The sequence below is a fragment of the Monodelphis domestica genome, chromosome 2 (genome assembly GCF_027887165.1).
Source record: "Monodelphis domestica isolate mMonDom1 chromosome 2, mMonDom1.pri, whole genome shotgun sequence".
Lineage (NCBI taxonomy): Eukaryota > Metazoa > Chordata > Mammalia > Didelphimorphia > Didelphidae > Monodelphis > Monodelphis domestica.
In genome coordinates this window covers 269,012,612-269,117,627 of record NC_077228.1, presented here as the reverse complement: position 1 = coordinate 269,117,627, position 105,016 = coordinate 269,012,612, and the positions used below count along the sequence as shown (strand labels likewise).

Sequence of the window (105,016 nt, the reverse complement as noted above, 5' to 3'; positions counted from 1 at the left end):
ACAGAGACTGTGACATCAAGTCTGGATCCTTTTGGATCTAAGATCTTTCCTGGCCTTAGCAAAGCCTTACACAGACGCTTTCCTTTATTCTATCAAAGGGGTGGTGGTGGTAGGGTGGTGGGTATAGTTGAGAGTTTTAATTAAGATTAGGGACTGTAGATTTAGGTTAGGGAGAAGTAGAATAGGAAGTTCTCTAAGAAGATATTCCTGAGAAGGGATTATTAGATTTGGTGGGAGGTTTATTTATATTCTTTAGTTTAGATATTCCAAACCCCTTTCCACCTTTCCCTTATTTATTAAACCCAAACTGTCCTATGATTATATATTGTCTGTGTTTATTAGCTCAAGGTCTGGCTCTGCCTGCCCTGGCCTGGCCTACCCTTCCCAAACCAGATTTCTGGCCCTATAATACCATTTTCTGAACCTACAATTATCCCAAATAGTTATATAAGTGTCAAAATAGTTATATCAGTGTCTAGGAAGGTGGCTAGGAGAGCACAAGCTCAGAAAAATCCCAGCTAGGGAAGGAGATTTGTGAAGGGAATAGCCTGCCATATGTGGGTGATGTCTTTTCTTTCTCTGAACTGCTCTTTAAATTTATTTAATAAATATATGTAAATTAAGACACAATATCCAGAGAATTTTAATCATAGCATACTAGAAACATAGGTATAAATGGAGTTTTTCTTAAAATGATACAAAGGATCTACCTAAAACCATAAGCAAGTATTATTTGTAAAAGGGACAAGCTAGAAGCCTTCCCACTAAGATCAGGAATAAAACAGGGATTCCTATTATCACCAATATTATTTAACATAATACTTAGAAATGCTAGCAATAGCAAAATGAGAAGAAAAAGAAAATGAAGAAATCAGAAAAGACAAGTACTAAAATGATTTCTTTTGACAGATGATATGATGGTACACATGGAAAATCCTAGAAATTTAACTAAAAAATTAGTGGAAATTATCAATAAATTTAGTAAAATGGCAGGATATAAAATAAACGACATATATCATCAGCATTTTAATATATCATTAATAAAGTCCTACAAGAAGAGATGGAAAGAGATACTCCATTTAAAATAATTATAGATAGAATATTTTATCTGGGAGTATACCTACCTAAACAAACCCAGAAACTACATGAAATATAATTATAAAACACTTTTTACACAAAGAAAGTTAGATCTGAACAATTGGACAAATATAAATTGTTCATGGAGAGACAGAGCCAATATAATTAAAATGCAATTCTACCTAAACTCATGTATTTATTCAATATCATCCCAATCAAATAACCAAAAAATTATCTTACTGAGCTAGAAAGAAATAGCACAATTCATTTGGAAGAATAAAAGATCAAGAATGACAAAAGATTTAATGAAAAAAATATAAAGTGAGGCAGTCTAGTAGCACCAGATTTTAAACTGTATTATGAGGCAGTAATGATCAAAAGTATCTGCTACTGGCTAAGAAATAGCAAGGTAGATCAGTGGAACAGAAAAACATACAACAAATGGTAGTAAAACATTATAGTAACCTAATATTTGACAAAAAAGTATGGATCCAGGCTCTAGGGAATTGATATTTGGTACAAATTGCTGGGACAACTGGAAAGTAATTTGGCAGAAACTAGGTATAGACCAATATATTTCACCATTCATGAAGATAAGATCAAAATAGATACATGATCTAGATATAAAAGGAGATATTATAAGCAAATTAGAAGAACAGGGAGCATATTACCTATCAGATTTATAGGTCAAAGAGGAATTTGTGAGTCAACAAGAGATGGAATACATTGGAGACATAAAATGAATAATTTTGATTACATTAAATTGAAAAAAGTTTTGTACAAATAAAGCAAATGTTGCCAAGATGAGAAGGAAAGTAGAAAATTGGGAAAAGTGGAGGGGATGTAGAAAAGTGGGGACACTAATACACTGTTGGTGGAACTATAATCTGATATAATAATTTTAGAGAGCAATTTGGAGTTATGTTCAGAGAATATAAAACTGTGTATACCCTCATGTATTTCTGGATCTATTTCCTGAGAAGATAAGGGAAAGATAAAAAAGAACCTATTTGTTCCAAAATATTTATAGCAGTTCTCTTTGTGATGGCAAAGAACTGGAAATCAAAGGGATGTCCATCAAATGGGGAACTGCTAAACAAATTGTGCTATATGATTATGAGGGAACTGGGAAAAACAATAAGCAGATTAATTTGTTTTAAAAACTTGGAAATACAGGTGGAGTCAAGATGGTGGCATAGAAGCAGCAAACATTCATATCTCTGAATACCCTTCCTTACCAATTACAAACTAAAAGCTCCTAGAGGACTGAAAATCAAACCTAACAACAAGACAGAGCCAAGGAACCGTCCTGCTGAACTCAATTCAAAAGGTATGCCCTCCCCCTCAAGCCGGAATTCGAGAACACTTGGGTTTAAGGGGAAGGCAGAAGGAAGGTCCCAGGACCCCTTGCCCCCACCTAGAGTGCTAAACCTCCAGCAGCAGCGGGAACCTTGAAGCAGGCAAAGGCGTTGGTCTGGAGGGTATACCTTGCAGGCAGGGCTGTGCCAGGCTCAGATCGTGGAACACAGGCGGTAGGGAAGGAGCTGGAGAGGGGGCACAGAGCAGTCAGCCTGGTCACAGCTGCGGAGACCCTCCATATTGCTCCAGCCTTCCAGGAGGTTTTGACCTCAGAGCACTTCCAGCCCAACCAAGCTGAATTTAATCCCATCAAAAGTCTTCAGAGGTCAGGGAAGTCAGAGCTCCAACACCCCTCCCTCACAGACTGCTGGATTTTAATCCAATCAAAATCCTCCAGAGGACAGGAAAGCCCAAACTCCAACACCCCTACCCCACAGATTGCACTCTCCTGACAAAGTTCCAAGAGGGGAGACTGAGAGAAAACCCCCAAACCAAAAAAATGAGAGGAGCAAGAGCACAGACAAATATGGGGAGTAAAAAAGGGGTAAATATGAGCAAGCAACAGAAAAGAAAAAAGAAATTACAATTGACAGCTTCTACACAGGCAACAAACAAAGAACAAATGGAACAGAGGAGGAGGCAAGCAATAAAACAGAAATCCCAGTGAACTGGATACAGGCTTTGGAAGAACTCAAAATGCAAATCAAAACACAATTAAGAGAGGCTGAAGACAATTGGGACAACAATTTAAAAACTAAGATAAGTCATCTGGAAACAGAAAATAGTGTCTTGAAAGCCAAAATCAACCAGCTTGATGAAAGATGAGGCAAAGAAGATGAGAGATGAGGTAAAGAGAATGAAAGATGACCTCGAAAGAAAATCAGACCAGAAAAGACAGGGATGAAATCCAGTCTTTAAGAACCAGAATACAACAACTAGAATTAAGTGACCTCACAAGGAAGCAGGACACTATAAAACAAAACCAAACAAATGAAAAAATTGAGGAAAATATGAAGCATCTCATTCACAAAAGAGAGGATTTAGAAAATCATTTGAGGAGAAAGAATTTAAGAATCATGGGTCTACCAGAAGACCATGACAAAAGAAAAGGCCTGGACATAATACTACAGGAAATCATTCAAGAAAACTACCCTGATATTCTAGAATAAGAGGGAAAAGTGGAGATTGAAAGAATTCACAGATCACCTCCTGTATTTAATCCCCAGCTGACAACACCCAGGAATGTTATAGCCAAATTCAAGAACTATCAGACCAAAGAAAAGCTATTACAAGCTGCCAAGAAGAAGTCATTCAGATACCATGGAACCACAGTGAGGATAACACAGGATCTGGCTGCATCTACACTAAAGGACCGAAAGGCATGGAATATGATATTCTGGAAAGCAAGGGAACTAGTTCTACAACCAAGAATCAACTACCCAGCAAAATTGACTATATTCTTACAGGGGAAAGTATGGTAATTCAACAAAATAGAAGAATTCCAATAATTTGTAAAGAAAAGACCAAACCTAAACAGAAAATTTGAAGTCCAAGCACAGAACTCAAGAGAATCATCAAAATGTAATTAAAAATGAGGGCAAAAAGAAAAATAATGCAAAAGAAAAAACTTTTTTTAAGAGACTCAATAAGTTAAAATGATATGTATCCCTATAAGAAAAGAGGTCATTGGTAACTCTTAAAAATTGTTATTATCACCTGGGAAGCTAGAAGAATTATACTTAGAGGGAACAGTGACAAACTGTATAGGATGAAATGACAAGATATAAATAGGTATATAGATATATGTATGCATAAATATATATACGTGTATATATATATACATATATATATATATATACAACTAGAGCTAAAAAAAGAGGTTAATACTAAAAGAAATGGGAAAAGAAACAAAAGGGGTAGTTTTATATGTCACAAAGAAGCTCATGGTGAGAGGGGAGAGAATATCAATACACTGGAAGGGTAAAGAGGTTGGAGATAGGAATTACTCAACTCTTACGTGCATTGACATTGACCCAAAGAGGGAAGAACAATTCAATCCATTGGGGCAGAGAATAGATTTGCGCCCTATAGGGGAGTAGAAGGGTAACAAATGGACTGGTGGGGAGGGAAGCAGTACAAAGGAGAGAGAGGTTGGGGGGTAGTTTTTTTTTAAAGACTGTAGGGAAAATAAGGGGGGGACAAGAAGGGAGGGGGGAGAAAGGAAAGTAAAATAAGGGTGGGAACTAGGGGGACTGATTAAAAACAAACATTGGGGTAGAAGGAAATAGTGAAAGAAGAAAAGGCAGGACCAGGAGTAGAAATCAAAATGCTGGAAAATACACAGCTAGTAATCATAACTCTGAATGTGAATGGAACGAACTCACCCATAAAATGCAAGCAAATAGCAGAGTGGATTAGAATCCAAAACCCTACCATATGCTGTCTACAAGAAACACACATGAGGAAGGTAGATACGCATAGGGTGAAAGTAAGAGGATGGGGCCAAATCTCTTGGGTATCAACTGATAAAAAGAAAGCAGGAGTCACAATCATGATATCTGACAAAGGCAAAGTAAAAATAAATCTAGTTAAAAGAGATAGGGAAGGTAATTACATCCTGATAAAAGGCAGTATAGACAAGGTGGAAATATCAGTACTCAACATGTATGCACCAAATGGCATAGCATCCAAATTTCTAAAGGAGAAACTAGTGGAGCTCAAGGATGAAATAGAAAAAACTATACTAGTGGGAGACCTGAACCTTCCTCTATTCGAACTAGATAAATCAAACGAAAGAATAAATAAGAAAGAGGTAAAAGAAGTGAATGAAATCTTAGAAAAATTAGTTAGTAGATATGTGGAGAAAAATAAATAGGGACAAATAGGAATACACCTTCTTTTCAGCAACACATGGCACATTCACAAAAATTGACCATGTATTAGGGTATAAAAACATTGCAAACAACTGCAAAAGAGCAGAAATAATAAATGCAACCTGCTCAGATCACAATGCAATGAAAATAATAATTATCAAGGGTACATGGAGAGGTAAATCAGAAATTAATTGGAAATTAAACAATATGATTCTCTAAAACCCGTTAGTTAAATAACAAATCATAGAAACAATTAATAATTTCATTGCAGAAAATAACAATGATGAGACATCCTTTCAAAACCTATGGGAAGCAGCCAAAGCAGTACTCGGGGGAAATTTATATCCTTGAGTTCATATATTAACAAATTAAGGAGGGCAGAGGTCAATGAATTGGTTATATAAATTAAAAAACTAGAACGTGAACAAATGAAAAATCCTCAGATGAAGACTAAATTAGAGATCCTAAAAATCAAAGGAGAAATTAATAAAATTGAAAGTCAAAGAACTATTGATTTAATAAATAAGACTAGAAACTGGTACTTTGAAAAAACAAATAAAATAGACAAAGTACTGGTCAGTCTAATTAAAAAAAGGAAATAAGAAAACAAAATTGACCATATTCAAGATGAAAAGGGAGACCTCACCTCTAATGAAGAGGAAATTAAGGTAATCATTAAAAACTATTATGCCCAATTATATGGCAACAAATATGTCAATCTAGGTGATATGGATGAATACTTACAAAAAATATAAATTGGCTAGACTAACAGAGGAAGAAATAGATTACCTAAACATCCCCATATCAGAAAAAGAAATTGAACAAGCCATCAAAAAACTCCCTTAGAAAAAACCCCCAGGTCCAGATGGATTCACAAATGAATTCTATCAAACATTCAAAGAATGACTAATACCAATATATTTGACAGAATAAGCAGAGAAGGAGTTCTACCAAATTCATTTTATGACACAAATATGGTACTGATCCCAAAGTCAGGCAGGTCAAAAACAGAGAAAGAAAACTATAGACCAATTTCCTTAATGAATATAGATGCAAAAATCATAAATAGGATACTAGCAAAAAGACTTCAGCAAGTCATCACAAGGATTATTCACTATGACCAGGTACGATCCATGCCAGGAATGCAAGGATGGTTCAATATTAGGAAAACCATCCATATAAATCAACTATATTAACAAGCAAACTGACAAAAATCGTATGATTATCTCAATAGATGCAGGAAAAGCCTTTGATAAAATACAACACCCATTCCTATTAAAAACACTAGAAAGTATAGGAATAAAAGTGCCTTTCCTAAAAATAATAAACAGTATATATATCTAAAACCATCAACAAACATCATCTGCAATGGGGATAAACTAGAAGTCTTCCCAATAAGATCAGGAGTGAAACGAGGATGCCCATTATCACCTCTATTATTTTAACATTGTACTAGAAACACTAGCAGTAGCAATTAGAGAAGAAAAAGAAATTGAAGGTATTAAAATTGGCAATGAGGAGACCAAGCTATCACTCTTTGTGGATTATATGATGGTCTACTTAAAGAATCCTAGAGAATCAACCAAAAAGCTAGTTGAAATAATCAACAACTTTAGCAAAGTTGCAGGATACAAAATAAACCCCCATAAGTCATCAGCATTTCTATACATCTCCAAACCATTTCAGCAGCAAGAATTAGAAAGGGAAATTCCATTTAAAACCACCCTAGACAATATAAAATACTTAGGAATCGATCTGCCCAGACAAACACAGGAACTATATGAACACAACTACAAAACACTCTCCACACAATTAAAACTAGATCTAAACAATTTTAAAAACATTGATTGCTCATAGGTAGGACAAACTAACATATTAAAAATGACAATCTTGCCCAAATTAATTTACTTATTTAATGCTATACCCATTGAACTACCAAAAAACTTTTTTATTGAATTAGAAAAAACCTTAACAAAGTTCATTTGGAAGAACAAAGGATCATGGATATCTAGGGAAATCATGAAAAAAATGCAAAGGAAGGAGGACTTGCAGTCCCAGATCTCAAAACTATACTATAAAGCAGTGGTCATCAAAACAATTTGGTACTGGCTAAGAGGCAGAAAGGAAGATCAATGGAATAGACTTGGGGTAAGTGACCTCAGCAAGATAATCTATGATAAGCCCAAAGATCCCAGTTTTGGGGACCAAAACCCACTATTTGATAAAAACTTTTGGGGAAATTGGAAGACAGTATGGGAGAGATTAGGTTTGGATCAACATCACACACTCTACACCAAGATAAACTCATAATGGGTGAATGACCTGAATATAAAGAAGGAAACTATAAACAAATTAGGTAAACACAGAATAGTATACTTGTCAGATATGAAAAGAAAAGACTTTAAAACCAAGCAAGAGCTAGAAAAAAATCACAAAATGTAAAATCAATAATTTTGATTACATCAAATAAAAAGTTTTTGTACAAACAAAACTAATGCATCCAAAATTGGAAGGGAAGCAACAAATTGGGAAACAATTTTCATTACAAAAACCTCTGAAGGTCTAATTACTCAAATTTATAAAGAGCTAAACCAATTGTACAAAAAATCAAGTCATTCTCCAATTGATAAATGGGCAAGGGTCATGAATAGGCAATTTTTAGTTAAAGAAATCAAAACTCTTAATAAGCACATGAAAAAGTGTTCTAAATCTCTTATAATCAGAGAGATGCAAATCAAAACAACTCTGAGGTATCACCTCACACCCAGCAGATTGGCTAACATGACAGCAAAGGAAAGTAATGAATGCTGGAGGGGATGTGGCAAAGTTGGGACATTAATGAATTGCTAGTGGAGTTGTGAATTGATCCAACCATTCTGGAGGGCAATTTGGCATTATGCCCAAAGGGCTATAATAGACTGTCTGCCCTTTGATCCAGCTATAGCACTGCTGGGTTTGTACTCCAAAGAGATAATAAGGAAAAAGACATGTACAAAAATATTCATAGCTGCTCTCTTTGTGGTGGCAAAAAATTGGAAAATGAGGAGATGCCCTTCAGTTGGTGAATGGCTGAACAAATTGTGGTATATGTTGGTGATGGGATACTATTGTGTTCAAAGGAATAATAAAGTGGAGGAATTCCATGGGGACTGGAACAACCTCCAGGAATTGATGCAGAGTGAGAGGAACAGAACCAGAAAAACATTGTACACAGAGACTTATATACTGTGGTACAATCAAATGTCATGGGCTTCTCCATTAATGGCAATGCAGTGATCCTGAACAACTTGGAGGAATCTACAAGAAAAACCACTATCCACATTCAGAGGAAACACTGGGGGACTAAAAACACCGATGAAAACAACTGCTGGGATATGGTTGGGGATTTGTAAATCTTGAAATTTCTCAGACTTGTGAATTTTAAAAATTTCCCCATTGGGAATCCTCCATTGGAACAATTCCCTACTGGGAACATTCCCCATTTGGATAGTGAGAACTCTACTTGGATCAGAAATGGGAGGACCTCTACTCCACCTGTACTTAAAACTGCTTTAGGGGAGAAAACTCCCTGCTAAACAATGAAAGTACTTAAGCCATGCCTATTTTTAGAATTAGTACAATAGGGTGCTAGGTACCTATTAAATGTCAGGCAACTTGTAAACTTGCCAGGAGCAAAGAGATAAAAACTTATTCAACTGAGTTTCTTCTGGTTCAAACTTACTAAAGGGATTAGTGGACTCAGCTGTGAATTGAGAATGGGCTGTCCTTTGTAAAACGTCTACTGTGATTGGTAGATGGAAGAACTTAGGGGAGGTGACATAGGAAAAAAAAAAACCCTATATAAGAAAAAGACAGCCTGCTAAAAAGGACAGTTCTTTTGGAAAATCTTTGGAGGATCACTTGAGAAGGAGCTCTTGAGAGACAGGCTCTAAGGAGGTCTCTCAAGGGAGGCTAACTCTGGCTGGAACTCCCTCTGGGGAGACTCTGTCCCTCTGAATCCCCTGCTTAGACAAATCTTATGGTGAGTGAGAAAAGGCTGACTGATTCTCTCTCTCTTAAGACTCAGGTCTAGGCCATATTGGCTTAAGGCCCTTCATACTTATACCTTTCTATCTCTCTCTTTCTTTAATTCCTCATTGTATTATTAATTAAAAATCTCTATAAACCCAGTTAACTTGGGTATATTCATAATTGGGAATAATTCCCTGGCAACTACCTTGTATTTGATTTAAAACAAGACACTGCGGTGAAAACATATTTCCTGCGGTCACAATTTACTCACCCACTCTTTTATCTTCACAATTTATATCTTCAACTATTTTAATCACTACAGTTTACAACCACAACATTTTAACTCCCACAGTTTATGGCATCAACTCTTTTAAATGCCACAGTTTATGACAGAGAACTCTTTTAAATATTACAATTTGGACTCTAAATGAACATCCTAGTGTAAACAACAACATGGAAATAGGTTCTGATCAATGACACAAGTAATACCCAATGAAATTGTGTGTCTGCTGTTGGAAGGGTAAGTGGAGGGGAGAGAGGGAAATAATGTGATTATTGTAACCAAGGAATAATGTTCTAAATTGACTACATAAACAAATTCAAATGGGAAAAAACCTTGGAAATAACTTCATAAAATTATGAAAAGTGAACTGAATAGAACCAAGAGAACCTTATATATAGCCTATGAATATTTACTTCCAGAAAATGAACTGAGAAATGTAAAAATGAAAAACATGATCTATATATTTTTCCCTATGATGTCTTCCATCATGTCAGGAGGAGAGAAAGGGACTGATCAATAATTATTTTTTTAAAAACCCTAAATATTGCCTGGGAATAGAGTGCTCAACCTGGAAGCAGGAGGATCTGAGATAACAGCCTTATACATTTACTATTTGTGTGACCTTGGACAAATCTCTTAACCTCAGTTTCTTCAGATGTAAAATGGGGTTAATAATAGTACCTACTTCTCAGGGTTGTTGTAAGGATCAAATGAGGTATTAACTTTAAGGAGCTCAGTATAGTACTTGGCACGTGGTAGGAGCTATATTTTCTTACTGAAAAAATGCATACTAAATTATTTTTCTTAATCTTCAACTTTCCTTTAATGTAGAAGCCACTAAGTTCTGTGTGATCTTGATTGTAGCTCTATTGTATTTGAATCGTGTCTTTCTGGCTGTTTGCAGTATTTTCTCCTTGGCTTGGGTGTTCTTGAAGTTACCTATTATATTCCTGGAGGTTGTCATTTGAGGATTTCTTTCTGGAGTTGATCTGTGAGTTCTTCCAATTTCTATTTTATTTTCTTGTTTAACAATAGCTGGGAAGTTTTCTTTGATAATTTCTTGTATTATGATGTCCAATCTTTTTTTTTTTTAATCATGACTTTCAGGTAATCCAATAATTTTTAAATTGTTTCTCCTGGATCTGTTTTCCATGTCAGTTGTTTTTTCAATGAGATATTTCATGTTCTTTTTATTTTGTTTTATTGCTTCTTGATGTCTAATGAGATCATTAGCTTCTTGTTGCCCAATTCTAATTTTTTAATAAATGATTTTTTTACAACAGCTTCTGAGCCTCCTTTTTCATTTGGCCCATTTCTTCTTGCATTGCTTTAATTTCTCTTCCCCATTTTTCCTTTGTCTCTCTTAATTGCTTTTTGAAAACTTCTTTGAGTCCTTCCAATATCTGTGTCTAATTCACATTTTTCTTTTGGACTTTGCCTATGGTGGCTTTGCTTTCAATGTCTGCTTCTGTGTCTGTGCCTTCTCTCTGCATAAAAATTCTCTTAGGTCCTTTTTTTTGTTGTCTGATCATTTTTCCAATCTTTTTATAGGTTAGGCTCTGTGCTCTGGAAGGTTAGGGTTCCCTCTTCAGACACAGTTCTTCATTGATGTTACATTTGTGTCTATTTCTGGCTTTCTGCCAGTTTCGTTCTGAGACCTAATCTTTTGGAAGATTTCCTTACATAGAGGTGAAATCAGCATATCACTCAGATCCTAGTTGTATCCTCTAGGCCTCATTTAATGCTGTTTCCAAACAATCTTTCAAATATTTGAAGACAACCATCTTATATTCTCCATATCTTTGCTCCTAGCTAAACATCCCCAGTTCCTTAAACCAATCCTCTATCGTGTCTCCTCTAACAATTCCCTCATCATTCTTATCCCTGTCTTCTGAACATATTCTAGCTTGTTCACTCACCAAAATGTAGTGCTCCAGATTGAACATAATATTCTAGATGTGGTCTGATCAAACAGGGTATTGCTGAGCCACCTAATTTCTCCTTTTATTTTGAGACAAAGTCCTTCAGTTACTGGAATCTGATTTACTCTTTACTATTGGGTCCCTTGCTTGGTTATCTATAATGCTTGGGCAGGTAATATGACTTGAATGAGTTACAGCTAGGATAGATGTCATTAAAATGAAGGTGGCAACATACTCCTTCCCAAATTGCTCTTGGAGATTTTAATCATCAGATGCCCTCTGGTCTATACGGAGTAAATTTGTTTCTGATCTTCTAAGCAGAGGAGAGGGATGAAATGAAGAATGCTGGCAGTAGGAAGGCCAATAGAGGAGAAAGGAAGTTTGGAAAAGGGTTAAAGGGTGGAATATTATTTCTTGGTAATTATCAGATTTGGTCCTGGAATATGAGTTTTATGTTTTTGGCTGATGGCAAGGAGGGAGATTCAGATGCTACACAGAATTAGAGGCCATTCTTACATAAAAGATAAAAGGTTTATTATAATGCTGGGTATTTAAAGGTGTTCGTTTCAGTTTTGATCTCTTGCTTATGTGTTTGTTCTGCCCATCCACCAATGATGTTTTTTTTTGTTTGTTTTTTTTTTTGTTTTTGTATTCCATTTGCTATTGGGTAGTTTGGGCTGTTTGAAACCAACCAGAAGTTCAGGATCCATTCCTATATAAACCCAATTTAAATCGTTTCTGTGATATTGTTTCATCTGTCTTTGGACCATGGAGTCTTAATATGCTCTTTCTTTATTTGTTGGGGATCCTGACCCTGACAGAATCCTGGGCAGCTAAGGTAAGAATAGTATTAAAGGTCAGCCTGAAGACTGGACCACACTTACAGGCATAGATGTAGGGAGGGGGAGGGAGGGAGGGCTGGTTTCAGTACCGGAGAGCTCTCCCTACACTACTACGGAGTGGATTTCCCAGGGAACAAACTGCTTAATCTCAAGTGAAGTGGAGGTTAAAGAAGGAAGCAATGAATATGCACGTGTGCTCTGGGGACCAGCAGTCTGGTGTCCCTTAGCTGTACTTTGGCAAGGGGCGGGAGTCTTGGTGTCAGTCCCTGAGTTTTTTTGGGGGGTGGGAGGTGGGGAGCAGAGTGTGAGGGTAGGTAAATGGATGTGAGGACATGGACCACTGAGGGTAGAGGTGGAGGGACGGAGAAAAGGGGTGATAGACTCTGGGGAATTAGGAAGGGAGCAGTGCTGCCTGGGCGCCCCTGTATCTAAGGGCGAGGCCTGAAGAACCAGGAGCAGTTTCTTAGTAATCCAACTCGGAGTATGGGGAGCGGATGGGAGGAAGCCAGGGCCAAACAAGGAGAAAAAGTAGGGGTCATGGGATGAGGACTGTGAGAGATCGAAGACCCAAATCAGAGGGGGAAGGTATTTGAGAGGGGTACAGAATCTAGGTACTGGAACACTAGGACTTGCCCAGGTTGCTGTTAGTGAAACCGTTTTTCTGATCTCAAAGCGCCTTATTCATGAGAATACTACTACCCAGCGTGGTGAACTGAGTGCCAGGGGCTGAGGGGCTGGGATACGAGAGGCGGGAGGCATTTGGGGCACAGTGGGATGTGTGTTGGGGGGTTTACACTCCGGGAGAGAGTTACGCCCTAAGCTTGACTGCTTACACTCAAGCCTAGGCTGCCTGGGAAGGGGTGGGGGCTGCGCAGTCACTACCCTGATTGAGTCCGGTCCTTCTCCCTCCGTCTCAGCCTCTCACTCTTTGAGGTATTTCTCCACCGCCGTGTCCCGTCCGGAGCTCGGAGATACGCGGTACATCTCCGTGGGCTACGTGGACGATCAGCAGTTCGTGCGCTTCGACAGTGATAGCGAGGGTCAGAGGCAGGAGTCGCGGGCGCCGTGGATGGACAATATGGACCAAGAGGACCCGGACTATTGGGAGAAGAGCACACGGATCTCCAGGGAGAACACACAGATTTACGGAGTGAATCTGGAAACCCTGCGCGGTTACTACAACGAGAGCCAGGGCGGTGCGTGACGTGAGGTCCCGGGGTGTCTGGTCACGCCCCTGGCCAGAGTGGGGCGCAGGGGAGGCTGGGGTGCGAATTCCTCCAAATGTCACCGGCGGTTCGCACTGAGGACACGAGAACAGGGCTTCCCCACAGCAGAAGGAGTTACTTCCAGTCCAGCCCAGGTCTATAGGTTGAATGACAGGGTCAGTGCTAGTTTGGGACACCACTTACTGACCCTGGGGCTGGGGGCGGGGCACGGGTGCACACCGTTCAGCGCATGTCTGGCTGCGAGGTTTCCACGGACTGCCGCTTCATGAGAGGCTTCTATCAGTACGGCTAAGACGGGCGTGACCACCTTGCCCTGGACTCCGGGACCCTCACGTGGACGACAATGGACACTGGAGCTGAGAACACCAAGCGCAAGTGGGAGGCGGATAAGTTCATCTTGGAGAGATATAAGGCCTATTTGGAGGATACGTACGTGGCATATTTGCACACGTACCTGGAGATGGGAAAGGATATTCTGTTGAGGACAGGTACTGCCGCCCCGCCCCCCGCCTCCCCGTCCACCACTCCCCTCCCCCCGTGTGCGAGGCACAAAGTCCAGTCTCAGCCTCCCTCAGCCCTTCGCCCCCTCCCTTGCAACTGCAACCTGATTTTATCCCTTTGCCTTTTGTGTCCCTGTGCTCTGAAGGGAAGAGGGAGAAAGGAGTGAGGCTGGAAATGTCTCTGACCTTTGCCCCCAGACCCACCTTCTGTCAGAGTGACCCAGCATAGGCGGGGAGGTGACCCTGCGGTGTGGGGCCCAGGGCTTCTACCCTGCGGACATCTCCTTGATTTGGCTGAGGGATGGTGAAGAACAGCTCCACAACACAGAGTTCATTGAGACCAGGCCAGGGGGAGATGGCACCTTCCAGAAGTGGGCTGCTGTGGCCATGGCCCTGGTCCAGGAAGACAGATACAGCTGCCCAGTCCAGCGCGAGGGATTGCCTGAGCTCTTCACTCTGAAATGGGGTAAGGACAGTGAGGAGGGGCTAGGGAAAAGGCCACCCCCACCAAGGGCAGGGGAATATGGAGTTGTTGTTTTTTTTTGGGGGGGGGAAGTTAGTTAGTGGGGGAAGGTTTGGGAAGAAGTTAGTGAATGCCAGGCCAGAGAGGGATCAGGACCTTTTTTTTCACTTCTCTTTTCCATTTTAGAGCCACATCCTCATCCATCTGGATCACCGTGGAGGTCATTGCTCTTGTCCTTCCTGCAGTTATGGGGGGAGTTAGTAAACATAGATTGCCAACTTCCTATAGAGAATTAGTGAAAGTTATGTGCCCTTCAGAAGAGATACCAATCTCGCCTTACGAAGAGCAGAGAAATAAATATACTTAGTTCACTCTTTTCTAATGAGGCCACCCCCCCCCCCCACCTCCCTGCAGTATCAGTGTCTCACATGGGAAAAGTTTTAAACCTTACCTTAAACATGTCTACATTCTGACTCAATTTAGAGATTGCAAACTTAAGGAATGCTCCCATGGGTTTGGAAGTGTTGGAAAAAATTTAAGGAGGGTAGAATAAGATAAAGGAATGTAACATATAAAAACATTGCGTTACACACAGGTTATGATCGACAAGAAGAAAAGTCTTGTGTTAAATTCCTATACATTCTGAATTCGTGTGAATATCTGTGGACACTTGCTTTGGATAGACTACTCAGGCAGTGCTCCCCAACTTCTCTCCTTTTCTAATAAAGGTCACATTTTCTCTGCAAGCATCTATTTAAAGCCTCCTGTCTGCTCATTAGAGTGATTTCTGAGGGTACAAATTCCTCCAAAATTCCACTCCACACATCCTGACCTGGCAGCTTGTCTTTTTGCCCTCAATTTCTCTATTTCCCAAATTAGAAGCTGTTAAACTCTAAGACTCTAGAGCATTGATGACAAACCTATGGCACAGTTGCCAAAGATGGCACACAGAGTGCTATCTGTGGGCATGTAACTGCCCTCTCCTCACCTAGAGTTTGTTACTAGAAAGGTAGAGGGACTTGGGTAGAGCTGCTTCCCTCCCCTACTCCACCAGTCCTGACGACATTTTTCACATCTCCTACCCCTCTGCTAAGCAGCCAATGGGAACACACAGAGGATAAGGTGGGCGGCTCACAGGCAACAGAGCTGGAGGGGAGCAGAGCACTTAGGCCATTACCCTCCCTCTCTCTCTACTCACTGAGGACATCCCTCTCACTTCACCCATCCTTCCACCTAGCAGCCCAGTTTCTCCTTCCCCTGTGTAGGGTGAGGGGGGATTACACCTAATACTTGGTGTGGGGGAGGGGCACATCACTCTGTCTCTGGGGGTGGGGGCAGAGCCTGACAGTCTGTCTCCCAAAAAGTTCACCATCACTGCTCTAGATGAACAAACTTGTTGATAAAAAACATTTTTATGTAGGAATTCCTTGCAGTGGTATAATAAGCTGCCTGAGTGGGGAAACTGCTTCTGACTCAGATCAAAAATTAATACAGAGATTTCAGTCAAAGGAACTGGGTGTCTCCCTAGCTGGGTGCTGTAAATCAGAGTTGGGAACTCCTTAATGCAGAACTTGAAGTTGGATATTTCTTTTCTTTCTTCCTGTTAGATCTAGATACTGTACTGAAGTGGGACTGGGGGCAAAAGTCACAGCTTTTAATTTGTTGTGTCTTCAAGACAAATCAGTGACCTTCTGAGGCCTTAGAATTGTAGTAGGATCCAGAAAGAGAGGGGGAAATGGATTGGGATGCAGGAAACCCAGAAGTTCAGGGGATACCTCAAGGGCTTCTCTATACTCAGGAATTGGTCTGACCAGAGAAGACCATCCCTGATAACCACTGATAAATGGATAAAGATGACATTTGTGTTCTATATTTTTAAGATATGCATATCTCACTGATAGACAACAATGTCAACCTCAGACCCCTTCCTTCACCTGTCACCTGCCCTTGCCAGTCACATGTCAACCTTAGACACCCTCATCCTTCAGTCACCCAATATTTTACCTGTGAAAAAAATATATCATAAGCCAAATTCTTTCTTTTAGTGTGCTGAGCTCTAACTTCAATTTAGCTCTCTATGCATCTTTTTTCAATGGCAGATGACATCAATTGGAAGAACTATGAGATGAATCACACCAAAAATATTCTTAGAATATGACAAGCAAAACATGAAAGATTCCTTGTTTCTCAACCACAGTATGGATCCTTGGTTCTCTCCTGGTCTTCTTTACTGGTATTTTTTTTAACTTTTCCAAGTGGAGAAGGAGGGGATTATGTTCAAACTGCAGATAAGTGAAGGGTTGACATGGAGGATAGAATAAAGGGACCAGCCCTTATCTTTGGGGCATGAGAAATCAGAACTCACAGGAGAAGCTTATATCAGTAGCCTTTCCTTGGTGTTCCCCTCTCATATCCTAGCTCTGGAAAATAAGACCCAGACAGGATTGTTTCCTTCCTTTGTTTCCAGACAATGACAGATTACAAGAATCAGATGTCTCTCTCACAATAAAAGATGAGGCTCTGGGGGCCTTGAAACTAGAGAAGAGCTGATGTAAAATGGGTAAAACAAAGAGGGATGGGTATATGAGTGGTAATTTTCTGAATGGCCATTAAAACAATCTTCAATCTCCAAATCCAGTCCTTTGGTCTCTAGGACTTTTTCATGAAAGTAAAAATCTGCATGATAATTTCTAAAAACATCATTATTGGAGGGAAAAGGGGAGGGAGAGAACATGAATCATATAACCATGGAAAAGCATTAAAAATTATATTAAAATAAAACCATGATTGTTAAGTAGTATAATGATCAATGAGTTATTGAAGGGGAAGATTCTGGAACTAGAGGACTCTTAAACTGCTTCCAGGGTACCTGGGAAATAAGTTTAACACATATGGAACAATAGTACAGAAAACACGATTATGATTAGATTCCAAATTGTGAAGTCCAGGCTAGGTCAGGGATAGAGAGATTCAGAGAAGATTGCCTGGCATACCCAGGGAAGGCTTCCCAGTCCAAATGGAACTTTATAACCTGCCAGTCAGCTGTAGTTATAGAAAGAATTTTCCTTTGTGGGTTGGGGCTTGAGAAGGAGCAAGGAGTCTGAGAAAATTGGTGAATAATGAGAGACACAGACAAGTCAGTATTTTTGAATAGGGAAGGCGTGAACCCCTATGACATTCTCCTTGGTAAGAAAATTAGAAGGAAAATGTAAGAACTAATGGAACACATGGAAATGAAAGAAAATAGGAAAATAAGCGTACCAAGAGTGAGAATGCAAAGCCCAAGAGAGAAATCATGGGGCTGCCTTCCAAATTTATTTCAGTGTGGCTTGGGAGGTGCTCAATGAATACGTAACAAAGCATAGATAATTCATATTGGACAGGATAGTAATGATGACACCATTTGGGCGTGTTGACTTCAACCCACAATTTTACAAAGGAATTTGACTCTGCACAAAATGTTAATGAGTTTGCCTTGAACAAAGGCAGCATGGCTAGGTCAAGAGTCCGCCCACAAATATCAGAGTTCAAACCTTGTGTCTGAAGAAACACTATAACCATACATCATTTATATTTCTTAGATGTGAATATGCTTGGAATGCTACAAACTTAGACTTCAAAATCAAAGCTATACTTGTCTATGTCAGGCAGGCTTCCCCTGGGATAGACTGATCCATGAGGGGTTAGAGAATAGTTTCAGGGAATCTATGAACTTAGATGGGAAAAAGATTCATCTTTATTTTCACTAATCTCTAGTTAGTGCAATAGCTCCTTCACAACTTAAAGTTAAAAAAAAAATCCACTTTAACATTCTGGGAAGGCATTCATAAACTTTTTCAGATTATCAGCTTTACCAGATAACACTCAAAAAAAATTTAAGATCCTCTGGTTTAGGTGGAGGGTAGATGAGACAGCAATATGAGGCAGTTTATCTAGCATAACCCAGCATTTGTCTCCTTGATTACATTTTGTGTCTAGGTTGAAGTGTGGGGGTGCCCCATTTCACTTCAGCTCTTATCCTCTATTTCTCATATTCTTCCCTTCCTTTGAGAATTTTAAACTCAAGAATTCTGCACCTAAGGTATGCCTCCTTCTAGGTCTCAACCTATATATGAGCCAAGGAGGAATGGGGCTAAGCTCCCTCTCTGTGAAACAGGGGTGTCTACACTTCTCGGTTTCCCTCACAGCCTCAAAAACGTTGTCTGAATTCATAGATAACCTCAGGGGTAAGGGCTACCCAGGGCAAGGCTAAATGTTCTTCCTCAAATGTTCAGTCTTATTTTTGTCTATGAAGGGGAGCATAGTCTCAATGCATGGCCTTTATTTCTGCTTAATTTAAAATTTTCCATGTAGAAACAATTTTTGACAATTGTTTTCTGACCTTTTACAATTCAGTTTCTTTCCCTCCTCTTCTCCCAAGGTGGTAAATAGTCTGATATAGCTTATACCAGTGGCTTCATGCAATCCATATTTCTATATTCTTCACATTGTGATAGAAGACAAAGATCACACATACAGTAAAAAATCCATGAAGGAAATAAAGAAGAAGATAGTCATGCAAGAAGAATTAAAGAAGGGAGACCTTTGTAAATTCTTCTGACATTTTCTCCAAAGACCCTCCTTCTGTCCAAGTAACCTACCACAATGGGCAGTTCACTCTATGGTACCAGATCCAGGACTTTTGCCTTTCAGAGATCTCCCTGATTCCACTGAGCAATGGGGAAGAACAGCTCCAGGACACAGAGTTCACTGACACCAGGCCTGCATGAGACAAGACCTTTCAGAAATGGGTAGCTGAGGTGATGACCTTAGGCCAGGAAGGGAAATATAATTGCTGAGTTCAGCAGGAAGAACTGCCTGAGCTATGCACCCTGAAATGGGGGAAAGGTCATCCCCCAACCCTAAAAGAGCAGAGGGAGGTGGGGTTATTTGGGGGTCTTGGGGAAATGTTTAGTGAATGTCAGGCTAGAGAGGGATCAAAATCTTTCACTTCTCTTTTTTACTTTAGACCCTCTGGATCATTGTGGGGGGCACTGGTGTTGTCCTCATTGCAGTTATTGCTGGAGTTGTCAAGTAGAGGAAAGAGAATTCAGGTAGGCAAGACTGGAAAGGGGTCATTAGGTAGAAGGTGGGGTGGGGTTTCTGACTTTTCCTAACCTTGCAGTTTGTCTTTCTGTCCTCAAGTTCTTCATTTCTCATAACAGAAATTGTTAGACTGTATATAAGCCAAGGAGGAATGGGGCTAAGCTTCCCCCTCTGTGAAATGGGGGTGTCTACACTTCTCTGTTTCCCTCACAGCCTCAGGAAGTTTGTCTGGATGCATAGGTGACCTCAAGGGTAAGAGCTACTGAGGACAAGGCTTAGTGTTCTTCCTCAAATATTTAGTCTATTTTTGTGTCTATGAAGGGGAGCATAGTATTCTAAGACACTAGATGAACAAACCTGTCAATAGAAAACATTTTTGTGGGGGAATTCCTTGTAGTAGTATAACAAGCTGGTTGATTCAGATTAGAAATGAATATAAGGGTTTTGACCAAAGGTGTCTTTCTAGCTGAGTGTTGTAGAACAGAATTGAATACTTATGGATGCAGGACTTGAGGTTGGGAAATGCCCATTTGTGGTATTTTTCTCTCTTCCTGTTGGATTTAGCTACTATGCTAGAGTGAAGGGGGAAGTGGAGTCACAAATGTAATTTATTGTGTCTCTAAGGCAAATCAGTGGACTTCTGGAGCCTTAGAATGATCTCTTCTCCTGGATTCTGTACTGGATTTATTTTTCTTTTTTCAGGTAGGAAAGACGAACTATTTTCAGGCTGCTGGTAAATGGAAGATTGACATGAAGGATAGAAAGAAGGGGCCAGTCCATGTTATCTTTGAGACATGAGAAATGAAAATTCAGGAGGGTTTCCTCAGTAGCCTTTCCTTGGTGTCCTTTCCCCTTCTCATTGCCCAGTTTTGGAAAATATGTCCCTTACTGGGTTGTTTTCCTCCTTTGTCTCCAGGCAATGACAGTGCATAGGAATCAGATGTCTCTTTCAGCCAAAGGTAAGACTCTATGGGTCCTAGAGCTAAAGATTGGCTGATGTAAAGTGGACAAAGCAAGGAGAATGGGTATGTGAGTGATTGGGGTGAGGACTGGACTGCTGGTGAGGCAGGTTCTTCAGAATGATGAGAAGTTTAGGTGATTTCGAGGATCAACCTTAATCTGTATTTCTTTCTTCTGCTTGAGAGAATAACTTTGTGTGGACCTAAGCAAAAAACCCAAGGACATTCAAATCTACAATTCTTGTTTTGTTCCTGTTGACCTCTGACTTCTTACTTTAGCTTTGGATGTAGCTGGTAGGAGTTCTGAGCTGCACGGATGAGGAAGAGGAAATTAAAAATGCTGAGGCATGGAGGAAAAAAATGAACCAGAAAAACAATAGCAGTAACAACAATAAAAAAACCCTAGACATTTCTCAATGCACAGGAAATTTACTGAAGGAATGTATGGGGAAATTTTGTTGTTGTTGTTCAGTTATATCTGACTCTTGTAACCCTATTTGGAATTTCTTTGGGCAAAGATTCTGGAGTGGTTTGCCATTTCCTTCTCCAGCTCATTTTACAGATAAGGAAACTGAGGCAAACAGGATTAAGTGACTTGCCCAGGGTTGCACAGCTAGTATCTGAGGCCAGAGTCTTCCTGACACATATAAACATGCATATACACAAACATATACACATATATACAGATACACATGCATATACATATATACATAACTATTCACCTATATATATATATATACACATACTATACAAATAGGCAACATTCTATCACTCTATCTCTATGCCTTTGCATAGACTGGATTTCCTCATGCCTTGAATTCTTTTCCTTTTCACCTGTACTTCTTAGAATCACTATATTCTTTTAATGGCTATCTCAAATGCCATCTCCTGCATAAGGCCTTTCCTTGTTCTTTGCCCTGAGTTCAGGGCCAGCCTTGCTCACGGCTTCAAGGGGCCTCAGTTAGGTGCGATGGCAAAGGCGTAAATGAATGATGGTAGACAGCTATGTGTGTCAGGCTGGGGCCAAGCTTTGCATGGAACTGCTTCGACTAGGCCCAGAGTTGGTTTATTTTTTTTTATTTTTTTAAAAATATATTTTATTTGATCATTTCCAAGCATTATTCGTTAAAGACATAGATCATTTTCTTTTTCTCCCCCCCCCCCCCCCGCCCCCCATAGCCGATGCGTAAGTCCACTGGGCATTAGATGTTTTCTTGATTTGAACCCATTGCTTTGTTGATAGTATTTGCATTAGAGTGTTCATTTAGAGTCTATCCTCTGTCATGTCCCCTCAACCTCTGTATTCAGGCAGTTGCTTTTTCTCGGTGTTTCCACTCCCATAGTTTATCCTTTGCTTATGAATGGTGTTTTTTTCTCCTGGATCCCTGCAAGTTGTTCAGGGACATTACACCGCCACTAATGGAGAAGTCCATTACGTTCGATTATACCACAGTGTATTAGTCTCTGTGTACAATGTTCTCCTGGTTCTGCTCCTCTCGCTCTGCATCACTTCCTGGAGGTTGTTCCAGTCTCCATGGAACTTCTCCACTTTATTATTCCTTTTAGCACAATAGTACTCCATCACCAACATATACCACAGTTTGTTCAGCCATTCCCCAATTGATGGGCATCCCCTCGTTTTCCAGTTTTGGGCTACCACAAAGAGCGCAGCTATGAATATTTTTGTACAAGTCTTTGTGTCCATTATCTCTTTGGGGTACAGACCCAGCAGTGCTATGGCTGGGTCAAAGGGTAGATATTCTTTTGTCGCCCTTTGGGCATAGTTCCAAATTGCCCTCCAGAATGGTTGGATCAGTTCACAACTCCACCAGCAATGAATTAATGTCCCTACTTTGCCACATCCCCTCCAACATTCATTACTTTCCTTTGCTGTAATGTTAGCCAATCTGCTAGGTGTGAGGTGATACCTCAGAGTTGTTTTGATTTGCATCTCTCTGATTATAAGAGATGTAGAGCACTTCTTCATGTGCTTGTTAATAGTTTTGATTTCTTTATCTGAGAACTGCCTATCCATTTCCCTTGCCCATTTATCAATTGGAGAATGGCTTGATTTTTTGTACAATTGATTTAGCTCATTATAAATATGAGTAATTAAACCTTTGTCAGAGGTTTCTATGAAGATTTTTTCCCAATTTGTTGTTTCCCTTCTGATTTTAGTTATATTGGTTTTGTTTGTACAAAAGCTTTTTAGTTTGATGTAGTAAAAATTATTTATTTTACATTTTGTGATTCTTTCTATATCTTGCTTGGTTTTAAAGCCTTTCCCCTCCCAAAGGTCTGACATGTATATTATTCTGTGTTTACCCAATTTACTTATGGTTTCCTTCTTTATGTTTAATTCACTCACCCATTTTGAATTTATCTTGGTGTAGGATGTGAGGTGTTGATCTATTCCTAGTCTCTCCCACACTGTCTTCCAATTTTCCCAGCAGTTTTTATCGAATAGTGGATTTTTGTCCCAAAAGCTGGGATCTTTGGGTTTATCGTATACTGTCTTGCTGAGGTCGCTTTCCCCCAGTCTATTCCACTGATCTTCCTTTCTGTTTCTTAGCCAGTACCAAATTGTTTTGATGACTGCTGCTTTGTAATATAGTTTTAGGTCGGGGACTGCAAGGCCCCCATCGTATGTGTTTTTTTTCATTATTTCCCTGGATATCCTTGATCTTTTGTTCTTCCAAATGAACTTTGTTATGTTTTTTTCTAAATCAGTGAAGAAGTATTTTGGTAGTTCAATGGGTATGGCACTAAATAGATAAATAAGTTTGGGTAGGATGGTCATTTTTATTATATTGGCTCGTCCTATCCATGAGCAGTTAATGTTTTTCCATTTGTTCAGGTCTAGTTTTAGTTGTGTGGCGAGTGTTTTGTAGTTGTGTTCATATAGTTCCTGTGTTTGTCTTGGGAGATAGATTCCTAGGTATTTTATTTTGTCTAAGGTGATTTTGAATGGGATTTCTCTTTCTAGTTCTTGCTGCTGAGCTGTGTTGGAGATATATAGAAAAGCTGATGATTTATGTGGGTTTATTTTGTATCCTGCAACTTTGCTAAAGTTGTTGATTATTTCGATTAGCTTTTTGGTTGAATCTTTAGGATTCTTTAAGTAGACCATCATGTCATCTGCAAAGAGTGATAACTTGGTCTCCTCCTTGCCTATTTTGATGCCTTCAATTCCTTTATCTTCTCTAATTGCTACTGCTAGTGTTTCTAGTACAATGTCAAATAGTAGAGGTGATAATGGGCATCCTTGTTTCACTCCTGATCTTATTGGGAATGCATCTAGTTTATCCCCATTGCAGATGATATTAGCTGTTGGTTTTAGATATATACTGTTTATTATTTTTAGGAATGACTCTTCTATTCCTATGCTTTCTAGTGTTTTTAATAGGAATGGGTGTTGTCTTTTATCAAAGGCTTTTTCTGCATCTATTGAGATAATCATGTGGTTCTTGCTAGTTTGCTTGTTGATGTGGTCAATTATGTGGATGGTTTTCCTAATGTTGAACCAGCCCTGCATCCCTGGTATGAATCCTACTTGATCATGGTGAATGATCCTTCTGATCACTTGCTGGAGTCCTTTTGCTAGTATCCTATTTAAGATTTTTGCATCTATATTCATTAGGGAGATTGGCCTATAGTTTTCTTTCTCTGTTTTTGACCTGCCTGGTTTTGGAATCAGTACCATGTTTGTGTCGTAAAAGGAGTTTGGTAGAACTCCCTCTTTGCTTATTATGTCAAATAGTTTGTATAGTATTGGGATTAACTGTTCTCTGAATGTTTGATAGAATTCACAGGTGAATCCATCAGGCCCTGGGGATTTTTTCTTAGGAAGTTCTTTGATGGCTTGATGGATTTCAATTTCTGATATGGGATTATTTAAGAATTCTATTTCCTCTTCTGTTAGTCTAGGCAGTTTGTATTTTTGTATATATTCATCCATTTCTCCTAAATTGGTGTATTTATTGCATATAATTGGGCAAAGTAATTTCTAATGATTGCCTTAATTTCCTCCTCATTGGAGGTGCTGTCCCCCTTTTCATCTTTAATGCTGTGAATTTGCTTTTCTTCCTTCCTTTTTTTAATTAGATTGACCAGTACTTTGTCTATTTTGTTTGTTTTTTCAAAGTACCAGCTTCTTGTCTTATTTATTAAATCAATAGTTCTATCACTTTCGATTTTATTAATTTCTCCCTTAATTTTTAGGATTTCTAATTTGGTTTTCTGCTGGGGGGTTTTAATTTGATCACTTTCGAGTTTTTTCATTTGCATTTCCAATTGCTTGATCTCTGCTCTCCCTTGTTTGTTAATATAAGCATTCAGGGATATGAATTTACCTCTGATTACCGCTTTGGCTGCATCCCAAAAGGTTTGAAAGGATGTTTCGCCATTGTCATATTCCTCGATGAAATTATTAATTGTTTCTATGATTTCTTCTTTAACTAAACGGTTTTGGAGTATCATATTGTTTAATTTCCAATTGGTTTTAGATTTGGTTTTCCATGTACCATTACTAATCATTATTTTTATTGCCTTGTGGTCTGAGAAGGCTGCATTCATTATTTCTGCTTTTTTGCATTTGTGTGCTATGTTTCTGTGACCTAATGTATGGTCAATTTTTGTGAATGCGCCATGTGGTGCTGAGAAGAACGTGTATTCCTTTTTATCCCTATTTATTTTTCTCCATATGTCTATTAATTCTAATTTTTCTAAGATTTCATTCACTTCTTTTACCTCTTTCTTATTTATTTTTTGATTTGATTTATCTAAATTTGATGATGGTTGGTTTAAGTCTCCCACTAGTATGGTTTTATTGTCTATTTCTTCCTTCAATTCGCCTAGTTTCTCCATTAGAAATTTGGGTGCTATATTATTTGGTGCATACATGTTGATTAATGATATTTCCTCGTTGTCTAGAGTCCCTTTTAACAAAATATAATTACCTTCCCTATCCCTTTTGATCAGGTCTATTTTTGCATTGGCTTTATCAGATATCATGATTACCACTCCTGCCTTCTTTCTATCAGTTGAGGCCCAGAAGGTCTTACTCCATCCTTTAATTCTGACCTTGTGGGTGTCAACCCGCCTCATGTGTGTTTCTTGAAGACAACATATGGTAGGGTTTTGGATTCTAATCCATTCTGCTATTCGTCTACGTTTTATGGGTGAGTTCATCCCATTCACGTTCAAAGTTATGATTGTCATTTGTGGACTCCCTGGCATTTTGATTGCCTTCCCTAATTCTAACCTTTTCTTCTTTGGCTCTACCTTTTAGTCCAGTGATTTACTTTGAATCAGTGCCCCTTGTCCCCTCCCTTGATGTTTCCCTTTTTAGTCCCTCCCTTTTTGTTCCCTCCCCCTCCCCCCTCTCTTTCCCTCCCTTTTTGTTCTCCCTCTCCCCCTCCCCCCCTTGGTTTTCCCTTCTCCTTACCCTTGTTGGGTAAGATAGAATTCAAGATCCCAATGGATCTGGATGTTTTTCCCTCTCAGAGTTGATTTCCCTGAGATTGAGGTTTAAGTAACCCCCCCCCCCCCTCTCTTCCTCTCCTTCTTATAGGAGTTTTCTTCCCCTCCCCTTCCCATGTGAATCTTTGTGTGAGAACCATTATTCTATTTGGTCTTTCTTTACCCCCTATTTATACATTACATTTTCCCCACATGTTAGTATACATAGATTGATATAAATGTAGTCCTTATAGAAGAGAGTTTGAGTAAAAGAAGAGATAACATTTTTCCCCTTTCCTTAATATTTACCTTTTCAGGTATTCCTTGCTCTTTGATTTTCGGTATCAAACTTTCCACAGAGCTCTGGTCTTTTCTTTGCAAAAAGTTGGAAGTCTTCTATTTTGTTGAATGCCCATACTTTCCCTTGGAAGTATATAGTCAGTTTTGCTGGGTAGCTGATTCTTGGTTGGAGACCCAGCTCTCTTGCCTTTCTGAAGATCATGTTCCATGCCTTACGATCATTCAGAGTAGAACTTGCAAGGTCTTGGGTGACCCTGATTGGCATTCCTTTATATCTAAATTGTCTTTTTCTGGCTTCCTGTAGGATTTTTTCTTTTGTTTGATAGCTTTGGAATTTGGCAATTACATTCCTGGGAGTTGTCTTTTGGGGGTTTAGTGTAGAAGGTGTTCTGTGAGCTCTGTCAGTGGCTGTATTGCCCCCTTGTTCTAGAATCTCTGGGCAATTTTCTTTGATTATATCTTGTATCACCATGTCCAGTTTGGTGTTTATTTCTGGCTTTTCTGGGAGTCCAATTATTCTTAAATTTTCTCTTCTCCCTCTATTTTCCAGATCTATCACCTTGTCGGTGAGATATTTTATGTTCTCTTCTAATTTCTTGGTGTTTTGGCTTTGCTTTATTAGTTCTTGCTTTAAAGCCTGGTTTTCTTTTACAGTTTGGTCAAACTGGTTTTGTAGATGCATGAATTTCTTTTGCATTATTTCCCACTTTTCCTCCCAGAGGGCTTCCATCTTTTTGGTCATTTCTGATTCAAATTCTTCATGGGTTTGTGGAGAGTTTCTATTTCCTTTGGAAGATTTTGGAGAATTTTCTTGTATATCTTCTTCTATCTGCTCTGTATTTTGTATTTTGGCTCCATAGAATGTGTCCAAAGTCGCCCCTTTCTTCTTATTTTTCTTGGTATTTTGGGGCTTCTGTGCTTCTGTGGAGTTTGTCATCTCTGAATGTGGAGGATTAGCTTTTCTTATCTCTGTCTGGTGATCAGAGGCTTTAGTCCTGGGCAGATGTTGGTTCTATGAGCTTTCCCTGGGTTAAACTGAATATGCCTCACTGGAACTGGAATGGAAGGGTCGGACCACGAGGCCACACTCTCCCCCTGGCTCGCTTTCCGGAAGTTGCCTTCAGAATCGCTGGCCGTGAGGCTGTTTCGTCGGCCTGCGGGGGGGGGGGGGGGGGGATGGGCTGCAGCTTCCCCAGCTCAGAGGGCAAGGACTTTCACTGAGACTTGGATAGCAGGATCCAGCCCCTGAGGCTGTCTTGCCTGCCCTGAGGGTTGCTGTTGTTTCGACCAGCTCTCTGCAGCGGAAGCCCCAGGCAGTAACTTTCACAGGGACTCACTGAGCCCGGCGGGGCTGCGGCTTCCGGGAGCCTTGGACTCTGCGCTCCTACCCCTGAGGTTCGAGTGATCTCGGGTTCTGGCTTTTGAGGGGAGCCGTACCTTTTGAACCGGGTCCGGGTCCAGGAGGAGGGTTCCCAGGGTCTGTGCTGTTGATTGTTTTGCGAGTTCGTTTATTTTTATACCTCAAGGAATACATATTTTCTTGGCACACAGCTACATTATTCAATATACATTAACTTTTAACAAATCGTTTGATTAACATTCTGTGATCATTCTATATACTTATATTGTTCCTATTGATTCTGACAGCACACACAAAGCTTTTGCAAACGATAAATGATTTTGTCACAGGCGGAGTAGCTAGAGGTCAGTTTTTTTTCATTAACCTTCAAGGTGCTTTGCTTGTGGACAAGCAAAGAAAATCATTCATGACTTTTAATAAAGATAGATAATCAATCAATCAGAAGTTCTAGAGATAATCGACAAACACTGCAGCCAAGCTGAGGAATCAAAGGGGTAATAGAAACACAATTCAGTCTTACTATTAAGCTAATCTTATTTCAGTGTTTCATGGGGGGTTTCCAAGATGGATTTTGGTTGGTAAATCAAGTCACTGAGGCATGGTGTACAAACCTCTCCTTAGGACGATTGATGTACTGGTTTAGGGGAGTTTGTTCTGTGCAAGGGAGTGGGAATTTCTGAGCACAGCTTTGTTAGACATTTTATGCATAAGCAGAAGTTAACCCTTGATAGTCTTTTAGTTTTGGTTTTGTAAATATGATCTTTTGGTGGTATTCTGGGGGGATAACGTGCAAGGAATTTTCCTAAAACTAGGGAGAGAACAATAATCATAGCAATTCCAATAGTAAGGGAAGTTAGTGGGAGAAGTCACATTAGAGGGGGGACTGAGTGGGTATCTCATCTTTTCTGAAGGCCACTTTGCAGTCCTCAGTTTCCACCTGTGACCATATCAGACAGCATGGGCTTGATGGCTCCCAGCAGTTATTTAGATTTTTGTGTGTATATACATACATGTGTTGCATGTGTATATGTATATATGATGGGCATCCTTTCAATTTCTAACTCTTTGCCACTCCAAAAAGAGCTACTGTAAATATTTTTGCACATATGATTCCTTTTCTTTTGATTTCTTTGGGAATTTAGAGTGTTATTTAGGAACTAGTAGTGGCATTTTTGGGTCAAAAGATAAGCATAGTTTTGTAGCTTTTTTGGACATAGTTCCAGATTGTTCTCCAGATTGGTTAGTCCAGTTCCCATAGCTCTAAACTGCATCTTTCCTTACATTCCCTCCAGTATTTGTCATTTTTCTTTTTTTTTATTGTAGCCAATTTAATGAGTGTGAGGTAGTCCTCAAAGTCATTTTAGTGAGCATTTCTCTAATTATTAGTGATTTAGATCATTATTTCACATGATTATTGGTAATTTTGGTTTTATCTTCTAAAAACTGCTTCTTCATATCCCTTGGCTATTTATTAGTGGGGAATGGCCCTTATTCCTATAAGATTGATTCAGGCCCCATATTTGAGAAATGAGACCTTTGTTAGAGAAATTTGCTGCAATTCCCACCTTCCAGTTTCCCACTTTTTTTCTAATTTTGGCTGCATTGATTTTGTTTCTGTACAAACTTTTCAATTTTATATAATCAAAATTATCTACTTTTCCTCCCATGGATTTCTTTCTTATTTGATCATGAACTATTCTTTCTTTAGATATGACAAGTTATTTATTCCATGCTCCCTTAATTTGCTTATGATGTCACCCTTCATGTCTAAATCATGTACTCATTTTTAACTTATTTTAGAAAAAAGTGTGAGACAGATGAAAAGGTTTTCAACAAACCTCAGAGTATAATAGCCATTTTGATTACAAAATCACTCATTTAGAAGGAATTTACTGCTAAGTGCAGGAAAGACTATGGTCAGGGGAATCTGATGAATTCCATCTTTCAAGTATTCATACAGATTCCTAAACAATACAAATTCATTTGCTAAAAAAAAGTAAGAAAATAAAATAAGTTGGAAGGAGCTAGTCAAAAGAAGGAGTTTGAAAACGAAAGAGAAAATGGGGACAATTTCTAGAAAAAGATTTTAGGAAAATGGGAAGAGATGGAATGAGTGGAACAGAGATAACCTTAACCTTGGCAAGGAAGAGAGTCAAGGTCTCCTTTATGGAATAGGAAAGGAGAGGATTAGTGCAAATATGGTTTTTGAGTCATGGAGAAGGGAAGATAAGTGAGTTTTTACCAGATGTCCTCAATCTTCTCAGTAAGGTAAGAATTAAAGCTATCTAATGACAGAGGGTGTGACAAGGAGATCACTTTAAAAGACTGATATATATTAATTTAAGGTCGCCAAGGAATTCAGCTATGTAATTCCTAAATGAAAACTCAAGTTAGCTGCCAACCTTTTATAGAGTTTAATTACAGACAGGAGGAAGAAAGGAATTAGAGATAGAGAGAGAGAGGGAGAGAGAAAGGGGAGAGAAGGGAATAGGGCTTAAATACCCCTTCTGTTTAGGCTGGGCCAAAAGGCCCAAGCCCTTAGATAGCTGGGGCAAAGAAAAGAGATCAGTCCCTATTACTCACGTGACCAAAATGGAGAAACAGTCTCAGAGGCCCCCACCTTCAGCTTCCTTCAGAGCAAGCTTCTCAGAGCACCTCTCCAACCACTCAGAGCCAAAACTCTCCCACCACCCCCCTCAGTCCTCAGCCCCTCTATCTTTAAGGAAACCATCCAAGTTTCCTCCCCTCAGTTCTCACATCTACCAATCACTGTCCATGTCTTCCCTGTGCCAATGGTGGCTCTAGCTTAACCCAGGACCGCCCAGAGGTCTGTGGCTTTGCACATGCCTGTTGAAGGTCATATTCTCAAATAATTATATTTTGATCTATGCTGCAGCCCTTCCTAAATCCTGTTAGGACTGAGTGGGGTGGAAATTGTATTTTCCAAGACCTGATTCTGTCATTCCAAGTATCTCTATTATATCAATTCTAAAATCAATCATGACTCAAAGAAATTCCTGTTCTGTGCTTAAGCATAGGTCAAAGCCCTTTCCATTGTTCAGCAAAAGGTTTCTGTCCTAAAGTAATCTTAAGAAGGGAGGAGAAGGAACCTCCCATGCCAATGGGGTTCACATTCCAATACACTATCAGTAAGAAATTTTCCAAGTATGAAATTTCCCAATGGTGAAATGTCCAACATTTATAAGTCTAAGGAATTTTAAGGTTTACAAGGGGAAGGTAAGAGTAGAATTGAGGTCTGAAGAAAAGAAGGTATGACATGTTGTGGTAAATGTGATAAAGAATCAATAAGATATGAAGCGTTTGTCATGTATCAGTGAGGGCCTACCTGAGGTTAGAAAACATCAAGTATTGGTGGACCCAGTCATTAGTTTCTGTGGGTTCTTTTAGAATTTTTCAGGGATCTGGGAGTAAAATTCAGAGGAGGTGGGGTTCACCTAGGGTTGGAGATCAATGGAGGAAGGGCAGTGAGTTTAATCACTGAGTGAGGGTAAAGAACAATTTTGAAATAGCTGTTTGTTCAGATATTGAGAAAGACATAACAAGGAAGGGTATATATAGGAGATGAAACATGGTCCAATTTGACTAGAGTTTTGAGAACATGGAGGGAAGTAGCATGAGATAAGGCTGGAAATCAAGATGAGCACCAGATTTTGAAGAGCCTGGAATACAACAAAGATTTTGAATTTCATTTCATGGATGTATAAGGAGTAATATAATCATAACAACAAATATTCAACTGAATTATTTTGAATTTGATTAAACAAACATTTATCAAATACCAAATGTTGCATGCAAAATACTGTGCTTAGCACCAGAAATACAAAAAGACAAAAACAGAAGACAAAACTCATGCTCTCAAGGAGTGTACAATTCTATTGAGAGGGGTAAAAATAGGGGGGAGAATAAATGCAATATTTACATAAATAAATAGAAACAAGGTACTTTGAGGAGAGACAAATACATGAGTATAAGGTAATTTGAGGTAGTTCCTACCTGGAGCCTATGGTAAAAATAAGGATATAAGCTGTACTGGTGGTACCTTTTTCTAATACCTGATATTAAGATGGGCCTGCAACGAGTGAATCAGTCACTTGAGTTCAATTTGTATTTTATCTGAGTGGCTTCTGTGCTTCTCTCAAAACAAAAACAAAAAAACGACCAACAGGATTTTTAAAAGTAGAGATGTGGAAATATTGCATGACAGATGTAGGAGATGACTTAAGCAAATGAATGGAGGAAAAAGGAAATGATGTAGCATGTAGGGAATAATTGATTGTGTTTGGCTGGGAGAATACATCAAAAGGAGTGTGTGGAATAAGGCTGGCAAAGATGGTTGGAGCCAGTTTATGGAAGTCCTCAAATGCTAGGAAGAGATATTTGTGCTTTCACCTTGAAATACTTATTATTATGACTGATAATTGACAATTGATAATTGATAATTAATAATTGACATTTATATGAGCTTTGAAGTTTGCAAAGCACTTATCAGTACCTCATTCTGTCACCACAGCCACCCTGTGAGTATTTCTCACATTTCCAGATGAAAGAACTGAAGTTGACAAGATTGAATAGTGTTCTGAGGATTGTACTTCTCTAAATGGTAGGAGGGGGCACCTAGGTGGTGCAGTGGATAGAGTCCTGGGCTGGAATCAGGAAGACCTGAGATACTTACTAGTTGTGTAACCCTGTTTGCCTTAGTTTCTCATCTTCAAAATGAGCTGGAGAAGGAAATGGCAAACCACTTTAATATCTTGGCCAAGAAAATTCCAAATGGAGTCATAAAGAGCTGGACATATAGTTGGAGGCAGGTTTCTAACTCAGGTCTTCCTAATTCTCCAAGTCTAGCACTCTATCCAATGTCACCTTGTTGCTTCTCTAATAGGGAAGATTTGAAGATCTTTGAGCAGGGCAACTGAAATGAACAAATGTAAGCCTTAGGAATAATATCTCATCATTTATGTGGAGGATGGATAGCAGGGGTGAATAGGCTAGAAGCAAAGAGACCTATCAGGAGGCCATTAACATAAGACAAGCAAGAGATGATAAATGACTAAACTAGGTGAAGCTATGTGAATGCAGAGAAGGTGACAGTGCTAGAAATCTAGAAGTAAAATAGACACGAGTTGGCAATTGATTGGGTTGGAAGCTTGAGGAAGAGAAAAGAGACTCCTAGGTTTCAAATCTTGGAAACTGGAAGGATGGTAATACCCCTCAACAGAAACAGAGGCTTGGTTTGGAATTAGGATCAAGGAAAGGGAAAAAAACAAGTTCCATTTGGAAATATTAAGTTTGTTGAGGAAAACAACTTTGAAAGCCCTTAAGACTCTGGCCAGTACAATGATAAGCCACATTTCTAGAGGACAGAACATGAAATATGCAACTGACATCTTGTAGAGATATGATCAACTTAAAATACAAAAACATATAATTTTAGTCATTGCCAAATGTAGGAATTGTTTTGTTGGAAAAGCATGCTTCTAATGAGAATTTTGTTTTTCCTTTTATTTCAAAGTGTGCTTATGTGTGTGCAAAGAGGGATAATAGATGAGACAGATTATAAATATATGTAAAAATAAACATTTAAAAATTAATTATTTTTCCATTAATCAAAATCTTCCTTATTTCCCTCCCTCTTATTCGCCCTCACACCATTGAAAAAGGAAGAAAAACAAAGCCCTTGAAATACATATGTAGAGTCAAACAACAAATTTCTCCATTGTCCATGTTTATATCCACATAGCTATACTCTAAACTCTTGAGTCAATCATCTCTTTGTTAGTAGATTAATAGAATATTTCATCATGAGTCCTCTGGAATTTTGGTTGATCATTGTATAAATGTACATTCTTAAGTCTTTCAAAGTTGTTTGTAAATAAATTTATTAAAAATTTTGTTGATGTTTTCTATTTCTTACATCACCACAGTATCCCAATAATCACTCCTCCTTGTCCCTTCTCAAGAGCTATCCCATATGATAATTAATATTGTTAATAAAACGGGGGGGGGGGGAAATCAGCATAATTAATCAATACATTGAGAAAGTTCAAAAACATGTACAATATAAAGCAAGTGTGTGAATTAAATATCGAGGAGACCATTAGATCCTGGAAGTCTTAAGCCATAGGAGTCACAGAGTCATGTGTCTTAATTTGTCCATATAGCAGGTGAGATGCCTGAGGGGAAAAGTCACAGAAGTCAGGGAAATGACCTGTGGGGACTGAGGTTAAATTTTGGCCAATTGGAGCTCGTTGAGGGGGGAGTTAGATTGAACTTGAAAAGCCATTGAGTGAAGCTCTCTGCTATTCTTTGGGCTTGTGAACGGACTTCTCTTTCACCTGTCCAGGTGTTTTATCTATGTAAGCAATCTTTGGCAAGCATCCTGGGGACCACACAGGGCTGGGAATCTGGGAACTCAGCCTCTTGGGCTCTGGTTCCTTTCTGAACTCAAACCTACTCCTTGGCTGGCCTTAATTTATCTGCTCTGACCATGTGGGTAGCTGGGCCTCTTGGTCCCCACTTGTGAAATAGATTAGGGCTCATGGAGAATCTAGGACCTGATGGAGCAGAAGTAACTCCACTGGTGACTTTTTAAAGTTAGATAGGCTAGAAATTTTTCTTTCTCTTTGCTAATAAATATTTATAAATTTAAAGTCCCAAGATTAATTTTTATTCATAACACAACCATGGACCTCCCATTTCCTCCAAGAGGTTGGTTGAAGGTGTCTTTTTCAGTCCTACTTGCACTTTATAATTTTGTTACATTAGATGAATTTATTTTTAAAAAAGAAAAGGGAAAAATTAACCATTTACTTATTTATCAAAAGGAAAAAAGAAAGAGATAATAATAGATATATGGATTTAAGAGCCATTCCCCCTAGTCCAAGATTGTAAACCCTTGAAATCAACCTAGTGGACTTCAGTGCAGAGTGAAATGATCCCAGACAATGACAAAACTAGGGAGAACAGCTATGCTTAGGGGCTGGAGATGTTTGATGAGCCAATCAATGTCATGGAAGTTAGGTTTGTGGGAAATGCAAAAGAAACTAGGATTGTCCTAACTAGGAAAGGTTTCCACAGCTAATTTCATTTTTTAAAATTGCTTATTTGTTTTTTATATTAAAATTCCCAGGTATCTTCCTTCCTTCTTCACCTCCTTGAACTAGAGAAGATATCATTCAACAACAACAACAAAAAAATATATATATATATATACACATAAAATTATGTCTTGCTTGTTTCTATTTATCAGTTCTTTCTTTGGAGGTAGATATACACAAATTCATTTTGTAATAACATTTTACACCCTCCCTCCAATTATATGTAGAAACAATTTTTGACAATTTTTTTCTGACGTTTTACAGTTCAGACTTTCTCCTTTACACCCTTGTATAGGTTATATGAGTACTTTCATATAATATATATTTCCATATTACTCATGTCAAGGTACAAGACACATATTATGCTACAATAAAAAACTCTTATTAAGGAAATAGAGTGGAAGGTGGCATGCTTTGATCTATAATCAGACTCCAACAGTTCCTTTGGGATTATCTTGTAAACTTGTTTTGCTAATACTAATTTAGTTCTTCACAGAATAACATTATTAATGTTATTATTTATAACATTGCCCTTATGCAATTTTTCCTGAAACATTATTTCACTACCTAACATATTCTTATGGAATCAATCAAAAGCATTAAATGGAGTGTCCTTTCAGATGATATAGTCTAGTTTAGGAAGATGAAGCTAATGCAAAAAATCATATAAGACAATATATAACTAAATGACAATCTGCTGCAGTCCTAGTCTGGAAGAATTAAGCAAAGCAGAAAATCAGTCAGGGCTAAAATACTCAGTCAGGATGGATTTCTTTCCTCTCCACTATTTCAATCCTATCTATCCTTTAGAGCAGCTAAGTGGTGCAGTGGACAGAGTATTAAGTGGCTAATTTGCTTTCTCAACTAAAATGTCCTCCCCTCTTTTCTAGCTCACAGAAATGTCTCAAATTGGTTAAAGCATCAGGATTAGTCACTTCTTGTAATGACTATGACTAGTAACTTCTGTGACATCAACTGAGTTGGGTGGTGGTGGTGTTCATTTGCCCATACTCCATCCCACCTCCCTTATACGGGTTTTCTGATTCACTTTCTCATAGCTTGTATCTCAGCATGCTCCTCCCTCCCATGTCCATTTTTCCTGTTGCCTCTTCTTTCCACTTTTCTCCCTGTATAAGAACTTAAGCTGTCCCTCCTGCAAGTTTCACTCTGTCTCCAAAGGCAGACTCCACTCATGAACACATTGACTTCTCTGAGGGAGGGAGTGCCAATCTGAGGCAGTTTGGAGGCAGGAAGGTGAAAGAGTTGGAAACTAGGGTAGTCCTTGATAATACATTGTTACAAGGCAAAGTAAAAAGAACCAGGAGAACACTGTGCACAGTAAGAGCAATAAAGTACTGGTGATCAACTGGGAATGACATAACCATTATCTGCTGTGCAAGGATCCAGGACAGCTCCAAGGGACCCATGATGAAAAAGGTTATCCATTGCTGTAGAAGGAACTGATGGAGTCTAAATGCAGGTTGAACTAGTTATTCTTCAATTTATTTCCTTAGTAAATTTTTTTTTCTAGTGTAAGCAACATGTGTCTTCTTTTACAACATAATGAACATGGAGATATGTATTGTATAAATAACACATGTGCAACTTGTATCATATTACCTGCCCATCTTGAGAAAGGAGGGGGTGGGAGTGAGAGAGAGAACACAGATTGCAAAATGTCAGAAAATGATTACAAAAAATTGTGCAGTGTGTGGACTGAGAGCCAGGCCTAGAAATGTGAGGTCCTAGGTTCAAATGTGATGTCAGATACTTCTTAGCTGTATGATCCTGGGCAAGTCACTTAACCCCCACTGCCTAGCCCTTACTATTCTGCCTTGGAACCAATACACAGTACTGATTCTAAGAAGATAAGGGTTTTAAAGAAAAAAAAAAAGAAAATTGTACTGATGTAATCTGGGGGGAAAATTTAAAACTTAAAAAAAGATAGTAACTCTTTAGTTCAAATAGGGCTCACTTTTCTTAGCAAGAAATAGAAAGCTCCACAACTATATTGAAGTTGATAAATTTTTTTTAACTTGGCATGATATTTTATTTTGAGTTGACATAATAATCTTTATTTCAAAATAGCACTCATATTATAAAAATGTAAAAATTCAGCAAAACCAGAAATATAGAGGACTTTTTTTCTGATCTTTCACATTCATTTTTGTTTTTCAATTCATATTTTAAAATGTGTGGGTGTGGTTCTCTAGAGCGTCACTTGCAGTTTTGACTTTATCTGGTTCTGCTCTGCCTGTCTTCCTTGATACACTCTTCCTGCAGTTTTTTGGAAAAAAAGTTGTTACTGCTTATTTGCTACTGGCAAACTACTGACAATTCTTTACCATGGAGTCTGTTGTGCTTTCCCTTTTGTTGGAGGCTGTGATGCTGCCAGAGATCAAAGCGTGTGAGTAAAGAAAATTGTTGTTTGGTCATTTTTTCAGTCTTGTCAGACTTCCTGACTGCATTTGGGGTTTTCTTGGCAAATATAATGGAATTTGCTATTTCTTTCTCCAGTTCACTTGACAGTTGAGTAGTTTACAAAATTAAAAAAAGATGCCTAGAGACTGGAAAGATTGGCCATCAACTGATTATTGTGTGAAAAGGGTCTTTCTCCATCCCCATCCCCAACTGGGATTCCAGGAGAAAGACATCCTAATCCTCAGGTTTGAGTTGTTCTAACAAGAGAGATGTGGTGGTTATAGTGGATGGAAAATTATAGAAAGTCTACTTACTTAGGAGCTGGTAGTATCTGGATGGTAGAAATATGGTTGTTCTTCCTCTTATTTTGAGAATGTTGAGAACAAGAAGTTAAGACAGAAGTGGCAAGTTAAAGTCCTAGGGAAGTTGAGGGCAGAGCTAGCTAGTAGAGTCCAACAGGGAACTTTAGAATCTAAGATGGGGGGTGGGGTGGGGGATAGTATTCTTAGAAAGGAAAGTCCCAGGAGACAATGGAGTGGGGGGAGGTCAGCTGGAAGTGGGGGAAGAGGCTGGGGACAGGAAGACAGGAGGGAAGAGTACAGTTAGGAGACCTGGAAAGTAGAGCTCAGGAGAGGGATGCAGAAGATAAGGTCATATGGTGGGAGGGGGGTGTAGATAGAGTTTACAGGAAAGAGGAGCCTTGAATCTCAGGGTGATGGAGACGGATTGGGCAGTAAGATGAACAGGGAATAAGTAACAGAAACATACTCTGAAATCTTGTATTTCTCTTCAGTTAGCACTAGTTAAACATCAACTGTAAAACCTGTAGTTTCAGCATTAGTCAAGCATGAGTTGGAGATTGATCAGTCAGCCATTCTGTACTGGATCTGTAATTTTCTACACTGAGCATCAGCTTTGTGCCTAATCTGTTTTATTAATTACTCATATTGTTCTATGTTTACTTTAATTCAGAACTTTGGGATATAATTAATTGCCTATGGTGGTTGTAAAGATTAAAGTTAATATCTGCTACTCCAAGTATTATTTTAATACTATTTATTAAAATCAACTTAGAGGGGAAAAAAGGGGGAAAAAAGCTACTCTGAGAGCTAGCTGGGGGGGGGGGGGAGGAGAAAGCCAGCGAGGGGGAAATTGAAACTGAATACCAAATTAACTAATTTGGTTAAGTAGGTACAGGAAAAGGAAAAGGGGGTTGTGGGAAATGTAGTTCGTGGTACACATTCTAAATAATACATGGTCCTCCAATGTATTGCACCTTTCCTTCATATTCTCATTCCAGAAGGGTAGCACGACCTCTCCCACATTGATAAATGATGACAAGGTGGACAATGGGGACATGGGACCTGCATATTAGGACCTCTGGCATTCTAGAAAGATCCCCCAAACCTGCATGCTCCTTATTCCCTATGATGTACATGTCAAATCCTAAAACAGATCTCCACCTGAATTTGGGCATGCCCATTTTCTGAGGGTTTCAGGCTGTAAGGAGAAAAGATGGAGATTTCTCTAGAAGCTCCCAGACCCTCAATAAATACAAATTCTGATACACACCTGGGGTTGCTATTCCATTACCTATTGGGCTATTCCATCAGCCCCAAGAGGTACTCCATCACCCTGAGAGCTGCTACTCCATAAGCCCAAGGCTGTGGAGCTGCTATTCCATCACCAAAGGGCTGTTATTTTGCATTTGGAGAGCTGCTATTCTCTCTGCTCCAGAAAGGCTACTCTACTAGCCTCAGGCCTTACACATCCATCTTCTCTAGGGCTATTTGATTGGGCTATTGGGCTGTTAAACCAAGGTAAACCTCTTCTTCAAATAAAATTCTTTTTTTCTGGATTGAACACTATTTGAGTCTCCCATTCTTGGGGTGAGGCCCTGCAACAAACTTGGGTGTGTTTCTCCCAAACAAGGGTAGTTGTGAGGAATTTTTAAAATTTAGATATGTTATATAATTGTGAGTAATTATTACTGGACAGAAAAGGAAAAGGGCATTTCCAAAAAGGGTTGAGTCTGGTATTGGGAGAAATTAGAGGGAAATCAAAAGAGGTCAAAGACATAAGAATTAGGGGCTGAGTGGGGAGAGAGGAGAGACAAAGGGTAGGGGGAGCTGTGGTGGCAGCATCGGCTTCTTCTGGAGTGTCTCCAGGTTGTAATGACTTTCCTCTGAACAACGGAGCCTTTGCAGCACATGCTACTGAGGCAGGGCCTGGGAAGGCAGCGCAAGGTCATTGTTAACCTTGATCCCATGATGGATGTCTTCTGTCCTCAGCATTTCACTCTCTGAGGTATTTCCAAACTTCCATGTCTCTGCCTGGGAGAAAGCCGCAGTTCATCTCTGTGGGCTACGTGGACGATCTGCAGTTCATGCTCTTTGACGGGAACAGCCCGAATCAGAGGGAGGAGCCCAGAGCACCGTGGTTGGACCAGATGGACCAGGATTACTGGGAGAAGAACTCAAGAATTTCCAGGGAGACCGCTCAGACTTTCGAAGTGGGCCTGCAGAATCTGCTGGTCTATTACAATCAAAGCGAGGGCGGTGAGTACGGTAGGATGCCCGGGTCTTTTATGCACCCACAGGCCTCTGAGAGAATGGGAGGAGGGAGAAGGGAAAGATAGAAGGGGAAGAAGGGACACGAACACTCCTGGAGGTCAACCTGTTAGGCCAATCTCTTAGTGGGTGGGGGGGGGGGAGGATTTGGGCGGCGCAGTTGAGTGTGTGAGCTGGGTCACGTGTATAGCGGGATGATGGAGCTCTATTCTGCCTCTGGTCAGGACTTCACACTTACCAGCGCCTGGTCGGATGCGAGGTGTCTCACAACAGGATGTTCAGGCGTGGGTTCGAGCAATACGCTTACGACGGGCAAGACTACATCTCCCTGGACTTCGAGACGCTGAGCTGGACGGCTGCGGACATCCCAGCTCTGAACTCCAAGCACAAGTGGGAGATGGAGCCGAGCATCGCCCAGAGACAGAAAACTTATCTGGAGAAGAATTGCGTTCAGTGGCTTTACAAGTACCTGGAGATCGGGAATGAGACGCTGCTCCGCGCAGGTACTGCTTGTTCAGGTCCTCTTTGCTGGGACCCCCCAGGGAGTGGAGGAGGGGTAAATTTGGAGCCTGGGACTCTACTTGTCTGCCTCACGTTGGAAGGATTTGGACCCCTAGCCGTGTGGGACCAAGGTGGGAATGGGGGGGGGGCAGTGTGTGAGACTTGAGGGTATGTTTGCTTGCCCCATGAGGCTCAGGAGACCTTTTACCTGGAATCGGTAAAACTGAAGCCACCAGAGTGGCCAGGAAGGGTAGGAAGAGGACACAGGGAGTCCAAAGAGACAAGAGCTTTTTCTAGAAATAAATCAGTCTAGAGCCAATTCAGTTTGTTCCTGGCCTGACTTGGGGTACAGGGAAGAACAAGACAAGAACAGCATTTCTGGCACAACTAAGCATTTGTCTCCGCTACAACTTGAGTCTAGGTTGAAGGGGGGGGGGTGGGGCGGCAGTGGTCAGGGTGGGGTGCCTCATCTTTCTTCAACTCTTACCCTCTATATTTCATATTTCTTTTCCCTATCCAGAAAATTTCTGATTCAGGATTTCTACACCTGAGGTGTATTTCCTTCTGGGCCCCAATTTGTATATGAACCAAGGAGAGATGGGGCTAAGCTTCCCTCTCTCCAAAATGGGGCTTTATATTTCTCTGTTTCCTTCACAGCTTCAAGATTTTTTTTTTCTAGATTCAGAGGTGACCTCAGGGGATAGAGCTATCCAGACTAAGGTTTTATGTTCTTCCTCAAATGCCCAGTTGATTTTTGTGCCTCTAAAGTAGAATTTAGCCCCATGCATGGTCTTTTGAAGTAGGGAGGCTCCTGTAAATTTTTCTGACCTTTCTTTCATAGACCCTCCCTCTGCTCGAGTCACTCATCACATCAGCCATGAAGGAAAGGTGATGCTGAGGTGCTGGGCTCGAGATTTTTACCCTTCGGACATCTCCTTGATTTGGCTGAGGGATGGTGAAGAACAGCTCCACAACACAGAGTTCATTGAGACCAGGCCGGGGGGAGATGGCACCTTCCAGAAGTGGGCCACTGTGGCCATGGCCCCGGGCCAGGAAGACAGATACAGCTGCCAAGTCCAGCATGAGGGACTGCCTGAGCCCCTCACTCTGAAATGGGGTAAGGACAGTGAGAAGGGACTGGGGGAAAGTTCATCTCCCAACTCCAAAAGAGCAGAGAGATGTGGAGTTATTTGGGGGAATTGGGGAAGGGGTTAGTGAAAGTAAAACCAAAGAAGACCTTTCACTTTTCTTTTCCATTTTAGAGCCCCAGGCCTCATCCATCTTAATCTTTGTGGTGGTCATTATTGCTGGTTTCCTTTTTGCAATTATTGCTGGAACTGTGATCTGGGAGAAAACTGATTTCAGGTAGGGAAGCCTGGAAAGGTAATTATTGGGCAGCAGGCACAGAAGGGATTCTGGCTTCTCTTGTTGACCTGGCAACTTGTCTTTCTATCCTCAAGTTCTCTATTTCCCATATACGGAACTAATAGGTCCCAAGACTCTTGATGAAGAAACTTGCAAAAAGAAAACATTTTTAAGGAGGATGCTTTGTAGTGGTAGAACAGGCTGGCTGAATGGGGAAACTGCTTCAGACTTAGATCAAAAATGAGTACAGAGATTTTGGCCAGAGGAACTGGGTGTCTCTCTAGTTGGGTGTTATAGACCAGAGCTAGAAACCTGTGGGTGCAGGACTTGAGGTTGAGAAGTGACCATTCAGGTACCTCTTTTCTCACTTCTGTTGGATCTAGATACTTTACTAGAGATGGGGGTAGAGTCACAGTTGTAATTTTTGTCTTCAGGACAAATCAGTGAACTTCTGGGCCTTAGCATGATCTCCTTTGACTCCTACTGAAATTTATCTTCCTGTTCTAGTTGGAAGATTCAAGGATTACATTCAGGCATCACGTAAGTAAAGGATTGATATGGAGGACAGAAAGAGATAGCTGGCCTATATTATCTTTGGGACATAAGAAATGAGAACTCAGAAGAGAGACTTACCCCAGTAAGTTTCCTCTTCTCTATCCATACACCTGTTCTAGAAATATGTCCCTGACTGAGTTGTTTCTCTCTGTCACCAGGCAGTGATAGTGCACAGGAGTCAGATGTGTCCTACAGTAAAAGGTGAGGCTCATGGAACTAGAGAGGTGCTGGAGTAAAGGGGGTAAAGCAAAGAAGATGGATATGTAGGTGGTTGGGATGTGGATTGGATTGGTGGTGAGGCAGGCTCTTCAGAATGATGAGAAGCTTGAGGTAATTTTAAGGGTTCTCCCTTAATCTGTCTTTCTTTCTTTAGCTCAGAAAATCATCTTGTGTGGAATTGTGCAAAAAACCCAGGGATACTCAAGTCTCCGATTCCTGTCTGTTCCTGTTGACCTCTGGTTTCTTTCTGTAGCTTTGATTGAGGCTGGCAGGAGTTCTGAGGTTCAGGGATGTGTCAAAGAAGTTCATCCCCTCCCCTTCCTGAGTAGCTTTTCCATCAAACATTCCTGACATAGCACAGTTGTGCCAATTTTGCATCGGTGAACCTGCTGTGCGTCAATAAAGGTTAAGGCTTTGGGCTTGGGAGAGGGAGAGAAGCAAGAAGAGAACAAAAAAGGAAGACGTTGGGAACAGAGCAGGCAGGGAAAGGGGGAAGGAGGAGGAGACTTGCAGCCTAGGTACCATACCCACCCCCAACTATAAAATGTATATATCTGGGTAGAAATATTATTTCAATTCTTACAGGGATGAGGAAGAGAAAGAAAAAATAGTGAGGCATAGAGAAAAAAACGAATTGGAAAAACAATAACAGTAACAAAAAAACCCCAAACCCCCAAAACCAACCCAGGCATTTCTCAAGACATAGGAAAATGCAGTGAACCATTCATAACCTCATGGAATAAAGTTCTTCTTCCCAGGTGTTTGTGACATACCATTCCTGCGGAGTACGCCAAAACATAGAAATCTCGGTTCAAGGCTGCATAAACAGTTCCAAGAAGTCCTGGGAATGGGTTAACTCCTCTGTTCACACTCTGGGGAGGATTGGGGAGGATAGATTGTTTCTCTTGAAAAGAGCTTTAAATCTAGTGTGCAGCTTGCAATAAACGTTCATTATCCTTGCTTTGATAATGTTCTAGTCTTTCTTTCTTGCGACTCGGTAGTTGTCCCCAACAGGAAAATTACTGAACGGAATTATTATGGGGGAAAATTTGTTGTTGTTGTTGTTGAGTCATATTTGACTATTATAACCCCATTTGGAGCTTTCTTGTGAAAATATTCTGAAAGTAGTTTGCCAGTTTCTTATCATCTCTTTTTATAGATGAGGAAACTGAGATAAACAGCGTTAAATGACTTGCTCAGGGTCACACAGCTAGTAAGTATCTAAGACTTCCAGAAATAATATAGGCCTGTCATGGCAGCCATGTCCAATTACTCTTTGTGACCTCATTTAAAGTTTTCAGAATTTCTCCCTTTCCCCTGTAAGGATAATATTAGAAAATAAGTATTGTTTTATTAGTTTAGAGATAAAAAGCAAAGTGGCTGGCTTGAGAAAGAACTAGAGTTTGAAGCAGAACTGAGAGAGTATGCTAATTTCAATTGCTGACAGTTATAACTGTTTTTCTGTGTCAATTACTTTCTGGCAGTTGGGAGTTGGTCTCTGGCAGTTGGCTGAGATACATTCTCTGAGACTCTCAGGGCTGGAGGAGGTAACATCTTTGCCTCTCTGAGGGAAAGATCTGAAGGAACTTAGTGTTTTTCTTTCCCAACTTGAGAAACACTATTGATTATTTATTGCAGTTTTTATAGATTGATTTAACTCTGAGAAGACTAAAGAAAAACCTGGTCTTTAGTTTGGACTCTGATTCTGTTAAGGCTCAGAGTCTTAACTTGATTCTTGTTGAGACTCAACCAGTTAGCCTTTGTGTAAACCTCAAAATTCCTTAGACTTATAAATGTTGGAAATTTCATCATTGGGATATTTCATACTTGGAAAATTTCTTACTGATAGTCTATTGGAATGGGAACCCCATTGGCATGGGAGGTTCCTTCTCTTCCCTTCTTAAGATTACTTTAGGACAGAAACCTTTTGCTGAACAATGGAAAGGACTTTGACCTATGCTTAAGCATAGAACAGGAATTTCTTTGAATCATGATTGATTTTAGAATTGATACAATGGAGATACTTGGAATCAATCTCCACCCTATTCAGTCCTAACAGGATTGAGTAAGGGCTGCAGCCTAGATCAAAATTTAATTATTCCAATCTCTACCCTACTCAGGTTAACAGGATTTAGAAAGGGCTGTAGCAAAGGATCAAAGATTTAATTATTTGAAAATATGACCTTCAACAGACATGTGCAAAAGCCAGAGACCTCTGGGCGGTCCTGGGTTTAAGCTAGAGCCTCCATTGGCACAGGGAAATTGATGGACAGGTGATTGGTAGATGTGAAGACTGAGGGGAGGCAACTTGGATGGTTTCCTTAAAGATAGGGGAGTCTGAAGACTGGGGGTGGTGGTTGAGAAGTTGGTCGGTGTGGTTGGTGTCCTCTGAGAAGCTTGCTCTGAAGGAAGCTGAAGGTGGGGGCCTCTGAGACTGTTTCTCCATTTTGATCACGTGAGTAATAGGGACTGATCTCTTTTCTTTGCCCCAGCTATCTAAGGGCTTGGGCCTTTTGGCCCAGCCTAAACAGAAGGGGTATTTAAGCCCTATTCCCTTCTCTCCCTTTTTCTCTCTCTCTATCTCTAATTCCTTTCTTCCTCCTATTGTAATTAAACTCCATAAAAGATTAACTGCTGACTTGAGTTTTCATTTAGGAATTACATAGCTGAATTCCTTGGCGACCTTAAATTAATATATATCAGTCTTTAAAGTGATTTCCTTGTAACATTGTGGCGACCACGAAGGGACTCTAAAGAATCCTCTCAATAAAACTTTTGAAATTCCTTGCCTTTTTACTATACCGTCTCACCACTTAGTCCCTTTTTTTTTTAACAAAAAACTTGGCTTAAAGACACAGCTGCTAGAACACGTGAGTATAAAAAACTTTTTCTCTTTTCTCTTTTCTCCTTAAGTTAAATTGGAATCAGCAGTTTTTATTTTTCTTCCCTTTAATCTTAAGGGACAGCTGGGTAGCTCAGCAGATTGAGAGCCAGCCCTAGAGACAGAAGGTCCAGGTTCAAATTGGACCTCAGATACTTCCCAGCTGTGTGACTCTGATAGACAGAAAACAGCTGTTTTAAATCTCAGCAACAGGACTCTAAACTCCTGGTTGGAAGAGCTGTTTCTAAATATCCTTTCCCTTAAGGAACAACTTCCTGGATTAAAAAAAAAAACAACCTTGTGGAAAGTTTGTGGCTTTGCCCTGCTCCCCACGTGTTTTGTGGAATTACAAAATATATATTAAAAAAATGAGTACTACATCCTTTGACAATTATATGGCAGCTGAAGAAGTAGGGGCATTGAGGAATGAAGGATACCTCCAAATTTTTATATTAATAGGTACTGTCATTTTTGTACTCCTCAATACTATATTTAGAGATGAAAAAATAAAACAAAATTGAGGATAAAATAGAAAAAATTGAGGATAAAATAGAAAAAATTGAGGATAAAATAGGAAATATTGAGAATAAAATAGAAAAACTTGAGGATAAAATAGGAAATATTGAGGATAAAATAAGGAATATTGAGGATAAAATGGGAAATATGGAGGATAAAATAGGAAAAATTGAGGATAAAATTCAAGCCCAATTAGAAGATCTAAAAAGTTTCTTACAGGATCAATTGCCAAACTCTACCAGAAACAGACCTGTTTCTGAACCTTTGAATGAGGAAATTTCCTTCCCTGAAATAGAGATGGAAAACACCTTCCCTATAGCCCAGTTAACAGACTGCTTCTCTTGTGTAGTGCAAATCTTGTCTGAATTTAATCCCCAAAACCCTTCCCCTGCAATCCCAGTTTCTCATGTTCCCTCTCCTACAGAAAACCAAATTCCAATGCAAGGGAGATCTTGTCCTCCTAGAGAAACCTGTCCTTGTCAAACTGACCCACAGGTGCAAAATTCAACTAGAGGCCTGTTTCCTCTAAGAGAAGTACCTGAAATAGGACGGAATGGGGATGTGGTGACTTTAAGACATAGGATACCGTTTACTCCCCAAGAAATAAATGAATTTACACGAAATATCCCCACATATGAACAAGATCCTTTTCTAGTAACAAAAAAGATGGGAGACGTATTTTTTCAGTATAATCCGTCTTACAAGGACGTTGAGAACTTACTACAGGCTTTTTTAAGTGAACGTGAAAAAAATAAAATAATTGCTCATGTCAACAAAACCCGGGGGCGTAATGCAGCACATTGGCCATCTCAGGATCCCGAATGGGACTATAACAATCCTGAGGATTATCTACAACTATACCGTTGTAGAGAGGCCATCCTCACGGCTATGAAGGAATGTGCAGACAGTACAGATAAGTGGATGGAACTGGAAAAAATTAAGCAAAAGGAAGAAGAAACACCCTCCAGATTTATGGACAGAATTATCGAGTTTGGGGACAGATACTTAGATTGGGACTTAACTAAAGAGAGTAGTTTAAGACAAGTTAGAAGAATCTTTGTAAACAATTCTTGCAAGGCAATTAAGAATTATTTTAGAACACAATGCCCAAGATGGTCAGATATGGACCTTGAAGAATTGCGAAAAACAGCTATATATGTTTTAAAGGGAAACAAGGAAAAGGAGGAAGAAAATAATGATGACATGGAGGAAGTGAAGAAAAAAATAAGATATTTAATGGATAGGATGACTAAATTAGAAAGTGGGCATGATAATGAACCAACGACAATTGCCCCTCTCCAGAAATCCAATTATCAATCCATTACTTGCCACTTCTGTGAGAAGAAGGGCCACAAAATGATGGAATGTAGAACCTTTCTTAAGATGTTTGGAAGGAATACACAGTTTAATAATAGTTTTAGAAATAATAACTATAGAAATTATGATAATGGTTATAGAAACCAGAATTCTAGAAATTATAATAATGACTATGGAAATAACTATAATGAATATAGAAATAAGAACTTTAGAAACCAGAATTATAGAAATAGGAATTGGGAAATTAATGACAATGCTCAAATTGAAGAAAATTATAATGATAATACTCAACAATATATGAGAAATGGCGCTTGTCCAAAAATTACTCAAGGTACTAATGACCCTCATAGAGGTGCCCTTCAGGGGGGTGCCCAAGGAATATCCCAAACACAATGATGGTGCCCGGGGGGGGGCTGGGGCACAGGAATCAGAGGATACAACCTTTGATTTCCCAGACCCTGATGTCCTACTACTCGTTGTCCCTATCCACTGCCCTCCCCATACTAATGAACCCCATGTTACCCTAAAGGTGGGTAACACCTATTATGATTGTCTATTAGACACCGGAGCTTCCTGGTCTGTATTAAAGAGAACACCTGATTTACAATGTTATTCTATTGGCTCAGAGAATGTAATGGGAGTATCAGGAATAACCCAAAGAGTTAAAAGACTTCCTCCTAGAATGGTGTCTGTAGGACCCCTAGAGGTACAACACTCCTTCCTTTTGATGCCTGACTCCCCTTTAAATTTGCTGGGGAGGGACCTTCTATGCAAACTCAGAGCCACAATAACCTGCTCCCCTGATGGCTCATTATCATTAGAAGTACCAGAGGAATCTTTAAATTTACTCCCTGTACTTCTCTCAGAAAACCAGGAGGCAAAAGAACCTTCCATTTTTGAAATACCTAAAGATATACCAGAATCTCTTTGGGCCACATCTTCTTCTGATGTAGGCTTACTTAAATCTGCTGTTCCTGTGCAGATAAAAACTAAATCTAGTCCACCTCCTTCTATCCCTCAGTATCCCCTCTCAAAGGAGGCAATTGAGGGTATTACATCAGTTATTAACTCATTAATAGAACAGGGAATAATAATCCCTTGCAAAGCTGAATACAACACGCCCATCCTGCCAATTAAAAAACCAAAAAAAGGGCCCGATGGCAAGCACATCTATAGATTTGTACAGGATCTAAGGGCAGTGAATAATCACGTTATAAAGAGACACTCCATAGTTTCTAACATACATACTATTATTTCATCTATTCCTAGCACAGCTACAAACTTTACAGTAGTAGACTTGTGTTCAGCTTTCTTTTCCATACCAATACATGAAAACTCCAGGCATATTTTTGCTTTCACCTGGAAGGGCTCACAATATACCTGGTGTCGGCTGCCACAGGGTTATGTCGAAAGTCTGAGCTTATTTGAGCAAATTTTGAGCCAAGACACAGACAATATAACATTTAAAAATAGCAAATTAATCAAATATGTAGATGATCTACTCTTGGCTTCAACAGATGCAAAAACATGTCAAGAAGATAGCAAACACCTCCTTTTGGAATTGCACAAAAGAGGACATAAAATCTCTAAGGATAAAGTTCAATGGTGTCTCCAAAAAGTAGAATATTTGGGATTCATCTTGACTGCGGGTGCTCGTTATATTTCTCCAAAACGAATTGAGAACATTCAAAAATTGAGTGCTCCTACCACTAAGAAACAGCTGAGAGCAATTTTAGGAGCAACAGGGTTTTGTAGACAATGGATTCTTTGCTATGGGGAAATCACTAAACCCCTTATAGCATTAACAAAGGATTCGGTTCCTGAACCCCTCAAATTAGAGCCTGAACACTTGTCAGCTCTATCAGATTTAAAAAAGGCTATCATGTCTGCCCCTGCTCTAGGCATCCCAGATTACAACAAGCCATTTACTTTATATGTGCATGAGCGAAGAGGAGTAGCCTCTGGTGTGTTAACTCAGACTTTGGGACCTTCTCAGCGCCCAATTGCTTATTATTCTGCCCAACTAGACCCAGTAGCAGCAGGAGCACCACCATGCCTTAGAGGAGTAGCTGCTACAGCCTTACTAGTAACAAAAAAAAATTGATTTAGTATTGGGATGTCCATTAACAATAATGTGCCCACATGAGATTGAAGCATTATTGGTAAAACATAGAACACAGGCATTCTCGGATCAGAGAATTACAAGGTATGAAATAACCTTATTAAATAGTGAAAATATTACCTTGAAACGCTGTTCAACTCTTAACCCTGCCACCTTGCTTCCAGATTTACCTACTTCAGGAGAACCATTACATAACTGTGAAACATTAGTGTCCATGGCAGAAAAGCCTCGAGATAATCTCTTGGACACTCCCTTAGACAATGCAGATCTGATTTTATTTACCGATGGTTCCTCTTTTATGAGGGATGGCATACGTTACACTGGAGCTGCCGTAGTCTCAGAATTTGCCACTGAATGGTCAGCTTCACTACCTTCTAACATTAGCGCTCAAGGAGCAGAACTCATAGCTCTAAAACAAGCTTGTATAATTGCCAAGGATAAAAAGGCAACAATTTATATGGATTCTAGATATGTTTTCGGCATTTGTCACTCAGTCGGGACGCTATGGCTCCAAAGAGGATTTTTAACCTCAGCTGGAAAATCCATAGCTAATGCAGAAATTATTAATGAAGTTCTTTCTGCTCTCAAACTGCCTAAAACCCTAGCTGTAGTTCATTGCTCTGCCCATACAGGTGGCTCTGACCCTGTCTCTAGAGGAAATGACTGAGCAGATGCCGCTGCAAAACTAGCAGCCATAGAAGGACCTGGATTAATTTTACCATTAACAACCACTGATAATTTAAATTTATCACTTTCCTATAATGAAAAGGAAGTGGAAAAATGGAAACAAAAATTTAAAGCAAAACAAATTAATGGAGTATGGGTGTCATCTGAAGGAAAACCCCTGCTCCCTAGAAGTTTCTATAACCAAATTTGCCAATCTATTCATAAAAATGGTCATTTTGGCACCCAGGGCATCGTGGACTCTGTCAAGAGAGTATGGATAGCCCCTGGTATAACTACTGTAGCCTCTAAAGTATGTTCAGCCTGCCCTATCTGCCAGGCATATAACCAACATGCATATCGTGGGAAAGCCTTTGGGGGACGTCCTCTGGCTTACACACCTTTTGAACATCTACAGATAGATTTCATTACAATGCCAAAGGCTGGACGTTATAAATTTTGTCTAGTAATTGTAGATCAACTAACCAGATGGCCGGAAGCATTTCCTACGACCCGAGCCACAGCAGATTTTGTTGCAAAGATACTTTTAAAAGAAATTATTCCTCGTTTTGGCCTACCAGCACGTATTGACTCCGATAGAGGGAGTCATTTTACCGATTCTGTCTTAAATCAAATATATTCTTGCTTGGGGATAACTCCAAAATTCCATGTTCCATATCACCCCCAGAGCTCAGGCCAAGTGGAGAGGATGAATAAAGAACTTAAGACTATGATTGGCAAATTATGCACTGAGACCCATTTAAAATGGCCTGAAATTCTTCCTCTGGCCCTATTTTATCTTAGAAGCAGGCCTAGAGGAGACTTACATATTTCACCATTTGAGATGCTTTTTGGACATCCGCCTATACAGGCTAAGCCTTTCTCCCCGGCTTATACATCGCTATTAGGGGGGAGATATTACTATTGCTTCCTATATACAGGAGTTACAGCACAAACTACGTGAACTTCATGAATCTGGAGCTGCAGTACAAGCTGGACCATTAGACTTTTCTCTGCATGACCTGAACCCAGGAGATAAAGTTTATATCAAGAATTTCAAGCGAACTGGAGCAACTCAACCTTCATGGGAAGGACCATTCCAAATATTATTAACTACTCCAACATCTATAAAGATTGGAGAAAGAGACTCTTGGATTCACTGCTCACATGTGAAGAAAGCATCTTCTGCTGAGACTGATTGACTCTATCCTATCATATGAATTGTGACTCTATCTTATTATATGAATTGGAGATAATAATCCATAGACAAATGGATGCTTTTTTTTTTCAAGAATATATTGAATTACTGATTTTTTCTTATTTTTTCTTATTTCTTTTTATTTTTTGATCAGAATATTTAATTTTTTTCTCATTTTTGTACTGAAGGTACACATAATTAATATTAATATTATTTTTCCCTGCAGTAATACAAGTTAATATATATACTCTTGCTATAATATCAATATATGCCTAAAAGCTTTAAACTATGGGAACCTGCCATTTATTGATAAAATATTATAGGACTGTGATTAATGTTTGTGTCTGATTCCAGGAAAAGGGATAAAAACAAGGAGCACAGACTAAAACCTGAATAGTGCCAATAGAGCACACATGAAATATTAAAGTGAGACTCGAGGTTGCGACGCTTAACTTATGTTTAAGTCGTAGGACTTCCTTGTATCTACACTCTTTTCGAAGTACTCAAACAAGTACAAAGCTTGACTATCATGCTGGCTCCCTATATCCCTGAGGAAAAAATCAGACAAGGGAATGACATTTCCCCATCAAAATAGAATTCTAATTCTTTTCTTCTTATATTATGGCAACTTCCTGTAGTCTTGGCTACAAATGGCTAAGTGAAATATTACTGCATTCTGTCCTACATACTTGTGGGATAGAAATTACTTTAAACTGGACCTATACAAGGTCTATTTTGAATTTTTCTTATGTTTTTGATTATTTTTCTATTCTTTTGATAATTGACACATACACCCCCATAACTGAACATTGCATTCTGAGCTAAACTTGATATTTTTTTTTAATACTTACTTCAGGGGGGATTGTATTTTAATTTAAAATCTAAGAATTTTTGAATTTTTTTTTTGTTTGAGATTGTATTTTTATAAAAATCCAAGAATTTTGTTTAAGATTTTACTTTTATAAAAAAAAAATTCAAAGATTTTGATTCTGTTTGAGAAAAGATCTTCAAGAAAGAAGCTTGAAACTTTTATATCCAGAGAATGAACTGTTGCAGAAAGATGCCAAAAACCTACACTTCATCAAGAAGATCAAGAATGAACTTTGGATGTGATTGATTGGACTGAACTTTTGATTGAACATTTATTGTAACTCTACACATTTATGCCAAAAGGGACTGCCCCTAATTTGGCTTTCTGTCAATGTGCCTAGCAAACATTGGTTTTGCTTTCTTTTCTTTTCTATTTCCTCTCTCACTATTCTAATTTCTCTTAGAAAATTGAATATTGTGTATATCTTTAGTTAGAAGTAAATTTAGAACTACAAATTGATTATGTTAAATGATCAATGGGGAGACTAGTCTCCCAATGATCATCAGGGGGGATTGTAAACCTCAAAATTCCTTAGACTTATAAATGTTGGAAATTTCACCATTGGGATATTTCATACTTGGAAAATTTCTTACTGATAGTCTATTGGAATGGGAACCCCATTGGCATGGGAGGTTCCTTCTCTTCCCTTCTTAAGATTACTTTAGGACAGAAACCTTTTGCTGAACAATGGAAAGGACTTTGACCTATGCTTAAGCATAGAACAGGAATTTCTTTGAATCATGATTGATTTTAGAATTGATACAATGGAGATACTTGGAATCAATCTCCACCCTATTCAGTCCTAACAGGATTGAGTAAGGGCTGCAGCCTAGATCAAAATTTAATTATTCCAATCTCTACCCTACTCAGGTTAACAGGATTTAGAAAGGGCTGTAGCAAAGGATCAAAGATTTAATTATTTGAAAATATGACCTTCAACAGACATGTGCAAAAGCCAGAGACCTCTGGGCGGTCCTGGGTTTAAGCTAGAGCCTCCATTGGCACAGGGAAATTGATGGACAGGTGATTGGTAGATGTGAGGACTGAGGGGAGGCAACTTGGATGGTTTCCTTAAAGATAGGGGAGTCTGAAGACTGGGGGTGGTGGTTGAGAAGTTGGTCGGTGTGGTTGGTGTCCTCTGAGAAGCTTGCTCTGAAGGAAGCTGAAGGTGGGGGCCTCTGAGACTGTTTCTCCATTTTGATCACGTGAGTAATAGGGACTGATCTCTTTTCTTTGCCCCAGCTATCTAAGGGCTTGGGCCTTTTGGCCCAGCCTAAACAGAAGGGGTATTTAAGCCCTATTCCCTTCTCTCCCTTTTTCTCTCTCTCTATCTCTAATTCCTTTCTTCCTCCTATTGTAATTAAACTCCATAAAAGATTAACTGCTGACTTGAGTTTTCATTTAGGAATTACATAGCTGAATTCCTTGGCGACCTTAAATTAATATATATCAGTCTTTAAAGTGATTTCCTTGTAACATTTGCTATTTTATAACTTGAAGGCAAAGTTAAGATTTATAAGGATAATAGTGGTAATTTTTATTTAGATAGTATACATTTGGGTTAGTCAGGTCAAGGAGTTCACAGAGTAGTTGGATGTGGCTGAAAAAGACTGAACAAAAAGAACAACAAAACAGTGATCTTGCTAAAGGATATCCTGGAAGGATGAATTAGGAAACTGGGCCAATATCATTGTTAAATGGATAAAGATCCAAAGAAATAAAAGGCAGACAAAAAGAACAGCTATGAAGATACATCAAAAAGCAAGCATCAAAGAATTATTGTAGGTCCGTTAAGACTTCTTAAAAGTAAGCTGGTCATAAGTCTGCATCTTTCTATGGAATAATGTCCATCCAATTCTTTCCACTGGCTTATTCCCAGAGAAGTAAAGACTAGAGAGCTTCCCAGGCATAGCAAAATGTTACCAGGTAGCATTTGGTATACATACAGTCAGAGGAAGGGCTCCTGATGGCCCTTAATAGAGAGCAGGGGTAAAGGCTCCCAAGAAAACTGGGGGACTGCAACTTTCCCTCTCCTCTTACTGAATTTTTTGTCCTTGGCTACTAGGCTTTTTGAGATAGAATGTATTTCTTAATCAGCTATTGGAGTTGTGAACTGGTTCAACCATTCTGGAGAATAATTTGGAACTATGACCAAAGGACTACAAAACTGCATATCTTTTGACCCAAGCAGATCTATATCCCAAAGAGATTTTTTTAAAATGGGAAAAGACAAATGTGTAAAAAAATTATTTATAGCAGTACTTTGTGTGGTGGAAAAGAATTGGAAATTGAAGGGATGCCTGTCAACTGAGGAATAGCTCAACAACTTGTGATATATAATTGTGATGGAATATGTTATAAGAAATGACAAGTAGGATGCTCTCAGAAAAACCTGGGAAGACTTACATGAACTGAAGCAGAGTGAAATGAACAGAACCAGGAGAACAAATTGCTCACTATAAGAGCATGTATGATAATCAGCTGTGAATGATTTTGCTATTCTCAGCAATACAGTGATCCAAGACAATTCTGAAAGACTTATGATAACAAATGCTACCTATCTCCAGAGAAAGAATTTATAGAATCTGAATGCAGATTGAAGCATATACTCTTTAATTTATTTATTGAACTTATTTATTTTGATCTATGTTTTACAACATGGCTAATATGGAAATGTTTTGCACAATTGCACATGTATAATCTAAATCAAATTGCTTGTCTTCTGAAGGAGGGGTGAAGGGAAAGAGGGAGAGAATGTGTAAACAATTTTTTTAAACATTAAAATTTTTGGTTACCTGTAATTGAAAGAAAAGGAGAGGAAGAAAAAATAAAATTTATTTCAGTTATCAAGCATCTATTATTTTTTCTCCTGTCTCTTAACTCATTTCTCTACCTCTGAATAAAAAAGAAAACCCAAACCTTTGTAAAAATAGACACAGTCAAGCAAAAAAAAAAATCCCACGTTGGGGATGTAAGAAAATGTGACTCATTCTGCATGCATCATCTGAGGTGGGTAGCATTCTCCCTCATTGCTCCTCTAGAAACATGGTTGATCATTGTGTTTGTCAGAATTTGTAAGGCTCTCAAAAATGTTCATTTAAAAATTGTTTATAGTGTATAAATTATTATTTTGATCTGTTTATTTTACCCCGCATCAATTCATATAAACCTTTCCTGGTTTCTCTGAAAACCAGCTTTCATAAACCAGAATTTGGTTAGTTAGTCTTTAATAGACACTCCCTTAGTTTCTAGTTCACTGCCATTACAAGAAGGTGCTTTAATTACTGCCACTCCGCCTCTCCCCAACATATTCAACCTTTTCCTCTTTCTTTCATCTCTTTGGGGCATGGGGATAGAAGTGATAATGGTGGGTCAAAGGATATGCATAATTTAGCAATTTTTGAGGCATAGTTATAAACTTCTTTCTAGAATGGCTGTACTAATTCATAGGTTCACAGAAAGTACATCCAGGGGTCTTTTTATTTGCAATCCCTCAACATTTGTCATTGTTCCTTTTGGGCAGCTTATGTTCTTAATTTATTGACTTGGTCCTTCACTCCTCTAAGCCCTATAGATAGTGCCAGAGAGCATCTTTTCCTGTCAACATTCAGGCTGGTCTAAATAAAAGTCATTTAATCTCAACATGCCTTGTTAAGTGTGTTTTTTAATCTGGTTCCTACAGTCCTTTTCCTAAGAGAGCCAAATCAACTAATGTCCCAGGCTTTCTTCCATAGAGAACTGTTTTCCAGCTCCTCCACACTATAGGTTTGGAATTATAGGATGTAGGTACAAATCTCAATTTTGCTCCTTACTATCTTTATGACTTTGGAAAAAAATCTCAACATCATTGGTCTTCACTTTCTTGATGTGTAAAATAATGGAAATTACCTCTAATAATCTTTCCAAGATTAACTTGATACTCTGTCAAATTTGGCATTTCATAGTTGGGGTGACAAGACAAGAAAGGTGAAAAATCCTATCAAATGTATGTATTCTTTCTGCCCATTAGCCAATGACTTTTTGTTTTGTTTTAAATTTCATTTACTATTGGGCAGCAGAACCTGTCAGTCCCCTTAGTTTTGGGAGGATGAGTGGATTGGCAGGTGGAGGTAAGGAAGGTAAGGTGTTGAGGCAGAGGTGCCTCTCAGTCCTCCCCCTTGGAGGGAGAGAGGGTTTGACAATACTGGGGAAGTTAAGAAGAAAGCAGAGACCCTGACATCCAAGGGTAGAACAGAAGAACCAAGAGCAGCTTTATTAAAGAGATTCAACCATCATCATCAGCCCTCAGTTCTCTGTGGGGAAAATTTCTTCCTAATTTCTGAGGAAAGAATGAATCACCTGAGGAGGGGGGGACTTCGTAAAATCAGCGGAGGCGAGAGAAGTTGGGGAAAGGGTTGAGGGCTCCGCTCTCATTTCTTGGTAACTAGAACTGTGTGTTCTTGAAATGATGATGGAAGGGAGGGAAATTCAGGTGCTACCACGATTTGGAGGGGGCGCCCTGTTTTGTGAAGAGATCGTCGCTAAAGCTGCACATTTTTGCTATCGGTTTTGTTTTTCTAGCCTGTGTGTATTCAACCTACCCATTTGCGAATGAAGGCAATGCAATATCATATTGCTATTGGGTAGCTGAGTCCTAGTAAAGCCAATCAGAGGGTTCGTTCCTATCTAAACCCAAACTGGTTTCCGTGATCTTTTTAACCTTTATAGCCCGAGTGGGTCATGAAGCCTTATATAATCTCTCTCGGTTTGCTGGAGATTTTGATCTTGAAAGGGACCTGGGCAGGTAAGAAGAGAATAATATTAAACGGCCACCTGGAGATTAGTGTCTAGAGGGTAGATGTGTGCATGGGAGGGCTTCTGCTACAGAGGTCTCCTCCCAGCAAACTTAACCTCAAGAAAAGTCATACCTAGAAGTGGAGGTGAAAGGAAGAAGCAAGAAATAAGTACTAGTGTGTGCCCTGGGAGCCAGCAGCCTGGAATCCCCCAGCTGTGTTTGGGGAGAAGGCGGGGTCCTGGTGTCTGTTCCTTATCTTTTTGGGGTGGTGATGGGGCATTGGAAGTGTCTACATGGAATCTAGAAGCCCCCAAACTTGTCGCCTAAAAAGATTTAATGAACCCCAGTTTCCTTAAGCCTCAGGTTCCTGAGAGAATTCACCCTAAAGGGAACTTCAGGTTTAACAAACCTCTTCAGGTGGGGACTAAGCCCCAACCAAAGCCCAGTGACTGTTCTTGTCTCCAGACTCCCTCCTTCTGGGGATAGAACTTGGGACCTCCGGCTATGGAGATTGACCGCTGTCTACTGCGCCAGAGTCACTCGGTTTCGATTTTGGCTTTGTCACTATCTGAAGTGGATAGTTAAGCCTCAGATTCCTCTCAGAGTGGATTCTCACAGAAACGGGGTCAAACCTGAGGCTTTCACCTTTAAGCTAAGGAAACTGGGGTTCGTTAAATCTTTCTAGGCTACAAGTTTGGGGGCTTCTAGATATGAGGACACAGAGCACTGAGGTAGAGGCACCAGGAAGCTGTTTGGGAGCCCTTGGCGTCCGAGTGTGAGGACAGCAGAATCAGGAACAGCTTTGTTAAAGAGGGATCTGGTGGGAGGAGGCTGGGGCCAAGTGAGGGTCCAGGGTACGGGGCTGGAGGAGGTGGGCAGTGAGAGACCCGGGTCCTAGAAGAGAGGTGGTGGTGTGGGGGAGGGGGGGAAGGGAGAGGAGGGGCACTAGGACCTGTTCGGATAATGTTTTCCGGTGAAGTCCCGGAAGATCTAGAATTAAAGTAAGGAGGATTACTACAGAATGCACTAGCAGCCTCCAGAGGCTTGGGGTCTGGGGTCTGGGATCACACTGTTGTGTGGAAACCCCCCCCCCCCCCCCCAGTTTGTAGCAGGGTCTTGCCCCCAAAATGGGAGACAGCCTCTGTTCAATCCAGAAGTAAGAAAAGAATTTTATTTGAAGAAAAAGAGGTTTAAGGTGGTATAATAGCCAAAATAGCTGGTGGAATAGTCTGGGGGCTAATCAAGTAGCCTCTCTGGAGGTGATGGAATAGCAGCTCCCAGGTGTGGAGTTCCTTGTACGGAGTAGCAGCTTGTGCTGTCTGTGGATCAGGGTTGGCATATTTATTAGGGTCTGGGGGCTAGTCATCTCCCATCCCAGAGAACTCTTCACCTTTCCTGAAAACCCTGGACAAGGGGCCTGGCCAAATTTGGGTGGAGGTGTGGTTTGGGGTTTGACATGTATGCCATGGGGGATAAGGAGCATGAGCAGGCTTGGAGGATTCTTCTGGAATGTCAGATCCCCACTGCACAGGTCTCTGGTTCCCCCATTGTCCATGCTGTCATCATTTGTCAATGTGGGAGAGGTCTTACTGCCCTTCTGGAATGAGAATATGGGGGAGGTGAATGCAGCTCTTTGGAAGACCACTAAAGGTAACTAATGGTGTCTTATAGTTCTGAACTAAAGCAAATATAGGACAATATGAGTAAGTAATAAAACAGGTTAGGCACAGAGCTAAGGCCCAGTACAGAATCTTACAGATCTAGTCCAGAGTGCAATCCATGGTTGACTAATGCTGACACTAGGGGTTTTGCAGTTGATGTTTAAGGAGCGCTAACAGGTGAGAAATACAAGAGTTCAGAGTGTGAGTCTTGTTCCTATTACTACCTCTCACTGCCCACTGTCTGCCCCGCATCAGGAAGACAGGTTTGTTCAGGGATCCCTTGGAATTGTCCATAGACGGGGCTGCCCTTGTGGGGGCTGCCCAGGCACTGCCTTGAGCCTGGACCTGTGTCCCCATCTCTCAGGTTCTCATTCTATGAGGTATTTCTCCACGGCCATGTCCCGGCTGGATCTCAGAGAGCCACGCTTCTTCTCCGTGGGCTACGTGGACGATCAGCAGTTTGTGCGCTTCGACAGCTACAGCGAGAGTCAGAGGATGGAGCCCCGGGCGGCCTGGATGGACAAGGTGGACCAGGACTACTGGGAACGGGAGACACAGATGTCCAGGAAAGCAGCACAGAGCTACTGTGTGGGCCTAGAGAACCTGCGCAGCTACTACAACCAGAGTGAGACAGGTGTGTGACGGGGGACCCGGGATCACAGATCAGGCCCACGGCCCTGGACCTGGAGGGGAGGGGAGGGGAGGCTGGGGTCAGGACCCGTCCCACAGTCACCTGCCAGTTCCACTTGGGGGGTGAGGGGGCTGGCCTCCGCCTAAAACAGAGGAACCACTCCGGGGACTAGTCTAGTGAGAATGGGTTGGTGGCTTGGGATGTGTCTGGTTTCACTGACTGGGATGCTGGGGATGGGGCAGGGGTTCATATCATCCAGCACATGTATGGCTGCGAGATTTTTCCCAATGGCAGCTTCAAGAGTGGATTTGAACAATATGCCTACGATGGGAAAGACTACATCTGCCTGAACTCAGAAACCTATTCGTGGACAGCCATAGATCCCCAGGCTGTGAATTCCAAGCGCAAGTGGGAAGAGAGGAGTATCTCTGAGAAAGAGAAAGCTTATCTGGAAGAGACCTGTGTGTTGTGGCTGCACAAGCATCTGGAGAATGGGAAAGAGCTTCTGCTGAGAACAGGCAAGGTTTGGCCCTGTCTGGGTGAACGCAGCACTCAAGGCCCAGACTCAGATTTGCCTACCCTTCCCTGCCTCCCTGTGGATACAGCTGTGGACCTAGCACTCCCAGAGACCCTTTAGACCCCAGGGTCCTGGCTGTGAGTCCTCCCCATCTCCTGATCTCTCCTTGTGATCCCAGAGGGCAGAGAGAGAAGGAAAGGCCTGAAAATGCCTCTGATCTTCTCCCCCAGACCCCCCTTCTGTCAGAGTGAGCCGGCACAGCGGCCCAGACGGGGAGGTGAGCCTGCGGTGCCGGGCCCAGGGCTTCTACCCTGCCGAGATCTCCCTGACGTGGCTGCGGGATGGCGAGGAGCAGCTCCAGGACACGGAGTTCATTGAGACCAGGCCGGGGGGAGATGGCACCTTCCAGAAGTGGGCCGCTGTGGCCATGGCCCCGGGCCAGGAGGACAGATACAGCTGCCGGGTTCAGCACGAGGCCCTGGCCCAGCCCCTCAGCCTGAGATGGGGTCAGTGAGGAGGGCCGGCCAAGGGGGAGGAAGAGGGAGCTCTGGGGGGCCTCTGGGGAGGGCCCAGAGAATGCCAGGCACACCCAGCTCAGGCCTTTCTCTCTTTCCCTCCTCAGAGCCCGAGGCCCCCTCCGTGTGGGTCATTGTGGGGGTCACTGCTGGGGTCCTGGTCCTTCTGGTCACTGCAGTGGTGGCTGGAGCTGTGATCCTGAGGAGAAGGAATTCAGGTAGAGAAGCCTGGAGGGGGCCCATCAGGCAGCAGGAGGCTGGCCCAGGGGGGAAACAGCTTCATCCTCAGAGCAGAGATGAATGGGGGGAATTCAGCCAAGGAAAGGGATGTGCCTGTGGCTGAGGGAGACACTGGAACTTATGGATAAAGACCTGGAAGTTGGAAGTTGCCCATTTGGGGTTCCTTTTGTTCACTTCCTCTTGGATCTGGATAATGTACTGGAGTGGTTGTGGAGTCACACTTGTTATCTGTTGTGTCTAAGAAACAAATCAAGTGAACTTCTGGGCCCTTCAGAGGGTTTCCTCTCCTGGGTGCCCAGCTGCCATTGTTTTATCTTTTCTAGGTGGAAAAGGAGGAGCGTATGTTCCAGCTGCAGGTAAGTGAAGGGTTAACATGGAGGCCAGAAAGAGGAGGCTCAGCCTCTATGACCTTTGAGACAGGAGAAGTGAAAGGCAAAGGAAAGGCTCACCCCAATAGCCTTTTCTGGTTCTCTTCCCTTCCTACACCCCCTTTCTGTCAATGATGTCCCTCACTGGGTTCTTTCCTTTCTTTATCTCCAGACAAGGACAGTTCCCAGGGCTCAGACGTGTCTCTCATAGCCACAGGTGAGGCTCTGGGAGTCCTGGAGCTAGAGGGGGGCTGGGGAGGGGGGACAAAGCAGAGGACCAGCAGGGGAGAGATTCAGGGAGAAGGTGGGTTGGGGAGGAGGCTCCAGGCCACACGTGACTTGGAGGATCTCCTTTAATCTGTCTCTTTTTTCTGCATCTTGAGAGAATCTCCTTGTGCAGAGCTGAGGAAAAATCCTGGAGATATTCAAGGCTGCGTTTCCTGTCTTGTTTTCCTGTTGACCTCTGGCCTCTCTCCTCATCATTGGCCCCTGGGATCATTACTATAATCTAGTGATCCAACCCCAGGAAGAATCATCCATGCCCTTACCCTGTTATCTAAGATTTCCCCCTGCCTTCTTTCTGCTTTTCTCAGTTTGCAGGGAAACAACCAGCACTGAGGGCCAGATGGGGCTAGAAATGAGCCCTCCTTCATGTTGGATGCTGTTCTGTGATTTTTCTCTATTGTAAAAAATGCATCATGAAGTATTTTTCTTGAATCTTTAACTTTTCCTCCATTTACAGAGACAAACCAAGTTTGGGGCCTAAGAAATTAGGCAAAGGTCCAAACTTTGTAAATAATGTGCACATTCCAATCCTTAGACCTAGAATATCTCCCCTATCCCAGTAGACTAAATATCTTAGGAAGTGTCACAGATGGAGGTACCATCTCACACTTAGCAGATTGGCTAGCATGACAATTTTTAGGTGGAATAGCACTAATGGTAAAACATCTGTCCATTTTTAGTGTGTTTCTGCACAGAGTTTGCCAACCAGTGCCTTAATATCTTTGTTTAATGGTTCCACTTGGCCTGCACTGGCTGGATGGTATATTGTGTGATAGTTTCCTTCTATTCCCAAATTTTTATACACTTCTTGTAAGATGTTATGTGTGAAGTTGCAGTGAACCTTTCATGACTTCATGGAATGGAATTCCTCTTCCCAGGTGTTTGGGACATACCATTCCTGCTGAGTACGCCAAAACACAGTAATCTCAGTTCAAGGCTGCATGAACAGTTCCAAGATCTCCTGGGAACGGGTTAACTCCCCTGTTCACATTCTGGGGAGGATAGATTGTGTCTCTCGAGAAGAGCTTTAAATCTGGTGTTCTGCTTACAATAAACGTTCATTATCCCTCTTTGATAATGTTCCAGTCTTTCTTTCTTGCGACTCCATAGCTGTTCTCCTACAGCTCTAAGCTGTCCCCCGATAGTTCTAAACTGTTCCCCGACAGTTCTAAACTGTTCCCTATTGCGACTCCGTAGATGTCCCCAGCATGGAGTGACTTCCTCTGTCTGACTAAATTTTGTTTGGTATTCCAAATCTGGGAATGACCTCTTTTAACAGGATCTTTATCACAAATGCTGCATTGTTCTTTTTGGCAAGGAAAACTTCTGGCCATCTTGTTAATCAGTCTATTATCACAAGGTCATATTTAAACCCTTTATTTTTTGGCATACTGATGTAATCTATCTCTAAGCATTCAAATGGAGTGTAAGCCAAAGGATGACCTCGCAGACCTTTGCTTCTAAATGCTTCCTGATTGAACTGCATATAGATTTTGCACTTTTGACATACTCTTATGGCATAAGAGGAAATTCCAAGTGTAGTCCAAAATTGTTGAACTGAATCAATCACAGCTTGGGTGCCATAATGTCCTTTTGCATGTATGGCATTACAAATGTAATAGAATAAGGATCTAGGCAAGATGGGTTGGCTTAACTCTGAGAACCATATGCCTCATCTCTTTTGCTCCAAATTTTGCTTCCATGACTAAATTTCTCATTCCTTGTTGACTTGAGTTAGATTATTCTCTTCAACTAGTGTGAAATTCAGAACATGTTGTGGTCCAATTTAGCGCTGTATTTTGTTGTTACATCATGTGGGAAGCCATCAAGCCCATGCTGTCTGACATGGTCATGTGTGTGTTCCAGAGTTGCAAAGTGACAGTAACTTGATTTGGGAAGGCTATTCAAGTCCAGTGCAGGCAGAGCCAGATCCTGAGATCACACACACACACAATCCTAGGTTATTGTTGGGGGCTGTCAAACCCATGTTGTCTGACATGGTCACAGGTGGAGACTGAAGGTCACAAAATGGCCCCCTGGAAGGATGGAAACATCTATTTAACCCCCCTCTGTGTGACTTATCTCACTAACATCTTTTATTATTGGAATTGCTATGATTATTGTTCTCTCTTTAGCTTCAGGAAATATAAAATGAGAGCAAAATACTTGCAGGATTAATACAGATGTCCCACTCTGTCCCCTCAGAATACCACCAGGAGATCCCACTTACAAAATTAAACCTAAGGATTCTTATGTACCCACTTAGATAGGACCCTATTTTCTAGGCATAAAACTTTTGGCAAATCTGTGCTCAGAATTCCCCAATATAAAACTGGGACATGTTGATTCTACCCTCAGACCCTGCACTTAGCAACAGTGTTTTGTTGATTATCTCCTTAGGCTTCACATCTCTTGTTAGGATCTATGGAAACATGCATGTTGGAAATGAAACTGTGTACCAAGAAGATATATGACCATGAGGGTATAAGTAAAGAAAGACCTATTGAGCTTGACTATAGTCTGGCAGGAGAAGACATCAGAGCAAAGGGCATCTAATTCCAAGTATTAGCTTGCACTATAAGGACCTATGCTTTCCCTTCTTTCTCCTTTCCTAACAGTCTCTTTATGGTTCACAGATACAAAGTAGAAAGATCTGGTTTCTCATTAACCTTAGTATGAAGGTTCCACTGTTATTATCTACATTTTACAGATGAAGAAACAGAGGTATAGAGAGGTGCCTAGAGTCACACACTCAATGAATGCTGGTATTAGGACTTGACCTCAGATCTTCCACTCCACCCTGGGGTCTCTCAGGCCCAACACTCCAAATTCTAACAATAGCCCTATTTGAATAATGATAATAATGATATAGATAGAACTGTGAAGAACCAAGTCTGAAATCTTCCTTCTGTGTCTTTATTTAATCCCGGAAAGATTTTTACCTCACTCTTTGACTATTCCTTTCCTGAATATCCTTTTAAAAACAGTGATCTCCCCTGGAATCTAAATATCTCTTTAATATTTTTGACAAATACAGAGCTTTGTAAAAAAGTTTTTTAAAAAGTACTATGCTCTTCCAAAGAGTAACCAAAAGAAAAAATGTGAAGGATGAGAAAGCCAGAAGTTCTAGACTTTCTTTTTATCCTTTGGATTAACTGAGTCTCAGATCTTAAAGATCTAGCTGAGAGGTGTCAAATACCTAGCTAGACCCATTTTAAAATGAATTGGGAAATAGCTAACAAAATAAAGATTCATTGAAACATAAATAATGTTAGGGTAGCTAGTTGGCACAGTGGATAATGTACCAGGCCTGGAGACAGGAAGACTCATCTTCCTAAATTCAAATCTGACCTCAGATACTTAGTAGATATATGACCCAGAGCAAATCATTTAATTAATTTTGCCTCAGTTTTCTCATATGTAAAATGAGCTAGAGAAGGAAATGGCAAACCATGTCAATATCTTTGCCAAGAAAACACCAAATGGGGTATTGAAGAGTTGGCCAGGACTGAAAAATGATTGAACAACAAATAAATAATGTTAATATGTGGTTTTCTAAGCCAATATGCAGCTCAGGGATCTCTATAAGGAGCCTGGCATATAGCAAGTGCTTGTTAACTAAGTGATTCATTACAGTAATTAAACAAGGAACTAACTGCACAATTAATAAATAGGAAATGCTACTTGGTTCCTCTAGAAGAAATGAGATGACTCATATGATACACACACTTCAGGATGGTGGAATGGGGATGGTTGTTTGGAGTGAGTTGTCAGACACTGGGATTAAAGGAAAAGAAAGACGAAATGAAAAAAAAAGAAGAAATGGAAAGAAAATGAAAAAAAAATTATGTAAGAAGATTTTTACCACAAGGAAAACACTCTTCTCTGGTAGCATGGGGAAGAGGTCTGATTCCAAAAAACAAAGTCAGACAAAGGTACACTGTATCTCCTTTCCTAGATTTTCTCCATTCTAATGAGTTGTCATGATTATGATTTCAGCTGATTGTAGTGAATGCTTTACTGCTGAACTTAAGAGGACCAACATATATTGGGTTGTTTTCTCAATGACTTGCTATGCACTTTGCCCAGTTGAAGACATTGTCTACAATCTAAGAACAATCTGCCTTCCTGGCTTTATTTCCCACTAGTGCCCCTCAAGGCCTCTCTAATTCAGCCAAAGTGCTGTAGTCACTGTTTCTCCATCAAGAAGCAGAGGACCCAAAGATAAATCTTCATTTCACTACTAATGTTTGGACACTTGCAAATCGAATCATTATCTTCTAAACTATAAATAATGTATTTATCTCTAAAGTCTCTTTAATAAGTTCAGTATTCTGGATGACCAGCAGGGCATGGGCAGACAAATCTGAGGAGTTTTCTTTTAAAAGGGAGCAATTCCTTTACATACGAAGTGAGGGCAAGGGGAAGAGATCCACTTCACTGAGAAAAGCAATTGACCACAGAGACAGGAAAGTGGCTTCTTTCCCTTTTAGAGATGTCCTCAAGCCTATATAGTTTTCTCCCATCAATTATTAATAATAAATGGGGACTATTTCCTCATTTCGCCATGGGAAAAAAGTCTTCATCCTAGGAGTCCATGTCCTATACTTTCCTACTTCTAGACATTTGTCCATGCCCAGAACGCCCCTCTATCCTACTCATCCTTTTAGACTCTGATCAATAAGTCACCTTGTCCAAGAAGTATTCCCATCTCCCCTCTGCTGGAAATGATTATTCCATCCATAGGCTTCAAATAGCACTTTGTTGAAATTCTGTTTTCCGCATTACAGAGTTGCTTGTGTATTTGAATGATTGACTCTATCAAGACTAGGGCAGGGTCTAGGTTTACTTACATGATTACTTTTGCCACTTCACAGGCTCTCTATAGCGCAGGTGCTCTTTTGAAGTGAATTGACCCTGAAGAGAGTTACTAGGTATTAGGAGGAGCTCAACCCTCTGGGTCACCCCTCCCCAAGTCTTTGAATGGTGATAGTGAATGCAGGACTGTTGGCTGCCGGCTCATCTTCTTCCTGCACTCAATTCATGGGCTGGCAAAGTCCCCCAACCCCCAAGCCCAAGTGTGATAGAGGAATGATCCAGAGACTTTGAGGGACAGATCCTGGAAGACATGCATCCACAGCGGGGGATGGTGAAGGAGGTTTGGAATCTTGAGGGAAGAGGAGATTCCAGGGGGAGACAGTTGATCTCTCTTGCCCGAGAAAGCCAAAGATGACAAGCTGATCAGAGATTTCTCTCCTGAGCCATACAGAATCCCTCATTGATTCTAATCACCCCCCCCCCAAAAGACACCAAGAGTTGTGGCAAACCTTGAGAAGAAGAACAGCATCAGATCTCACACAGCTCCTGTGACACCCTGAGTCTGGACATTGGCTCTACTGTGCTAAGACCAGGCTCACCAAACCCTGAGCCTCTTAGAGACCAGGCTGACAAGCCTGGGTCTCTCAACTTTGGGGGGAGGGAAAGGAAGATTTTAGTCAGACAGGGACTTTCCTTACCCTCTTTCCTATAAACTCCAGCCTGCAGGCATCTTGCTTATTTTATCCCTAACCACCATTTGTTAGAATAAAGTGTCAGTTATCTTAAATTGACTTCCTTGTCATATGGAAGGGGGAGAGAGCTGATTTCTCTCTCTTTCCCCAAGGGAAAAGGTTCACCCATTAAATTAGTTATTAGAGGGGAGTAAAGGCAGGCTTAGTGGAGAGACATATTTGACTGCAATGACTATCATTATCTGAAAGATCCTCTCCCTCAACTCCAGTACAAGATCTCATTTACTCAGGGCAAGATGACTGCATCTTCATCTCTCTTGCCCATGCAGGATTCCTCCCCAGACATCCTTTCCCTTCACCCCTCCTCTGATTTTTCCTTCCAGTGGCCCCAACATTCCAAGGCCAGCAAGAGTGAAGTGGCTTGGAAGCCTGTTTCCCTAGATTTTAATGCCAAATCAGGACTTGGTTACCTTACAATCATACTTCTTCCACCTATCTTGAATTTAGTGGGGGTGGGCACCAAGAGGAAAGGTTTCATTTGTTACCTCCCAACTCAGGCTCAACTAGACCCCTCCCTTCTGAACCTCTTTCTCCATCCCTTTTTGCTCTTGCCAGCAACACCCATTCCCTTTGTTCTGCACATCTCCTGGCTTTGGGCACCTTCTCACATTGTCCAAACACAAAGCTTTGCTCCTTGAGGTCCTGTCTCTACTTTCCAACCCTGGACCTGGAGCCCCAAGCAATCACCTTCCCATCCCACATTCCCCATAGGAGATCCTGCTGTCCCTATGATAGGTTTGACTCAGAGCCTAATGTGCCTTGTGGCTGGCAGTGTTCAAAATGTGTGGGAGGTCTGGTGGGAGGGCAGTGGGGGGGGGGGCTGATAAGCAATCAAGATCTGAAGAAACGCAGGGAACTGGGGTTCAAGTTGGACCCAAAGCTCCTTCCTTGCTTTCAGAACTTTTAGAGCTTCTTGTGTGCTCAGGGTCTGGCTTTTTTTTGCCTCATGGATCAAAGGATCCGCCTGAACTTTCGGTTTCATTTCCCAGAAACAACTCTGATTCTTGCCATGGAGCAGGCTACCAGTCTGCTCTTGCCCTGGGCTGTGCCCTCATCCTACAGGGGACACCAGTCAGTGACAAATTCTAGGCTCTTGCCTGGAGCTTAGAGAATGCCACCTTCAGGACTCAGATCCTTTACAAAAATAGGAAGAACAGGGAAGTGGAAAACTACCCTGTCCTCTGGTAATGGCTCTCAAGCTTACAAGAAATTCTCAGCTGTCACTGAGTCAGTTCTGAGTAATTGTAGGCAAAAGTTACTGCTGCTCTTGCTATTTGCTTGCCTGAACAAGTGAACGAAGGAACCCATTAATGAATGGATATCTCTGTCCTGTTAACAACAAGGTGAGCAATGTTCAGAAAACCAACTGACCACACAAGGTTTCCATTATTTTATCCCCAAATTTAGGAGATGAATAAGGATTTTTCAGGGCCAATTTTAATTCTGCTATATCATGATTTCTTGAGTAGGGATAATGTTGATGTTGTAAAGAATGGGGATCTCTAGGTCTGGAGGTTGTCTCTATTCTCCACACCTTGGTCTGGCTAGGAGTTCCAACTTTGGTAAAGTAAACTTCTCTGTTCTCCTGAGTGTGCAGGATGACTTCTGTGTTTGGCAGCTACCCCAACACTGCTTGGCCAGACTAGCATAAACCAAAGGCCAACTAGCTCCAGTGCCCTCAGGTTAAAATGTCAGCTTTGCCTCTCTCCCTCATCCCCTTCAGCCAAACTGAGTTTATTTTTTGTTTGTTTTCCTTTCCACTCTCTCTTTGTACAACTGGCATTCTGAATAGTGTGAAAACAGGATGCATCAGAATCTCATTGGTTGACTCTTGATGACATCCCCAAGTTCTGTTGAGGAAAATAAAGCCAATAAAGCCTTCTTTCCTTTAAAAAATAAGTTACTTCCCCAGTATTTCATGGTGATGAAATACTATTATGCTCTAAGAAATGATTTACAGGATGATTTCTGAAAGAACTGGAAAAACCTCCATGAATTGATGCAGAGTGAAATAAGCAGAACCAGGAGAACATTGTACATAGTAACTGAAACATTGTGGAACAATCAAATGTGACAGGCTTTGCTACGATTCAGGACAATTATCAGCAACTTATGAAAAAGAATGCTACCTACCTCCTGAGGAAGAACTGTTGGAGTAGAAATGCTGATGAAAACATGATTTATGTAAATGTTTTGGGTTTTTTGTTTTTAACCTATAAAAAAGGCTATTTACTTATAAAAATGAATAATATGGAAATATATTTTGCATTATAATACAAATACAATCCAGATTGAATTGCTTGTCAATGCTGGGAGGGGGTAGGGAAGAAAGGAGGGAGACAACATGAATCATATAACTTTGGAAAACTTATGTGGAAATTTGTTATTAAAAATAAAATAAAGATAAAACAAATACTATTGATTTTAAGACAGAGGATAAGGGTTAAAAATGTGTAATGTTTGATTACTGTTGCTGCTTCTACTGTAATTATTGCTGCTAGTATTGCTACTTGCCAGTGTTTTTTTTTTTAAGTGCTTCAAGATTTTCAAAGCACTTTATGCTATCTTATTTGACTCTCACAATAATCCTGTGAAATATGTACTTAGCCCCATTTTACAGATAGGGAAACAGACAGAGAAGTCAAAGGACTTGTCTAAGGGGAGACAGCTAGTGAATGCCTAAAGTAGTATTAGACTTTCTCTTCCTGATTCTCAAATCTAGCATTCAATCCATCACATTTTTTAGCTGCCTAGGTGGTTTCATCAGATTACAGGGGTTGAGCTCTAATTTATTTATTTTAAAAATGTTATCTAATTAATTTAGAATAGTTTTCCATGGTTACATGATTCACGTTCTTTCCCTCCCCTCCTCTTATCCCCCTCCCATAGCTAACGAACAATTCCACTGGGTTTTACATGTGTCATTTATCAAAACCTCTTTCCATATTATTAATATTTGCAATAGTGGTCTTTTAGAGTCTACTTCCCTAATCATATGCCCATCAACCCATGTGATCAATCATCTGTTTTTCTTCTGTGTTTCTACTCCCCCAATTCTTTCTCTGGATGTGCATAGCATTCTTTCTCATAAGTCCCTCAGAATTGTCCTGGATCATTGCATGAGTTCCAATTTATAAGCAAATGACTCCCCAAATATGCAGATGCTCTAGTTCTCACTAAAGAACTGACTTTTGGACAGTTTCATTTGAATGTTCAATAGGCATCTCAAGCTCAAAGCATTCAAAACAGAACTCATCCTCCCCACTAAACCTATCTGTCAAACCTTCCCAATTTCTGTTGAGAGCACCACAATTTTTCCCTTATCCAAATATCACAAATTAATGGTCTTTTTTCTATCTCTACTCTCCCTTACTACTTCTCCATAACCAATCAGTTATGAAGTTTTTCCAAGTCTACCTCTATAGCATTTCTAGCATCCAACTCCTCTCCACAGGACTCTTGAACTATTTAAGCTGTCATCACCTCTTGCCTGGACTATTTCCATAATCTCCCATTTTATTCTCCCTATTTTCAGTCTCTTTCCTCTGTGGATCCTTCCTTCCCAGGACTGTCTACATTCTTCCTAAAGCAGAAGATTGAATCTTGTCATTCCCTGGTCAAGAATCTTCTATTCATTCTTTAAAAACAAATAAACAAACTCTTACCTTCTGTCTTAGAATCAATATTGTGTATCAGTTCCAAGGCAGAAGAGTGGTAAGGGATAGGCAATGGGGGTTAAGTAACTTGCCCAAAGTCACAGGGCTAAGAAATGTCTGAAGTCAAATTTGAACCCAGGACCTCTAGCCTTTGGGCCTGTCTCTTACCTATTCATTCTACTATAAAATGCAAACTCCTGTGTTTGATATTGAAAGCATGAACCTTTTTCAGACATTTCATTTTACTATTCTCCATTCAGGGGGCAGGTGGATAGAGTGTTAGGCCTGGAATCAGGAGGAATTGAATTCAAAATCAGTTTCAAGTCTTGTTTGACCCTGGGCAAGTCACTTAACCTCTGCTGGCCTCAGTTTCTTCAACTGTAAAAATGGAGATCTTAAAGGAAATGGCAAACCACTGCAGTATCTTCGCCAAGAAAACCCCATAAAAATGGGGTCAGGATGAGTCTGACAAAAGTAAATGATTTAACTACCACATTATTCTATTCACTTGACTTTTTAGTCAGATTGAGCTATTTGCTCTTTCTTGATCTTGATACAGTCTCCTTACTTCCATTCCTTTGTGCAAGCTGTCCTCCATGTTTAAAATGTTCTTCCTCCTGCCTCTAACCCTTTCTGGCTTCTTTCAAGTTAAAACTCAAATTAAAACTGGAGACTGGAGGGCCTGGGTTCAAATCTGATTTCAGATACTTCTTAGCTTTGTGACCCTAGGCAAGTCACCTAACCACCATTGCCTAGCCCTTACCATAACTCTTCTGTTTTAACTAGTCTCTGGGAACGACTGCCTGCTGCCCTACTAGATCCTGTTCTTATCCTCCTTAAATCATCTTGTGTTCTTTGTTTATAAGTTACACCCTCTACTTAAATGCAAGCTTCTTCCAGGCACATATCTTTTTTTAATATTTGTCTTTGTTTCCCCAGACCGCTGCCTTGCTCATAGGGAGGACATTAAAAGGGAATGTTCAATGGAGTTATAGAAGAAAGATCATTGGATTAGGGTTCAGGGTTCTTTTCCCCTCCCAGTGCTAACTTCTATAAAACAAACTTAATATAAAACAAGGGGGTTGGGCTAGATGATGTTTAGGGCTCTTGAAGCTCTGAATCTGCAAAAAGAGAGCAATGCTTGTACATCCCAGGGTTCCTGAAGTAAAAGCAAGAGCCAACTGCTGCAGCTTCTGTTGCCTCTGCTACCACCATCCCCACCAGCACATGAAAGTGTGGCAGCTTTGGAAACTGGCAAGATGTATGTAGGCAAACAGAGGCCTGGTTATTTTTTATTACCTTTTCCTTGTAGGTCACACAACCAGCTTGCCTGTCGCCCTTTCTATTTCTTCTTCCCTTCCCCCTCCTCACCCCTTTCCGGGGCGACTGTAGCAAGTACCAGCCAGAGCACCTGCAGCTGTCACTGGGAGCAGAGGCTTTTCCAATATAGGAAGTGAATGAGGAGTCAGGGGAACTAAGCAAGAACATCTGGCACTCCCGGGGGAAGGCTGGCTGTGCCCTTACTGAAGGGCTCCTTTTTTCTTCCTCTCCTTTCCTCTTCCTCAAAGGCTCTTGATTGGACCAAGGTCTTAGGGAGAGCCTCAGGGAATCTTTTTTTGCAATCAACAAGGGCTTTGTTTGACTGTTTCTGACAAAGGTCTGATTTCTCAAATATTTAGAGATCAGATATAAGAAAATAAGTCATTCCCCAATTGATAAATGGTCAAAGGATATGGATAGGCAGTTCTCCAATGAAGAAATTAAAATTCTCTATAGTCATATGTAAAAATACTCCAAATCACTATTCATGACCCCAAACACCTATCACATTGGCTAATATAACACAAAAGTAAAATGGCAAATGTTGGAGATGTGGGAAAACGGAGACACTAAAGCAATTTGGTGTCGTTGTGAACTGATCCAACACTTCTGGAGAGCAACTTGGAACCACACCCAAAGGGCTATAAAACTGGGCATACCTTTTGACCCAGCAACACCACTACTAGATCTATATCCCAAAGGGATCAAAGGAAGGGTGGAAAGGATTTATTTATACAAAAATATAGCAGCTCTTTTTGGGGTGGCAAGGAATTAGAAAATGAGGATGTCCATCAACTGGGAAATGGCAGGAATTTGTCATGGATGATTGTAATGGAATAACATTGTGCCAAGAAATGAGGAGTAGGATGATTTCAGAAAAACCTGCAAAGATTTATATGAACTGATAGCAAGTAAAGCAAGCAGAACCAGGAGAACACTGGACATAATAAGAGCAATATCGTATGATGATCAACTGTGAATGACAACTATTATCAGCAATGCAAGAATCCAAGACAAGTCCAAGGGACTCATAATGAAAAATGTTATCCACTATCATAGAAGGAACTAATGGAGTCTGAATGTAGATCATAGTATTCATTCTTCACTTTATTTTCTAAATGAGTTTTTTCTTACATATGCAATAAATGTCTACTTTTACAACATGGATGAATATGGAAATACATATTACATGGTAGCTCATATATAACCTATATTGATTATTTGCCGTCTGGAATAAAGGGGAGGAGAAGGAGAGTGAAAAATTACATAGAAAAATACCAGAAAACATATGTTAAAAGTTATTTCTAGGGGGCAACTGGGTAGCTCAGTGTATTGAGAGCCAGGCTCAGAGATGGAAGGTCCTAGGTTCAAATCTGGCCTTAGACATTTCTTAGCTGTGTGACCCTGGACAAATCACTTGACCCCCATTGCCTAGCCCTTACCACTCTTCTGCCTTAGAACCAATACACAGTATTGATTCCAAGATGAAAGGTAAGGGTTTTAAAAAAAGTTATTTCTACATGCAATCTGGAAAAATACAATAAAAAAGTGTTAATAAAAACAAAACAAAAAATCAAGGGCTTTGACAGGCATATAAAGTTTACATAGATTGAAACCTAAGGCAGCTTTCATGGCCTCACCTGGTATTTTCTATACTGTATTTAGTATTCTCTCCTCCCTCCTACTCTTACCTATTTTTTTCTTAGCAAAATGAAATTGTAAGAGAGTTTTAGAGAATACATTTTACCATTTGAAAAATTTCAAAGAATTTTCAGAGTTCTGAAATTATTTCCATTTTTGCAAAGTTAAAGCTTTTTGGAAACCAAGATCTTGGAATTTTACTGACCAAAATGAATAATGTTGAGAAATATAACATTTTTTGGCATTTTTTAACCTGAACACAAAGATTAACTTCATGTTTACACAGAACAAGTTCAAATGCAGCAAAGGCTGGGAAAGACAATCTGGAGGTGTCATGAGCTTATTCTGACAGAGGTGATGGTGGCTGGGCTAGATCTATTGTCAGTGGAATGCTTTTATTTTGTTAGGCTCAATTCGGTGACTGATTTGAACTTTACTTTTATATTTTAAAATTGGAAGTATTCATAGTTATAGTGGATAGTGTCCAATAATGTTGGTAATTGTTTTGCTTTCCCCTCTTTAACCAGTTTTCTCTTTGACTGATGAGAAGATCTAATATTCAAAGTCAGTTAGCTATGTGTGGAGAGAAGCAGGACTAAGGGGAGGAACTGGTGAGTGAATATAGGGGAGCCTCAGGGGAGAGTACAGAAACAAAGATGGAAGAAGGAGAGAGGTGGAATTGAGGTAGGAAAGGTGGGAAATGGGATACTGGAGGAGTCTTCTATCCCTTTATCACCTTTCCTCCAGTGCTTTCTCTTTAGGCATTGCTCTGGCAGATCCAGGAATGAATGGCATCCACTAGACAGCTGATGAAGGAGAAAGTGGAAGCCTGAAAACTGTGAGGAGTTTTGGAGCTGAAAAGGATGAAACAAAATAGGGAAAGTTGAAGAGGCAAGTCCACCTATCAAGGACAGCCTAGTGTGTGGGGCAGTTGGGTGGCTCAGTGGATTGAGAGCCAGGCCTAGAGACTGGGGTTCTAGGTTCAGATCTGGTCTAAGACACATCCTAGTTGTGTGTCCCTGGGCAAGTCACTTAACCCCCATTGCCGAGCCTTAGAACTAATACACAGTATTGATTCTAAGGTAGAAGATAAGGGTTAAAAAAAAAAGTTGGAAAGATATTGATGAACTGATGCAGAGTGAAATAAGCAGAGCCAGAAGAACATTATATGAAGTAACTGAAATATTGTGGAATGATTAAATATGATAGACTTCGCTATTATTGACAACATAATAATCCAAGGACAATTCTAGGGACTTATGAAAAGAATGATCTCCACCTCCAGAAAAAGAATTGATGGAGTCAGAATGCAGATGAAAGCAAATGCTTTTTCAATTGTTTATTTGGGTTTTGCCATGGGATTTTGGCTTTATAAGATTATTCATTTACAAAAATGAACAATATGGAAATGTTTTGCAATGATAATAATACATGTATAACCTAGGTTGAATTGCCTGCCAGCATCAGGAAGGGGAAAGGAAGGGAGGGAGGGAGGGAGATGAATTCAATCATATAACTTAGGAAAACTTATGTGGAAATTTATTACATGTAAATGGTAAAATATATTTGTGACAGATGAGAAAACTTGGGCATGTGGTAAACTGATTGGTGACAACTCCATAAAAGAAAGGGAACTAATCTCTGGGTTTCTTCCCCTTTTTTGCATTACAAGTTGGAGAGCAGAGATCTACAAGTAGAGAAAAGAGGCATAACTAATTTCACAGAATGATTGTTTGATCTAGTTTGTACTCACACAACTGTCCCATCCAATGAGAGCACGAGATGCTGACATGTCACTAGTTACTAGTCGATCTTGTTAGGGAAGTTTCCTATTATAGGAAAAAGAAACTTAGTCTTTCCCTTAAAGCCTGGGACTTCTCAGTCATGGCCAAAGCTTGTGATCATACTCTGACCTGAAATCTTGCCAGGCTTTGGAAGTTGCTCTGAATTAGAGGAAGCAGAAATAGGAGGGAAACTTTGTTTACAACCTTTTGGCTGTATGATAACAACTAGAAACCTCTTCCGGGAATAATGCTTTTATTTTTATTTTTAAACATTATTTATTTTAGAATATTTTTCCATGGTTATGATTCATGTCCTTTCCCTCCCCTCCTCACACCCTTCCATTAGCCAATTAGCAATTCCACTGGGTTTTACATGTGTCATTTATTAAGATCAATTTCCATATTATTGATATTGGCACTGAGGTGATCATTTAGAGTCAACATCCCCAATCATATCCCCATAGAACCATGTGATCAAGCAAATGTTTTTCTTCTGTTTTTTTTTCCTATTCCCACAATTCTTCCTCTGAATGTGGATAGTGTTCTTTCTTATAAGTCCCTCAGAATTGTCCTGGATCATTGCATTGCTACTAGTAGAGAAGTCCATTACATTCGATTGTGCCACAATGTATCAGTCTCTGTGTATAAGGCTTTCCTGGTTCTGCTCCTTTCACTCTGCATCAATTCCTGGAGGTCCCTCAGTCCACTTCACATGGAATTCCTCCAGTTCATTGGGAATAATGCTTTTAATGGCATCAACAAAACACAGGATTACAAAGAAAGCCAATTATAAAGAAATAAAGATGTGAAAATGTGATTCCCTACCCCTCTATCCAAGTTCATGGTTTCCTTCATAGCCATCCTTGGGTGGAGGGAGAGGGGGTCTTAAACCCAATTTAAGAATCCTTACTGCAAGCTGATTCTTGCTACTGTTGTCCTTCATTGCTGAAAAAGGCCATTCATCTTCACAATATAATATAGGAATATTACATATATATATTTCTCTGTCTCTCTGTCTCTGTCTCTATTTATAGTCCTCCAGCCTTATTACATCAAATCCTGCTATTTTGGGAGATAGTCGAGAGCGTCTAGATAGAGTTGGAAGCCTAGGATGGGTAGAGTGGCTAAAATATCCTTGGGGCTGCCATAACTTTGTGTATAGGGATTTATGCGTGTGGGGTGAAGATGCAGCCACATTTCAGGCAAATGTAATGTTTCCATAACCTTCCTTCCTCCACTCTTCCCCCTTTCCTCAATCTCTATTCTTCCCTTTCTTCCAGATTACGGACGCCTTTCTGGGGTAAAGTTGCGAAGTAGCTGCCTCCTGTGATATCAACCGTCTTCTCTTATCCCCAGTTTTCCTTCATCTTCCTAGAAAGAACCCCCTCCTCTCCCCTCTCCTTTCGGTTTCTCTTTAGTTTTCCCGATCCTGCCTCACCCAAAAGAATCCTGTTTACATGTTAGATTGTGTTTAATAGAGGAGGAAACCGTTAGAGAGAGGAAATAACTTGCCCGAGGTCACGCAGAAATGAACTGTGGTCTTTTGTCTTCCGGTGCGCTGGGCTTCCTCTCCAATTCGTTTCACCCCTTTGCTCCCTTTTCCTGTTAGAGGAGGGAGGCTTTCCATTTAGTTGAAGCAGAGTGGAAGGTAGGGAGAAAAAACGGAAAGTCTTCTAACTAAGGACTTTATAGAACTTCCCCTCCCTGGAGGAAGCAAAAGTTGGGATTTCTTCTTCTTCTTGTTCTGTTCCAGGAGGAAAGGAAGGCTAAAATGATCAATCAGCCCCACCCTGGCTCTTGGCCAAATTTGTTACTTTAGCAATTGTTTGAATTTGGTGCCCTCTGCTGGCCGAAGAAAACCTGTTTCCATGCTTGTTCAAATAACAATTCTATCCTTTGAAGGAGGATCTTTGGAAATCTATGTTCAGAGGCAAAAGGGAAAGAACCAGGAGTGGGAACAACCAGTGCTTCCCTCCTTGTCCTATATGCATTCATTCTGTTATGTAGAATCAAATTAATAAAGTGTATCTTTCATAATTATCTCTATCCCTTGTTTGATTAAGCATTCACCCCTTACCAAAGGCTTTGAAAGAAATATGATCTGTCACTTCCAAATGGGAAAAAAAAATCTTTACTCTTTTGGTCACATGCCCATTTTGAACTTAGTGTGGATTATGCTATAAGATTTTGTCTATTTAATGCTTATTTCTCTCAGAATATTTATTTCTCTCATATTCTCACAGTAGTTCTTATCACAAATGGGGTTCTAGGTAATTTATGTTTTTTAGGTTGTTCAATCTCTGAAACATTGAACCCTTGCCCTCAAGGAGATTACATGTTAATAGTGGAAATAATAAGTATCATTAATGGCATATTATCAGATTTGTGGATGACATAGCTAGAAGGGATAACCTATCGGCATTTAGAATTTTAAAATGTCTTGATTGGCTAGAACGTGTGGGTTCAGAAAATTAATTTTAAAATCTTTAGATAGAAGTGGAACCAAAATAATAGAGAAGGTACCCAGACCCACTTCATCTTTACCAAATTATCCTCCCCAAAATATGATATAATGCCTTAAAATTAATTCTGGACAAAATAACCCATAAAAAGGTGGGATGAAATAATTTTTTGGCCCAAAACAATTTAGAAGGCCACATGAAAGATCTATTGCACCAGAGTGGAAGTACAAAGCAGATTGCCAAGGCAGGTCACATTATGGCAACAGGCTTTGGGGGTGACTGAATCAGCACAACTTTTGGAGCTTTTAGACACAGATGGTAGGGGAAGTCAGATGGAGATTAGTAGGATCGAGTTTCTGGATCTGGGTGGAAGACTCTTGTCTCATCACCAATACTCATTCCTGGGTCTCCGTCTCAGGGCAAGGAGGAGCACTAGCACACACCAGTGCTATTATTATTATTATTATGACAGTTAGAAATAGTATACATAGAAGGCAAGGGTATTAAGTTGAATATGATGGAATGATATCCAAAAAATTAAGGCATGGAAAAGAGGAATGCATTGGGAGAAAGGGGAAGGCAAAAATAGAATGGGGAGAATTATCTCAATAAAGGAAGGAAGAAAGAGCTTTTACAGTGAAGGGGAAGATGTAAGATATGGTGGTGGTGGGGAAGTACTTGAACCTTACTCTCATTGCTCAATGAGGGAAGAACATACACAATCAATAGGATATAGAATTCTATCTTACCTTATAGAAAAGTAGGAGGGGAAAGGGAGAAAAGAAGGGGCTGATAAGAAAGAGGGCAATTGGGGGATGTTGTTTTCAGAAACTAAACAGGGGGGAATGGGATGGAGAATAACATACGGTAATAATAATGGTGCAAAAAATTGTTACAAGTTTCTACTACAGGTCTCATTTCTCAAATACATAGAGAAATGAATCGAATATATAAGAATACAAGCTATTCTCCAACTGATAATCAAAGGATATAAACAAGCAGTTCTCAAAGTAATTAAAGCTCTCTAGAGTCATGCAAAAATGCTGCAAATGAGTATTAATTAGGGAAATGCAATTTAAAACAACTTTGAGATACCATCTTACACCTATTAAACTGACTATTATGACAGAAAAGGAAAATGACAAAAGTTATAGGGAATTGAGAAAATTGAGACACAAATTCAGTGTTGGGAAGGTGTGAACTGATGATGGAGAGCAATTTGGACCTATGCCCTCAGTACATACCCTTTGACTCAGCAATACCATTACTAGGTTTATATCCTAAAGAGATAAAAAATAAAAAAGGAGAAGGACTTATATTTATAAAAATATTTAAAGCAGCTCTTTCTGTGGGGACAAAGAATTGCAAAGTGAGGAGATACCCATCAACTGGGGAATGACTAAGTTATAGGATATGATTGTAATGGGATACTTACTACTGTGTTGTAAGAAATAACAAGCAGGGGGAGCTCAGAAAAACCTGGAAAGACTTAGATGAACTGAAGCAGAGTGAAGTAGAACAAGGAGAACATTGTACATAGTGACAGGAATACTGTGCAATCAACAACTCTGAATAACTTAGCTATTCTCAGCAATACAGTGACCCAAAATAATCACAAAGGACTCATGATAAAAAATGGCATCTACTTCCAGAGAAAAAAATGGATAGAATCTGAATCCAGATCAAAGCAAACTTTTCATTTTCCCCTTAATTTTCCTTGTTTGAGTTTCCTTCCCCAAAAAGATTAACATGGGAAAATGTTTTATGTGATTGCACATGTAAAATCTATATCAAATTGCTTACCATCTTAGCAGAAGAATGGGAATGGGAGGAAGGAAGAGAATTAGAGAACTCAAAATGATTTTTAAAATGTTGGAAACTATTTTTACATTGTAAAGAGAGAATTAGACTCTTAGTTTATTTTTAATGTAATCCATCAGCAACCTTTAATGTAATCAAATCAAGAACTTAAAGTACCCTTGTTTAACACCTAGCTAACCATTTAGTAAGAGAGTTCATGAATCATTTACTGGTGATAGCTCACTCCTCCAAAGACCATTGGCCTCCTCTGGGCAGTGCTAGGCAAATTAGGAGGTTGTGATTGGTTCCGGTGAAGTAAGGGAGTGATAGGAAGTGACTTTGAGAAAACTGCTTTAAAAAGGCCAGCGGGGAGCATTCATTCACTCACTGCCTCAGTGAGCCATGCTGAAGGGAGATTTTTCTTGAATTCATTCCGTGTTGGTGAGTGCAGTGGGACTGAAGGGAGACTCTTGGAGGCAGTCACTTTTTCCTGGAGTCATCCTTGATTGGAGCATTCTGTGCTGGAGAGGCTTGCTGAATGAATGACTGGAGCTGAAGGAAGAGGTTTGGGTTGGTGAATTTCTGGTTGAAGACTACCCCAACTTCATGTGGATATCAGTATTTGAAGGAGCCCTTGCTGGCTGCTGAGCTGAACTTCATCAAAGTAGTACTTAGGGTGGTAGGCTAGACAATTCTCTACCTTCTTCCCACATTTCCCACTTTAATATCTCTACCTTTTTGTAAATAAAAGCTACTAGACTTAAGGGCTAATATTTTATAATTGGCAACCACAGTCCTTTTATTGAAACTCATAAATATTTTGTCAAACCAACTTTTTTATTTTACAATATGTAATTAAGAAAAGATGAAGTTAAAATTAAAAAAAGCATAAGATGAGGAGACCTATCTGGATAACAGTTCATCTGAAAATATATCTGGAGGTCTTAGTGGACCAACTTTTAGCTTATTGTGAGATAATTGTGTGATAGGCCAGCCAGAAATTAACTAATGTAAATTTGAGCTGTGTTTACAACAACGTAACTTTCAGGAAGAGAAAGGATAATTATATTATTCTCTTCCCTGGCAAGACCACATCTATTTTACTATATCCATCTCCAGACACAACATTTAGGAGGGACATATGTATATAGGAATTTATGTAGCCAAGGGTAACCAGGATGATGAAATTCAGTGACTTCATGCCATATGAGGTCTAGTTGAAAAAACAACAACATATATTTTAAATAAAACACTGAGAAGGTCCATGATTGCTATCTTCAAATATTTAAAGGAGGTTATGTTATTCTTTCTACTTTGTTGCTCCCTTGTTCCAGTATCCAGTGGCCAACCATATAATTGCTTTCAGTCCAAGAATGAATGATGGGATCTCAGACTCTTGCTTTATTAGTCACTTTTATTTTTCTTTTAAAACTTCTTACTTTCTGTCTTAGTAACAACTCTAAGACAGAAGGGCAAGGGCTATACAATTGGAGCAAGTAACTAGAGTTAAGTGACTTGCCCAGAGTCACACAGCTGAAAGTGTCTGGGGCCAGATTTGAACTGAGCACTTCCCATCTCCAGGCCTGACTCTTTATCCAGTGAGCCAGTTATCCCTCCCTGTAACAGGCTCTTAAAGCAACAGTTTTGTTATCATGCTTTTGGTGATCAGGGTTAGGTGCCCTACCTCCCAGAAGCAGGTTTTATGCCAAATAGATACCTAGAAAGGGAAAAGGAAGCATTTATCTAGCACTCACTATGTGCTAGGTACTTTTTTCCACCTTTTTTTTTGACAAGTATCTCATCTGATCCTTACAACAACTCTGTAAGGTAGATGCTATTAAGAATCTCATTTTACAGTGGAGGAAACTGAAATAGAGGCCAAATGACTTGCCCAGAGTCACACAGTTAGTAAGTGTCTGAGGCTGCATTTGAACTCAGGTTTTCCTGACTCTAGGCTCAGTCCCCTTTTCATTATACCACCTAGCTACCTAGGAAGGGAAGAACGGTTCTCCAATCCAGCACTTTTTTGAATTTCATTTTCAAGATTCATTCAAAGAGGAAAAGTTGCTTTTAGATACTCTTTGGCTTCCATTTCATCCCCTTATGCTGAATCCCCCTGGACTTGAGCTAATTGTACCCTCAGAGGTTTTCACAGTGTAGATAAGGAGGACTTGGAGACTCTCTGGGTAGAATTTGGGGAGAAGTACCCAACTTACTAAGAACATGAGATAGGTGAGACAGTGTCTGGATGATTATGGTCGGTATGGGTTTAATTAGAAGACAGAGAACCCCTTAGTCAGCTTGGTGGCAATCCTGAGGCTTGGTTTGGAGGTAAAGGAGAATTCTTATCCAGCTAGCATGGAAAAAAGAGGATAGTATGTCACTTTGGACCTGTAAAGGGGCCAAGTTTCAACATCAGTCCTCTGATAAAACTTTCAGAGAGGGGACAATTCTGACTGGTGGGCCAAGATGAGGCACCTGAGAAAGGAATTTATATCCAAGTCCTGCTGTTAGTACTATGTATAAGAGTTTAAGTAATTAATTGAATGAGTAATTAAGTAATTAAGAGATTAGACTTATTCTATTTGGCTCCAAATATGAACTTGAGTTTATATATGTATATAAATCCTCACATATTGATTCATTTATTTCTATGAATAAACCAGAAAGTGGCAAAATGAAAAAAGCTTTGTGTTTAGTAATTTATAAAATTGCAAAATGAAATGGAAAAGCTCATATTATTACAGAAAAGTTCATTTTTCTATGGACCAAAATAGTTGTCAGGTGTGTTTGTAGAAGATTCCATTAAGAAGTTTGAGAAGATACCTATTTCTAACAATATAGTTTGTCAAGATTCATGTTATGTCTGATGATGTCGAATCAGTTATTGTAGAGTTTTAAAAAAGTGATATTTCTGTTTTGCAATCATGTGAAACAACTGATATTTGTAACCTAGTAATTTTCATTGCATCTCTGAGGGAGCTAAAGGATGGTAAAATGGAAATCCTAAAGTAATTGCCCATCTTTTGGGGGTAAATGTGAAGGGCATTTAGAGATGCTATAATGGAGAGAGGGAGCAACAGATTGGGAGACTTATGGGATGAAGAATTCAGAGGAAACTAGAAATATTTAGGGAGAAGATAAGAGAGTCAGGTCTGGGTGGGAGCAGCTTTGTAAGGAAGAAAGGTCATTAGGGTTGCAGGGGTGAAGTTGGGGATAGATAGATAGATAGACAGATAGGGGGAGTTTGTTGTGAGGCCTGGGGTTTTCAAGAGGAGAAGGGGAAGGACTAGATATTACTGGAGAGGGAATCCTTGAATCTCACAGGGTGATTGAGGAAAACAGTTTGCAAATCTAAAATCCTATAAATGAGAATTGTTATTATCATTGGAGATGATGAGAGGTCACAGTGGAACAGAGGGAGGGGACACCACAAGGTTTGTTCAGAATCACAGTGATAGTGAAGGGTCTACAAGGTTGAGAATGAGAAGGTCACCCAATGTTGAGTTGGTTTTGTTGTGCCATGGCTGGGGTGCACATTCTTTGCCTAGCATGATTCTCTGACCTGAGTCAGTGTGACTAATGTCTCACAATCTCATTCCACGAGATGTGTCCATACTGCTCTAATTCCAGAGGGTCTGGAAAGCCACAATTCACAGAGATTTGCTCTGTGGACTATGTTGTTGGTGAATTTTGACAGTGATAATGTGAGCCAGAGCATGGAACCCTGGGCACATGGATTGACCCAGTGGCCTGACAGAGCCTGTGGGGCTGCTACAACCAGAGTGAAGGACAGTGAATGAAGCAGGAATCCTCCATTCAGCATCAACAGTCACCCCCATCCTGAGACTGCTTGCCCTTTGCAGAGAGGACAGAGAGGGGAAGATCTCTTAAAGGTTACCTCTAAGACCTACCCATGAGCTGGAGAAGGGCTGGATTCTGGAGGCAAGATGTCCAGTCAAATGGAAGAGTGAATGGAGCAGTTCTATTGTACAAAGTCCTGAGGGGTGGAGGTGGTGCATCTGCCTAAGCTGACTCTGATGAATGGGAGCAAGGGTTAGCATTGAACAAGAGAAGAATGGTTGAGATCCTTTCTTGGCTGGGAGCTTCAGCCCTGGTTTCAGTCATCCCATCTATGACAGGCATGACTACATTGCCTTGGTCATGGAGATCTACACATGGACTGCAGTGGAGCCTGCAGCTCTAAACTCCAAGGTCAAGTGGGATGGGGTTAAAAACATAATGGAGAGATGGAAATTTTTTCTGGAGCAAGAGTTCCAGTTCCAAGAGTATGTGGAGAACTGCAATGAGATATTGCTAAGGGTAGGAACTGGTTGGACCCATTACTGTCTACTCCATCTGCTTTGGCTTTTCCCATCCTCAATCTAGGTTCCTGAGACCTAAGCTACCAGTGTGTGCAGTCAGCATGACCAGAATTTTGCTGCACTTTTGAAGTAGCCCCCAAAAGACCAAAGATGGAAAAATTAAAAAGAGATAAATCAGATGGACCCCTGTCCGGGGACAGACCTGGTTTCCCTTCTCACAGGAGAGCAAGCTGTTAATGCAGATAACAAGCTGGTTTCTGCTTAGCTTGGGTGGCAGGAGACAAAGAGGAATTTCAGGGTCAGCGAACTAACATTTGGCTAAGTGAAGATAAACACTCCTTGGATAACAGCCCCCTCATAAATCTAAGGGTTGCCTCCTCCTCTTCTTGGACCCCACATTCCTGTGTTAAAATCTGTTTGTTATCAGATAAGAACTTGTATGTGAAGAGTAATAACTTGTATCTTGTAATTCTATATAATCTGTTCCTTAATGTCAAACTGGCTCAGTTTTCCATTAGGGAATTCTTCCCCAGCTGGTAGATTCTTTATTTCTCTCTTTTATTAATAAATTATGGTTCCAATAATTGAAATTCTAGGTGTTTTAACTCTTTTGTGAAGTGTCCCACTTCACTTTCTCTGGCTCCTCCCTCCCCTAACCTCTTGTTCCAGTTGTAGGTCTGGCTCTGGAATCCCAGAACCTAAGGGTGTTGGCCCTGTGTTTGTACACACTTAGGTTTTTGTTCCTCCCCTGGCTTCCTATCTGTCTTTGTGTCTCTGGAGGGGTCTTGGCCTCGAAGACTATGGGCACAAGGAGAAAGCTCTGGAAACCTCTCTGTTCTTTATACTATAGTTCCCTCTTGTCCTGGTGGAGAGGTCACCCTGACCTGCCAAGCTCAGGACTTTTACCATGCAGAAATCTTGCTGACTTGACTCAGGGATGTGGAGGAATAGTTTCAGGACATAGAGTTCATTGAGACCAGTCCTGGAGTTACTGGGAGATAAGATGGTGGAGTAAAGGATACTCTGCTTCACACACACACACACACACACACACACACACACAAAACATAAGTCACCTCAAGACAAAGGAAAGCTGGAGGAACACATTTCACTGGGCAAGAGGAGAGTAGTCTAGGCAGCGCAGCATCTTTGAGAACCTGTAGAACTTGGAGAAGCTCAACATGCTGCAACTCCAACAGAGATAATGAAGCTGCAGAATGGAACATGCCCATGTGGAGCTACTCTACACAGGTATAGAGGGTAGGAAATCTATAAACTCTCATGTGGCAGCAGAGCCCTGAAGTTACAAGGGGTCAAAGTGAGGGAATTGGAACTACAGGAACTTACTGGAGCCCATGTGACAGAGTGTCTGAGGTGGTAGAGTACAGAGAAGCAGAGTACAGTGAGCAGAGTGTCTGAGGTGGTAGAGTACAGAGAAGGGGACTTGCCCAGCCCAGGTGACTTGGCTAAAGTAGAGCAGCAGCAGAATAACCTTGAACAAGAGAGAAAAGTAGAAATTTAGAGAATCCACCAATCACCTCCTGAAAGAGACTCCAAAATAAAGTACCCCAGGACTATTGTAGCCAAATTCCAAAACTCCCAGGCCAAGGAAAAGGTACTACAAGCTGCTAGAAGGAAACAATTCAAATACTGGGGAACAACAGTCAGGATTACACAGGACCTAGCATCTTCTTCATCAAAGAACTGGAAGGCATTGAATGTGATATTTCAAAAAGCAAAGAATATAGGACTACAATTTAGAATTATATACCCAGTAAAACTGAGCATAATCCTCCAGGGATGAAAATTGAGGTTTAATGAAATAGAGAAATTTCAGACATTTCTGACAAAACCCAAAAAACCAAAAAACAGAACAGATCAGGCCTGTGGGAGATGGGACTTTCCAGAAATGAGCATCTTGGGATTGACCTCACCTTCCTAGTTCATCATGCTCGACTGAAGATTACAAATAGTATGGTGGCGGTGATGCTGGGGTGTTGATTTGGACATAAACTATTTTCTTCCCCTCAGTAGGGTATCTGGAGCTATGGGCTATTTGTGGGAATGCCAGGCCTAATCTTAGACAGGAAGAGATCACTTCTCCTTTCCACAAGTGGAAATAGAAGTCTGGAGTTGGAGTCAGGAAAATCTGAGTTTGAATAGACTACCTTAGACCTTTGACAAGTTACTTTTATTTCCTCCTTTGTAAACTGGGAATAATCACAGCATTTCCCTAACACAATTGATGTGAAAATAAAATGAAATAATATGAGATTGTAAAAGCCTCAGTGTAGCTTTAAACTATTTCTTAAAGCTATTCTTAAAGCTTTAAAGTCCACTAAAATTTTGAGATTTTTATTATACTTTGCAAGTGAAAAATGTGCTACTTTAATGTTAGATACTATGATCACCACTATGACTTCCACCACCACCACCACCACCACTACTACTACTACTACTACTACTACCACCACCACCAAAATGACTACGATAGACAGTTGCAGTCAGTGCTGTTGTCTTTTTTCTTCTTCCTCCTCATCCTTACTGCTTTTATTGGTGGAATTGTGATCTGGAAGCACACTCCAGGTAGGAAGTCTGAATGGAAAGTCTAAAGGGTCCTGGGTCCTTCCAACCTGTTTTTTGTTTGTCCCTGCCTGATGAAGCCCCTCATCCCAATATGAATCAGAGAACTAATGCAAACACTATGACAAGAGAAGAGTAAACCTGTAAATGAACATTTCTATCTGTCTGTTTCTCCTGCTAATACCTCTCAGGGGCACAGTAGGCTGGATGAGTGCTTCAGGAATTGCTTCAGGTTCAAATCAGGGCAAAGGAATTGGATACTCACCCACCTGGAGACTAGAATGAGAAATCTGGGTGTTCTTAGTTTTTAGGTGAAAAGTATACAATTCTATTTCTGTCTGCTGTTTGTCATTAGGTGGGGAATGGGGGTTACAGTTCTTGTGTGTAATTGAGGTAGAATTGTGATTTGTTATCTTGTCTTGAATATTTCTTCAGTTATTTTATATGTTTTTATTTGTATGAAGTGTTTCACAATAAGGCTCATATAATTCCTGTGTTTGTCTTGACAGGTTGACTCATAAGTATTTTATATATCTGTAGTTATTTTAAATAGAAATTTTCTTCCCATGTCTTCTTGCTGGGTTTTCTTGGTAATATATTCGAATGCTGATGATTGGATGAGGGTGATGAATGAGGGAAGAGTGTTATTATTTTATATTCTGTAACTTTCTTGAAATTGTTAATTATTCCAAATTGGCTTTTTAAAGTTGACTCTCTAGGTTTCTTTAAGTAAACCATAATTCTTTGCAAAAAGGGATAGTTTTTTCCCTTATTACCTATGCTTATTCTTTCATTTTCTCCATATTATTGCTATAGTTAGCATTTATTGCATATTATTGAATAATAATGGTGATATTTGAATTCTTGCCTTTGCCCTTGATTATATTGGAAAGGTTTCTAGTTTTTCCCCATGACAAATAATGCTTGTTATTGTGGCATAATGGAACTTAATGGACTTCTCTACTGGCAGCAAATGATCCAGGACAATTCTGAGGGACTTATGAGAGACTCCAGAGAAAGAACTGTAGAAGTAGAAACACAGAAGAAAAAAACATTTCCTTGACCACATGATTTGATGGGGATTTGATTGGGGACATAGATTCTAAATGATCATGATTGCAAATATTAAAAATATGGAAATAGGTCTTGATCAAATGATACATGTGAAACCCAGTTGAATTGCTCATTAGTTATGGGAGGAGGGGGAGGAGGAGAGGGAAAGAATACAAATCATGTAACCATATAAAAATATTCTAAATTAATTAATTAAATACATAAATTTAAAAAATGCTTGTTCTTGGTTTAAATATAGATATTAGTTATCATTTTGTGTGGAATAGGGGTGGAGACTGCCCCTCATGGAGGTCCACTTTTCACAATGAAAGTTCAGAATCAGAAGTTATGAGCAGAAAAGACAGTTTATTTCTCTTTCATGAAAGAGAGCACCGCCCCTAATCATATGGCAAATGCACACCCTCTTCTGACTGAATCTAGCCTTTTTATTAGCTTTAACCCACATCTCCTCCTCCTTTTCCTGTCTATCCCCCAGAAACTGGGGAGCCAAAACTTACAGGCTAAAGTTTTACCCAATCAGAAAATAGGACAACCACAATTTTAACATTAAAGTTTTAACACCAATAGCTTGCCATAGAAGCTTTGAATCCAGTTAGCAAATATTGCAACCACAATTTGACACCTGTAGCATACTGGAACATACTCAGGGGGGCACAGCTTAACAAGCAGGTGGGGTCATGGTTAGAACTTTCCAGGAATGATACACTTGTCAGCATGTTTGAAACTAGCACATTGCTTAGCTAAGGGGCTTTTGGAGACCATATTCTGAAGGCAACACATAGCCCACTCCTCACAATTTTATAAAAGGTTCATTGATTCCTATGCTTTTTAGTGTTTTTATTAGGAATAGGTATTTGTCAGCTTTTAAAATATTTAATCACGTGATTTTTGTTGTTGATATGTTCAAATATTCATATGGTTTTCTTAATATTGAATGAGCCCTGAAAAAATAATTCCTGATATAAATTAAAACTAGTCATAGTGTATGATCTTTGTGATATTTTTCTAATTTCCTTAAAAGCATTGTATTTAAAATATTGCATTGATATTCATTAAATAAATTGGTCTAAAGTTTTCCCCTTTGTTTTTGTTCTCCTGATTTAGGTATACAAATTTTTTTTTGTATCATAAATAGAATTTTGTAGAACTCTTTATCTAATTTTAAAAACAATTTAATTATTCTTTAGATAGAATTTGCTTGTAAATCCATCTGGTGCTATTTTATTTTTGGTGGTGGGGGTACATTTATGGCTTTCTGAATTTCTTTTTCTAAGATAGGGTAAAGGTAAGAGGCTGGAGCAGAATTTATTGGGCATCGACTGAGAAAAAGAAGGCAGATGTCTCAATCGCGATATTTGACAAAGCCAAAGTAAAAATAGATCTGATTAAAAGAGATAGGGAAGGTAATTACATCCTGATACAAGGCAGTATAGACAATAAAGAAATATCAATATCAACATGTATGTACCAAATGCTATAGCCTTTAGATTTTTAAAGGAGAAACTATTGGAGCTTAAGGAGGAAATAGCAAAATTATACTAGTGGGGGATCTCTAAGATAGGATTATTTAAATCTTCTATTATCACAAATGGATAATTCATATTTTTCTAAATATTCTTGCATTATATTTAGATTGTCAATTTTCTTGCCAAATAGTGTATTAGCTCCTAATATTTGCTTTCATTTCATCCTCATTGGTGATACATTTACCCTTTTCATTTTTGATATTGGTAATTTGGCTTTCTTCTTTTAATCAAATTAGCCAATAGCTTATCTATTTTGTTGTTTTTCCTTCTATAAAACTAAACTCTACTTTTATTTATTACTTCAATTTTTTTTTCATTTTGATTAATCTCTCTTTTGAATTTCAGGACTTCAATTTTTGGTGTTTGTCTTTTAAATTTATCATTTTTTTCTAGTATTTTTAGCTGCACTACCAATTTGTTTATCTGTTCTTTCTCTTTCTCTTACACATTTAGAGATTGCTGGGCTTCACAAGGCCAGAATATACCATTCTTGTAAACCCTTTCTAAATTATTGATTGCCAGTCTCTTTATTTTTTTATTTGTCAAGAACTTTATTTTCCTTCTCCTATTTGACTTCACTCATCTTCTCTCCTTTTAAAAAAGAGAAAAAGAAAACCCTTTTAATAAATAGACATAGTCAAGAAAAACAAATACCCCTTTTGGATATATCTCCAAATATGCCTTATTCTGTTTATTTTGTCTATCATTTCTATCATGAAGTAGATAGCATTCTCTATCACCAAGTCTTTGAAAACATAAATGATCATTGTATTTATTGATCGGAGCTCATAGGAGAAAGAAGGGTTTTAGTTCCAGGGTTAAGGAAAACTCTAGCACAACTGTGCTTGTGGTCACAGAGGAGTGGGTCACAGTTTCAGAGCAGGCAGAAAACTGTATTGGTCACTTACAGATCAAAGCACAGGGCAGAGGAGTATAAACACACCTCTTCATAGATCATATCACTTTGGAAGGAATGAGTATTTACAGACCTCCAGATCTAGCTCTAAAAACAACTGCATAAAATACCCGAGTCTTTGGACAGTTCCCTCTTCACACTAGGAACATAGTCATATTTTAACATGAGTTAAAAGTGAAGAAAGAAGTTGGAAAAATAAGCAAACAACAACAGAAAAAAACCTGACCACAGAAAGTTATTATAGTGACAGAGATCAAAACACAAACTCAGAAGCAGACAACAAAGTCAAAGTTGCCATTATTCAAGCCCTAAAATAAAAATGAAAATTGGTCTCAAGCCCCAAAATGATTCCTGGAAGAGCTCAAAAAAGATTTTAAAAATCAAATAAGAGATGTAGAGGAAAAACTGGGAAAAGAAATGAGAGTTATGCAAGAAAACCATGGGAAAAAAGTCAGCAGCTTGGCAAAGAGATACAAAAAATACTAAAGAAAACAACACCTTGAAAACAGAATAGGCCAAATGGTAATAGAGCTACAAAAATACAGTGAAGAGAAGACCTTCTTTAAAAAAGTAAAATTGACCGTATGGAAAAAGATATAAAAAATTTACTGAGGAGAACTTATTAAATAGGAGAATTGGGCAAATGGAAAAAGCTGTACAAAAATTCATGAAAGAAAAAATTTTCTTAAAAGGGTTAGCCAAATGGAAAAGGAAGTACAAAACCTCAGAAATAATTCCTTAAAAATAAAAATCAGACAAGTGGAAGCTAATGAGACATTAAGAAACAATTTTTTAAAATCTCAAAATAATAAAAAAAGAATGAAATATGAAATATCAAACAATTGGCCTGGAAAACAAATCCAAGTGAGATAATTCAAGAATTATTGGACTACCTGAAAGTCATGATCAAAAGAAGAGCCTAAACATCTTCTTTCAAGAAATTATCAAGGAAAACTGCCCTAAAAATCTAGAATCTAATAGTTAAAATAGAAAATGAAAAAATTCAGCGTTCACCAAAGAGATCCCCAAATGAAAAATGCTAGGACTATGATAAGCAAATCCCAGAGTTCCCAAGTCAAGGAGAATATAATTCCAGGTAGCCAGAAAGAAACAATTCAAATACTGTGGCACCACAATCGAGATAATATAATATCTAGAAGCTTTCATGCTAAAGGAGTGGAGGTTTGGATATGATATTTCAGAAGGCAAAGATCTGGAGTTATAACTAAGAATCATCTACCCAGAAAAACTAAGCATAATTTGTCAGTAGAGAAAATGGGCATTCAGTGGAATAGGGGGCTTTTAAGCATTCCTGAAGAAAAAACAGAGTTAAATAGAAAGGATGACTTTCATCATACCATTTTGGAAGAAGTGAAAACTTCTGGATTCCTCAAACTAGTTCTAAAAACAGTTGCAGAAAAAAAATCTGAAGCTAGGGACAGGTTTTCTCCCTTTTGGTGCTTGGGGAGAAGGAGACGAGGGAAGGCACTTTTGTCAGGAGAAAGTGTCAGAAACCACCTGGCCCTATGGGGTATAGTTGGAAGGAGTCTCTGGGGATCAGCATGTATTATAGAGGCAGCAAGGCAAGATCCTCCCAGGGGCTTCTCAGGGGTTTTACATAGTGAATAAGAAACATTAAACTATGAAGTCCTTGAGGGTAGGGACAATTTTTGCCTTTCTTCATATACCCAGTGCTTAAGACAGTGTCAGGCACATAGCAAATAATGTTGACTGATAGTCTGTCAGCTAGACAATAGAAGCTTTTGCCAATGAGATGATTGCTACTTTTCCTGGAGTCTTTGAAACTTGACTGGCTGAAGGATTCTTCCCTTCTTCCCTACCCACTAAGAATCTTTCCATGTATTTTAAAAAACTTTTACTTTCTATCTTAGAATAAATACTGCATTATTGGTTCCAAGGCAGAGGAGTGGTAAGGGCTAAGCAAGGGGGATTAAGTGACTTGCCCAGAGTGGCACAGCTAGAAAGTGTCTGAGGTCACATTTGAACCCAGGACCTCCCATTTCCAGACCTGACTCTTAAACCACTGAGCCACCTACCTGCACCCTTTCCCATGAATTTATTAAAAAAAAAAGGAGGTGTAGAAGAAAGGATGTAAATAGAAAAAAAATGCAAATTTTAACTGAAGGAGCTGCTATCCATGTGAAAGCCTGAAAAGATAGTAGTAGAAGTCTTTACCTTTTTATTGTAGTAAAAAAAAGCTCATTTAGTCTTTTAGTAATTCTTTGGGGATCACAATGAGAAAGGAAAAGAAATCTGGAGACCAGTTGGAATGAGGGCAATAAGCTTTATGAATTACAAAGTATTAAGAAGATTTGGTAGTGGTTCATCATGGAGGAAATAACCAGATTTGGTAGTGGTTAACAATGGAGGAAATAGTTATAGACCTTAGGTGTTGGTATCAAAGTACATTCTCTTATGGCTCAGGGCTGGGAGCTGATAGGTCATCTTCCATCTACCTCTTCCCACTCTAATCCTCACTCTAGCCAGTTGCTACCTGAATCATTCACTGTCTTTGTGTATGAGAGCAACTGGTCTATAGGACTATAAAATTTGAAGTGGAAGGGACTTTAGAGATTCGCCATTCTAACTCCTTTGTTTTATAGATGAAGAAAGTGAAGCACAGAACTTTTAAACGACTTGCCCAATGTCACACAGGTAATAGGAATCAGAACTTGATTTCTATCCTGGGTCCTTGAATTGTAATTCCAAAAAGATCCACTTTGTACTAGGTACTGTAATGGTGAAAATTTCACCTTTTTAAGATTGATGTAATATTGAACAATGGCCGCCAAGGAATTTACTTATGAAATTCCTAAAATGAAACACTCAAGTCAGAATGGAGTTTATGGAGGTTTAATCACAATGGGAGTAGGGAAAAGGAGAGGGAGAGAAGGAGAAAAGAGAAAAGGGAAAGGGGCTACTCAACCTCTGACCAAGGCAGAGGGAGTTTTAGGCCCAAAGGGCCAAGGTGGAAAGAATCAGTCCTTAACTCACGTGACCGATCTGAAGGAAAGCTGTCTGCGGGCGTCCTCCCTGTCCAAGCTCCTAACACCAACTCCCATCTAGCTCTCTCCACAGGAAGTGAGCGAATTCCAGAGGGTGTTCCCTACCTCACTTCCTGTGTCTCACAAGTGCCAATGGTTGGCTCTAGCTTGGCTTAGGACAGCCCAGGTGGGCAGTTAGTTATTTCTGATTTGTCATTGACTAGCACATGCCCATGTAGTGTGGGTGTGCACAATTTTTGGGTGCTATACCAAGATGGAGACTTTTAAAATTTACAGTACTGTGTTAAATTGTGGGGATATAAAGAAAATTAAAAACAGTGCCTGTCCTCAAGGAGCTCACAGTCTAATGGAACAGACAACATCTTAGCAATTATTTGCATACAAGATGTTCACAGGTCAAATGGTAGGTAATCTGAGAAGGAAGGCACCAGCAGTGGGTGGGTGGGGTACCAGGAAAGGCTTCTTGAAAAAGATGGGATTTGACTTGTACCTGGAAGGAAGCCAGGAAAGGCAGAGAACAAAAGTGAGGAGGGAGTATATCTCAGACATGGGTGACAAATGAAAGAGGCTCAGAATTGGGAGATGGAGTCCTATGGGAAGAGTAGCAAAAAGTCCAGTGTTCTCCATCCTTAAATAAGAGGAGAGGAGTAAAGTATAAGAGTGGAAAGGTTGGAAGCAGCCAGGTTACAAAGAGCTTTACAAACCAAACAAGGTATTTTGTATTTGATCCTGGAAGTGACAGGGAAATTCTGGGGTTTATTGAATGGGAGGCACAGTGTGTGATTTAATCAGCTCTTTAGGAAGATTTGGAAGCTGGATGGAGGATAGACTCGAGTGAGGAGAGTCGTCGAGGTAGGGAGATGGAATAGTAGGTTACTTCAATCTATCTGTACTAAAAATTATTGTCCCATTAGATGCACTGATTGAAGTTAGGGAATGGTCATGTACTGGCTAGATTTGAAATAGAAACAGGCAAATCATGGCATCATTTCTGATAATGGACATATTCTTATCACTTCTTAACCTGGTACCTATAGATCATGGATGAGAGATTGCTTAAAGGAGAGAAATGATTTAATTCAACTTTCTTACTTTTATAGGTGAGAGAACTGAGAGCCATGTAGAATACCCACTTAGTAAGTTAGTGGCTAAAAAGGTTCTTTTTTGTGCCTGATGTGTATCTTCTAATGCTTTTGGTTTGACTGCCTGGCTTAGAAAGGCAGGTTCTCTTAAAGCCCAGTTACCTTCTTTTGTGTCTTGGTTCAATTGTTTAAAAACAAAACAAAACAAAAAAACAATCTGGGTATTTGCATTTCTTTGTTACTGCTTTTTTTCTTTTAAAAATGTTAAATTTTAAAATGTTGAACTTTTTAATGTGCTGCCATTGTCCACATTGTCTGCACTTTGTCTGTGACCTACCATTATGTAAACAATAAAATGTATAGGGTTAGTGCTCCAAAAAAGAACACTTTTATGAAACCTAAGGGCCCAGAATATTAATGTGGTAATATTTGGATTGTTCTACTTGCTGTTGTTTATGACCATATCCCACCAATTAAAATGCAGAAAATATGAAAAAACCCAACAAAAATGCATTTTTGGCTGCACTTGTTGCTGCTACTGAAGTTGCATTTGTGGCTACTGTAAATCTGCAATAGGCCTCCCTCTGGTTCTCTTAATATTTTTCTAATGTCTACTTTTCTATTGTTTCTTATGTTCATTACATTATTGCCTATGCCTTTCTTAGTTTATTTATGCCTAATAATGGGTTTTATGATACTTCTTCTGGGCAAGTTTTTGGTAACTCACTGAAGATTTGTATCCCTTTTTCTATTTTCTGTTGTTTTAAGGGGCAGAGGTAAGATGGCAGCAGAGTAGCAGGAGCTTTTCTGAATCTTCTTCCAACAGATCATTACAAAGCATCTCAAAAGTAAAGAAACCAAAATCGGTTGAGCAAAGGGATTCTCCCACTGGACATAGCCTTAAAGGTAGGCTATGTTTGGGATTTCCATGCTATAAGGGGCAAAACTGCACTTATCAAAGTGCAAGCTGATTGCCCCTCCCCCACACCACCAACACACCAGAGTCAGAACAAGGGCTGGGGCCATCCCTAAATTCTAGGGGGTGAGGGGGAGAGGGAATGGCTGAAACACCACAAACTTACTCCTGAGGGCAGTGCAAGGCCTTGGCAGTGAGATTTTCAACTGAGGCTGAAGAACAAGGAGGTGAAGCAGAGGCAGGAGGGACTGGAAAAATAGCCTCAAGGCAAAAGATTTTAAAGTGTGTTATTCAAAGAAGATCACAGAGCTGCCTGCCCTCCTCACTCAGGCTTTTGACTGGGAAGGGAAGATACTACCAAGACAAAGCCCTGCAAGACAGAAGCTGAGAAAGCAATGTCCACCAACATGTAGGAACCCCAATCCACTAGCAGCAAAAAGTATAAGCAGCAGCAAAAAAAGCTTTTGACCCTGGATAATTTCTATGGAGAAAAAGAGCAAAATACAGAAGCAACACCAGAGACTGACAAATAAGAAAGCACATCCAAACTTTAAAAGAAATGGATATTGGTCACAAGTTCTTAAGGAAGTTAAAAAAGAGTTCAAGAACCAAGTAAGAAAGATAGCAGAAAATGGGAAAAAGAAATGAAAGCAATACAAAAAAAGAAAATAACAGCTTAAAAGACAAAATTGTCCACATGGAAAAAGAAGCACAGAAATCAAATGAAGTAATAAGCAAATTGGAGACCAGAATTGACCTGCTGGAAGCCATGAAAAGCAGGATAGACCAAACTGAAAAGGAAAATAAAAAGATCATAGTTGAAAATCAGTCTTTAAAGACTAGAATTGGGCAAGTAGAAGCTAATGATCTCATGAGACATCAAGAATTAATAAAGCAAAGCCAAAAGACCAAGAAATTAGAAGAGATCATAAAATATCTCACTGACAAGGTGATAGACTTGAGAAATAGAGGAAGGAGAGACAATCTGAGAATAATTGGCCTACCAGAAAAGCCAGAAATAAATAGTAATCTCGACATTATAATACAAGATATCATAAAAGAAAACTGCCCAGAGATTCTAGAACAAGGGGGCAATACAGGCATTGAAAGAGTTCACAGAACACCCTCTACACTAAATCCCCAAAAGGCAACTCCCAGGAATGTAATTGCCAAATTCCAAAGCTTTCAAGTAAAAGAAAAAAATCTTACAAGAAGCCAGAAAAGACAATTTAGATACAAAGGAATGCCAATCAGGGTCACACAAGACCTTGCAGTTTCCACTCTGAATGACTGTAAGGCATGGAACATGATTTTCAGAAAGGCAAGAGAGCTGGGTCTTCAACCAAGAATCAGATATCCATCAAAACTGACTATATACTTTTAGGGGAAAGTATGGGCATTTAACAAAACAGAAGATTCCCAAGCATTCCTAAAGAAAAGACCAGAACTAAGTGGAAAATGTGATGTCCAAATACAAAATTCAAAAGAAACATAAAAAGATATCACAATACAAGACTTGAAAGAGTTGAGCAGTGGAAGCAAGAAGGCAATAGCCATTGATCCTAAGGAAGGTATCATTCCCTCTCCCACAATAAGGCTATTTGTAGGAAGCATGAAAAGCTCAAACTTCTGGATGGCCACTCTTAAACTTGCCTTTATATTATGACTATAGAATTAAATCAACATGAGGGAGAACAAAAGAGTCAGCTGAGGTCTTGAAAGCTGTTCAGTTTTGGATAATCAAATTACCTAAGAAGCCTTCCTTTTGTTGTCTTTCTACTGTATTTATGAATATTCCTGGGAAAGTATTCTGTATAATGAGTGTGGGAGGTTGTCTGTAAAGATGATAATATGGGAAGAAAGTAAGGCATGGTAGTTACACACAAGCCCCATCTAGAAAATCCTTCATCTAGAGACTGCTCACAATAGATATAAAAACTTAAGCAGCTGAAATAGCTGTCAAAGACATCTAAGAAATAAAGAGCTTTGTAAGCAATAAACATCTCATTTTTAAGTGCTTCAAGGTTTAGAAAGCTCTTTCCTTACACTCTGCAAAGTAGCTTGTACAAATATTATTATTCCCATTTCATTGATGAGGAAACTAAGTGTCAGTGAGGTTATGACTTCCTTTGGTCTCATGGCTAGTGGTAAGTAGTAAAGTAAAAATTTGAACTTGGTTCTTTTTTGCATCATCAGTACTTTTAAAATTACTTCATGCTGCTTTCAAGAAAAGAAACTTTTAAAAGTAATTAACTAAAAGTAACTGCGGTATTTAATTTGTCTGAAATAGTTCAGGTATCGATTTTCTGTTGCTTTAATTGTAATTTTGGGTCCTTCTCCCAATAGATCTGGTATTCTACAATTTGTAGGTATATGTTATCAAGCAAAAATATTGACAATTCTGTGATTCATAATTACTGAAAGCACCAAACAGTTTCTGAAATGAAATACCATATATTCTTTTCCTATTCAATTTTGGATCCAGTTCACTGTCCATTTAGGGTTTTTATTCAAGAAACTAACAGACAACCTGAACAAACTACCTGTTGAGGTGCATGTCACACACAGTTGAGGCAATATGGAATTTTCATCCAATTTGCTTTTTTCTTCCTATAGATGGTTAGATCAATCCCTTTGGCATTGCCATAGATTTAACTTCAGATACTCTAATGCTGCTCCAGTTTGTGTGATGCCATATGTCAATGGGAGATACTGGAGAATTCTGCCATCCAGAGAATATTATTCTTTTGTTTGGATTCAGTGTATAACCTGCTCCATGCTACTGGCAGATTATTATGGTGTAACATTAAGTTTTGAAATTCAGTGTCCTGGGTTCTTATTCTGATTTGCTCTTTATTCTTATTTACTCTAGTCTTACTGAAGACAAGTTTCCTTACCTATATAAGGATTGGTATAAATGATTTCCAAAATCTCATTTATGTCTAAGACATATGATTGTAAATAAACATGTTTTTCTGCTTTATATTTTGTTAGATGGCAGGGCTCTCCAGTTCATGCAAAACTTCTTGATTGCGTCCCTCAAAGAATCTTTTATCTTTTTGAAATATGGCTGGATGAGATCCTTCAAGAGTACATTTAGTTCTACTGAGTCAAATGCTTTAAAACAAAGTAATAGCAGCAGGCAAATGAAGGGAGAAAGAGGGTCCCAGGTGTGTTACATAGATGAAAGGTTTTCCTCTTACACTAAGGATTTCCTCTGTGGAAGCCTCTGGTCTATGTATATTTGTTCTGCCCATTCACCAATGAGATTTTTGGTATTATATTTGCTATTGGGTGGCAGAGCCTCTGTGAAGCCAACCAGAAGTTAAGGGTTTGCCTTCTATAAATCCAGTGTAAACTGGTTTCACTGATCTTGTGTTTCATCTGCCTGTCTCTACTGAGCCTTAAATATGTTCTTTCTTTTTTTGTTTGGGACCTTAGTACTGAAAGAGACCTGGGCTGGTAAGTAGGGAATATTGTTAAATCACTGCCTGGAAGCTGTACCACGGATTCATGGATTGATGTGGGGTGGGGAGGGTCTCTACTATAGAGACAGTGGTGAAAGAAAGAAGCAATGAATTAGTGCGTGTTTGCTCTCTGGGATAGTAGCCTGGCATCTCAGCTGTTATTATCAGGAAGGCATAGGTCTTGGTGTGGGTCTTTCAGCTTTGTTGTGAGGTGAGTGAATTGATAGGCGGGTGTGAGGAGAGGAGGCACTTAAGCAGAGATGGCAGGAGTGCAACGGCATTAGAGGACTTAAAAAGGGAGCAGAGGAATCTAGGAGCCCCTGATAGACAGGGTCGAGGCCAGAAGAACCATGAAAAGCTTTGTTAAAAAGCTCCACAGAGGAGGGTGCCGAACAGATGGGATGGGGAAGGGGCCAGATGAAGATACAAGGGAGAGGTTGGAGTGGGGAGCGCGAGTATTTGAGCCCTGATATTAGGAGCAGAGAGGGTGGCGATAGGGCAGCCTCTAGAGACGGAGGCACTAGGACCTGCCCGGGTTGTTATCACTTCTTGTCAGAGGCTGTTTTTCTTTTCTGGAAGCGCTATAGTCATGATAATCAGTATCCGTGACGGAGGGACTCAAATGGCCAGGGCGGGGAAGCATCTCAGGGGCTGCAGGGTCCAGGGTCACACCCCAGGTGGGCTAGTTTGCTCTAGGGTCCCACGCGCTTGGCCATAGAGACGACAAACACGGAGTGTGGGGCGGGGCGGAGGTCCTGAGCCTGGGCCGGTGTCTCTACATTTCAGGCTCTCACTCCAAGAGCTATTTCGTCACTATCATGTCCAGTCCGGAGCTCCAGGAGCCGCGGAAGGTGGTTGTGGGCTACGTGGATGCTCAACAGATAGAGTACTTCGACAGCCACAGCGCTAATCAGAGGGTGGAACCTCGGGCGCAGTGGATGCACAAGATGGGCCAGGACTACTGGCAGGGGCAGACGCGGATCGCCAGGGCAGAAACACAGAATTATCGAGTGGGCCTAGAGACCCTACGCAACTACTATAACCAGAGCAAAGGTGGTGAGTGACAGGGGGCCCCCGAGTCACGGGGCATGTCCATGGGGAGAGGATACTTGGCTCAGGACAGGTCACCTGTATGCTGGAGGTATTGGAGGTATTACTTCTGCTGCTTCCTTTGGCCCAGTGGGCGATCAAAGGGTCTGCCGATTGGGTGCTGACCCCAGGGCTGGGGGGTGGGCAGGCGTTCACGTCTTCCAGACCTTGATAGGCTGCGAGATTTCCTCGGACGGCAGCTTCAAGCGAGGAATTCTACAACACGCCTATGATGGGCTCGACTACATCTCGCTGGATATGGAGACCTACACGTGGACTGCTGCGGTGCCAGTGGCTCTGATCACTAAGCGCAAGTGGGAGTCCGACGGGAAGTTCCTGAAGAGAGGGAAGGCCTATCTGGAGGAGGAGTGCGTACAATGGCTGCATAAGCACCTGGAGGATGGGAAGGATTCTCTGCTGAGGACAGGTAAAGCTGGTCCCGCCAGCGTGTGCTTTACTCAGGGTCGGGGTTGAGCCTTCACAAGCCCTTCTCTGACTCTTATGAAGCCACATCCCCGGGCTCCTGATCCTCAGGGGATCTCCTAGACCTCAGGTCTCTTGCTGCGGCTCCTTCCCCAATCTCCTGGTCTATCCCTGTGCCCCTGGAGGGGAGGGGAAGAAGGGAGAGTCTGAAAATGCCTTCAATCTTTGCCTCCAGACCCTCCTGCTGCCCAAGTGACCCATCACGCTGGCTCCAAAGGGGAGGTGATCTTGCAGTGCCGGGCCCAGGGCTTTTACCCCTCAGAGATCTCCCTGGCTTGGCTGAGGGATGGGGAGGAACAACTCCAGGACACGGAGTTCATCGAGACTAGGCCTGCAGGAGATGGGACCTTCCAGAAGTGGGCAGCTGTGTCTTTGACTTCAGGTCAGGAAGAGGAATATATCTGCCAGATTCAGCATGAGGGACTGCCTGAGCCCCTCACCCTGAAATGGGGTAAGGACAGTGAGGAGGAACTGGGGAAAAACTATTCCCCACCCCAAAGGAGCTAAGTAATATGGAGTTATTGGGTGGACTTGGAGAAGGGGTTAGTGAATCTCAGGGCAGAGAAGGATTAGTGCTTTCCACTTCTGTTTCTGTTACAGAGCCACAGACCTCATCCATTTGGATCTGTGGGGGCATCATTGCTATTGCCCTCCTCATTGCAGTTGTTGCTGGAGTGGTGATTTGGAGGAAACAAAATTCAGGTAGAGAAGACTGGAAGCCAGTCATTAGGTGGGGTGGGGTTTCTGACTTCCCCTAACCTGGCAGCTTGCCTTTCTGTCTTCAAGTTCTCCATTTTCCATATAAGTGAAAGTTCGATGGGCTCTTAAGACTCTAGATGATGAAACGTGCAAATAGAAAATACTTTTATGGAGGATGCCTTGCAGTGGTGTAACAGGCTAACTGGAGTGGGGAAACTGCTTTCAGACTCAGATCAGAAATGAATACAGGGATTCTGGCCAAAAGAACTGAATATTTTACCAGCTGGGTGTGGTAGACCAGAACTGGAAACAGATGCAGGACTTTAGGTTGGGAAAGCACCCATTTGTGGCACATCTTTTCTCTTTTCCTGTTGGATCAAGATACTATACTAGAGTGGGTGTGGGGGTGGAATCACAGCCCTCATTTGTTCTTTCTACAAAACAAATCAAGTGAACTTCTGAGGCTTTAGTATGGTCTTCTTTCCTAAACTCCCTATTGGAATTGTTTTTCCTTTCCAGATGGAAAAGAAGGAAACTATATTCAGACTGCAGGTAAGTGAAGGATTGACATGGAGAATAGAAATAAGGGATTAACCCATACTATCTTTGAAAAATGGTAAATGAGAATTCAGAGGAGAGGTTTTCCCCAGTAGCCTTTCATTGATGTCCTTTTCCCTTACCATACCCCACTTCCTGAAATATTTCCAAGCATATAAATATGTAGAAGAAAATATCTGACTAGGCTGTTTCCCATCTTTGTTTCCAGACAATGACAGTACACAGGGATCTGATGTCTCTTTCATGTAAAAAGGTGAGATCCTGGAGACCTTAGAGTTAGAGAGGGAGGAAAAAGGGAGTAAAGCAAAAAGGATGGGGATGTGAATGGCTGGGGTGAGGATTGGATTGGTGATAAGGCAAGTTCTTCAGGATGATATGGGGCTTGAGATCACAGGTGACTTTGAGGAACTCCATTAATCTGGCTGGGATTGTGAGTGTGGAAGAGAAAAGGTATTAGGTTTATTACTGAAGGTAGTGCAGAGCCCCTTTGCTGACCTCATTGTATGCCTGTGAAACTTTGTATGACATATGAAACATTGTATTACTGTGAAACAGTCTCTTGGAGTCATGCCAGGAAATGGAATTACTTCCGTTTGAATTGTTTTAGGAAGATTCTGAAGATCAGGTGGCAAGATAAGGTACCAGACACTGAGGTCCTTTCTGGAGCTGAACTGTCTAGCATTCATACTCTTCTGTAGAGAGTGTCAAACATAGGTTTTCCAACTTTTATGGTGAACTCACACTGGTAAGGTTTGAAGAAGCAATTCAATGACACTGTCAATGTCTCTCTGAGGAGCTTTGGTATTATTTGGGAGATATGAGAGACACTGGCACAAATTTAGAGACATCTCCACTCCAGATGTTCTTACAGGTGATTTGTGTCCCACCTGTGGTAGAACCTTTGGAGCTTGAATTTGTCTGATCATCCAGTAAGACTATATATATATATATCAGACCCAAATAGTGATGCCATTTTGGTCCTCTTCAAGTAGAAGGACAACAACTATCCCAGTCCCTATGGTTCTACTTGCTTTCCTCTGCATTAGTTCACATCTTTACATGTTTCTATAAATTCTTCATATTCAACATCTGTAATATTTTATTCATATTGCAAATTTTTAACCATTTCCCAATTGATGGGTCCCTATTTTGTTACCAGTTTTTTAAACTTCTATAAAAAGTGGTGCTATGGCATTTTATTATATTTGGGAATTTTCTGTATTGGTATTTTGGAAGTATTCACAGTAGTAGGATTATTGGATCAAAGGATATAAGATGTTTAGTTGCTTTTATCACTTAGTTCCAAGTCAATTTATAGATCAATTTGTTCAATAAGCAACTCCACCAATATCATATTAATGTACTTGAATTTCCATACTCATCAATTCCAATATTGACTATTTTTTGTAATGTTTTACAGTAATATTTGCATGATATCAGTTGTTTCAATGTACATTTCTCTTCATGTGGCTATTGATAGCTTTAATTTCATTTTGAAAACTGTTACATATTTTGATCATATAACTATTTGAGAATAGCTCTTAGTCTTGGGCACATATATATATCAAAATATATATGTATGTATCTTGGGCAGATATATCTATCAAAAGTATTTGACATAAATTTTTTCCCATACAATAGTTTTTATTTCTTATTTTAGTGAAGCTAATTTTATTCAGGCAAAAGCTTAAAATTTTACACAATTAAAATGTTCTTTATCTTTTAGGATAAATCCTATTCCTTCATTTAGTTTTGAAGCCTCCTCTGTACCCACAGTTGTGAAAGATATCTCCTATTTGTCTTATTTTTTGTTCTGATTTACTCTTTGTTTATCTATTTGGAACTTATTATATTTTTTTGCCAAACTGTTTCCTACCTTTCCTAATTTTCCTCAAAGATCTTATTTATCTAACTTCTATGTTATTATAGGAGCTAATACAATTATTTTTTACCCTGTGATTTCATAGGTGTAGAGAGGGGGGGAAAGGAGCTTTCTCTGCTTACACAGAGCAGCTGTTGTTCTGTACAGATTTAGGGAGTTTTCAGGGGAACTGAAAGGTTAAGTGTTTTGCCCAGGGCATCATAGGTAGCATGCATCAGAGGTGCGATCTGAATGGAGGTTAGGAGCAGCTAGGTGGTGTACTAGATAAAGGGCTGGGAGTGGAGTCTGGAAAACCAGAATTCAAATCTGGCTTCTGACACTTACTAGCTATGTGACTCTGGGCAAGTCACTTCACCCTGTTTGCTTCAGTTTCTTCAATTGTAAAATGAGCTGGAGAAGGAAATGACAAACTTCTCCACTGTCTTTGCCAGGGAAACTCCAGATGGGTCACACAGTGTTAGACATAACTGGAACAACTGACCAAAAGTTATACTGACAGCAGTGTGGACTTTCTATTTACCATCCCACACTGCCTCTTAGAATCTCTTACCTATATCTCAGTATATGGTCATAGATTCCACAATATGTAGTTGGTAATATCAGCTGTACAATTTTGGACAAGTTGCTACCTCTTTCTGTACCTCAGTTTCTCTGCAGAAGAGTCAATAGTCAATAGACATTTATTAACTCTACTATGTGCCAAACACTGTGCTAAACACTAAGAATTGAAATATTATGCCAGTCTCTAAAATCTATTCCATAGCTAATGTTTAATGATTACTTCAGAAATAGCACATTTTGAAGACACATTTAAATTATCTTGCAAGCACCAGCAGACATGAGGCACAATCAGAGCGGGAACTATGACTAGTTATTTGTTTTCTCTACACTTCACAGGACCTAGTGAGGGAGCTCTTTCCAAGGCTGAGGCCATGTTTGTCTCTTCTGCTCTGTGGCAGCAGGGCTGGGTCAGGGAGGGTTTGGGTCCTCATTGTAGGGGTGCCGCCTTCTTCATCTCCTGAGTACTAACAGATTCATAGTCTGTTATACTGGAATGAATCTTGGAGATTCTATTGGCCTTAGAGATCATATAAGCTAATTCCTACAGGTGGTAGATGAAGAAACTGAGTCAGAGAAGGGAAATAGCTTGCCCAAGGTCATTCAGCAAAATTATGGAAGAAAAGGGATTAGGGCTGTGTTGTCTTGAGTCTCAGCCCAGGTATTTTGTCTCTATTCCACATTTACTTCTTATTTTCTTATATTCTCTGAGCTGTTCTCAATGACTTACACCAAGCTCTTAATACAAGAAGTTTATTACAAAACAAAGAGAATAGAGTAATATGTGAGAATGTCTCACTCATCGTAGAACTGGGGTAGCTCCTTTCCCGTGATGACTTCCTGTTTGGTGCCAGCAGCTGTGATAGTGACCAGATAGATGACCCCTCCACTGGAGCCATCCCTGCCCATGGCCAGAGTAATAGCTATTGAGAGATTAGAAAGGAGAGAGGAAAAGGGAGGTTTGTCCTGGTTAAGAGCCCCTTGTCTATCTCTCTAGGATATTCTTAGAGCCCAGGGAATCCATCCCTTTGGGAGACTTATTCACTTTTTTTTCCATTACTTCCTCTCCAAAGATCAATAAGTCTTCCTCCCCTCTCTTCCAAAATGGATAGTTACCATCAATAGTGAATTGTCGGCACTCTTCAGGGGACATTCCAGGTTTATAGGCTGCATCCACATAGCCATAAATGTAGGTACTCCCAGAGCCTCCTATGGCAAAAGGCTGCCGAGTCAGCATCCCCTCTAAGGTCCCATACACCTGAGAAAAAGTAATCAAAATATAAGCGGATGGTAATAATAATAATAGTTAATGCTACTAGAGCACTTACTTTGAGACAGATACTGTGCTAATCATTTTACAATTATTATCTTATTTAATTCTCACAACAATTTTGAGAAATAGGCACTATTATTATCCCCATTTAATATATGACAAAACTGAGGCAAAAAGCAGTTAAGTGACTTGCCCATGGTCACATAGCAAATAAATGTCTGAGGCCAAATTTGAATTCAGGTTTTCCTGACTCCAGTTCTCTTGTTCCCCCTATTGGACAGAGCCTCAGTCTTCTAGA

The 105,016-nt window shown here is 40.1% G+C and overlaps 5 protein-coding genes and 1 non-coding gene across 19 annotated transcripts in view; 5 read left to right on the top strand and 1 right to left on the bottom strand.

Moving 5' to 3' along the window:
* The first annotated feature begins 12,850 nt into the window (after nucleotides 1–12,850).
* Nucleotides 12,851–13,928, top strand: LOC107651120 (RT1 class I histocompatibility antigen, AA alpha chain-like). The gene is made up of 2 exons (XM_056814707.1): nucleotides 12,851–12,895; nucleotides 13,116–13,928. The coding sequence occupies exons 1-2, from the start codon at nucleotides 12,851–12,853 to the stop codon at nucleotides 13,569–13,571; spliced, it is 501 nt and encodes a 166-aa protein (XP_056670685.1). The 3' UTR covers nucleotides 13,572–13,928.
* A 381-nt stretch (nucleotides 13,929–14,309) lies between these two features.
* On the top strand, nucleotides 14,310–43,438 carry MODO-UK (HLA class I histocompatibility antigen, A-69 alpha chain-like). Of its 5 annotated transcripts, NM_001246247.1 has the most exon segments (9): nucleotides 37,106–37,245; nucleotides 39,551–39,817; nucleotides 40,054–40,332; nucleotides 41,172–41,447; nucleotides 41,593–41,678; nucleotides 41,680–41,695; nucleotides 42,204–42,235; nucleotides 42,409–42,451; nucleotides 42,624–43,132. In NM_001246247.1, coding segments are annotated over 9 exon segments (1,257 nt in total). In that variant the 5' UTR covers nucleotides 37,106–37,184; the 3' UTR covers nucleotides 42,821–43,132.
* A 12,770-nt stretch (nucleotides 43,439–56,208) lies between these two features.
* LOC100026802 (patr class I histocompatibility antigen, B-2 alpha chain) lies at nucleotides 56,209–62,106 on the top strand. Of its 6 annotated transcripts, none has more exons than XM_056817977.1 (8): nucleotides 56,209–56,820; nucleotides 58,837–59,106; nucleotides 59,346–59,621; nucleotides 59,851–60,126; nucleotides 60,243–60,353; nucleotides 60,699–60,731; nucleotides 60,916–60,960; nucleotides 61,907–62,106. In XM_056817977.1, the coding sequence occupies exons 1-8, from the start codon at nucleotides 56,757–56,759 to the stop codon at nucleotides 62,002–62,004; spliced, it is 1,173 nt and encodes a 390-aa protein (XP_056673955.1). In that variant the 5' UTR covers nucleotides 56,209–56,756; the 3' UTR covers nucleotides 62,005–62,106. The 6 variants fall into 6 exon arrangements, with proteins under 6 accessions (XP_056673955.1, XP_056673957.1, XP_056673954.1 ...); XM_056817979.1 differs by having other exon boundaries at nucleotides 56,543–56,820; nucleotides 61,127–62,106; XM_056817978.1 differs by lacking the exon at nucleotides 56,209–56,820 and adding an exon at nucleotides 57,457–57,477 and having other exon boundaries at nucleotides 61,129–62,106.
* MIR12327-2 (microRNA mir-12327-2) lies at nucleotides 60,180–60,243 on the top strand. The gene has a single exon (NR_162863.1). It is a non-coding gene; the product is annotated as a microRNA mir-12327-2 (primary transcript).
* A 35,961-nt stretch (nucleotides 62,107–98,067) lies between the features above and the next one.
* Nucleotides 98,068–102,864, top strand: MODO-UI (MHC class I antigen). 3 transcript variants are annotated; one of them, XM_007483450.2, is made up of 8 exons: nucleotides 98,068–98,171; nucleotides 98,963–99,232; nucleotides 99,414–99,692; nucleotides 99,924–100,199; nucleotides 100,349–100,450; nucleotides 100,967–100,999; nucleotides 101,214–101,258; nucleotides 101,613–102,864. In XM_007483450.2, the coding sequence occupies exons 1-7, from the start codon at nucleotides 98,120–98,122 to the stop codon at nucleotides 101,252–101,254; spliced, it is 1,053 nt and encodes a 350-aa protein (XP_007483512.2). In that variant the 5' UTR covers nucleotides 98,068–98,119; the 3' UTR covers nucleotides 101,255–101,258; nucleotides 101,613–102,864.
* Nucleotides 102,865–104,182: 1,318 nt separating this feature from the next.
* Nucleotides 104,183–105,016, bottom strand: part of PSMB9 (proteasome 20S subunit beta 9) — a 3,946-nt gene continuing 3,112 nt past the window's right edge. For all 3 annotated transcript variants that reach the window (XM_007483653.2, XM_056817992.1, XM_056817990.1), the window contains exons 5-6: nucleotides 104,562–104,703; nucleotides 104,183–104,368 (exon numbers count right to left, since the gene is read on the bottom strand). In XM_007483653.2, the coding sequence (XP_007483715.1) occupies nucleotides 104,241–104,368; nucleotides 104,562–104,703 (270 nt within the window). In that variant the 3' untranslated portion in view covers nucleotides 104,183–104,240. The remainder of the gene's footprint in view (nucleotides 104,369–104,561; nucleotides 104,704–105,016) is intronic.

Coding starts and splice junctions, on each gene's coding strand:
- LOC107651120 (XM_056814707.1), top strand. CDS start 12,851: ATGGGGAGCGGATGGGAGGAAGCCAGGGCCAAACAAGGAGAAAAA. Junction 12,896..13,115: donor GGGCCAAACAAGGAGAAAAA/GTAGGGGTCATG, acceptor GGGATACGAGAG/GCGGGAGGCATTTGGGGCAC.
- MODO-UI (XM_007483448.3), top strand. CDS start 98,766: ATGATAATCAGTATCCGTGACGGAGGGACTCAAATGGCCAGGGCGGGG. Junction 99,693..99,923: donor GGATTCTCTGCTGAGGACAG/GTAAAGCTGGTC, acceptor CTTTGCCTCCAG/ACCCTCCTGCTGCCCAAGTG. Junction 101,000..101,213: donor AAACTATATTCAGACTGCAG/GTAAGTGAAGGA, acceptor CTTTGTTTCCAG/ACAATGACAGTACACAGGGA.
- LOC100026802 (XM_056817974.1), top strand. CDS start 58,293: ATGAGCAGGCTTGGAGGATTCTTCTGGAATGTCAGATCCCCACTGCAC. Junction 58,462..58,836: donor TCTTTGGAAGACCACTAAAG/GTAACTAATGGT, acceptor CCCATCTCTCAG/GTTCTCATTCTATGAGGTAT. Junction 59,107..59,345: donor CTACAACCAGAGTGAGACAG/GTGTGTGACGGG, acceptor GGGATGGGGCAG/GGGTTCATATCATCCAGCAC.
- MODO-UK (XM_016428852.2), top strand. CDS start 14,481: ATGGCCCTGGTCCAGGAAGACAGATACAGCTGCCCAGTCCAGCGCGAG. Junction 40,333..41,171: donor TGAGACGCTGCTCCGCGCAG/GTACTGCTTGTT, acceptor TTTCTTTCATAG/ACCCTCCCTCTGCTCGAGTC. Junction 41,448..41,592: donor GCCCCTCACTCTGAAATGGG/GTAAGGACAGTG, acceptor TTTCCATTTTAG/AGCCCCAGGCCTCATCCATC.